Raw genomic sequence first — 121,896 nt, 5'->3', positions numbered from 1 at the left:
CTTCTGCTCTGCTGCCACTGCTGTGTTGGTTGGCGGGCAGGACAGCCTCTGCTCTAAAGAGGGCAGGTACTGAAGTGTCTGCCCCGAATGCTGACTCAAGGCTCCCCTGCCTGCACCCCAGCGTACAGCCTCTGCTCCAGATTCTCAAGGGGACTCTGTGCAGCCTCATGAGAACCGCCACAGCCTGCACAGTCCCAACTTGCCCTGGGCACAAAAGGACAGGAGAGATTGGGCCAGAGGAACTGGGCAGAAAGAGCAGACAGGGGTCAGTGGCCTTCTGTCCCGCTGTCCTCTGTGCAGCATCCAGGCCTCAGGAGGGGCTGGCATGTGGGCCTGTCATTGTGGGCCATCCAGTCAAGAACACACACAGTAAAAGGGTAGGAATCACAGAGGGGGAGCACACCTGGCATGTCTCTTCTGCTCTGCGAGCCCCCTCCTAAGCTTTCCTTGTTTGTCCTCAATCAGACTCTGTAGGACTCTGGGGTTTGTCCTCCTTTTCAGGAGAAGACACGGTTGAGTGTGAGGACAGCGCAGTGACTTGTCTAAGTGCACACTGCGAGTCAGCATCAGAGCTGAGAAACACACACTGGTGTGTTGGCTCCTGGGTCCAGCTTTCTCCTTTATCCTGGGCTCTATCCCAGGCAGGGATGTCGGATAGCAAATGAGCCCTGGGGATGGCACCTCCTCCGTGGTCATTATCCCCATCATCTGTTCCAAGGCCAACCTCACCTGTCAGCCTGAAAGCCTGTCTCTTCCAACTCACTGGTCCGTGTTTCAGGGAAATGACCCCAAACTTTGCCTGAGAGATATTGAGGGCCATGTTTCAGGCCATTAAGAGAAAGCTAAGAATCTGCCTCAAGAATTCCATTTTTTGATTCACATTCTTCTTGATGCTCAGATTTATTACTTATTTCCATACCCTGACCCACTCCCCCAATATGGCCTGGTCCCCATTCTCATCACATGAGACCCCCGTGCCCCCACACCAGCCAGGCTTCAGAGCTCACCTGTGGTAAAGTGAGCAAAGAGGATGAAGCAGGTCAGGAGCACGAAGCAGAGGCCCCTCATGGTGAATGCCGGCTGGACCCTGGGCGGCAGGAGAAGATGGGGGAGCTGCTCAGAGCCTGGGACCCAGCGAGGCTGCTGCGGGTGGGAGGAACCTCTGTTTATAAGGCTCCTGGGCACTTGCACAACAGCACTTTGTTTTGAAACCTTGCTTGCTATGATCGTGATTACAGACAACTGTCGATATCTGTACATGGCGTGTCGTCTGTTTCCCAAACCTCCTCCCTCAGGTACGCCGTTCAGGTGGGAATGGTCTGGCTTGGGATGCTTGACCAACAAACCTGACCTCAGAGAGTGTGCAAGGATGGACCCCTAGACGAGGCCTCAGCAACCAGAGAGGATGTTCCTCTCACCAAAATGATGATGAGGAATGGGAGTAGTGGAAACTTCTGAGACTGTGAAACCCACCGTGTTAGTTCAATCGTTGGAGAAAGAAAAGCTCTTTTTGTTTGAAAGGTACAAAAACAACATTGCCCCAGGATTCCAGCAACCATTTCACTTTTGTAAAGAAGTGGGTCTGGGCATAAATCAGACACTGGTGAAAATAACCTGGGTTCTTGTGGACATTGTGTCCACAAGGGGTCCAAGTACTCCGAATCCTGACCTTCCTCTGGATGGCTCCAGTGGTGCCCTTGTTTGTTTTCTCCAGCTTGAGCTGTGTTCTTGGTTATCTGTAATTGCAAATGTGTGGGTTGGCAATGAGAGTTGAAGCTGCAAGGCAGAGGAAGCCCAGCCATGATGGGGGGGGCTGGGCAGGCTTGGTGGCCGCCCCTGGGAACAGAGCTGTGCTTTTCTACTAGTCAGGTAAAGCAATAATATCACATATGAAATGTGAGGAATGTTCTTGGTTTCCTATACAAATCATGGGATCCCCGGAAATGCTTCAGGGCGGGGGGTATTCGCAGCCATATCTTTGCTGTGCTGTCTTCTTGCACATTCTCATGGGCCTCCTCTGCTGTTCAAACCTGCAGCAGAAGCAGCTCTGGCATGTCACAGGGTCATGAGAAGGATGCGCGCACTCTTGCTCTTCCACCATTTGCTCTGATAACAGCGAGTCCTGACAGAGCAGACGCTCCTGCAGCAGGAGGTGAAGTCCCTTCTTCCTGGGTCTGGAGCTGGATTCCTTTCCTGAGGCTGCTGTTACAAATGACCACGTACTTGGGGCTTCAAACAACAGAAATTGATTCTCTCAGAGCTGAGGAGGCTGGAACTCTGAGATCAGTGTCCCTGGGCAGAAGTCACGGTGTTGGCTGAGCCACGCTCCCTCGGAGGCTCTAGGGAGAGTCTGTCCTTTGCCTCTTGCAGCTTCCAGTGGCTGCCAGCACCCCTTGACTTTCAGCCACATCCCTCCAGTCTCTGCCTCCATGGAGCTGTTGCCTCCTGCTCTTCTGTGGGTTCTGATTTCCCTCTGCATCTCTCTTATAACATGCACTGGAATTGAGGGCACACCCGAAAAATCCAGGATAATCTCCCATCTCAAAACCCTTAACTTAATCACATCTGCGAAGTACCCTTTTACCAAATTCGTCCTGTTCATAGGTTCTTGAGCTGACACCTGATGGCTGGGTGTCCATTATTCAGCATACCACAGGGGCTTTCAGATGTCCCCATTTTCTTCACAATGGACCCATGAAAGCAAGGTTCAAGCTTTGTGGTCACAGGGCTGCATCTGCCCTCTGTGGTGGCAGCAAGTTGTCACCCATCAGGCCAGCAACTACTTCCAGAGAAGCCTCTGGAGCTGCCTTCCTGCTCCAAGCTGGGAAGGTGGGAGCCATGGAGGATCCACACCCACAGCAGGGACATGACGGCCTCTTGTTTGCTGACCCCAGGGGAAGGGTCAGGAAACAGAGCGTCAGCTTAGAGTTTGAAGCTCAAATGGGGAGGCTCCCTCCTGGGTTTGACTGATCTGATTCTCACTGGCCTCCCCAGCACTTGGAGAAGTCATTTCCCACCCCTTCTGTGGGCACTGGTGGCAGAGTGGACCGTGGTCAATGTTTATCCTCTTATTTCATCTGAAAGTCGCTTTTCCCACTGTCAGCTGGCCACCAGAATTCCGCATTCCTCACTGGCCTATTGCTTCCCAGGAGCTGGAGACAGGGGGGCTGTCCATGACTTTCATCGTCAACAAGTCCTCAGTAATGTCAGGAACTCTGCTTCTCCTGGTCCTTTACCAGGGGTGAATGAAAGGTCTGATTTTGGGTGGGTGATTCTTGTAGCACTAGTTTAAAGTGAACTGAGAGCAGATCTCTGGTCCAGGCTCACAGGGGAGAATTATATTGTAAAGGGCAAAACAGGGTCACTGATGGCAAGGACCATGTTTTGTGTTCTTTACAATCTTGGCCCAAACATTTGTATTTCATGTGACAAAGCCCTGCTGCAGGTTTGCTGAGTGGAATGACAGACATCCCACATCTGAGGTTTCTGTCCCAAAATCTTCCATCACAGCCCACATGGGGCCACTTTTTCGCCACGAAGAGCAGCAGCTCAAATTTGCTGCATGCCGTGAGGTACCATAGATGCTCCCACTGGGCCTGTTTGTGAGTGCTCACCTGGCTCAGAGGAGGCCCCCGTGTGAAGGTTTATTTGCACAAGTAATCACTCATGGCGGATGTTCTTGAATAGTCAGACTTAACACTGATGAATAAATGAGCAATAATCGCATATATTGGAGTATATGAGGAAGTCGTTTGGCTTAAAACTCATTCAGCCTGACCTTGTTTTTCCCAAGGGGCCTGAGGCGGCCTGTGCAGCATGCATTGTCCATCTGCTTCAACATTTACTATGTCCCAAAGACAAGAATGATGCCCTTCAAGATGGGGATGTAACTTCTCCTCCCATCAGCATTTGTTTAAGCATTAGCATCTCCTCCTGGGAACTAAGGATCAACTACCCACCTTCTGTGCTCACCTTGGGACCACCACCCTGCTGTGCCAGCTAAGATCTTGTGACAGTAGTAAAAGAGATATTCCTGTGTTGTGTGATGTACACTCTTTGTGCTAAGGGGGTGTATAACCACTCTGTACACCCCACTTCTTTGTTGTCCTTCCTTCCCTTCAGAAGAAAGTCCTCAAACTTGGCTCATAATAAGCCCACCCCAGTTTTGATTTATAGATTAATTCTGAATAATTTGTGTTGACATTTCTTTGTGTCATTGCAAAAAGATTCCAGAGACCCCACTGGAGACCACCTGGAATCTACAGTGAACTGGCATTTGGTACAAATTGACCCATTGCACCCTCCAAATCACTGCATTCAGGTGACCCAGTGATTTCCCCGGAAAATCAGACCTCCTTATTTTAAGTCAGTGCTCCAGAGTTTATATGAGCTCTTTCCAACATTAAGACTAGGTGTCATAAAGGGCTACTTGTATATACTGTACGTAAGAGAAACCTAAGGGGGAATTTCTAGGCCTTAGGAGGCTAGAGAGGTAACTTCGGAGTGAATAGGGCAGGCTGACCTTTTAATTTGGCTCTAAATTAGAAAGAATTGTGTTTATGAAGTCTGAACAAACTGCTTGATAGAGAAAGGAGAGTCTGAACTTGTTCAGCTCTGAAGAGAAGGGACACAAGGTCCTCCCAGCTGTAAGGTGTTTGAGGTGACTGAGAACCTCACGAGAGTGGCAGACCCATTACACTGTCTCTAGAAATTGGTAAGACTTTATAGTAAATATAAACTAACAAAAAATGGGAAATTGAGCTTCTAAAAGCTGACCATTCCCAAATGGGCAGTCTCCCCTGGGAACTCTGGCTGGCTTCATGTTGAAATTTGCAAGTGCTTAATGAAATGAGGATAGCTGTAAGTGGTTGACAAGATAACCCAGAGTAATTTAAAGTTACAGTGGCAACTTCTGGGCTCCTTTATAAGAGCCAGGTAATAGGGAAATTGTTCAAATTGTTGAAAGAGTCCAGCTCCTGGCATAATTGCTCAACTAAAGGTTCCAGAAACTGTAAATATATAAGAACAAAGAAAAAAATTCTTTGTTTGTTTTGTTTTTTTTTTTCTGCTTTTTTCTCCCCAAATCCCCCCAGTACATAGTTTTATATTTTTTAGTTGTGGGTCCGTCTACTGTGGCATGTGGGATGGCACCTCAACATGGCCAGATGAGCGGTTCCATGTCCGCGCCCAGGATCCGAAACAAGGAAACCCTGGGCCACAGCAGTGGAGCACCCGAACTTAACCATTCGGCCCAGAGGCCGGTCCCAGAAAAAAAATTCTTACCATGCTTTGTGTCTGAGGGTTTGGCTCAATAATCATCAGGTCAGGGTCTTTATGTACAGTCAGACAAAGTGTGGTGGCACCCCATTTGCAGTCAGAGGTAGTCAGACAGAAATGTGAGTTGTACTGCATTCTACGCTAAGGGTCCAACGAAATTGTTGCCAGCCTCAGAGAAATTGCAGCAGTCATTAGAAGGAACATCCTGATTGGATCAGATTATTTAAGAGTTGCACTTAAAAGCAAAAACTTCAAAATTAAAAAATAACCTTATTGAAAGTTTTGTCGCAAAGCTAATAGAAAATTAAGTTATAAAATTTACCTACAGGAAAATATCTTGGGCCATGTCTTTACAGACACCCCTGTAATATTCTCCCAGAGTTAATGAGACTTTGAGAGGCATTCTGTGAAACTGCTCTGTTAAAGGTAATGGAATTGTTCAATATTGCCAGGTGGTTACTCTTTGTCCCTCTGAAAACTGACAAGACATTGGGAGGAGTTAACAACTTATGATGAGAAGTTCAGCCAAACTGGAAGCTGATATTCAGAGCCTCATAAGAATTTCTTCAACTTCTTCCCTAAGTTAAAATGAAACTAAGCACCCAGAGGGAAAGAAGCCAATTAGGATGATGTGGTAGGATAGGTAGATTGACCTGTAATGTCTTTTATGTTAGAACCCAAATATATGAGAAATAAAGAGCAGTCTCTTCAAGTTACAAAGCTTTGCAAAGGTAGCAAGCAGCTCTAGAGGCAGTTCAGATTCCACCCATTTCCCTTACCTCAAAAAGGCTTATTGCCTCACCTCTCCAGGAACTCTTATCCAGCCCAGCTCCTATTCTTAAGATTGAGGAAAAAAGAAGGAAAAAAGGCAAGAAAAATGGCCATAGGGCAGCCTTGCCCCAAATCCTGTATGTTGAGGGTCTTCTCCACAAATGTTATGAGAAAAAGCTTAAAACAAAATTTGAATTCCATTATTCTTTCATAACCAGTGACCTTTACACTACTGCACCGGATTCATGTGGGAATTTTAAAATAGCTGTGGAGCGTCTGTATGTGTGTCTATATGTGTGTCATCTATGTGTGATATCTTACCTCCAGATGGTAAAGAGCTCTGTTTAGTTTGCTTAAAGTAAGCACTGATACATATGTAACGGAAACGAACCCAAATGTCTTTCAAGTTAACACAATATAAAACAATCTTTGGCAAGTGGAAGCTTATTTTAGTTTGTTGGTTTGATTAACATAAACCTATTTTCAGAGTTATCAGTATGGGAACAAGTAAACTAAAAAGACGTGAAAACGAAAAGAGAGCTGGATGAAATTTTTAACAATTGCTCTTATGGGGTAGGCACTTAAAATAATTTCAAAACACTTTGGTAACTTGAAACCTTAGCGTTTTGCTAATTGAGTTAAATGCTAAAATTTATTGCATATCTAGGTCATTTCTATGGCAGATAAAATATTAGACATTAATTAGAGTAGATAGGTGTATCTACTTTGGGATCCTTATTGCAGAGAAGCTAAAAACTGCTTGAGTCTATTAGTAAACATTTATTCTATTATAATAAAAGATTGTACTGTGAAGTAACATTTTTCTAGAAATAATAAAAAGCATTTACAAATTTTCCAAGCCACAGAATGCTAATGTAAATGTTGCATAACTGTTTACTTCTTAGCCTTCAGTAAAAATTGAGGTCTGAAAGTATTAAAAATTCTAATTAATATATGTCATTAAAGATACCAAAAATTTCATAAGGAAAACATCTTTGTATTCAAGGAAAGTAAGATGTATCTTTTCAGTAAAGTATGTATAAAGAATGGAAATATTTTTGTTTGCTTTGTTGAGAAACATAAATTTATCCTAAAGTTCTAGGAAGGAAAGAAGGCATGGGATAAATTTTAAGTGTATAAAGAAAGTTACAGAACGTTTGTGGAAAGAGAGCCATGAGGAAAGAGTTTGGTGCATGGTCAAGTGGGCCAAGATTAAAATAAATTTAATTAAGTAAGTTTTAACATCAAAACTAAGCTGGTACAAAAAGTACGAATCCTCTGGGAAATATTTAGTCCATCACTAATTCCCAAGAGGGAAGAAAAACAAAGGAGAAGAGTCCCCTAGCCAAAAGTCTAGCATCTTGAGTGTCTGCTGCACAATTATTAGTAAAAAGGCTTAAAACAAAATTTGGATTCATAGCTAGGGAGCCTTGGACCTGATTCATGGCAGGAACTTTAAAACAACAGCCATGCAGTCTCTGTGTATGTGTGTCTATATATATGTTGTAGGTGTGATATTTTACCTCCAGACAGTATTATTTCTAAAGAGCTCTGCTCAATTGGCTGAAAGTAAGCACTTACATATATTCTAAATGTAATAGAAATTAACCCAAATGTCATTCCAGTTAACATGATAAAATTAGTCTTTGGTAACGGAAAACTTATTTAAGATTGATGGTTTGATTAAAATGGACATGTTCTCAGAGTTATGAGCATTGGCTATGATGCAGACATATAGCCTTTATTCTATATTTGTTGGTTAAATAAGTTGATGTTATCTCTACCAAAAGACTGGTTAGCCAAAATAGTAACTTAAAAAAATGGCTAATATTGTCAAATGTCTCATGAAGTTTTGTAAGCACTCTAAGTGATTATTAGAAACAGGCAAACTGAATAAATGTAAAAAGGGTAAAAGGTTTGGGGGAAACTTTTTAACAATGATTATGTGTTACAATATATGTACTTAAAACAACTTAAGATGGTGGCAGAGAAAGGGCATTTTCTTACAGCTTGCTAGCAAAAAGGAAGATGGGTGACTAATGTCCAAAAGAACCATCTTAAGGGGGACACAGAATCTTGAAGCAGTTATAAAGACCAGTGGGTTACAGGGGAGGGGTTAGGAATGTTGACACAGGAGTTGCCACACCAGATCTCTCAGTTGTCCTTGATGACGGTTGTCAGCATAGACTCTCTGTTCAGGGGTCATCACATTCTTAAGGAACTCAAAAGGACAAGGCACTCCCAGAAACAGCACATGGAGCCCCAGAGGAGCTCCTGGAGTGGCAGGATCAGAGCCGGGTGGACTCCTTCTTGGAGTCGCTGGGTTCTTATAACCTCAATGTCTTCTCTTGGCCCTCTCAGGCCTTGAGGTGGGGGCTGGGTCCTGCCGTTGTCACCCCATGTCCTCTTTTGCTGTTTCATTTCTCCAACTCTTTTATCCCATTCCCTCTATTGAATTCTCCCTGTGAAAATACCTAGTGCAGCTTCTGTAGAGACACAGTCTTCAAAACTCTAGTGACTCAAAGACTGCTCCTATGTGGCATGGTGTATTGAACTAAGTAGTCAGAGGAAAGTCACCCCAGCTCCCCTTTACCAAGAGGTTCTGCCTAGGATCCATGGATAGAGCAGACTGGAAGGCAGATGATGAGAAAAGCAATTGGATTGTCTGAGCATCGGGGGAGAAGGCCAGGAAGCATCAAAACCCAACTGATGGGAGAAAGTATTGAGAAAACTTTGAGAGTGTATGTCCTTTACCACATCACAGGATTCTGCTTGAGCCCAGTCTCTCCTCCTGCCTGCAGCATCCAGATTGTGGTTAGAGCATCATGAAATCACTGTCCCAGCTCACAGAAGGAAGAGGAATTGCAGGCCAGGGCTATTTTGCAGTGTCTGCTGACCTCAGATCTCAGTCCTCTTCTGCTTATGTGTCTCCCTTTTCAAGACTTGCTCAGACTCTCCATCCTTTCCTGTCTGACCCTGATTTGAATTTGTTGGGACGAGAGGATCATGAGTGGGGAGGTGCTGCTGACGTGAAGGGCATATGCTGCCAAAGGGGCATATTTAACCACCAGGAAAGTGCTAGAGATCATGAAGCTCAGTCCTCCAACTCCAAGATGTGTTTTGTTTGGACAAATTTGGAAGCATCCTCCTACCAGAGACAAGGAACTACCTGTGTGTGTATTTGGGGCAATGGCTCATGCCCACACTGTCCCTCATCACAGAGCAGGCAGTGTCCCTGGGAGAAGCAGACCACTCTGTCGCAAAAGGCAGCAGCACTCCTGGACACATGGGGTGAAGTGAGGGAGGAATGCGGGGCGGCTCCCTGCCCTCCAGGAATCTGTAAACGGGGTGAGTCCAGTGCTGTGTCTGTGTCAGGGGTCTGAGGACATCACTGTTCTCTCCTCCTTTGTAAGAGCTATTACAGGAGGTGGTGCAAATCCTCTGTGCAGGTTCCACTGAGAGTGTTAATAACAAACTGACATTAATCATAGATGGAAAAAAAAGAGGCTCATGCAGGCCACCCAGTATAAAATAGTACCTTGTGGACACTAGGCATCCCCTTGTTCTGCTTTCTTCTTAATCTCAGCACGGGTGTCACTTAATGAGTTGATTTCTCATTATCCATCTGCCTCCACTAGAATGTCATTCCCAGGAGGAGGGATGTTAATCTGAGTTCTCCTGCGACCCTGGAAGCCAGGATGAGAACAAGCCTGGGTGAGTCTGAGACGAGACGAGACTTGGCTGAGAGATTCCCATTGTCTCAGCCAGAAGGCAGCCCCAGTCATCCTGGAAGCTGACTGCAGATGCAGGAATAAGCCCAGGTGTTCTGTGATGAATTGTGTCCCCCTAAATTCATATGTTGTGGTCTTAAACCCTAACACCTCAGAATGTAACAGTGTTTGGTGATAAGGTCTTTAAAGAGGTAATTAAATTAAAACGAGGCCTTTAGGGTGGGCCCAATTCATGATGACTGGTGTGCTGCCAAGAGTAAATCTGGACACAGGTGTGCACAGCGGGAAGACCATGGGAAGACACAGGGAGAAGTCAGCCCTCGGCAAGTGAGAGAGAGAGGCCTCAGAAGAAGCCAACCTCGCTGACATCTTGACCTTGGACTGCCAGCCTCTGTAATTGTGAGGAAATCTATTTCTTTTGCTTAAACCACTTAGGCTGTGGTCCTTTGTGATGACAGCCCCAGGGGACTAATACCTGGTGGGTGAGACCAGAAGATTCACTTGACTGAGCCCAGCTCCTCTTGCCAACCATGGAATCACGAGCTTCGTAGGTGGTGTCTGTTTTAAGACACTGTGTTCTGGGATGGGGTTTCACCGAGTCAACCGATAAACTTTTGAAGGGCCAGGAAATGGCTCAGTGTTAATGGAAAACAGAACAAGGTGAATTCCTGATTGAATTTCCCCCTTTTTCTCGCCCTGCATACACATCTGCCATATATGGGGACACCACAGTTCCCTTCCCATAATTAGGGATCTAGAATCCCCTCTTCCAGCACACACCTGACACCCCAACATTTCCATGTAAAAGCATCTCCCATCTCAGGCACACCAGGCTTCCCCCCGGCAGGCACGTGTCAGTTCCCTCTCTGCTTCCACACACGTCTCTCCCAGACACTGTTACACGCAGTAATCATCTTTCTTACATACAGCACAGGTCATTTCTTTATTTCAGGAAATATTATCACAGCACTTTCAGAGTTAAAGTCAGCCCTTTATTTCAGTCCCTGGCTGCTTTTCCTCTCACGTTCTTCAGCTCTCCATGGGGAGACAGCATTTCCCTGCTCCATAGATCCAACAGACACCAATAGTTTCATGATCTTCTGGGCAAGAAAACCATTTACACTGGCCACCAATACCATTGCACTTGTCTTCTGAGTCTAGGACCAGGACCTGGGCTGTGGAGAGCAAAATCTTCCAGTTACTCAGTCAGGAGCAATATTCCCTGTGAATGCAGGGTCGCGATATGTGCACCGCAGAGCCGGCAGGAGAGGCTCCTTCTGCAGGCGCCTCCCTCAGAAACCCTACGGAGCCCCCGCTCCTTCTGCTCTGCTGCCACTGCTGTGTTGGTTCCTGAAGGGCAGGACAGCCTCTGCTCTAAAGAGGGCAGGTACCAAAGTGTCTGCCCCGAATGCTGACTCAAGGCTCCCCTGCCTGCGCCCCAGCGTCCAGCCCCTGCTCCAGATGTTCAAGGGGACTCTGTGCAGCCTCATGCAGCCTGATGAGAACCACCCCACACTGCACACCCTGGTGTGCCCTGGGCACAAAAGGGCAGGAGAGATTGGGCCATGGGAACTGGGCAGAAAGAGCAGACAGGGGTCAAGGGCCTCCCGTCCTTCCATGTTTTGTGCAGCATCCAGGCCTCAGGAGGGGCTGGCATGTGGGCCTGTCACCGTGGGCTGTCAGACAGAGGCCACAAAAAGTAAAAGAGCAGGAATCACAGAGGGGGAAAACACCTGGCGTGTCTCTCCTGCTCTGTGAGGCCCCTCCTACGCTCTCCCTTGTTTGTCCTCAATCAGACTCTGTAGGACTCTGGGGTTTGTCCTCCTTTTCAGGAGAAGACAGGGTTGAGTCTGAGGACAGCTCGGTGACTTGTCCAAGTGCACACTACGAGTCACCATCGGAGCTAAGAAAGACACACTGGTGTTTTGGCTCCTGGGTCCAGCTCTCTCCTTTATCCTGGGCTCTATCCCAGGCAGGGATGTCGGATAGCAAATGAGCCCTGTGGACTGCACCTCCTGTTGGTATTTATTTCTGTGGTCTGTTCCTAGGCTGGGAAGCCTGGCCTGGCCCAGTGGTGTTGTCTCTTCCTACTCACTGCTCCGCATGCCAGGGAAATGACCCATTCTTACCCTGAGAGATACTGAGGGCCGTGTTTCAGGCCATTAAGAGAAAGCTAAGAATCTCCTCTGAGACATTCATTCTTTGATTGACGCTCGACTTGACCCTCAGATTTATTACTTATTTCCAGACACTGACCCACTCCCCCTACCGCCTGGTCCCCATTCCCTGGGCATGAGATCCCTGTGCCCCCACACCAGCCTGGCTTCAGAGCTCACCTGTGGCAAAGTGAGGAAAGAGGATGAAGCAGGTCAGGAGCACGAAGCAGAGGCTCCGCATAGTGAATGCCGGCTGGACCCTGGGCGGCAGGAGAAGATGAGGAGCTGCTCTGAGACTGGGACCCAGCGAGGCTGCTGCGGGCAGGAGGAACCTCTGTTCTCAGGGTTCCTGGGCGCTTGCACAACAGCACTTGTTTTGAAACCTTGCCTGCTCTGATCCTGATTACAGGCAACTATTTATTTCTGTGCATGGGACGCTGTCCGTTACCTGACCCCCTTCCCTCAAGCACACTGTTCAGGTGGGAATGGCCTCACTTCCCACTCTGAGGTGGGATGCTTGACCCACACACCTGCCCTCAGAGTGTGTTCCAGAAAGGACCCCTAACTGAGGCCTCAGCAACCAGAGAGGACATTCCTTTCACCAAAATGATGATCAGGATTGGGTTGTGGTGGAAACCTCCATGACTGTGAAGTCCAGCATGTTTGTGCAATCATTGGAGAAAGAAAAGCTCTTTTTCTCTGCGAAGGTACAAAAACAGCATCGCCCCAGGATTGTAGCAGCCGTCTCAGTTTTGAAAAGCGGAGGATCTGAGCATAAATCAGACACTCGTGAACGTAGCCTGGGTTATTGTGGACACTGTGTGCACAATGGGTCCAAGGACACCGAATCCTGATCTTCCTCTGGATGGTTCTAACCGTGCCCCTTGTTTATTTTCTCCAGCTTCAGCTGAGTTTTGTGTTATCTGTAATTGCAAGCGTGTGGGCTGGCAATGAGTTTTGAGGCTGTGAGGCAGAGGAAGCCCAGCCATGATGGGGGGCTGGGCAGGGTTGGTGCCCACCCCTGGGAACAGAGTTGTGCTTTTCTACTAGTCAGGTAAAGCAATGCTTTCACATTTGATATGGCTGGAATGTTCTAGATTCCTGTTATCACGGCACCCCTGGAGATGTTTGGGGGAGGTATTCGCAGCCATATCTTTGCTGTGCTGTCTTCTTGCACGTTCACGTGGGCCTCCTCTGCTGTTCAGACCTGCAGCAGAAGCAGCTCAGGCACGCACAGTGGTCACGAGAAGGATGCGCGCACTCTTGCTTTTCCACGATTTGCTCTGATAACAGCGAGTCCTGACAGAGCAGACGCTTCTGCAGCAGGAGGTTAAGTCCCTTCGTCCTGGGTCTGGAGCTGGATTCCTTTCCTGAGGCTGCTGTTACAAATGACCGCATACTTGGGGCTTCAAACAACAGAAAGTGATTCTCTCAGAGCTGAGGAGGCCAGAACTCTGAGATCAGTGTCCCTGGGCCTGTAGTTTCTACCTCTGTGGACCCCTTGCCTCCTGCTCTTCTATGGGTTCTGATTTCCCTATACGTCTCTCTTATAACATGTGCTGGCATTTAGGGTATACTTGAAAAGCCCGGGATAACCATCCCAACTCAAAACCCTTAAGTGCATCTGCAAAGACCCTTTTACCAAATAGGTCCGTTCAAAGATTCTAGACGTGACAGCTGATGCCTGGATGTATTCAGCCTACCACAGGGGATTTCAGAAATCCCCATTTTCTTCACAAAGGACCCACGAAAGCAAGGTTCAAGCTTCATGATCACAGTGGTGCATCTGCCCTCTCTGGTGGCAGCAAGTTATCACCCATCAGACCAGCAGCTGCTTCCATGGATGCCTCTGGAGCTGCCTTCCTGCTCCAAGCTGGGAAGGTGGGAGCCATGGAGAATCCACACCCACAGTAGGGACATGATGGCCTCTTGTTTGCTGCCCCAGGGGAAGGGTCAGGAAGCAGAGTGTCAGCTTAGATTTTGAAGCTCAAATAGAGAGACTCCCCCCTGGGACTGAGCGATCTGGTTCTCACTGGCCTCCCCATTTGGGAGAAGACATTTCCCAACCCCGCTGTGAGCAGTGCTGGCAGAGTGGACCATACTCAGTGTTTATCCTGTTATTTCATCTGAAAGTCGGTTTTCCCACTGTCAACTAGCCACCAGAGTTCCGCATTCCTCACTGACCTGTTGCTTCCCAGGAGCTGGAGAAAGGTGGGCTGTCCATGACTTTCATCATCAACAAGTCCTCAGTAATGTCAGGAACTCTGCTTCTCCTGGTGCTTTACCGGGGTGAATGAATGTCTGTTTTGGGGTGGGTGATTCTTGTAGCACCAGTTTAAAGTGAACTGACAACAGATCTCTGGTCCAGGCTCACAGGGGAGGATTCTACTGTAAAGGGCAGAACAAGGTCACTGAAGGCAAGGACTATGTTTTATGTTCTTTACAATCTTGGCCCAAACTTGGGTGTTTTATATGACTAGGCCGTGCTCCAGGTTGCTGTGGAAGTGTATTCGTCCAGGAAGGAGTTTTTTTTTTCAAAAGTTGGCTTTATAACTGTGACATATTCATCACTCAGCATGTGAGCCCCTGTTTTTCTCTTCCCACAGCCCAGAGTATTTGCGGCGGCACCGAGCTGCCTCCGGGGAAGCTGACTCACCTTGGCCAGGGCAGGGCTGGCCTCCTGCCCATCTTGAGCCTGGGCCAGGAGCTCTCTTAAATTTGCGTGCACTTTGCAAGCCTCCAAACCTGAGTCCTCATTGAGCTCTCCATACCCATCTCACTTCGCTGCTCCTTGCTGTCAGCTGCCAAGTTCCATCGAATGGCGAGCCAGAGCGGACGTGCTTCTGACCGCCCCCGTTCCAGGCCACTGCGTTTCTCATGTTCATCTAATCTACAAGCTTGGCCTCGTCCCGGAGAGCCAGAGAGGCAAGGTTTCTCCACCAGAGGAGAAGCACTGCCTTCCAGAGGGCCCCAGCCTCCTCTCCTGTTCCAGGAGACATTTTTCCCCCAGGGGAGACCACAGGTGAGGCTTCTCAACTCTCTCTTGTTTCAATAACAAACAAGCCACATTGCAACACACCCCGAGGAGATTAGAACAGGTTAGAGCTGGCAAGACCTCCTGGCTGCAGAACCACGGTCTGAACAAGCCCACAGACTTTGGCCTGCAGACAAAGCTTTTTTAACTTGACTGGTGGGAATCCATCAACTTCCTCTGTTGTCTGAAATATGTCTTTGCCATGGTGCCTGATCTAGAAGGAGCAGTGAGCTGGGAGCCCTCTCTCTGATCCTGCAATGTTTCTGCTGAATTTCCCATTTCTGCTATGATGTGGCATTACATTCTATCCCATTTCCCCAGGTGTGGCACAGCTGGGGGAGATGAGGGTTCAGACATCCCCGGGACTCGAGTTTTCACACGTCAGGAGGATGTGAGATTCTAAGGACAATGCAGTAGATTAGATTATTGCTTGCTTCTGTATATCGTGTGTTGATAGAAAATTTGAAGTGCAGTAAGGCCAACAGATGAGGAAGTGACTGCCATTGAAAAGATGCTTTGTCATTTACAGTTGTCAGGAGGAGGGAGCATGCCGTGCCACCCGCAGGGGGCCACACAGGCAGGCACCAGGATCTATCGGGAGGCAGAGTGGAGGGGACTGGACAAGAGCCTTTACTGTGATTTCCATGGGAAGAAATTGGTGACACAGAGGAAACAGGCTTAGGATTGGCTGGTCTGAATAATTTCAGCAGGCTCAGGGGTATGTCTGGTATATGGCCCTGGGGTAATAAGGGCAGGGGGTAGTAGTCATGAGTGCGAAAGTCTGATAAAGAAGGTGGTTGGGGGGCCGGCCCAGTGGTGCAGCAGCAATTAAGTTCACACATTCCACTTCGACGGGCTGGGGTTCGCCAGTTTGGATCCTGGGTGTGGACCCACACACCACTTGTCAAGTCACACTGTGGCAGGTGTCCCACATATAAAGTAGAGGAAGATGGGCATGGATGTTAGCTCAGGGCCAGTCTTCCTCAGCAAAAAGAGGAGGATTGGTGGCAGATGTTAGCTCAGGGCTAATCTTCCTCAAAAAAAAAAAAAAAGGTGGTTGGGTTGTGGATGGGTTGGTTTGCATTTGCAAAGCTCATGGGCGAGTTGTTTACTACCTCTAGGAATTAATAGCCCTAGGAGGGAGGGAAATCCCTCCAGGGCCAGCAAGACCCCAGAGTGGAAGCATCTAAACGCAGAGAATAAAAGACACAGTTAACACACTGCTCTAGCACGCCTTCCCTCACTTTTGCTTCGTGGTCCCTCCCAGGAGGTGAAGTTACTCCCCTGATCCACTGACTCAGGGCCTGATCATATGCTGATGGGAAGAAGTGGCAGAGTCTTGTGTCTCAGCTCAGCCCTTCAGCCTCAGCTTTGATGGGGGCACACTGGAGGCAGCTGTGCCCAGGCAGCGTGCATGTCGGAATGAGCAGCACATGAGCAGACCTGAACCAAGCCCACAGCGCGAGCAGAGGCCACGTACCTCTGGGTGAGAAATGAATGTTTTTGGTTTTAAGACACTGAGATTTGGGGATTTTTTTGATGCAGCAAAAGGTGATCAGTACAGATACCTGGAATTTTTGATGAATCTCCAATTGCTGATTGGGTTTCCATTCTTCAAGAGGCCTTCAGATCTCTACTGAGGACATCATACCTGAACTCATCTTTGTCTGCCACCTGAAGACCGCTCTTCCTCCTACTTGCTCAGTTTCACCTGTCGCCCCACCAGACTGCAGGATAAAATCCTGTAAGTCTCTCTCTCTGACCTCCCACACAGTCAATGCCAAGTTCACTGGTTTTTTCTCCTAAATATTTCTCTAATCTTTCTCTTCCTCTCCTTCCTTACTGCCCTGTCTTAATTCAGGTTCCTGTTCTCTCTCCGGAGAGCAATAAAACAGGCTCCCAGCAGCTCTCCCCACCTTCAGGATTTCCTCACACCTCACATCTGTTCTCTACCAAGCTGTCAAAGGGATCCCAGAGGTATTAATTTCCCAGAGCTATCATAACAAAATTTAAAAAAGTAGATGACTTAAAAGGACAGAAATTTGTCTCTCAGTCCTGGAGCCTGGAAGTCTGAAACCAAGGTGTCGGGAAGGCCACGCTCTCTCTGACGGCTTCGGGGAGAATCCTTCCCCGCCTTGTCTTAGCATCTGGTTTGCCAGCAGTCCTGGGCGTTCCTTGCTTGTAACTTCATGACTACAGTCACATGGTCATCTTCTCCCTGGGTGTCTTCCCATCATCTTCGCTCTGGAAGTGTCCGCGTCTGCATCCAAATTTCCCCTTCATATAAGGACTTTATATGGCTTTTTTGTAAATCCTTAATCATACTGGATTAGGACCCACTCTCATGACCTCATTTTAAATATCTGTAGATGCCGGATTGAGAAGCACAGAAAATCAGAAAAAAAAAGAAACTGCACAAACATTTTAAGAAAACAAGATTATTATAAAATTAGCCCTAAATATATTTAAGAAATGCAAGAGGTTAACAACTAAGTTACAATGATAGTCCCCATCTTATGGTTTTGTTGGGACAATTATATGAAATAATAATGCAGGTGAAGTGGTTGGCAAAGGGCTGAGGGAGCTGGAGCTAAAGTGTCTCTATAACTTGAAACCTCGACTGACTTTCGTCTTCTGATTCCGAAGCTGGACGCTCAGATTAATGGGGTGGGGTTTGGATTGACAGTCCCCCTCATTAAACCCACCCCAACGAATGGAGCAACCGGAGTAAATCGTGGCATAGCCATAGGATTAAATATTATGGAATCAAAAAAATTCTATCTATGAAGTCATAATAGTTATGGCATTATTTTGAATATACATGACACATGGAATAAAAAAACAGGATAAAACGTATCTACTAAGGAAAAATATGTGTAAAGAGAAGGAAATAGACTCAAACGTTAATGTTGGCTTTCTCTTGGGTGATGTGATTCCTGGCGTTTTATTGTTTCTTTACTTTAGATTTTTTTAGCTATCAGATAATATTTCTAGAGTCAGAAAATATTTTTCATAAATAAGATAAAATGGAAAAAATATCCCATTCACAATCAGGAAAAAGTGAAAACAAAGCTTACATAAAATTGCTGTAATGAATCTTATCAGTGACTATGCAAGACCTCTACAGCACAGACAGAAAATGCTAGCGAAAGACAGAGCAGTGCTTGACAAATGGAAAGGCACGTCGTGTTTCTGCGCGGGGAGACTGAATAGTTGCAGGCGACCTTTCTTCGAAAACTGGTGTATGGGTTAATCAAAAAAAGGAAATTGGGGCTTATAAAGAAGACTCTGAAAGTACATAAAAAAAACAAGCAGATGAGAATTGCTGTCTAGGTGTTGAAAAAAGAGAACATGAAGGAGAGACTTGCCGTCTCTGGTTCAAGGTCCAGTGGGGGCACTGAGCCCGGAGAAAATTCTGAGAGATGGACCCCGTGTTGTCCCAGGATCTCTGGACCCCGAGAGGGACAACACAGGCTCTGTCACAGTGCCATGCACCGCCTGGCAACTGGGAAACCAAAGCCTCTAAGGAAAATGTTAAATTTTATATTTTTATTTTGATTATAATCTACACATTAATGTAACCTTACTTCAGTTCACGTAGATTTATTCGTATATTTGACAAGTGTTCATGAAGAGCTGCCACATGCTGAGCACTGTGTAGTGGGCAATTCGCGGTTTATATATATACTAGTATCTGTCCACTCCGAAACAGGACATGGGGATGTGATTTCAGTTACTGAATGTGCATTCAGTTTACAATCCTTGGATGCTAAGAAATCCCACAAAATGATTTCATCGTGTTGGTTCGTGTGACTGCTGCCGTCAGATTGGCATGTCTTAATGCCAGAATGACAGAAAGCAGACAACCCACTGAAACCAATGCACTGACAGCAGATCTTGTACCTGGTGGTGAGTGTGCTGAATACGGATTCATCAAGTTACCCATTTGCTGAAGAGAGGAATTTTCCAAAACTTTTAGCTGCACCATGTCTTCACCATATTAATTTTGCTGCTACGATTCTCCCCAGATGTCTGTTTCATATTTCACTGAGGCACTTCTCAAATGCCTGATTTTATATGTCAGCATGTGAGGTTGCCCTCCCTTAAGCGAAGTTAGCAACCTCTATTTTTGCAGGTTATGGCTGTCTCTGCCCCGCTTCTATTCCCACATTTGTTCCTGCCCTAGTGTCTGCCCTAACACCCGACCCCATCCTAGTGTCTGACCTGTCACTCGTTTCCCCTTTAGTCCTGGTGCCTGATCTTTCCCCATCCCCCGGGGGCCCGATCTTGTCCTCCTTTGCCTCTGGTGGTGAAAGGGCTCTGTTGAATTGTTTGAGACACAAAGTAAAGTTGCAGGACAATAGATCACTGGGACAAATGTCTTCAGAGAGTTGGTTTTGGGAAATTAGATAGTGGAGAATTGGTGCATCAGAGATTAGGGTTTGAGCTATTGATAAAATCCTAGAACCAGGAAGACGCTGTCGGCAGGTGGAGCCCATCTTACCCCTATTTGCCACTAGATGGCGACCCTGAGAAGGTAAAGTTCTGATCCACTTTCCCTGGGACCAGGCAGAACTCACTTTTCTTTAAACTGACCTTTTCTCCGGCTGGTGCCTGAACCCGCTGTCTTATGTGTTAAATACTGAAGTGCAGATGTTCACTCAAAGTTACAGAGTGAGTTAATAGCGAACTTGAGTCTTAGGAATTTACCCTTTAAAAATGTCAGGTAAATTTTTGCTTTGCATTTCCCTAATAAATAGTGATGTTGAATAGAACCAAAATATAATGATGCACACCTGAAATTCACACAATGTTATAAATCAATGTGACCTCAATAAAATAATAAAATTTTTTTTAAAAAGTCTTGTGAAAACGAATTACAAAGAAGGTGGTTGTCTGCCAATACTCACAGAGGAGGGTTTATGTGGTAGGTGGTACAGTGGGAGAGCAGTCCAGAAACAGCCATAGGGTCCAGCTTCACACCCTCCTTGCATGGTGTTTAGCTTCTGCTTCTTCTCTTGGTCAAGTGGTAACCGGCCCATTCACTGGCAAGTATAGAGAAAAGGAAGGATTTTAAGAGATTCATATCAAAACACACAGGAAAGACAATTTTTAGAATTCAAAGATTTTAAGAGCTTAACTTTAAAAGTTGTCATTCAGAATGACAGCAAGGGAGGACAATGCTGCTGTGTGTAGACACGCATCCTCCTCATTAGAAATGTGACCGCCCCAGACCTGGCTCTTGGGAGCTCCAGGAGAATTCATTGCCCAGAACTGTTCCTAAGTGACAGGACTTTTAAGGATGTTTATGACCCTGTTTAGACTCAGGCTCCAGAGCTGTGAGAAATGAATTTCTGTTGTTTATAAGCCACTCTGTCGACGGTACTTTGTGACAGCAGCTGAACCGACTAAGATGGGATGGCTGTGGGAACAGCCGGAGCTCTCTGCAAAGGCCCTGGCAGAAGTCCTATTTTTGTCGCTTGTCAGAAAAAGACCAGTCAGGTCAGACATGACCTACTCAGTGAACAAACGATTGCAAGAATTATTCCCACATGCTTCTTCAGTGAGGCGGGTTTTCAGAAAACAGCAAAACAAAACTAAACTACACGTGACAAAAATAGAAACCAAATTATGTAGGAGTCTTGACTTCCTTCCTCTATGGCATCTGCTCTCACGGATGGAGTGAGCCCCTGGGAGAGAGGAAGGGGACTTCAGGGACACCTCCCTGCCCATCTGTCTGATGTCATTTATAACAACTGAACACTCAGGGGACCCTTGGCTGGCTGGGGAGGGTGACCCATGTGGGCATGCTTTCCTGGGGCCCGCACAGGAGGACGCACTTTCCCGCCCTAGGAGGTGTGGGGAGCCCACCTGGCCATGGCTGTGCTCCCAGGAGGAGGGAGTTCACCGGCTGACACAGACCCAAGGCAGCCATGGGAGAACCAGAGGCAGGCTGACAGTGAGGGGGGTAGCTTCCCAGCCCCCAGTGGATCTCTGGTTCCATCTGCAGCTGGGCGAACTTGGGACAGAGGCTCTTGAGGAGAGCCTGTCTCCTGTCCCATCACGGCATCTCCTCCTCCTCTTCCAGGTCCTGTAGACAGTGACCTCTAGCATGATCCCCAAGCCAGTGTGGAGTCTATTTGCTCTCCAATAAGGGAACACATGCCAATGAACCATGTTCCTGCGTGGTTCGGAGGCCGAAGGTCAGGAGGTTTAATGTATCGGGAATGTGGTGTGTGCTTACAGGGACACTGCTAATAAACGAGTGAGGTCTGCACTCAGGGTTGGGGGCCACCAGGCCATTCGTTTGCACGCAGTTGATGAAAACAAGCCACACAGTTCATAGGTCACTGAAGAGTCTGCATTTAAGTGGGTGAGGCACCATCACCCTGGGCTCGCTCTGCTTTGCTAGTCATCCATCAGTTTCAGCTGGTTAGAAGCCGTTGGATTGAAACGCAGCCTTCAGGTTTGATATGTTCCAGGCAATGGATGCTCTAAATGAAAACTTTCCCTTTTAAGTCCTTCAAGCTTTCCAGAACTTGGCAGCCTTTCCTTAGAGAGGTCATCTGAGCACAGCATCTTCTAAGGTTCCAAGAAATCCCCTCTCTGAATCTTATAGGACTCCCTCCCTTTCTTCCATTAGGAGGGGAGTTCTGTTGCTCTTCAACCTAAAGAAAGGAAGGAGGACGTCAAGCTGCCCTATAACGACTCGGGGGACTCACCATCATGCAATCACTGAGGAGGATAATGGTGGAGCTGATGAAGACACAGAGGGAACTATGTGCACTGAATAGTACGTGGGAGTCAAAATGGCACGTACCCCATAAGTGCAATTCTGAAAAAAATGTGCACGTGTGGACCAGGATTGGAGAAGCATAGAGGGAAAAACAGGTCGACAGCAGATTTGATGGGAAGAGTGGTATTTTGGACAATTTTTGTTTCATTATTGTTTTGTATTTTAGTTGATTATGATAAGAAAACATTTTTCTACTTATGTTTGTGGATTCTCAGGGTTTGGTGGGGTAACAACCTTGATCAAAACAGTAATGGTACAAAAACTTTGTAATCAGCTCTCTCAGACCTGTCCTGAGTGGAACAATCGTTTACCCAACTGAACGCTGACTTAATTTCCTTTAAGACCCTGTTGTCTACCAAGGTTTGGGACTTATAATAATAAAGATTTTAGGTGGCTTTTTTCCTAAATTATGTTCAGTCTGTTATCTAAGAGAGGAAATAAAAGCAGGGGAGTAAGATATTTCTCCTAAGCCTTCATAATACTATGATTTAAAAATTATTATTTTTCAATATTTTTGGACACTTCATACATTTTCAGAAGAAAGCAATCATGAAAAAGCATATGTATTTTGGGAGTTTATTAGAAACATCCATTTCCATGGTAGTTATTTTAAACGTTGGACAGAATCAGCTCCATCTGCTAAATCAGAGGTTGGAAAACTATGACCCTCAGGACAAATTTGGCTTGCTATCTGTTTTTATAAATAAAGTTTTATTGAACATAGCCACTTCATTTGCTTATGTATTGTCTGTGGCTCTTTTCTCTTTACAGTGACAGAGATGAGTAGTTGTGATAGATGTGATATATCCAGCAAAATTGAAAATATTTATTGTCTGGCCCTTGAGAAAACTGTTTGTCAACCCACATGTTAAACCATTGACATTGTCATCTAATCCCACATGGTGACCACCGGTGAGTCAACCGCTCCTGGTCATTCAGTAGAAATGTAATCAGGGTCCATTTATATAGGAAGACTGGGACTTAAGTGTTGTTGAAACATTCCTTGAAAGAGCTGACATGGGGGCCCAGCCCCGTGGCTGAGTGGTTAAGTTTGCATGCTCCCCTTTGGGGGCTCAGGGTTTTGCCAGTTCAGATCCTGGGCGTGGACATGGCACCGCTCATCAGGCCATGCTGAAGTGGTGTCCCACATGCCACAACTAGAAGGACCCGTAACTAAGATATACAACTATGTTCTGGGGGATTTGGGAAGAAAAAAGCAAAAAAATAAAAAATAGATTTAAAAAATCAATCAATCAATCAAATAAAAAGTTTGTTTTTAAAAAAAGAGCTGAAATGGGAAGGCATACCCACTGACAATCCAATTTATCAGAGTTGTAATTCCCTGAAATTTCCAGTGCAATAAATTCTTACTAAAACAAAGCATTTTTTCCCTCAATCGTATTCCACTATACCTCCACTCTCATCCTTTCTTTTCATTTGACTAGCCAAGTGAAAAAACAACAATAACAATTTTGATGACTTTCAAACCAGGTCTTCAAGAGAGAAAAACGGTGCTGGCCAACATGGGGGAGGGGCAGTTGCAATAATAAACGCTTTGCATCTCTTCCTCCTTCCTGCCTTCTTCTTTCTTTCTTTTCTTTCATTTTTTAACTTCTGCTTATGGAAAAATTTCAAATATACACAAACATGTAATGAATCCCAGTATTCTTATTTCCTAGCTTCAATATTTCTCAACATTTTTTCTCTCTCCTCTCTTGTTTTTGTTGGAGTATTTTAAAGCAAATCCAAGATATCATGCCACACACAACACCTGTCAGTACTTCAGGAGGCATCTTTACCTGATGGGGCCATTTCTCTTCCAAAATAACTGCCCCATCGCTGTTACAACTAACAGAATTAGTAATAAGCCTTTGACATTACCCAGTCCATATTCAAATTTATCTGACTCTCTCCAAAGTGTCTTTTTGCCGTTGGTCTGTTCAATGCAGGATGCAGACAAGGCCCACACACATGGTTGCTGGGTCTCTTTTTCTGCTTTTCTATAATAGCACTCCTTCTTTTTCCACATACCACTGTTTGTTGGAGAAAGTAGGTCATTTATCCTGTATAAAGTTTCTCATTCTGGATTTGACTGGTTGCTTCCTGTGCTGTTGTTTGACTGGTTTCTCCAACTTCCGTATTTCCTGTAAATTGGTGGTTAGGTCTAGAGACTGGATTAGTTTCAGGTTTGACTGCTTTGGGCCAGAATTTTTCATCATTGGTGCTGTGCACTTCCTGTTACATCACAACAGGAGGTCCACTGACTTCTGATTGTCTTGCTTTCCGTGAGGATGAGATTGATAACTGGGTTCAGTTGGTATCAGCCTCAACCCTCTAGTATCAAATTCCCCACCAAGCTTTTCACTGATTGGCTTTAAAACAAACCATTGATGATTGTTTTAGACCTATGACTTCATTCAGGATTGCAAAATAGTGACTTCCTAAATCTACCATGCCTTCTTCATTTATTAGCTGGAAATTTTCTGCAAGGAAGATATTTCCTTCATATAACCATTAGTTATCCTCAAATACAGTTTATACCAGGAAGACAGAATAAATGGCTGATCTTTTTTTCTATTTACCAATTTCCGTAGTAATCAGTTGGTGCCTTAACAAACTCCAATTATAAACGATATTGTTTGTGAAAATGAATTTGTGGATTTTTATTTATTTAGTGTGTTTCAGTTATATGTAGTCGTTATTCTTTGCCATGATGACAAATGTTCCATCCTTACCCGGGGGTCCTCTTTAGTTTTGAGCCAGTGTTCTCTGGACGTGGTCCACCCGTCTTTGATAGCTTCCCTACTTCTTAGCACAACAAGACCTCCCAGGCTCTTCTTGTGCATCTCATGCTCCACCGAGTCCACTGGTTCCCTAAGTAATCCTTGTTCTCTCTAGTTGAAGGAGCAGAGACCATAGCCTGTGTGTCAGCAGTCCCCATTGTGACTGGGTTGTCACTGCATTTTCAGAAGTGGGGGCTAAGAGATATGAACTTTTTGTTAAGAGAGAAAAAAAAGCTGTGATTTTATAATAATAGTCCCAATTCAAATGTAAGACTACGGTATTTTGGTATAACCTTTTAATTTTGCTTGAAACTCCTCTTATGCTGAAAATCTTGGTTCTTATGAGTTTTTTTGTTTCTTTCCCCTCTCCTTTTTTATTTCTAAAAGTTTCAGCCCTGCATGTCCACACAAGTGTAGTACAGAGAGAACCTGTACGTCCTCCCTCTAGATCCACCAATTGCAATGGTTTTGCTTTGAGCCCTTTGAGAGGAAGTTGCAGGCATCGTGACATTTTGGTCCTAATAGTTCAGCACGTATCACCTAAGAACAGGAGTGCCACAAAACTACAATGCAGTGGTCACCCTCTGAAAGCCCATGATGATACAAGTCTTTGAAAAATTTTTCTGAGAAGAGGCACTGGTCACAGTTCCTTCAAATGGCTTTGACTCCTCTGTTGGACAACAATGATGTCTTGCACCTTCAAAATCTGTAGTCGATACTCTATATGTATTTCACATAAGTAATACATGTATTTTATGAAAATTAAATTCTTAAAAAGTATTTATAACAGGAAGCGACTGTCTTTTACCAGTCTTTGGTTGGTAACTTAAATGGGTTTTAGTTTGTGTCTCTGGCTGATAAGAGGAGAAGAGAGAAGGGGGCCCAGGGCCTGTAGGCTGCAGCCTCTCCCTGGGTGGGCCCCTGTCCTCCCCAGCAACAGTATAATTATCCTCTCCTCTTCACTTTTTTTTTTTCTTAAACAAGATCCTTTAGAATGGCTTGTATCTCAAGGTGGCTAAAACATTTCCTTTAGGGTCTTCCATCTTTCCCTCACCATCTCTTTTTTCCTTTTCCTTTCCCTGATAAGCTCCAGGTGGTCCTGAGTGGCCTCTGCTGTGAGCAGTGAGCTGCCTCTCCAGGGTGTCCTGGTCAACCACAGAGGGTCTGGGGTCAACATCCAAGAGCATAATGGTGGTCTCACCTTATTTTCTGAATTCTTTGGTTTCTGACCGTTTGATTTTAAGGACGAGACTCTGAGCATGTTAATAGGTAAAGTACTTAAAAGTGCACATGGACCAGGAGTTGTGCAATCTCAGATCATCAGGGAAATCATCAGGGAAACCTCCTCAGGTATTTCAGGGGCAGTGGAATGAAATATTCCTCCCCTTCCCCCTTTGTGTTAAACACTGAGCTGCCTGTCTCCAGTGATGGGACTTCTGATACCTCATGGGGTCAGGGGACAAAGAGAGACAGCAGCAGGACATGTGTTGGAGAAGGGATTGCCAGCCGCAGGACCTTCCTGGGGCCCCATGGTGGCCTTCCCTGGAAGGGATGCCCCTCGCTGGTTGGAAGGAACATGAGGAACGTGAACATGAACATGAGGAAGTCCCTTATCCCAGTGCTGCTCGTCCATACAAACAACTTCACGAAGGCTGCCCAGCCCTCACCTGCCTGCGAATCAGCTAATAGCCAGCACCTGATCCCCAGTGAGCCCTTGCAGACTCGGGGACGGTCACCCTTCCACTCTCCCCCCCATCCTGGTGGTGGAGCTTTGTGATAATTTTACCCAAATACACCAGTCTGCCCCGTCATCAAGGAGGGTCAGGAGAAGTTTCTCCCCTTCTTGCTGAGTCAGGGGTGGCCAGAAGTGGAATCTGAGGGTTCTAGGAGGACCAGACCCACACTTTAGGGTGGGTGGCCTTGGCAGTACTCAGAAGAGGCAACACGAAGCAGCACAGAACAGTGCACAGGAGCGTCAACAGGTCACCAAGCCTTCCCAGGTGGTAGATCCCAAGGGGGACGGAGTTAGCCAGCCAGGCCATTATGGGCATCTCCTAAATCCCCTCCCACCCAGTACTAGCCTGTCCTGTTCATGATGCCCAGTGTTTTGTCTTCTTTCTTCAAAAAGAATGCTTTTTGTATTCTATTTTATGAGCTGGTCAGTCAGGTGTGGCCACAAGATGAGAGAGAGGAGAAGCTCAAGGAAACAAAGTTTATGACACTCATGGGTCCTAGAGATGGGAGGCACGGCTCACCACTCAGGGCCACATGGGGAAGCACCGGGGTGGTCAGGAGGCAGACGACAGGGGTGAGGGGAAGATTTAGGCCACCCTTCTATTGGGGATTCTAAGGGAAAGGAAAGCAGGGCAGAGGGAATAGCTTAGGACTGGCTAGTGTAAATAATTTTGGAAAGCTTTGGGCTATAGTGGTGGTCTCTACTAGCCTGGTACCTGGCCCTGGGATGGTTAAAACTGAGGAATATTGCCTCCTGGGGTATACAGGCCAGCCAGAGAGTGTAGCTCTGGATGGGTTAGTTTGCATTTCAAAGACATGCTCCTGGCTAGTCCCTTTGCTCTCTCTAAGAATTGGCTAGCTCAGGGAGGGGCAGTCTCTCCCCAGCCAGAAAAGTTTTTTATTTTAAGATATCAAAACATCATAAAATACACAATATAAAATATATACAACATATTTGATTCAGTGGACTTTGAGTACAGCAGATAGTCCTCCATAATGTGGGTGGGCCCGATCCAGTCAGTTGAAGGCCTTAAGAGAACAAAGACTGACCTCCCCCAAGAAAGAGGGAATTCTGCCAGTAGACTGGCCTTTGGACTCAAACTGCACCTCTTTTATTTGTCTCCAGCCTGTTGACTACCCCCTCCAGATTTTGGACTCACAAAGTTTCCACAATGGCGTGAGCCAATTCCTTAAAATAAATCTCTCTCTGCGTATAGAGATGCATCCTGTCGGTTCCATTTCTCTGGAGAACCCTACTAATACAGATGCTTCTACTCTGAAGACTAATGTACACAAGCAGCTCTTCCCTGTTCATTTATTCCTATTGGCGAAAAGCCTGGGGTAGATTATTAAAGGAGATCCCTTTGTGGGGACCCTATGACAAAACCTTGAGTGGCTCACACTTGTTAGTGCCCATTAGAATTCCACGGCAGATCTCTTTACTTGATTGAGGGACATGCCTTGTGGGCCCATGAGCTATGGAAGTCAGGATGCCATGTTGCTCTTCATATGAGACCATACGATTTCACTATCAAAAGTTGAAGCCAAGCCCCATGATGCATTTTGTATTGTACATGACCCTTCCCTCCCCCCATGAAGCACCTCTATGGGCCAGGTAGTGCCTGGCAGGGTGATTACACAGCTCCTATGCCTTCCTGTGCTGGTAAAGAGTGTGCCTTAGTAGAGATGAATTGCACCCTCACCCGAGATTTGGATTTCAATGTGCAGCTTTGCTGACACAACTGCACTGATGGTGGAGGTACTCACCAAACCTTTAATGTCGGCATTCAAGTAACAGTGTACCAAAGTACCCACTGTATTGCTCACGAGAGGGAAAAGCAGACTCACTAAGTGTGAACTAGGCTCCATCTACCATAGTGTCCTAAAAGGCAATCATAGTTAAGAGGTGGGAGAGACTTCTTAAAGTGTTAGCCATGCAAAACCAATCAAGTCCAGTGAACATTTTTCCCATTCGGCATAGTCAGTGTGTGTAATAACCCTAAAGGCACATGGTTCAGTAATTTCTCAATGACAGCCACAGTAGGAAAGGCTTGGGCCTGGAACTCTATATCGAGCTTACTCAGATCAATACCTTCCTTTTCATCTAAGCAGATGCTCTTATAGGAACCATGAAATTGGGCCTTGTGACCCTCAGAAGTGAAGTGGCTTGTAGACAACTCAAGTACCTGTTTTAACATTCAAGTCGTCTTGCCTCCAGGCTGGTTCAGGAAATAACTTTTGCATTCCAGTCTTATGAAGGAGGGGCTGAAAAAGTTTGGGGGGAGGGTGGTGAGAAGGCCATAATTGTGCATGATGGGGGAAATAGTGAATTGTTAAATATGGAGGAGGTTATACTCTTTAGTGGGGAGAAGTGGTCCTGTAAGGTGAAGGAGTGAGAAGTTGCAAGATACTCATCCCAGGTAGATGGGGGTTGGGTTGTACTGCCACTCTGAAAACAAAGGGCTTGAATCTGCCCTGGTCAAGCAGGGGTGGGTGGACACAAGTGCTCAGAGGAGCTTTGGGTGGAGGAGAGAAGGCATTGAGGGGACAAGAGAAGGCGAGAAGCATCAGCTGCAGTCTCTTTTGACACTTGGAGTGAGGGAGTACTGCCCCCACAGGAATGTAAGCCTGGGGACCACGTGTCATGGGGCTGGGCTGGGCTGCAGGAATCACGCTCGTCTTTCTGGTTCTGAGCCTGTTGTTTCTGGTGACAGTGCTGTTGACAACATACCAACCTCTTCCTGGGACAGTCAGTTTCCTCTTCATGGTTGGGGATCCATAAAAATATGCTTTTGGACACTTGAAGAGCTCTTGGTGGGGCCGGCCAAATGACCACAACCTAATAAACTGAAGACTGTGAGGTAAACACATAGATGTGGTTTTTTTCTGCCTCAGGGGTTGGGTCATGGGAACTAAAACATTGGCTGTCCCAAGTTTGAAGGCTCATCTAGGAATCTGTCTATGACATAACATCCAGAGAAATGCTCCCAGGGAGGACCTCGATATCTCCAAGAGGGAAGTTGATAGCATGCCTGCGTCTCCTTCTCAAGATAGAATCCTCCTGGACTATTTCTTAGCTCTTCAGGGGAAGGGAGAGTCCTGGATGGTCTGTCATTAAAGCCACATGTTGTGTGTGTGTTACAGAGAATGCCCAAGCAGAGCCTAATGCCCACAACATAAACCAGCTTTTCTTTCTCTGCCTTCCCTTCACAAAAGAGGGATGTCATCTCTAAATCTGTTGCTGGGGGATGGAGGCAAATGTGTTTATAATGGTTGATTTTCACTTGTGCTTATAATTTATTGACGTGCAATATGAAATTGCTGTCACCGGATTAGGAGACAACAGAACTGCACGAGTCATCAGGAGTTGTAAGAAATTTATTGAAAAAAAATTCTCCCCGCCCAGCATCTACAGGCCAAATGGTGCAGAAGGAATGAATGCAGAAGCAGTGGTCATATGAAATGCTTTCATGCGTGATATGTAACTGCTGATGTGATTGTGGCGAAGTCAGAAATGGTCATCTGGGAACCCAGATATTAGGCCCAGCGAGTGAAACTTAAGAGGAGTAGTTTTAGGGTCATAACAGAGATTCTCAAATGCTAAGGTTAACCAGCCCACTGCCCCAGGCCAGAAAGGAGAAAGGGCAGCAGTTCTGGGCTCTGCAGATGGCCCATTTTACTGAACAGGCTGCTGAGACCACTGAATTTGGGCTGAGCTTCTGCAGCTCCTAATCCTCATCATGTATCCTTGATCTCATGTGGACCCTCTGCATGGCTCACATGTTGGTTCGGTAACAAAATGAAATAGAAATGACAAGGCTGAAGCCATGGTCATCATCTCCCAGTCCTGGACCCAGCGGGCTTTGTGGCCTAGCCCATTTCCCCTGTAACTCCTGTACTTTCTTAACCTCTTCCCAAAGGAGACACAAGATTAATTTTGGTCTGAAGGCGATATGCTTCAAAAAAAGGTTTCTTTTATTAAAACTACTATTACAAATACTTCATTTGGCTTCTGTGTTCTTTCTCCCATGGCTCCCAGCTCAGAGGCAGCACTTGGCCTTCCCGCCGTAACAAGTGCCCTCAATCTTGGTGAAGAGCGGGCAAGAGGAGAAGTGACAGGTGCCGCCACTCCTGGCACAGATGTAATGGTCAGACCTGTGGCCGAGACCCGTGAGATAGCCGACACCTGGGACAAGGGAAAGAAAACACTTCAGACTCATGGCTTGCAGCCACAATGACTTCAGAACATTTGGGAAAACATGTCAGGCAACTCTGCAAAGCCCTTTAGAGAGTTTTCTCTTCCAAGAACTTTGCACTCAGTTGATGTTTAGGAATGCTCAAGAAATAAGGCATCTGAAGAGCTTGCTCTGCCTGAGGTCTAAGCCTGCTGTGGCCCACCAAAAGCCAGCAATGAGCAGCAGGGTTCGGAGTGGGGTTTGCTTCTGCCCAGAGAGCTTTAAGGTGTGCAGGGAATTCGAGTTAGTCCCCAAGTAAGTATCCTACCACATTGTACTTCTGCCCAAATCCACATCCTCTGTTTCAGAAATGCTGGAGTATATTTCTAACTCCATGAGCACATCCTACACTTCCCTCACTCCTGTGCTCTTGAGCTATACCATTCCCACGGACTAGAATCCCTGCTCCCACACCTCCCCCCTCATATTTCTCCTGAAATCTATGATCCCTTAAGGTCAGGTTGAAATTATGGCTACTCTGTAAAGTTTTTTTATTCTGCCTTCTTCCCAGTATCACAGAATCTCTTAATTAGAACGTCTCCAGACTAGCCTTCTGCTGTATCCAATAGAGAACAAGCCCGCCCTATGAGATCGCTATCAAGTGACTATCAAGCCATCTTTTTGCATGCCTACACTGATAGGTGTAATGGACTGAATTGCAATTCTCTCACCACCCCCCCCCCCACCCCCATTCATATGTTGAAGTCTTAACCAGCCAGTACCTCAGAATGTGACTGCATTTGGAGGGAGGGGCTGTTAAAGAGATAGTTAAGGTTAAATGAGGTCATATGAGTGATCCCCAATCCCATACGACTGGTGTCCTTATAAGAAGAGGAAATTTGGACACACAAACAGTCACAAGCGATGCACACACATAGAGGAAAGACCACACGAGACCACAATAAGGATGTGGCCACCTGCAAGCCAAAAACAGAGGCCTCAGAAGAAACCAAACCTGCCAGCACCTTGACCTTGAACTTCCAGCCTCTAGAACTGTGAGAAAGTAAATTTCTGTTGTTTAGGTGACCCACACTGTGGTATTTTGTTATGACAGCCCTAGCAGACTAATATGATAGGCCATTGCTACCCTAGGAGATGGAACATTCTAATGTCACATATCTCTGCTTGTTGGAGAGGTGATTTCATGCCAGTTGAAATTGTGCTCTCAGTAACTTCCATCCAGTGGCATTTTTTCTGCTTTTTACAGTTGTCTAATCACTCTTTCAGAAGGCAACTCCAGTTTTAGTAATTCTGCTTTTTAAAAAGTCCTAATTTTTCTCAGTGCCTCGTTTCTAGGCCCTTCTCAATCCTCCAGATGTGTTCAGGGTTATCAATAGATTTCCTATTGAGGCCTGGAATAAATACAAAGTACCTTAGACATGTTGCACCTACCAAGAGCAAAAGAGGCTTCCCCTCTCTCATCTTGTGCACTGTAGAGCTGTGCTGTGTAATGTGGTAGCCACTAGCTACAGGTGACAATTTACATTAATTTAATCAGAATTACACTAGCCGCAGTGCAAGTGCTCGATAGCCATGTGTGACTGGTGGTTGCTGCATTGGACCGTGCGAATATAGACCATTTCCATCACTGCAGAACATTTTATTGGACTGTGTTGCTATAGAGATTGAAGGGAACTGAGAGACATTCTGGTTCCACCATCCAGGGAAGTGACTTGGGCCAAAGCCATTCAGTTATACACACAAAACACAGTCTCCTGATCTCCAGTGTGTATTCTTTCTGTACATCGTGTTGATTCCTATTGTTGCTGTCCAAGATTGTACTAGCCTCACCACAATGTCATCCTCAAGCAAGGTCATGGTCAACTAGATTCCCCAACTCTCCAATTCCAGCTTTTGTTTCCCTTCATCAAAGGCTTTCAGAAAGATACTTAGTCCAACCACGCTGCAAGATTGGATCCCTCTGACAGTATGTCCTCCAAGTAATTATCTGTTATTAGGAAGATTAGAAAGATCAATTTAGCTACTAAATTCAAAAGCTCTTTGAAATCATGAGGGTCTGTACATTACTGTTCTTGCTGCTGTTGGTATATATAATATATATATATGATGTCCTCTGCTTCATTGTGCTGGGTGAGCAGAGGAGACCCAAATGCAATCACAGCTTTTTAGAGCCCAGATGAACGTCAGAGCTCAACTCGTTCAACCTCTCTGTAGTCTTCTCTCAGAAGAAGCTGAAGTCCAGATATGCCTGTTAGGAATGCAGCCAGCTGAAGGCAGAGCCAGAAGCAGAAGCAAGTCTGCTGACCTCCACTCCAGCTCTTATTCCACCTCGCCACACTGCTGGTGGATTATGGCTTCATGACTATTCACGGGAACTAGTGTCTGGCATTAGCTTCAAGGATCCAGTACATTATAGAACACACAAGTAACAGCAACATATTTAGTGTCAGGGTCCTTTCATTAAATTCTGTGTTGTAAACTAATCTATGCGATTTTTGGTAAACCACTCAACCTCTCTGGGTCCTAGCTTCTCAAATTTACAATTGAGGAGACTGGATTATGTGATCTCATCCATTTCTAATACTCTAAGGTTGATCGTCTTTCCTTTGGTGGGGAACTAGCACGTTTATGGTCGCATTTAACCCTCCGAGGAGTGCACTGCTTTTTCCTAATTTACAGACAGGGAAACTGAGCTCTAGCAAGATTAAACGAATCATCCATTATCCCACAACAAACAAACCATGTTCTGCCTAATTCTAAAATCCGTGCTTCTGCCGCATCATCTCCCAGGAAGATGGGTTGGCTTGTTAGACAACTTTGCTAGAAAAGGTCGTCTTTGAATGGTGCTAAGTAGGCTTCTATACCAATAATTTGGGAAGAAGGAGGAGACAATATGGTCTGCTTTACTATTTGCTTGGTTGTGAAGCTTGAGGAGGCTATGTACAGTTCTGGTTTAAGAAAGCAGCAAAGCATCCCTGTTTTATTCTATTCTCATCCCTCCCTCCCCCATCCCCACCACAGCAATCGAGGGAGTGAATACAGGACCACATTTGTTTCTTTAATCAGTAGCCCTGTTGCAGCTACCTCATCTGATCTGGAGCTGAGGGTGTCTGGTGACTAGACATTTGGAAATGTTTGGGGACATTGTTATCACAACTGTGGAGGTGTATGTGGGGTGATGTTATAAGGATCCAGCAAATAGGGGCCAGAGATGCTGTTGGATACCTACAACACACAGAACAGCCCGCATACAGAGAATTATCTGGCCCAAAGTGTCAATAGCTCCACGGTTGAGAAATCGTTGTCTAGACCAGTGCTTCTCTATGCTGCATACACATTAAAACCAGCTGAGACACTCTTAAATATATTGATTTAATTGTTCTGGGGTGGAGTCTGTGTATTGGCACTTTACAAAACTCCTCATATGAATCTAATGTGCAGTAAAGAATTAAGAACTGCTGGATCACTCATTTTAAGTTTTAGATATATAAGAATCACCTGGAAGTTTTGTTAAACCACAGCTGCTGGGCCGCATTCTCAGAGTTTCTGATTTAGAAGCTGGCTTGGGGCCTGATAATTTGCATTTCTAATAAGCTCCCAGGTGGTACTGAAGCTACTGGCCCAGAAAGCACACTTTGAGAACTTCTGGTCTTGCTTGAGCAGTCCACGCTTCTTTGCGTCTAGCGACCTCTCTCATAGCACTTAGTTTTACCCTGTTCTTTACATTTATCTTTCCTTTTGCGTCAGATTTAACTGTGCACGTGTCTGTCTATCCTAACAGATTCCATGTTTCTTGACAGAAGAAAGGATGTTTACCTTGGAACAGGGCCTGCAAATATTTGTGGCATTTAAGCACCTCTGAAGATTTGGCTTCCAATAATAGTGGACCAGGCAGCCAAACCAGAACAGCCTGAACAGCTGGTACACACACACACACACACACACACACGTACCTTGTAGGTGTCAGAGAACTAACAATAAAGATTTACTGAGTCAAGATTTGGGAACAGACAAGAATGAAAGCAAGGACAGCACATTCTATCAATATAAAAAAATTGAGATTACTATAAATTTAAAAACTCGAATATTTAGTTGAAATAGAAAAGTAGAAATATTTTTCTATGCATATATTCATACTGAAAAATGGGATATTCACTTGAACAAACTTGCAAATTTAGTTGAGAAGAAAAATTCCTAGAAAAATGCAACTTACTAAAATAAACAAACAAGAACAGAAAATCTAAATAGTTCCAGAACTATTCCAAAAATTGAGTCCATAAATAAAAGTCTAGGCCAAGATGGATTTATTGGCAAATTCTACCAAGAAACAAATAAGAAATAGCATCTACACTACACAGATTGTTTCTCAGAATAGAAAAAGTGATACCTTCACCAACTCATGACATGATGCCAACATGGTCTTAACATCAATGCCTAACAAGATCAGTAATGCAAAGAAATGAAAGAAAAACAACAGGTCAACCTCCCTAATCAGCAGAAAGGCAAGAATGTTAAATAAAATATCAGTAAACAGAATAAAATCAGGTTCAGTGTATTTCCCAAACTCAAGATTTCATCCAACATTTGAAAATTGGTCAATGCCTATTATGATAAAGGAGAAAAATCACATGATCATCCAAAGAGGGGCAGAAAAACATATGAAAAAATTCAACACTGATTCCTGACAAAAAACTCAACAAGCAAGGAAATGGAGGGAACTACCTTCATCTGGTAAAGAGTATCTACAGAAGTCTACATCAAACAGGACACTTAGCAGTCAAACATTGAAAATGCTCCACTTGAGATTGGCAACAAGACCAGGATAACTGCCATCATCATTTTCATTCAACACTGTATTTGACGTCCTAGCCGGAGGAGTAAGAGAAAATTAAACAAAAGGTACAGGGTTCTAAAGGAAGAAATACAATTATTACTACTTACTGACATTATGATTTTGTGTAGACAGTTCAAAAGGAATAAACAAGCAAATTTAGCAAGTTTGCTATATACAAGATCAATATACAAAGAAAGAAAAAAATCGACTTGACTTGCGTGTATTAGCAACTGACAAAAAATAAAATTTTCAAAAAGTTTATCTACTTATAGGAACACAACATTTTTTATAAGTTAAAGGAACACAATGTTTTTTCATAAGTTAAAGAAGACCTAAATAAGTGGAAATGCTATGTTTAAGCATTGGAAGGTTAATATTTTAAAAAATGTTAATTTTTGCCAAATTAGTCTGCAGGTTTAACCCAATACCATAAAAACCCCCAGAGATTCTTCCAGTACCACTTGAAAAGCTGATTCTAAAATTTATATGGAAATTCAAAGGGTCAAAAATAGCCAAGACACTCTTGGAGAAGAAGGCAGGGGGACTTGTTTTGCTGGATTTCAAGACTAATTATAGAGCCACTGTAATTACACAGTGTAGTGAAGACACGAGGACAGACAGATATACAAATGGAGCAGAAAGAGACCATGCATAGATGGAGAATTGATGTAGGATAACATTGGCTCAGCAGAACAGTAGGGAAAAAATGGTCTTCTCAGTAGCTGGTTCTGGCACAAGTGGATATTCAAATAGAAAAAACCTTTACCCTTTGCTCACACCACACACACACTATAATCCATTGTCAGATGGATTGTGAGACTAAATGTAGAAGGAAAAACAGGAAGCTCTCAGAACTCAATATTGAAGATTTTCTTCAGGGCTTTGGGGTAAAAAAGATTTCTTGAGACATGAAAAGCACTAATTCTAAAGGAAAAGATATGACATGTTTAACCACATGAAAATAATGAGAAAAACCTCTGTCTAAATGTTTCCATTAAGAGAGTGAAAAATGAAAGTGGGAGACATATGTAATGCTTACAACTGACAAAGCGCTTGTATGCAGAACATACAAAGCACTACTACAAATCATAAAGAAATGACAGATAATATGATAGAAAATATGGAAAAACAGACACTTCACAAAAGATATCCAAGTGTCCAGTAACTATATGCATAGGTGCTCAACTTATTATGTTTCAGAGAAATGCAAATTAAAATTCCAATGAGATACCACTGCATTCACAGATGGCTGAATCTTTGAAATGATTGACATTATCAAGTGTTGGCGTGGATATGGAGCAATGGGAACACTCGTTTGCTGATTGTTGGAGTGTCAATTAGCATAGACAGTTTTGGAGAACAATTGGGTGTTACCTATGAAAATTCAATAGAAGTATATCCTATGGCGGAGCAATGCCGTGACCTCTTGTTTTCTAGCCAATTGACATGCGTGCACAAACCCAGCTATACTATTTAGTATGAATGTTAATGTGGTAAAAGTCTAAGAAACAGAGGACGTTATTACCATAAAAGCCAAACAATGATTACCTTTGGGGAAGGAAGGAGTTGTGACTGAGGAGGCTGGAGGATGGCTTCTTAGGTACCAGCCACACCCTATGTCTTTACTTAAATTGTGGTTACAGGGTGCTTGCTTGCTTTATAATAATTCATGAAATTATACATTCATGTTTCATGTATTTTTCTGGATGCACGTCATATTTTATGATTAAAAAAGTCAAAAAGCAAGAGTTGCTTCTGAAAAAGGTCTTCTGCATATTCCTAGTGCTGTGGACCTCCTGTGCTACATGCAACTTCCAGCATCCTCTGCCACCCCTGCATGGGTCCCTTTCCATCCACTCCCTGTACACGAGCTCCTTGGAAAACTCACAGCCCCGCTCTTCTCCTCCCCTCTCCCAAGAATGGGAAAATTTGCTTCCTTGAACTTGGAACTTATTCTTGTCTCGGTCCTCACTAAGCTGTCCTGAGAAATACAATCCAACACATCACTTGGTGGTCTCTAGAGTGCCATGAACCAGAGGAACATAGAAAAGAGAAAACTTACAGGCAAGAATGAAGGGCAAGAAGAGGGAGCGAGGAGCAGGCCTGTTGGGAAAGCAGGTTTGTGCCAGTTTCTTTGCTTGTGGCGAAAAGAGTGATTCTTTCCAATATACATTTATTAGGCCAACTACAGCTGGATTGTGAAATATCCTGCGTAAGTGCAACTGAAACACCAACTATTTTTCTAGTCAAGTGTAATATAGTAGCTTGAATGAAGGACGATTGTGATTAAGTAACAGGAAGCTAACTAGGAAATAAGGTGCCAATGGAAGACAATGAGAAGGAGGAGAGAACAGTTTATGGCAGGGAGCACCCAAGAGGCTGGACTGTTACAGAGTCATCAGAAAATAAGACCACCTCAAGGAGGGACAGACAACGACTTTTAAGGCTCCTGCGATCAAATATACTCTGTACAGGTCAGATGGTGGTGTTTCAAGAAAGAGAGATAAAAAGACTATAGAGAAGAAGATATATTAGAAACACAGAGAGAGATTTTTGGATTTTAAATAAAAGAGCCAAGAAGACAAAATTTCTTAAAGAGCCTTTCAGAGAATGAGAGAAGGGAGAGGAGGGAATCTGAGAACGGATGGGTAGTGATCAGGCTGTTGATAAAGGACTTGTTCTCTGGCATCCTACTCTGAAGTGTGGGCACTAAGGTTGGTCTGTATTATAGAATTAGAGCTAAAGTGAAGTTTTAGAACAATGTTAAAAGGGCAAATTGGAGAGCCGTGGACTAAAATATAAATTTCTTGCACTAAAAGACCACCAGGCTGAGGAGGGAGCGAGTTGCCAAAATGACAAGGGTTTTGGAGAAGATGAGGCCCAAACTTGACCGTTCCTGGGATCTATGCCCCCTCTCTTGCCCAGGACTTCCCCACGACCCCCCGCCTCCCCCCCGCCCCAGAATCAGCAGTAAGAGGACAGGCTTGGAGAAAGGTCAGGACCCAGAGCAGGGTTTACGTGACTGACCAATTTGAGATGAGTGAGGAGCAAACACAGATATGGTTATGTGGGAGCCAGAGAATGCAATCTAGATGTTTGCAACACTTGACCCACACCTACGGTGATACATCATTGAACTCGGCAGTGGGAAGCAACCTGAGACTGGTCATGAGTGAGGAATTAGCTTATTGGAGCCCTCTGGGCCTTGTCGAGTCAGCTATGGCTTTTCTCCTGTTCAGGACAATGTGGCTGGTTGGCAGGTGTGCTAGGAGAAGGGACATCCATAAGTCAGTGGGTGCCCTCCCCCTGGGGGCGTTGAAGTAGAGGCTGCTTGTCAATTCAGGAGTGGTCGTGGTGCTTAGACATGGTCAACTTCATTTCTATGGATCTTTCTAAGCAATCTGGGGATGAAATCAAATATACAAGCCACTCCTGAAAAACAAATAGTAAAACTCCAAGCCAAACTGGAATACAACCAAGGTCCAAACCCATTTTCTGCAAACAAGCAACCCATGAAGTCCCCATTCAGGAAGAAACTCATGCTGGCCCCTGCTTATCAACAACAACTCTTGCTGAGTTCAGGAAAGTTTTAATTCAATTCCTGTCTAGATTATTCTGGAGATGAATCCCTGTGCCTGTGACATTTCCAGGGGGCTTTGGCAAGTGTGAGGAAGGAATAGAGGATTCGGAGTCAGGGCTGGAGTCAAGTCCTTGTTATTTGCTGGCAGGGTATTTGAAAAGCAGCCTCTCTGAGATTCACTACAAAAAAAAAAATCTATAAAATGAGGGTAATAGTGGTCTCCGCGTGATGGAGATGCTGGGGACACGTAGCGAGATAACACTCATGGAGCTGCTTTATTCAGCTGTCAAGTGCCACAGATGGCGTTCATTCTGTGGCAGGTGTTTTGAGCACAGCTCTGTTTCCCTTAACTTGCTAACCAAGTGCCGGTGTTAAGCCTGGTTCGGAGCCTGCAAGGGCCCAATTCTGAGGCACTGGGGAGCATGTTTTTCTGGCTGGGATCCGGAGGCCTTAGCAGCCACATTCCTGGCGGCTATTGCCAGAGGTCAGAGAGGAGGAAGGAATTCGGGCAAGCAGGTTGGGGTGGCGATGACAGAGAGAGACAGTCAGGTGTGGGCAGGGCAGACAGGACACTGAGGGTCACAGAATGTTGGAGCTGGGAGTCATTTTGCCTAGTCCCTCATTTTAAAGGCGAGGGAACTGAGGCCCAGACTCCCAGTCTCAGGAATGCATGCAGTGTCCTGGAGGGAAAGGAAAGAAGGATAGTGACGAATGGCCGACAGGTCTGTCAGGGGGTTTGGTGAACTTTGCTCTACCGAGGTGCTGATCCCCTGGGAAAGGGTGCGCTGTAAGAGAAATGGCTCTGTTTATGGGAAGGACATCGCTGCCCCAGGCACTCATGTTACTCTCTTTGGGTCAGCCTCCACGCTGCAACAGAGCAGCCTCTTAAAGAAGCCATCTCTGATTCCATCACTTTCCTAGTTTAAAACTTTAGGGGCTCACACAAACCAGGTGCATTTCCTGCTGCATAAGGCCTCTCTTGACCCTGCCCCTCAGCCCCAACGACTCCTACCAGCACCTGGGCTGACTCTGTGCCTTGAGAGGTGTGTGGTTGTGGGTAGCTGAGTGGATGGCCTGGGTTTGAGTCCTTGCTCTGCCTGTTACTGGTCACATGACTCTGGCCAAGTTATCTACGATTCTTTTTATGATTCTTCTTTTTTTATTTATTTATCATTCTTCTTTCCCCAAAGGGGCATGGTGATTAAATTAAAAGTTAGCTCGGGGGGCCGGCCCTGTGGCCGAGTGTTTAAGTTCACACGCGTCACTGCAGCGGCCCAGGGTTACGCCGGTTCGGATCCTGGTGCAGACATGGCACCGCTCACCAGGCCACGTTGAGGCAGCATCCCACATGCTACAACTAGCAGGACCTGCAACTAAGATATACAGCTGTGTACCAGGGGTGATTTGGGGAGACAAAGCAGAAAAAAAAAAAAAAAGATTGGCAACAGTTGTTAGCTCAGGTGACAATCTTTAAAAAAAAAAGTGAGTTCGGGGCCAGCCCACTCGCACAGCGGTTAAGTGCACACTTTTCCACTTCGGTGGCCCGTGGTTCACCGGTTCGGATCCCAGGTGCAGACGTGGCACCGCTTGGCAAGCCATGCTGTGGTAGGAGTCCCACATATAAAGTAGAGGATGATGGGCACAGATGTTAGCTCAGGGCCAGCCTTCCTCAGCAAAAAGAGGAGGATTGGCAGCAGTTAGCTCAGGGCTAATCTTCCTCAAAAGGAAAAGAAAAAAGATAAAAGTGAACGCTGTTGTTTTTCATTTCTCTTTATCTCTGGGCTTTCACACATGCTGTCCTTTCCATCTGGTTTGTCCTTGCTACCACATGCCCTCTCACCTTTCCCTAGTTTCTCTAATTCAGGGCTGCAAATTCAGATACCCACAGCAGCCAGGCCGAAAACATAAATCCGTGAAGTGGGCTAAGATGAGGCAGTAGGGAGTGGTGGGGCCTGCAGTAAGAGAAATTGCCTGACTGGAGGAGCAGCCACTATCTAGCTGTGGCTCACTGTTGCCACAAAGGAACGTTGCCACATTTTTTGTGTGTTTTTAAGAGAAGATAAAAATCTAAATTGTATATGATATATCCTGATTTTTAATTGTTGAAAAGGAATGAAGGAAAACTTTCTTTTGAAAATACCATGAACACCACAAGGACTTCCATCTTTCCTCCACTTCTGAGCTTCCTCAAGAAAGCCTCCCTGGCTCCTCAAGACCAGGTCAGCTCCCATTCTCACATGTTCTCTTAGCACCCTGTACTTAATAGCATTTCACAACACAATTGTCATTAGGTCATTAATTATCTAATCAGGTTTTCTTGTCGTTTTCTGCTTCTAGAATATATGGTTATGAACTCAAGGCCTGTGTTTTTCTGGCTCTTCCCCTGTTCCCAGGGCAATGCCTATACAGAGAACACCGTTAACTAAATATTTGCCAAATCAGTGAATGAACAACCTCAGACTATCTTGATTTCTAAACACCTCGGCTGGATTCTTGCCTAGCTGATGCACTGACTTGAGTCACCTTGTCATTTTGACACCATTGTGTGTTCCCAGAAAGACCATTCATATGAGCTTAATGTGAGCGACCCATTTTCTTTTCTGATACAGACGAAAGTTGTTAAAAAAGAATGTGAAGTCATGACTTCCTGCAGCGACCACACAGCTCTCTTTCACCTGATGTGGGCCTTGATTTCCCCGTGTGTGAAATGACCAGGTTGGACTGGACGCATTCTAACGGCTCTTCCAGAAAAGGGCGTGACCTCGTCCCACATTTTGGCTCAGGGTGAGTCACACTGTGAGGCTGTGACCTGGGCAGCACCTTCTAGGAGCAGCACCCAGCTCCCTTCCTACACTAAACTGGGATCTGTTCATCACAAGGGCAATCAGTGCAGCCTGTGGGTGGTGGGACAGTGACAATAACAACCACACGACAATGGCAATGCAACAAAAATAACAGGAAACATCTCCAAGCAGGTACCTAAAAGGTGAAGCAGAGTCTATGTAAGAGCTGCCTGCAGCTGGGCCCAGCAGAGGCAGGCTGGGGGAACCTGCATGTTCTTTTTTGTTTTTCTGTCTTTTGCTGATGAAGATTGGTCCTGAGCTAACATGTGTTGCCAATCTTCCTCTTTTTGCTTGAGGAAGATTCACCCTGAGCTAACATCCATGCCAATCTTCCTCTGTTTTGTATGTGGGTCAACACCACAACATAGCCACTGACAAGTGATGTAGCTCTGCACCCAGAATCTGAACATAGGCTGCTGAAGCGGAGCACGCCAAACTTAACCACCAGGCCAAGGGGCCGGCCGCTGAAATCTGCATGTTTTAATACCCAAACACTCGAGGACTTAATTCTTCCTCCTCTTCCAGACAGCAGTGCCAGGGCAACACATAAAATCCCAGGCAGAAAATAGCTGTAAGTGTTGCTCCTCCTGTGGCCCTCTTTCAAAACGTGAACATCTTGGCTCAGTGCAGAAACATGAAGGTGGTGTTTGGTCTACACTGCTGTCTGGGGTGCTCAGAGCCTCCCCAGCTTCAGCCTGGGCATGGGAGTGGGCACTGCTCTTTCCTTTCTTGAAGATGAGCTCGTGGCAGCCAACCCAAAGGGAAAGGTCTTCTTGAGGTGTCCGGGCCCCATGCTGAGGACCCACGGCCTGAGAGGTTTCGCAGACAGGATTTACATGTTGTGAAAGAGCATCATCCAGCGGCCTCGCCTGGGAGTATCTGAGCTCATCCTCTTGTTACTAAGTGCTCAATCGTGTTAGCTAGCATTTTTATAATGAATAAGTTTATTTCTTCCTGCATTTCCTTGGAAACACTTTTATTTTCCATGCTTTGAATGAGATGCTCGTAATCTTATTCAGATGTAATAGACTGAAAATTACTCTTCATGTTAACATAGCGGCTTTCAAACTTTTTTGAGTTTGAACTGAACTGCTGTAAGAAATTTTGCATTCCTCCTCTGCACGCACACACGCACACACACAGCTGAAATCGGAGCCTAAGAAAACAGCATGAACACTTACTCCGCGGTGTGCACTGGTAGAATAGAATGGAAAAGGATAGAAATACTCCTTTGCAAAAATATGGTTGCAACTCAATAAATATCCATCTCTAGTCTAAAGGGTTCCAACTGGGAACATTAAAAGTCTACATTAGAATACTTTCATAGCTGGTTTTCAGATGGGGAAACTGAGGCATAACTGTAGTAAATTAGTCATATCTGTATGATAAAGGGGTGGCCTGGAGAAAAGTACAATCCGGTCTGTCAGAGAATTTCAGAGCTTTAATGCTTTGAGAGACAACTGCCACCACCCATGCATTTCGCAGATGAAGGAACTAAGGCCCAGAATATGTGACTTGCTCAAAGCCACTTAGAGAGTCACAGGGCTGGGATGAAATGTGTCCTCTGATTCCTCCTGCAGGGTCCCACCTTCTCTTACGTCAGGGGCACAGCTGCTTTGACCCAGAGGAGCTGGCGTCTTCTAGGCTGACAGAAAGCTCCCCTCCCATGTGTTGGGGAGATTTCCCACCCTGGAAAACATGAGTGGATTTCTCTAGGAAGCTCCATGACTGCATGAGGAACCCTGCCTGCCTGCCCACGAGGTGAGTCAAAAGCACCAGGTGAGCTAGCCTCGTGGGAGGGACGGGCGGTGCCTACTCGCAGCAGGGCACCTGGGAGGCCCCACCCAGTGACCTGGGCTGGGATCAGGCTGGCAGCCTGCACTCTCTCACCGGGACAGGAAGCTGGTCTCTCAATGTGAGGGGCCATCTTGCAAATGGAGTATGTGACCCTCTTTCACAAAGGATACTTTCTAGATGCCCGAGACAAAGGTGGGGCTAGGAGATGGTGGGAGCTGCCTGGGACTGGTCCCACATCACTGCCAAGCTCAGAGGGCCTGGAGCCCTAAGGGATGGACATGGACTGAGATGTGAGTCTATCTCTCCCCGAGCTGGGCTGCCTCTGGAGACCCAGGAGAACCAGCCCAGGTATGCAGGCTCATTCCCAGCTAGTCAGGGGATGGCATGCAGACCCCTAGCCTCAGGACGCTTGCCCACCAACTGCCCACAGGAGGCCACTCAACCTTGGGGATGCTTTCCTGCTGCCGGACCCTTAGGACGCAAGAGACAGCTGACCTCAGAGCTCAGTTTGCCCCAGAGTTCACAACCCTGGGAGAGAGTGCTCTAGCACGTCCGAAAGCTCACCTGAGGACATCTGGCAGCAGAAGAGGCAGAGGGTCAGCAGCAGAAAGTAGGGTGCCCTCATGGTCGCTGGCAGGCTGGTCCGGGATGGCAGGAGAAGGAGGAGAGGCTCCTAGGAGGCTCAGCTGACAGAGGCTTCCAGAGGCTGAAGTGTCCCTGTATTTATAGGGCTAGAGGATTGCACAATCTCATAGATGGATCTGAAGGGCAGTGTCGCAATCCAGGGAGTGAAATTTTAATAAATAACCCCTCGTGTCATTTGCCCTGGGTTGTCTGCGAGTCATGTGCACACACTTGTCTCTGTCTGGCTGCAGCTGGATTTAGCTCTCGTCCTGGAAACCTGGAGTGGGTGCCTCCTGCCAGCGTTGTTTTGTTTTCTAGGCTGGGCAGTTCTGATGGAGCTCCTGGATGAGGTGGCTAAGGCAGGCCCCTTCTGTTGGGATGGCTCAGGGAGCAGGTGGGGAAGTGGCCTCAGGAAGTTCTGAGCCAGGTGGCTGTCCAGCCCCCAGCAGAGTCAGTCGCTTTAGCTGAACTGTGTTCTCTACAAGGTGGCTCAAACTTCACCTTCTTCCCTTTCAAAAGCCAAGCCCGTTGTATTTCATTTAACCTCCAAGGATGGAGTTTTCACAAGGCCAAGGCTACTTTCTCAATCCTTTGCTTCTGAGCTGAACTTTCTCCTTGATTGACCAACATCACACTTCTTGTTTTGTTTTTTTTAAATAATTAATATGTCTCCAAGTCTTTTTAAATCTACGGGCCTCTTCTATTACTTAAAAATTTTTTTATTGAGACTTTTTTTAGAATAGAATTATATGTACAGCAAAATGGAGAGCAAGGTACAGAGATTTCCCGTTTACCCTCTGCCTCCACACATGCGCAGCCTCCCTCACTATCAACATCCCCACCAGCTGGTGCATTTGTTACAATTCATGGACCTCCACTAATACACCAACATCACCCAGAGTCCAGAGTTTACGTTAGGGCTCACTCTTGGTGTTGTACATTCTATGGGTTTCGACAAATGTGTAATGACATGTATCCACCATTATGGTATCATACAGAGTATTGTCATTGCCAAGGAAGTAAAAATCCTCTGTGCTCCACCTATTCACTCTTTCCTCCCCCACCCTTGGCAACCACTGATCTTTTTACTGTCTCTATGTTTTTGGCTTTTCCAGTATGTTATAGAGTTCAAATCATACAGTATACAACCTTTTTGGATTGGCTTCTTTCACTTAGTAATATGCATTTAAGTTTCCTCTGTATCTCTTCATGGCTTGATAACTCATTTCTTTTTAGCCCTGAATAATATTCCATTGTCTGGACGGACCGCAGTTTATTTCTCCATTCACCTACTGAAGGGCGTCTTGGTTGCTTCCAAGCTTTGTCAATTATGATAAAGCTGCCATAAACATGTGTGTCAGGCTTTTGTGAGGACACAAATTTTCAACTATTTTGGGTAAATACCAAGAATTGTGATTACTGAATCCTATGGTAAGAGTATGTTTGTCTCAGTGAAGACAAGGGAAGAGGGTGATGGAGTCATTAGGGTCTCAACTCAGGTAGTGAAGGGGAATTGAAAGAAGACATGGGTTCCAGGGATGTTAAGAAGCTGAAGTCAAGGGGACACAGAAGTAGATAGAATGAGCTATTTCAGGCTTGGACTAGAGAAAAGGGGACGTCATATATGGAGAGAATGTGAGTATGAGGAGGAACTGGTTTGGGGAAATGACAATGAGTCGCATACACGTTTGAGGGTTTGCGGGTTTCCCAAGAAGCAAAGTGTGATGCAAGCCAAGAATTTGAGTGAACATGGTAAGTGGGAGGTGTAAAGAATAGGCAGTAAGTGAGGGGAGAACTGGTGTTGGGGAGGGAGGACAGCTGATAAAATGGGTGATATTAAGGCCACAGGTAACTATATGAGTTGAATTCCATGGGGCATCTTGGGAACAGTGCCAAAGACAGGCCCCAGAATGATCCAGGCAAGGAGATAATGGCCCCAACGTTCACAAAGAGAAGTGGGTGGTGTCGCCTGTGGCAGAAAGGCAGGTGTTGGCTTTTGGAAAACAGGTGAATGCAGGGAAATGGTACAGGGGTCTGGGGTGACATGAGCACCAGCTGCTCTAAGATGCCTGCGGGATCTGCACGAGGAGATCTCCCACTGGAGGGCTGTGATTGGCTTGGATCTCAGTGGACAGATCTGGAGTGGACAGATGGCTTCAGAACTTATCAGCCTTTATGGATTGCTGGAAGCCACGGTGGGGAATGAAATTCCTAGAGATAGAAGGTTTCTAAAAAATTCCAGAGGACACTGGCATTCGAGGGAGAAGAGAAGAAAACCAGGAGATAAGGAGTTCAAGTCAGGGAGGGGATAGTTTTAGAGGAGAGAGGAGCAATCACTTCCAAATGTAGACAAGTTCATCTGCAAAGAAAGAATTCCAAAGTGTCCATGGGGATTTCCGTATGGTGATGTGGGGAGAGCAGGACCCACCCTTCCATGAGTTGAGAGGAAATAGGTGATGAGGACATGATGATAGTGAGTGTGGGGCACTGGGTCCCATTGTTGGCAAAGAGATTAGGCCAGAGACTGAGGAATAGCGCCTACACACATAGGGTGTATGGAAAGGTTTGACTTTGTGTTAAGATGGGGCAGGATTGAGGGGGATGAAGGGAGAGAGCCAGGAACAGGGTGAGGGCGAAGCTCCTGAATAAAGGGGTCCAGAATGGAAGAAAGTCTCTGAGATGGGAGAGCTGATGGTGATCAGAGCTCAGATGGAAGGACTGTCTCTGCTCAGGAGGAGGGACATCTCTGATGCCAGGAGGGGAGATGTGGCTGAGGGATACAATGCTGAATTGTCCTCTCTGGTTTGTCCAGATGTCCTTGTTCGGGATGAGAGGAAGCCTTTTCCTAATTGTGACAGAGAAGTGGGGTCACTGGAAGGACCTGAGGACAGTGGAGCAGAGTCAGATTTCCTTAGGGAATTGTGGGAGAGGGCTGAGGGAGCACGTTGAACCTGTGCCGGGCAGTGTTGAGGCTCCGACTGAGGCCTGAGACCTGAGATGGGTCGTGAGCTGGTACCATTTTCCAGGTGTGCTTGGTTCCATATGGCTGCAGCCAGATATTTTGGACATCAGCTCTGCCTGAGTAGGCTCTGCAATTCTAGCCTTCGCTCCTGTGGTGTAAGGTGAGTCTGTTATCCTTCGGCCTCCTGTAGAACCCACTTTCCTTTTCCTCTCTGGCTCTCAGTTTCTCCTTCGTCTCTGTCCCTGAGGACTGAATTTCCCTCTTTTCGCTCTGTGCCTTATATGAACATCTGCTTTATGTCTTTTCCCCTAGTCCTTCCGTGTGATGATGGTGGTGTTGGGGGCGGGGGCTGCATCTCTGTGTCAGCACGTCCGCCCGTGGCCTCAAGCCCCAGAAGCAGGTCCCAAGTGAATGTGATGAGAAGGCATTGCTGCCAAGAGCCTTGGGTCAGGGGACAGGGCATTGGAAACTGGAGGACAGCCCCCGCAGAGCCTGGCCCCAGCAGGAGCTGCAATGAAGCTTTAAGAAAACTGAGATTTCCATCTCTTTGATGCGGACAAGAGGTCACAGAGGACAGAATGAGGAGAAAACCTGGTCCTTGGGCTTAGTTTTGGGGGATGTGCTGGGGTGGGTGTGGGTTGGACATGGGTGTGCAGGAGCCTGGACCTGGAGAGAGGCAAAGGGTCCATGTGACACAGATGTCTATGTTTGCCCGTGAGCCTCTGGCAGTTGCCCTTCTCCCATTGCTGTCAGGAAACTCCTCTTGTTCCACATTTTCACCAGCACTTGGTGTTGTCAGTGTTCTGTATTTGGCCATTTTAACAGGCATGTAGTGCTATCTCATGGCTGTTTGAATTGGCATTTCCCTGATGACATATGATGTGGAGCATCTTTTCGTATCCTGCCTTCCTTTTTTCCAACTAGCCATGTGTTCCCGGGAAGTTTTCCACTGTGATTTTGCAGAGAGTGAGGTCCTGGTGTTGCCCCTCGGAGTCAGGAGACCTGGCATCTAGATGGGGCAGACGGGCTGAGTCTGGCTGAGCTGCAAGGGTTGGAATCTCGTTCTTCCGCTTGTCCAGCTGGGGTGTTGCGTGAGCTAATATTTAGGGATCTCTCAAGTTTTCTCCAGTTCTAAAGATTTTAGACAGCATTTTATTGATCATTAATTTTCACTGTAATTCTGTCTGCAGCTTTCTGAATGTCTCAGAGTTTTTATTTGTAAGCAACAGAAGCAGCTCTGTCTGATAGAGCAAGGGAAGAGTTTTTTTGGAGGATATTAGGTAGCTCTCCGACTCACTGGGGGGCCTGGAGAACACACTTGCATCTCAGCTTCCAGGAACAATGTCCAACATACGCCCCAGACCTGCTCTGCTGAGGAGCTCTGTGCTGGGGCCACTGTCTGTGAGACTGCAGGAACTGGACTTCACTCCTGCCAGGACCACCCCTAGCAGAGAGCCTTCTGCACCAGAATATGCTCCTTCCTGATGCTATCACTGCACTGCTGCCAGAGAGAGAGACAGAGAGAGACACACGCACACAGACCGTGTGAGACAGAGACAGAGTAGAGCCAGAGGGTGAGACAGAGAGAGACAAACAGAGACTGAGAGAGACAGAGATAGAGAAACAGGGGTAAGACGTTGGGTGGATCAAAGCAAATGCAAGAGTTGATGACGTTGACGTTCATGCATTCTTTCATTCACTGAGTCAGGTATACTTATTTGGTTCCCGTGATGTGCCACGGGATCTTCTAGGGACTTGAGGTGAAGTGAGTTATAAGGTTTATGGTGGCCTCTCTCAGAGGTCTAGTTGGAGAGACAGATCAGCAGACAGACAGTTACCATGACATTTGACAGGTGCTCTGATGGGGGCATGTAATGACCATGCCTGACATGTGTCAGATGTGGCATGGGCCTAGGCCAATGTCTGAGATGTGTAGGTGTATTTAGTTGTTGTTCATGCCTGTAGAGTAGATTCCAACTCCCGTGACTCTGTACACAGCAGAGTGGGATTTTAGTCCTGCCCTGGTGGTCTAGTGGGTAAGAGCCAGTGTTCTCCCCGCTGCGGCCCATGTCCCTTTCCTGCTCAGGGAACCATACCACCCCTCTGTGGGTTGTCATACTGTGGTGGTTGCATGTTGCTGTGATGCTGAAAGCTATGCCACTGGCATTTCAAATACTAGCTGAGTGCCGCATGGTAGACAGGTTGCAGCAGAGCTTCCAGACTCGGACAGACTAGGAAGAAGACCTGGCCACCCACTTCTGAAAAAATTGGCCATGAAAACCCTGTGAATAGCAGTGGAGTCTTGTCTGATATAGCACTGGGAGGGGAGAGGATGGCGCAAAAAGACCCCTGTGCTGTCCTCAGGGTCGCTCGGAGTAAAATCCACTCGATGGCACTAACAACGGCCAGGTGTATTTATGGTTTTAAGTGTTCTCTTGAACAGCTTAGGTTTCCTCCTTAGATAATATGAAGGCTTTGAGAGACTTGAATCAGAGGCAATAAGTGAACCAGTGTCATTTTAGAACTAGTCAGAGGGCTGTGTGGAAGATGGATGGAGAGAGGCAAGATTGGATTTGCAAAGACAAGGGAAGAGGCTGGTGGATGATTAGGGTCTTAACTCAGGTAGTGAAAGGAGATGAAAGGAGACATGGATTCCAGGGATATTAAGAAGCTGAAGTCAAGGGGACACAGGAGTAGACAGAGGAAATAGATTTGAGGCTGGGATTAGAGAAAAGGGGATGTCACGTACTGAGACAGGGTGAGTAGGAGGAGGGACTGAGCTGGGGAGATGATGACGAGTTGCAAACACATTTGAAGGTTAGGAATGTCTCACTGTGGGTTTCCCTAGAAGCAGAGTGTGGGCCAAAAATTTGAATGAACAAGGTAACTGGGAGGCATAAAGAATAGACAGTGAGAGAGGGGAAAAACCAAGTAAGGGAGGGAGGACGGCCGACAAAGTGTGTGATATTAAGGTAACAGGTGACACTGGAGCTGAGTTCATGGGGCATCTTGGGAACAGTGCCAAAGACAGGCCCCAGATTGATCCTAGCAAAGGGATAATGGCCCCAACGTTCACGAAGAGAGGTGAGTTGTGTTGTCTTGTGGCAGAGAGGCGGGTGTTGGCTTTGAGAAGGCAGGTGAATGCAGGGAAATGGTACAGGGGCCTGGGGAGACATGAGCACCAGCTGCTCTAAGATGCCTGTAGGATCTGCAAGAGCAGATGTCCTGCTGGAGGGCTGTGATGGGCTTGGATCTCAGTGGACAGATCTGGAATGGAAACGTGGCTTCAGAACTTGTCAGCCTCTACAGATTGCTGGAAGCCATGGTAGTGAATGAAATCCCTATGGAAAGAAGGTTTTCAAAAAATTCCAGAGAACACTGGCATTGGAGGGAAGAGGGAATAAAACCATGAGAAGGGGAGTTCAAGTCAGGGCAGGGAACCATTTAGAGGAGAGAGGAGCAGTCACTCTCTGATGCAGACAACTTCATCTGCAAAGAAAGCGTCCTAAAATGCCCACTCTGATTTCCGTCTGGTGAAATTGGGAGAGCAGGACCTGGACTTCTGTGGGTTGAAGAAGAAACAGTTGATGAGGACATGACGATAGTGAGTGTGGGGCACTGGATCCCATTGTTGGCAATGTGAGTTAGGCCAGAGACTGAGCAATAGCGCTTACACACATAGGGTGGAGGGAGGATTTGATTTCCTGTTAAGATAGGACAAGACTGAGAGTGATGAAGGAAAGGCCAGGAACAGGGAGAGGGGGAAGCTCCTGCATAGAGAGGTTGGGAGTAGAACAAGACCCTGAGATGGGAGAGCTGAGGGTGATCAGGGCTCAGGTGGAGCCACTGTGTCTGTACAGGAGGAGGGACATCTCTGATGCCAGGAGGGGAGAGGATGTAGCTGAGGCACACAGCTGAATGGTCCTCTCTGGATTGTCCAGATGTCCTTGTCCAGGATGAGGGGAGGCCCTTTGCTAACTGGAACAGAGAAGGGAGTGGGCTGGAGGGGCCTGAGGACACTGGAGCAGTGTCAGGATTCCTCTGGGAAGTGTCGGGGAGGGATGGTGGGCTTATTGAACACATACTGGGTAGTGTCGAGGCCCCAGGTGAGGCCTGAGACCTAGGATGGGTTGAGGCCTGCCGCTATTTTCGAGGTGGGCTCGGTGGGCCAGATCTTTTGGACTTCAGCCAGGCCAGAGTGGGCACAGAAATTCCTGCCTTGGAATCCCTCGGTTGTAATATGCATCTGTTATATGTCAGCCTCCTGCAGAGTCCACTTTCGTTTTCCACTCTGGCTCTGAGTTTCTCCTTCATTTCTGGCCCCTGGTTTGATTTCCCTGCCTCCAGTCTTATCCATGTGGGAACATCTGCTTTAGGTCTTTTCATCCAGTCCTTCGGTTTGGTGATGGTGGTGTTGGGGGTGGGGCCTGCGCTTCTGCATCAGCATGTCCGCCTGTGGTAGAAGCTCCAGTGGGAGGGTCCCCAGTGGACTGGATGAGAAGGCACTGCCACCAAGATCCTTGGGTCAGGGGAGAGGGCACTGGAGACTGGAGAGTGGACCCCGCAGAGGCCGGCCGCAGCATGTGATACTAAGGAGCATTAAGAAATCTGAGCTTTTCATCTCTTTGAAGGGGATGAGAGGTCACAGATGGCAGAATGAGGAGAAAACCTGGTCCCTGGTCTTTGTTTTTGGGGATGTGCTGGGGTGTGTGTGGGTTGGATATCGGTGTGCAGGAGGCTGGACCTGGAGAGAGACAAAGGGTTCATGTGACACAGATGTCTATGTTTGCTCGTGAGCCTTTAACTTCCTGTTTTTTGTCCACATCGCCACCAGGAAACTCCAGGCCAAGTTCAAGGCTGCCTTTCTTCATGGGACCCAGTCCTTCTGGTGTGTCTCCCACTTGGTCTCTGTTCAGAGCTGAGGGGCCGGCACCTGCTGGTCATGACAATCTCTCTTGGCTTTAGTTTCCTCATTTGCGGATAGGGAGATTCAGACAGCACTCCTTGGGGTCAAGGAAGCTGGCATTTGTGGTATTTACAGAGACTGGCAGAGCGTGTGGCGGTGAATGAGAACAGTTACGTGATGTAATGCCTACGTGCTGAGCCTGGCAGGAGTGAAGGATGTGCCCTGCTCTTCAGGGGCTTCCAGGTCCTGTCAGTAAGCTCTGCTCATGTCCCATACCACCTCCTCTGAGAAGCCCTCTCTGACCTCTGCCCCTTGTCCTAAAAATGGCTGGGTACCTCTGAGCTGCTCTCTCTCTCCCTGCTTCCTTGGCACAGCTACTGTTGTGTCCTCTACATGCTTGCCATTCCCTCCCCACCCTCAGTGATATCTGAGGGAGGGGCAGAGTGGGTGGCAGCCCCACTAACTCCCCTCCCAGGAGGGCCTGGTGTCCCACATAGATAACTAGTCACTGTTTTGAAAAAATGAATGAACAGAACAGTGTGTCTATGGACTCAGTTGGGGCATCCCAAAATTCACGTGTTCAAGCCCCAACCCCTAGTGTAACTGTCTTTGGAGGTGGGGCCTTCAAGGAGGTAATTGATGGTAAATGACTTCGTTAGGGTGGGGCCTAATCCCATAGAAGTGGTGGTCCTATGGGAACTGTGAGAAATAAACTTCTGTCATTTAGGCACCCAGTTTGTGGCATTTTGTTACAGCAGCCATAGCCGACTGATGGAAGTGTTGTCCTCACTTTTGGTTAACCTTTCACCTCCTCCAGGACACCAGACCTCCGGGGACTCCATTCAGGGCTACACCCCAACCCCCTGTCCCCCTCACTTGCTCCCTCCTGGCACCTGTATGATGTCCCCTCTCTAGAACATTCCAGCCCACCTATTATGTTAATAGCAATTCCCATTCTGTTCTACTGTGTTTGAAAACAGACTAAAGGCCTCACGTTTACAGCTTCGGGCCACCTCTGGGAGGCAACCTCTGCATTCCTCCCTGCTTTCTAGAGATTGGTAATCATTAACGCATTTTATGTTGGAAAAGCATTTGTGTCAGTTCCTCCTCAGGGGGGAACTTAAGATTTAAGCACATTTATGTGGGGAAAAAGGGAAAAGAAAATCTACGTGCGTGTGCACGTTCACATGTAAATGCAGAGAAAAAAGCTGAGAGTCTAAAAAGAAAAGCAGCAAGTGTTCACAGGCTTTACCTCTGGGAAGGGGAAGGCAGCTTGGAGGGAGCAGCAGCGAATAAATCCCATTCTGTACATTTTTGTTGCATTTGGTGATTCAGTGACTGGATGTTATGTTTTGTTTTGAGGTTGTACATGTCCCAGAAACAGTGGGCACAATTTCCAAAGCTTTTCCTTCTTCTCACACTCGCACCCGACCTTGATTATGGTCAGCCAAGGTCACATCCTTGGCCAGCTGGTTTCCAGGACATGTCTCACATGCTGCATTGCCTGCCACTGCCAGGAGGCAGGAGTTGCTTGTGTCAGGTGTTGATCACACCTTGGGAGCATGAGACCCAGGTGCAGAGGTGAGGGAAGACTGGGAGAGGGTGGGGCTGGGTAGCACCTACCTCAGGGCCCCACCTGCTAAAGATCAAATGAGACACACTCCTTTCATGGTGAGGCTGAGCTGGTTTCAGGCCCAACTTGGGCTCTCTTGGAGAGTCAGTCTCAGTTCTATCTGTTGAAGCTGGCTCCTCAGTGTCAGGATGAAGGGAAATGATGGGCATAGCCCCACAGAACACCTTCCAGACAGGTACGACTTGGAGACTTTCACACATATGCACGCATCCCGTCCGCAGAACCACCAGAGGCCACAGAGGGGGTTGAATCAGCCCCTGAGTTAGACAGACTGGATTTCCATTCTGTGCCTCCACAGAGAGGCAGGGTGAACTTGGACATGGCACTGAGCTGGCCTTCTGTTACACAGGAAAAATAGCAGTCACAACACCAGAGGGTTGTGCTGATTTAATATGTTGATGCTGAGAAAATAAAGGACAGACAGGGAGGGTTCAATCCGTGCCAGGGCTTATAGCTCTTGTTTCTATTCTTTTCCGTGTTATGAAGTCATTATTGTCCCCATTTTCCTAGAAGGTACACTTAAATTGGAAGAGAATAGTAAACAGTTCATGAGTGTCGGATCCAGAATCAATGTCAGGGCCTCAGCGTAGCGCGGTGGGTGCCGTGCCGAGTGACGTCAGACCCCAGGGAGACCATGCGCACAAGCAGAAGCTGACTGAGCTGACTGAGGACTCATCCTAGAAGTCTCCCCTGTTGTTAGCTTTATTTACAAAAATAGTACATGTGCTGTAAAAAGCTAAAACAATACTGATATACATCAACAGAAAATAAAAGTTGCCTTGAATTCTGCTTCCCACAGAGGTAGGAGCTACTAACAATTGGCTTCTCTCCGTCTGTGACATTTTCCTCTACACATATAGAGGTATCTACCCACGTGTCTCTATACATACATACATTTTAAAAAGGAAACGTATTGGGATATGGCTCTGCAACTTGCTTTATTTCCACTTTTCATTTGGACATCCTTCAACATCATTGGATCAACTTCATTTTTACAATGCATTTACAATATGTCTGTATTCCATCTATAGTAGAATACTATTGGAAAGATTATTTATTTTTGAAAGTTGTGTTGAGAGAGAAATAATATAAAGTTCACCAATTTAACCATTTTTAAGTGTGCAGTGCAGTGGCCTTAAGTACACCCACAGTGGTATGCTACCATCGCCACCACCCATCACCAGAACTCTTTTCAGAGGGAAACTCTGTCCCCATTGTTGAATACTAAATGAAATGAGAATCAATAAGAAAAGTTAAAATATTGAGGTATATGAGGAAGCCATTTAGTTTAAAACTGATTTGGACTGACCTTGTTTCTCAGAAATGTCTAACATGGCCTGTTGGGCATGCCTTGTATATCTGCTTTAAACATTCACAATGTCCCAAAGCAAAGAATGATGCCTTTAAAGATAGGGATGTATGCCTCCTTCATATCAGCATTTCTTTAAAGATCAGTATTTCTTCCCAGAAACTAGGGGTCGAACTGAACAACTATGCACATCTTGGGATGATTGACCTGCTGACCACCAACCTAGTATGCTCATCTTGTGACTGCTGACCTGCTGTGCTAGCAAAACATGTTGTGACTGTTGTAAAAAGAGATATTCTTGTGATGTCTGATGTATGTTCCTTGTTCCAGGATGGTATGTAGTCACACTGTACATCTTGCTTCTTTGGAGAGCTTCCTTCCTCGCTGAAGGTGTTCTACTGTGCTATGTGGTCCTAAGACTGGCTTATAATAACCTCACACCATTTTGATTTATATATTGATTATGGATTATTTGCATCAACACCACTGAGCAATAACTCCCCATTCCCCCCTCCCCCAGCCCCTGGAAACCTCCATTTTACTTTCTGTCTCCGTGAATTTGGTTACTCTAAGTACTTCCTGTGAGTGGAATCACACAGTATTTGTCCTTTTGTGCCTGGCTTATTTCACTTAGCATCATGCTTCAAGGTTCATCCATGTTGTAGTGTGTCTCAGAATTTTCCTTCTTTCTAAGGCTGAATGATATTTTAGTGCACTTTGAAAAAACGCGAGATCACTAGTAATTCTACAGTTCAGAAGAATCTCTAACAACCTCCCTCTCTTCTCTCCACTCACCCCCGCTTCCTATACTTAGTAGGCCAAGCCTTAGAGATGGCAAAAACTTGAAAGGGTGCTCTGAACTTCCACCCCACCTCCCTAACAATCCTCCCAGTATGTTACAATGGCTCTGATTTCTTTGCTGGCTCTGAATGTTGGACGGTGTCCCTCACTAGAATACAAACACACTTAGTAAAGGTAAAATTTATAGTCATTACCTATTTACTCCCCTCAGGCAGCTGTAAATTACGTTCTGACTCATTGGGCTGAAGGCAGAACCTCCTGGGAAGCAGTGTGCCAAGCATGGACACCAACTTTCCAGTCCTGCCCAGAATTGCCTCTTACTGCCAGTTAGAAATGCAACTGCATGATGGCTGAGCTGGAAGGGACTGCAGCATTTGCTCCAGAGGGTTTCCACATTCCCTGGAGACTTAGGGCTTCTACTAAGTACCAACAAGACCTGGGCAAGACTCTGGACTTTGCCCCACTTCAACCAGAACATTCCAGACACGTCCTTTCTCGAAGTCAAGACTCCTTTTGTTTGACGAAGGGTTTCTGTGAGTTAGTAAGGAAAGGAATCTAGCTCAACATAATCAGATGTTTTACAGATCAGAAATTAAATGCAGAGAGTGACGGGATTTGTTCAAAGTCACGAGGAAAAAGGGGAACAATTGGAGGGTTTCACTGACCACGTTTGTGTCTGTCCGGGCGCCAGGATCTGGCCTCTCCAATACGGCTAGGGTGGATGGTGCTGCCTAGAGTCCATCCAGTCTCTTTTCACCCTTGAACTTGGCCTTAGTATCTCAGAATCTCAGAATCTGAGGATACGTGGGGCTTTCCGAGGTCCTTGATTTACGAGAAACTACTTTTGTTTTACACTAAAGCGAACTGTACCTGCCTGTTGCTGGATGCTTGCCAGGTTGATTTCTAGGGTTAACAGAGTTGAAAACAAAGTCAGTTGGAAGCATTCCAGAAATTGAAGGGATGATTTGCTCATTCAGTTTATTTTGGGTGTGGAGCAAAAGAGTTGCTGGACCCTAAAGGAAGTAAAACCAGTTCTGTGTGTGCAACTATCAATGCCCGTCAGAAATCCCCCCAAACCACTTCCTGCTGTAACCAGCTCTTCCCAAGGGTCATTTGTTTACCGACTTCAGAAACAAGAATAGCTAATAACAGCAGGAGTCTGGCACTGTGAAAGTCATGAGGATCTGGAAAAGCCCGAGTTGGAGGCAGAAGGAGCCCGGGGGATCTGGTGGGAAGCTCAGATGAAGAGGTGGGAGACCAATCCTGAGTTAACTGGCCGCGTACAATCTCAGACAAGCAACAGGCCATCCACCACCCTATCTCCCTTCTAGTGAAAGAACAGCGTGAATTTTATGGGTTTTTTCAGGGACCCACTTCCAAACTGGACAGTGCATCAGAACCAACTGAGGTACCTTTACAAAATAGCCGCTGAAATCAGAATTGCCAAGAGTGAGTCTCTAGAATCCACCTTTTTAACACGGTCCTTGAATAACCACGACTCATGCAATGCTAGGTGCTGTGTTCTCACACGTCTTATGTATTTCTTAGATTTGTCAATGCACACTCTTCTATTTTAGCATTTTAAAGTTGGGGTGAATTTTATAATTGGTAATTAATAATAACATGAATATAAAATACTATAAAAATTGTAAATTATAATATAATAATGATAACCATTAATGTGATCATCTTCCCTCTCCTCAAAAAGTGGATAAAGAATTATGAATCTTGGGGCTGGCCCCGTGGCCGAGTGGTTAAGTTCGCACGCTCCGCTGCAGGCGGCCCAGTGTTTCGTTGGTTCGAATCCTGGGTGCGGACATGGCACTGCTCATCAAACCACACTGAGGCAGCGTCCCACATACCACAACTAGAAGGACTCCCAACGAAGAATATACAACTATGTACCGGAGGGCTTTGGGGAGAAAAAGGAAAAAATAAAATCTTTAAAAAAAAAAATTAGACTATTAAAAAAAAAACTTATGAATCTTGCATTCAATGATATTTTTAAATTAAGGAAATGCCTAATTTTATTCCCAATTTTTTTTTAGGCTGTGTGGGAATTATTTATCCCCTCTTCACAAACAAAGAAGCAGGCTTGAGGGGGTTACACAGGTTAATCTTTGGTCTATTTATTAAACCAATATTAATAATAAGCATCTTCTTTGTGAGAGGCACTGGGCTGTTTGGGGGGCTCAAAAACGAATAAGGACCTTGTCTTTGTCCTCATGGGGCTCACAGGCTCATGGGGGCATAGCTGTGCCCACGGCTGGATCAAATAGTGACCCAAGAAGCTACTTGTTGTTGCCAACGGGAAAGAGATATTGACTTTGATTAGGGCATTAAGAATGGATCTAACCACCACTCCTCCCGCTTTTCCTCTATATCCGAACCTCACTCACATCTGAGGGACTTGTCAGGGTCAATGCCATGTAGATGGAAGGGTTTAGAATTTGGGATACGATCTGCATGTCACCACTTTGTTCTTCCAACAAATAGGCTTAGAAGGCTTTTTATGAATGCTGAGCCTGGACCCAAGAAAACAACAACAGAAAAAGAAAGGTGGAAAAGATAGACATGAGCTCTCATCCTTAGCTAGGCTACAAATATTAAATAATTACACAAGTGTTTAATTCTCTGGAAAAGGAACACACATTGTAGCCTTTGCATAAGACAAGGGTCCTGACCTCATTTGGGTGTGAGCTTAGTCCCTTCAAAGCTAGGGATTTTGAGGTTGAGATTTAAAAGATGAGCAGAAGTTGTCCAGGTAAAAGGAATGGTTCAGGAGAGAGAGATTAAGGGTATTCTGAGCAGAGGAGCAGAACTCTTGTAGGCAGCCCATTTAAGGAACTGACGGAAGTGCATTCCAGCCAGAGCTGAGAGACGAAGGGGTAACGGGGAGAGATGAGCACAGCAGGGAGAAAGCCTCTGTCTCTACGCCTTGGAAGCCCTGTCAAGAATTTGAGAGCTTCCTCCAGGGACCATGGGAAACCATTGAAAGGTTTTTGTTTTTTCAAATATGTATTGTGGTAAAATATACATAACATAAAATTCACTGTTAACCTTTTTTTAAGTGTACAGTTCAATGGCTTTTAGTATATCCACATCATTGTGCAACCATTCTCATCATCTATTTCCAGAACATTTTCATCTTCCTAAACTAAAATTGAGCAATAATACCCCATTTTCCTCCTCCCCCAGCCCCTGGCAACCTCCGTTCTATCTTCTGTCTCTATGAATTTGACTACTCTTCACATAAGAGGACTCGTACAGAATTTGTCTTTTTGTGACTGGCTTATTTCACTCAGCACAATGTTATCAAGGTTCACCTATGTTGTAGCATGTGTCAGAATTTCCTTCCTTTTTAAGGCTATTACTTCATTGTAGGTATACACCACATTTTGTTTGTCTGTTCATCTGTTGATTACACCTAGTGAGAGGTTTTAAAACGGAGAGTAACATGGTCCCATTTATGTTTTGGAAAGATCAGCCTGGTTGCTCTGTGGAGACTGGTTTGGGAGCAGATGCGAATAGATCTCCCAGCGAGGACTATTGCATGAGTCCAGCCTAAGAGGATCAGGTGGTAGTAAGAAAGGGAAGGTTTAAGAGCTGCTTAGGAAGAGGACTCAAAAGGTTTATTTGTGTATGGGGAGTGAGGGAGAGAGTCAAGCGAATATTACCCCAAGAGGATAGGGCTGCCATTTAAAATGATGAGATGCAGATGAGGAGCTGAGCTTTGGCTATGTGGCGTTTGAGAAGCAGGGATAGGTAAATCTGAGCTCAGGTGTAAGCTAGATGCTCAGATGGGAAAGTCATCAGCCCAGAGGTGACAATAGAGGCCAAAGGGGTGCATGGAATTCCCCAGAGCAAGAGTGCAGAGTGAGACAGAGAAGTCCAATAGAATATCCCTGAGGGACTCCGGTGTTTATGGTCTAGTAGAGTTGGATCAACCTACCAAGGGCAGTGAGAGAGAACACTCAGAGAGGACAAAACCAGAGGAGTGTGGTGTCATGAAAGCCAAGGGAAGAAGGAAGGATTTCAGGAAGAAGGTGTTTTGTAGGGTGAAGACTAAAATAGCGTCTGCGGATTTCAGCAACCCAGAAGTAATTGGTTACTGCGGTGAAGGCGATGTGTGGAATGTGGGACATACACCAGATGAGGATGGATGGAAAAATGGAGGAGACTGAGATAATGGGTGGGTACTAGCTATATGTCTTTGGTCTAGTTGTTAACCTCTATGAGGCTTTATTTCCGGATCTGCAAATTGATGCACAGAGGATCCTCAAAGACATGCAACAACTCATCTCAGCTGTGCTTTTAGGGATAGTAGGTTGAGGAGATACAGCTGTCACTCAAGTTGAGGCAAGGTGCTATCAACACGAGGTGACTTTTTTGACCTTGTGGCTGACTCCCTGCTCTCCCTGTTCTGAAGCAAGTCAACAACACAGGAATTTTGAGGAGTTGGCATGCATTGTTCTCAACACCGGTACTCTGGACTTTAAGGGATGGGGGATTGGGAATGAGCATGGATGCCAGCCTCTTCTGGGGAAGAGAAATATCTCAGGTACATTTAGTCATTCTCTGGTGTTTGGTTTCTGGGAAGCCAGTGGCAGGAGAGCAGAAGCCTGGGCTCTGGTCTCAGCTCTGTGGGTGACAGGCAAGCCACTGCTTCCTACCTCCAGAGTTCCTATCTGTGAGATGGAATCTCCCCCAGCTAGATAATTCTGGAAGGCATTTCTTCATCGCAGGTGTGTTTTATTACAAAGATATCCTTACCAGAGAAGCTTGCCTCTGAACCTCATAGTTCCTAGGTTGGATGGATGCTGAGTCTTCTGCTTTCTGGCCCAGTGATATTCCCATGAGTGTAGGAAGGATAAGAAGATAAGGTAAGGAATGTAGTAGAGCAGGGGCAGGACACAGCAAGTAAGGCGAGGGGTCAGAGAATAGTGGGGAAGACAAGAATCGAAGGATGAGAAGACATGATCTTTGGGGAGGATATGAGGCTTCTGGAGTTCCCACATGTTGGCACTGTGGAGGCAGAGTTTGTTCTCAGGTCGGGTAGCTCACTCTGCTGCAGGTTGGCTCTTAGGTAGGCAAGCCCCTCTGTGCTGGATGCCAGCACCAGGCAGGTTGCTTTGGCCCCGGTCTCCACACAATTCCACCCCACCTCCACCTGGACTTCAAAAGCCAACTTCCTTGAAAAGTGTTCAGAAAGGAGGCAAATTAACTACGTTAACACATGGTTAAACAGAGCTGAGCCCAGCCTATAAAAGGTTATTTTTTACATTAAAATTTTAGAATAAACATGCTGCTGTGTGTATAAAATAATCAAGCAGAATGAAAATGTCCAGAATGAATAAAGGTAGGATTGATTCACTGCCTGTCTCGCCAAGCCCCCTTCCCTTTCCCAGAGAAGATTTTCTTTTTAGGCTCCAGGCTTTTCTCTCTGCACTTACACATGTGAGTGTGCAAACACACATATATTTTGTTTCTTTTTTTCTCCCACAAATGTGCTCGTGCTGCACCTTATTCAGTGAATTGCTTTCATCATCTGATGTGTATCGTGGAGGGTTTTCTCGGCAGTAGCCGTGTCGTGCTGTCACCGCGGATGTGCTCTCTTAATAATTCACCAGCCTGTTCCATCATCCCCCAAGCTGCCCTCTGATGCTAAGGAACGAGGCTGGTGAGGTCCCCTGGTACCTGTGAGGCCACAGCCCCTCCAACAACCCACATTGGGCATAGGGAAAAGCCAGTGTCTCCGGAGTGAGGTTGGCTCTGGAGGGTTTTGGGAGAGACTAGAAAGGTTGCTGGGTCGATATGCCTAGTATAGCTCATTGCAATGCTCAAAGGGCTTTCTAAATCAATCGTCATACCTGTGTTGCAGAAAAGACAAGCTACATTACCACGTCCATTTTCTAAATGAAGACATGAGTGTGAGAGGGCTGGAGTGACTGCCACGCGCAGGAGGAGCCATTGTTCAGCCCTTCTCCTAGGAGAAGTCTAGGAGTTTTCTCCCAGATTGAGTCGAGCTGAGTTTGCTGTGACTTTTCTCCAGGCAGCCCTTGTGTTTTCTTTTAGTTCTCAGGGTTTGTGCTTCCAGAAAAAGCTCGATGGACTGCCTAGATTGTGCTTTCCCATGCCATCCTCCTACTCCTGTGCTCCCCACCTCCAGCTGAGCCAAGCCCACAGTCCCCGGCCAGACCCCACTCAATCGGTGCCATCAGTTGAGGGGATCGACAGAGAGGACCACATCCAAAGGAGGGTTCTTGGGCTAATGAGGATACTTAAAACCATTTGCTCTAAGGCTGGGTTTCACCTTAGAGTCCTTGGCACTTTTGACATCTTTGGACCAGGTATTTCTTCATCGTGGGGAGCTGTCATGTGCATTGTAGGGTGAGGTGTTAGCAGCACCCCTGACCTCTACCTACTGGATGCCAGTGGCACCCTCTATCCATAACAGTCAATAACGTCTCCAGACATTGTCAAATGTCTTTAGGGGGGCAAAATCGCTCCAGCTGAGAACCACTGATCTGAGGAGTAATTAAAGTCACTGGGCGCTTGTCTAGGGGAGCAGCAGCTCAGGAGAAGCATGGCTGCTGGCCTGGAGTTGGAAATCCTTGGAAGGGTTTGCTGAGTGAAGTACAGTGCTGTCAGCAAAGTGTCAGATCGGGTTTCATAACTGCCTTACTGTTTAGTAGCTGTGTGCTCCTGGGCAACGTGTGATCATTTAAACTTCCTGAGCCTCGGTTTTCCCGATGCTTCAGGGGAAAGCAGACTAATAAACTCCAGCTCATAAGATTATGAGGGATAAATGAGACTGTGGATGCGATGCAGCCTTACACATGTTAGTGGTCATTATTATCAACGGGTAAATTTCACTTGCTCTTTACTGTTATGGATAGCCAGGCTGCAATCAAGGGACAGATTTTAGGGAGATATAAGCTCTGATAAATAAAGTGGTTCAACACTCAAGTAGGCATTCACAAGGTAGTGAGATCTCCTTTCGAGAAGGTATTCAAGCCGAAGCTGGAAGGCTATCTGTCCCCCTACCTAAACTGTTCTGTTTTTTCATTCCCTCGTTCACCTGGGTCCAGATCTTTCTTCTCCTTTGGCCTTAAGGAAAGTCCTTTGTCATCCTCCAAGAAGCCCAAAGGTTTACTTGTGGTTATGGAGGGAGAGTGTTTTCTGAGCGGTGAGTCCCAGAGATGACAACATGCACTGGCTCTGGGACATCTGTATGGCATTAAGCCTCTGGGAAAGAAAGTTTTCCTCAAGGAAGCTGGGCTGAGAGGAGACTCAAGAGAAAGGCTGTCCACGTAATTGAAGCAGGTGAGCACCAGAGACTAGGTGGTGGGGGCGACGGGGGGCGCATGTTGATAGAAGAGGTAGCAAGTCCCATTTCAGGTCAAGCTGTCAAAAGGCATTATCAGCTGTCAACTTGTGTTGACTGCCTGGTCGGAACAGGGATCTTGATTTTCCTGGAAGTCATCCATGCTCCCGTGTGGCTGGTGAATCAGTGCAAAGTAGCAGCTGAATGGGCATCGGGATGCTTCCTCTTGGAGGTGGTATGAAATAGAAGGCCCAGCCGCAGGGCTGAGACCTCGGTGCACAGGCTGGAGGCGGTGGTGGAGCAAGGTCTTTGCTGGAGTGCCTGGTGTTCTGGTCTCAGAGACGGGGTGCCTCTCCCCAGGAGTAGTGGGGAGAGGTGCTCAATGCTTCCAGATTTCAAGCATTGTCAGGTTTGTCTCTGGACACAAGGCCTGCAGCTTGATTTTCATCACAGACAGGAATGAGAGCACGGAGCCAGGTGCCCAGGGTCCACGTGTCCACTGACCTCGGGCTAGTTGCCCCTCAGTGTCCTCATCTTGAAGATGAGAAATACTGATGGTGCCCACATTCCTGGGTGGTTGACAGAGTTAATGAGCTCATGCACGTAAAGCCCTTTGAATGGTGCATGGGACGTGCTGAGCTCTCAATGAGTCTGGCTCATCTTGCTCTCTGGGAGGCTGAAAGTTGCTGCCAAATGTAGCCTGTTTAACAGGCACTTGACAAGTCAGCTTTTGAAATCCCATTTTTAATACATTCCTTGAACTTCATATATTGAGTTAGAACAGTGGTTTTCAACTGGGGGCGATTTTGTCTCTCAGGGGACTTTTGGCAATTTCTGGAGACATTTTTGGTTGTCACACTCAAGGGGAGGTGTCACTGGCATCTAGTACATAGGGGCCAAGGACACTGCTAAGGATCCTGCAGTACACAGAAGAACTCCCATGAGGAAAGAGTATCCTGCCTGAGTGTCAACAGAGCCGAGGTTGAGAAACCCTGGTGAGAAGACAGGTTATGCTTTTCGGCTTGATAGAATTTATGATCCTGTTTCTAGATGGGTTACCACCAGGTCACCCGCCACCTGTGTCACCATATGCCTTGTTTCCAGGAGTCCGTATTCACTATACAATAAGTGGAAACAATTGGCTACATTGTGTGCTTGATCTTATCAAAGATGAATTAGCAATGCAGCCGACCGAGCTCAAATTTCCTTTCTGTTCAGTTACGGAGCCCCTAGTCATGGCCTGGGTGTGCTGTGGCTGGGCTTTTAGAGATGAAAAGGTTCAGTCCTGCCCTGGAGCAGCCGAAACCTGCAGGTGGCAGGGACAGTAAACAGGGTCTGCCCACCACAGAGTGCGATAAGGGCCAAGGGAGGTGAATTGCAAGATGTTCTTGCTCTACTTCTGAAGTTTTGAGCAACAACCAGTTTTCACAAATAAACCTGATGACGAGTCATATACATTGAAATGTACTGTGCTGCTAGGAAATTGTGCAAACTGTGTTAACAATGAGGTTTTCTGTTTAAAGAAATACGCAGTGAATTACTCTTTAATAGCCAAAGACAATTTTTAGTTGCTGGAAAAAAGTATTCTTTAAATTTCCTAGCGCATTTTATTCAGGCTAAATACCACTGGCTCCTCATTAGTGGGCTGACTCATTCGAAGATATTGGTTAATCCCCTGCCGTGTGCTTGGGACCGTCCTTGGCTGCGGAGTCAGTGTGAGCAGAAGGTGCTGGCTGTCTGTGATTCCTGGCCCCACCACCCCTGTCACCTTCACAGAGCCTGAGTCAGTGTTTACCAATGTGGGGAACTTGTGAGAGTTGAGAAATGATAGTGACGTGGAGGCCAGGACTCTGAGGAGACGGTGGAGGTTTCTCACACTCCCCGTGAGCATGGGCCTCTCACCCTCCAGGGCTCAGGCTGCAGCAGTGAGGGCCATGGGCTGCAGCCTCGCAGAGGACACTGCTCCAGCTCCCTTTCTACAAGCCCGAGTGACTCCCCTGCCCCACTCCTAGTGGCTCTGCTTTCTTACTCAGCTCAGCTGGATTCAAGGACAGCAGGGTCCATTGTCTTCTAGAACTTTTATTTTAGCAAAAAAGATTAACCTGGTGGGAGCAATGGACAACAAACACATAAACTGTACACGTGTGTGTGTATGTGTGATGTGGTGTCCGGCAGGGATCAGTGTGTTAAAAACAAATTAAGCAGTATAAGAAGATGAAGGGGGAGTTAGTTTGGAGGGCCAGTCAGGGAAAGTGGGGACATGTGGGCAGAGACTTGAACAGAATGAGGGAGAACTCTGTGAGGGCTTGGGGCAAAGAGTTCTTGGATACTAGTCACCAATACCATAACTGTACACACACAGCACACAGGTGCACACACTTGCACACATGCACGCAGATGCACACATGAGCACATGCACACATGCACACACATGCACACACACGAGCACACACATATGCACACACAACAAGCCCACCAGTGTTCCCAGCTTTGCCCAAGTGCTAGTGGAGTCCCTGGGGGGCTCACTCCAGTCCTCCACCCTGGGAGCCTGGGTTCTGAGCTAGAGGGCAGGAGGGGACCCGGCTGGGACAGTTGCTATAGGTCGGCTACAAGGACACATCCTGAGATGAGAGATGAAACTCAGGCTTTGGAGGGGGCCCAGGGAAAGCAGAGGACACAGGGAGAGGCAGGATGGCTGGTGGAGCCCCCAAGATTTTTCTGACCCAGGACTCTCCTCGCTTCACCCTCCTTTGGCCGGAGCCTCCCTGGCAGCACTCAAAGGACCCATGTGAGCTGAGTGTGCGAGGTACAGCCTTGGGTGCATGGGTAAGTCTCCCTGCTGCCTGCCTGCCCAGCACTCCCGGCTTCTGTGCCACACTCGCTGAAATTCCCATAAATGCGATAAAGGAGTTTGTCGTTACATAAGTATTTCTAATGTTTGCCGGGAAGGTAATACTCTCAGGGATGCTCTTGCCCAAGGGGCTGTGTGTGAGGAGGGCACAGGCAGAACTGGTGCAGAGAGGGTCCCCCTCCCAGGCCCTACTTTCTCCTGGGTTAGTGAGGGTGAGCATGAGCTTGCAGGGCTGTTTTTGTCATGGGGACCCAGGGAGCTCAGGAGCAGACGTCTCTGGCATCCACTGGCCGTCTCCTTCTCTTTAGCCAGGCTCGCAGCCACGGCAGTGCAAAATCACAGGCTGCAGGATTTGGGACAGTGAGTTCCAGACTCCGTGTTGCTAATTTTTAGATGTGTGACCTCAAGCGTATAACTTACGTGCCCTACTCTCATTTTCTTTACTTGTAGAACAGCATCTGCTCTGCCTAAGACCAGACAACAAAACATACGGGAAAATGTTTTGCTAAATGCAAATTTGGGGTGCTCAGCCATCGAGCTGGACACAGGGCAGCTGTAAAGGACCACATTTATGTCCCCTCTTGCAAGGATGACAACTCAGCCAGGGAGCGTCTCTTCCGGTGAAATAAGCTGCTGAGACCCCTCGTCTCACTAAAAAGCTTTCCATGCAGACGCTGGGGGGATGTGCAGGGGAGCGCCTGGAAGGCAGGGACTATTTCTGTTTTTTTTTTTTTTTAAAGATGTACAGTGTGATGATTTAATACCTGTATACGTGGTGAAATCTTCACCACAGTCAAGTTAACTGACACATCCATCGCCTCACATAGTTGCCATTTTTGTGTATGTGTTGAGAACACTTAAGATCTACTCCCTCAACAAATGTCAAGTATACAGACAGCATTATTGTATGTATGACAGTATCATATGTACTATGGTCACCATGCCGGACATTAGGTCCCCAGAGCTATTCACCCTACAACTGAAAGTCTGTGCCCTTTAGGCACTGTTCACACGGCAGGTGCTCAGTTACTGAGGACTGAATGTGCACGGCTGAAGGCGAGTACACAGCTTAACTGCAGAACGGAAACGCTTCTGGATCAAGACCTGGGTTAAGATATCTGTGCAGCTGGAGCCCACTCATTCCATGGTCCTCGGTGGTCCCGGTCATCCACCCTCCTGTGGGCACAGTGGCCTCCAGACCCCCCTCTCTCAAGCCTCAGTACCCACATCGTGGCACGCCTTCTACAAATCTTTCCAGAACCTGCAAATGGCCAAATCCCAAAGGCACTGGACTCCGTGGCAGGATCTCCTATGGGAACGGTGTAGCGGGTGAAGACCTGACTGTGGGAGTATTTCCCTGTGAAGCAGCCACTCAGAGTTACTACAAAATGGGGAGGGAGGGCCGTGGGGAAGAGGAGAGAGGGGCGTTGGGGCTCTCTCCTGTTCTGGGTGCTTTGAATATATTTTCTTATTTGATTCCAGAACATATAATCCAAGCAGCATTGAGTAAAAACCAACTGAAGCAATATAATTTTATGAGAGGTAGAAATAACATTGTCAAGACTGTTATCATTTAAATATTTCTGGTAAAATTTGAAATAATGTTTTCTAAATTCCCTCAGCACACCCCAGAGCTGTTTAAAGAACAGCAGTGTTGGGGCAGGCCCAGTGGCGCAGTGGTTAAGTGTGCACGTTCTGCTTTGGCGGCCCGGGGTTCGCCGGTTTGGATCTCAGGTGCAGACATGGCACCACGTGGCACGCCACACTGTGGTAGGTGTCCCACGTATAAAGTAGAGGAAGATGGGCACAGATGTTAGCTCAGGGCCAGTCTTCCTCAGCCAAAAAAAAAAAAAAAAAGCAGCAGTGTTTCAGGGAATGGGAACATAGTTTCACGAGCAGTTCTTACACCTCCTCCACCTGCAGCACGTCAAGGGCTTGCTAGCTGACTTCAGACTCACCAGTGGCTTACAAGGCCATGTCAAGGTCAGATAAACTAGGAGTGATTTAGAAATGTTTGCTCAGCCAAAAAACAAACAAAACAACAACAACAACAACAAAAACGTCTTATGGATTTCATGCAGGATGACGGAAAATTGAAATGATGATTATAGTTTAAAGTTTTCTTGTTAAAGATGAAAAACAGACCAGGGTCCTAGAAGCTTCCAAGAAAGGTTATTTAATGAAGATATCTGCCTTGTGCTTGGAATCAAGTATATGTTTGTTTATCTATATGGTCCTCATATCAGATCAGAATAAAAAGTCTATGGGACATCTCTTTCCAGAGTTAATAATGTCATTTTTCTTAAATTAAATTAAACTATTTTATTTTAAAGATTGGCCCTGAGCTAACATCTGTTGCCAATCTTCTTTCTTTTTTTTTTTTCCTTCTTCTCCCCAAAGCCCCCCAGTACACAGCTGTATATTCTAGTTGCGGGTCCTTCTAGTTCCACTATGTGGGATGCAGCCTCAGCATGGCTTGATGAGTGGTGCCATGTCCATGCTCAGGATCCGAACCCAGGCCACCGAAGCAGAGTGCATGAACTTAACCACTCGGCCACGGGGCCAGCCCCTGTTTTTTTTTTTTTCTTAATGGGAGAGTGTCACAGTCTCCCTTTTCAGTTCTCTGATGTATAACAAGTCCTCTCTGAAGTGGCAGAAATGTCTGTCCGTTCTTCCTATCTGAAAGGAAATACAATCTCCCTGCCTTCAGGGAAATGTACACTCTCTCACCAGAGATGCAGCTACATACGTAAAGGCCAGTGTGGTAAATTTGGGATTATTATTTTCCTAATTTGTGAATCTAAAAGATGATCATAAACAACTGTTACTGCACGTGAATTACAGTGGTCATCAAGATGACAAGTTCCCTCAAAAATATTTAACCAATGGAACATTTGACTTTTCTGTAGTTTAAAAATAAAATTTAGCCGCAATATCTTAAAACTGCCAATTGACCAGCCAGAATTGCTTGTTTGCCTGGTATAGGCAGTTTTTTAAGCAATCCTATTAGTTTCAGGCAAGGAAGGCACAAGAACAAAGGACAAAAATGAAAGTTATACGCTCAGAAGAAGAAAGTTCTACTGGTCTATTCATGACGTTTCGTGAATTATCTGCACATGGGCACAAAGTTGTCACTGAACAGCCTGTGTGCGACACAGGTAGAGTGTTTGGATTTTTAATTCCTTCAAATGAGATATATGAGCAGGAAATGCAGATCTGGAGTCCGCCTTTTTCATGGAAAGATAACTAGAATTAAACCACTGCTTGTAGGCACTGAGGAAGGGCTGATGACAAAAATCTAAAAATACAGCTGCTTTCTTCATTTTATAGAAAAGATATAAAAGAAGATTCTGAGTGTGTTGGAGGGTTTGTTCATTTCTAACATTTCTTCTTTCTTTCCTGTAGATCCTCCTGTGAGAAGGTTTTGTTTTATCAGTGTCATTAAAACAAAGCATAGAAACAGTTTGGATACATAGCGTTTCCTGCCTGTAGCTTTGTCATCAGTCTAATTTGATACATTAACAGCCAAAAGCAAACTTTAACTCGGGAGGGAAACAGTGTTCATCCAAATGTTCCCAGGCCTTTAATATCTCACTCATCATTTTTGTTTAATCTCAACTGAGGAAGACAGAAAGTTACAAAGAGAACAGTGACTGTCCGTGTTCAATGCCTGTAAACACACCTCTGACGAACAACACGGACAGAGTCTTCTCCTTCTTTTTTCTGTTTTTTGTTCTGATTATATTTATTGAAATGTAATTTTATCTTTGTTGAATCTAATAATAGAAATAGGACTAATTATTTGCATGTCTTTAAAAAAAAGATGACACGTTGGCACACACGCACACAATAAAAGCTTTTCATCCAGGTTCTTTTGGCAAGCTGGATGGGGTGGATGTTGCCAGGTTCACGTGGTAGAAACTTTGGCCAGCTTAAGTTTCTCCCAGGACTTGGATTCCTTTGTTTCCTCTGAAACTGCTTTCTCTTTAGTGGGTGCGGTAGTAAACAACCCGGATTCCCTGGCTCTTGCGTAGAAGGAGCATTTCTACAAGCCAGCAAGCTGTTCCAGCCAGAGGGAGCCTGGACACAGGATGGCGCGTGCTGTCGCCCTCTGGTGGTCACACAGAGACCTGCCGGCACTCCACCAGCAGGTGGATCACCTCCCTCTCTCTCCTGGTTCTCCCACCTTACAAAACTTGTGTCCTTTTTGATTAACATGAAACCCCCACACTCACATCTTTCTCTCTTCCACCCAGAGGTTTTTAGGGCCACTTTTTTGGGAATCTGAATTTGCTGCATATTTTCATCAGCTAAGATTTGGTCCACTTTCTTGAAGCTTGTAACAGAAAAACACTATTTTGTTTTTGCTTGAGGAGGATTAGCCCTGAGCTAACATCTGTGCCAATCTTTCTCCAATTTATATGTGGGATGCCTCCACAGGATGGCTGATGAGTGGTGTAGGTCCACGCCCAGGAACCGAACCTGGGCCACAGAAGCAGAGCACACTGAACTTAACCACTAGGCCACAAGGCTGGCCCCCACATATTTTTTTTCATTTATAAAATATAGATAATTCTGTAACCTTTGCTGTGCAAGAAATTCTCCTCACTCCTGCAAACTTTTTATTCCCCTCTGGGGCACACACATTCCTAGTTGATGACTGATGCAATAGTCCATGATAAAGGTCTGTTGACAATTCCTTGAAGTTTTCTTATTGCTTTAAATTATATGTTCGTAAAGGGCAGTGATGGAGGTTCTGGGACACAGGTTTCCATTGCTCCCCTCACTCCCTCCCTTTCTCACCTCTCTGTCTTCCCCTTAGCCTGACACATCTTGTGGAAGGGAAAATGATGTGGATTGTGAGACTCCAGCACTGAGAGTGTGTAGACCTTGCTCCAGGCGAGTTACCTGTGTCACCTCATTACTTAACCTCTCAGCCTTAGGTGGGAGATATGTACTTAGAGAAGGGAGGTGTGTTCACTCTGCTCAGGTGAGCTCAGGAGATGGGAGGTTTCTTAGGAAGGGTCGTGGGAGGAAAGGAAGTGAAGGAAACCCCGCAGCTGCTGGCCAGCTGGGCTTCAGGGAGACCCTGACATTCATTCTCAGAAGCCATGTCGGGGATCTCCCCTGAGTGTGTAATTCCCATGAATCACTGCCTCCTGAGCTTCTCCTTCCTTCTCTGCTTCCTCTGCCATCTCCATACTCTCTAGCCACCCTGGCCTCACTGACCTAGCACTTGAGGTCACCGCCTTCTTGCAGTATGTTTCTTAGCTTCTGTGCATTTCTCCTGTCCTGTTTGCTTCTGTGTGTCTGTGGTTTAGTCAGTGGTATAGCCAGTGTAGGGTTCCAGGGCCATGTGATCCATGTCATGCTAACCTATTCTTAGCTGCATAAGGGATAACTTATCCTTTATCCTTTGGGATAAGGGTGAGTGTGAGAAGCTTGGAGACATTCCAGGACTGTCTTTTGTATGGTGGGGGGGGGGGCCCTTTTAGAAGGTCCAGGAGCCCAGGTAAAGGTATTCCAGGGCCTGGACAACCACAGCCCGTCTCTGTGGGGCTGCCTGGTACTTCCTAGCATCCTCCCCATCACTTGCTGAGATTTGGGTGTGTGTCAGTCAGGGGTCTCCAGAGAAACAGAAAAGAAATTGGCTTACATGATTGTGGAGGTTTGGTGAGTCCAAAAAAAAAAAAAAAATCTGATGGGGTAGACCAGCAGGCTGGAGTCTCAGGGAAGAGCTCATGTTGTAGTTCAAGTCCGAAGGCTGTCTGCTGGCAGAATTCCTTCTTGCTTGGGGAAGTCAGTCTGTCCTGTTCAGGCCTTCAACTGTTTGGGTGAGGCCCACTCACGTTATGGAGGGCAATCTGCTTTACTCAAAGGTCATTGACATGCTATTCTCATCCAAGAAACATCCAGGGTGATGTTGGACCAAATATCTGGGGGTGTTTACTGAGATGAGCACCACGGGTCAGCCAAGATGACACATAAAATTAGCCATCACAAGGTATTTCTCAGTCTTGAATGTTCTTTCTTGTCTAAACGCTAATGATCTTTTTCCTCCTATTGTGGGTTTCCAGCAATTAAAGCTTTGAGACTGGCAGCATTTGTGGTCCCTTGGAAATGTCCTTCATACCGGGAACTCTGTAGTTCTCAGGGCTCTGGTTTCGAGTCTCAACATGGATCCTATTCACACTCAGCGGCTTTGTCACAGAAAAGCATTTCACCCTCTCAAGCTTCATTTGCAAAATAGGAAGAGTTATATTTCTCTCACAGGTTTGTGCAGAGAAGGAAATGAGGTGAGAGGTGGGAGAGAGCTTTTTAAACGGTGAAGCTCTATGCTGGTAGTATGGGTTACTAGCACCCTATCCTTCTTTGGAGAGGGCTTTCTCCATTCCCTTACTGCCGGGGTCTGATCAAACAAAAATATCAGAGAAGAGAGGAGGCTAGGGGGCTCTGGCGAGAAGGAGCGAGATAGTCCCTCTGTTTATTCAGGTGCGTCTGACCTTGGAGAGGGTGGGTGTGTCACAAGACAAGACTTCCTGCTGGGCTCCTGCAGCCTGTGTCTTTGAAGTGAACTCTGCCCCGTCCCTCACCCAGGCTGTCCTGGGGCAAACTCCGGGTCATCAGCTGTAGCTGCATCTGGCCAGGCAAGTCCAGGCAAAACACCACTTTCTCTTCCACTCCTGGTCTCAGGGTGCACCTGAGGTTTGGGAGCTGCACCAGGTCCTTCTGCAGACACATGGCTCCACCTGTGATCTGTGTTCACGCCCCAGGTGAGCGGGAAGGGGCGCCAACTGGGTGGTCCTTCTTTTCATGAGAGACCCGGCTGAGAAGGCTGAAGCAAAGGCACCGAGATGGTCCCAACGTACCTTGAAAGGTTCAGCTGCTACAGGTGTGTCCTGCCGGGCAAAACAAAAGCAGTGATGCCCTTCACATTTATAGTGCACTTCAGAATGTGATTTCGTTCTCCAGAGAATTAAGGTGAGAAGTCACGTAGAGGTGATCCTCAACTGCCTCCCCCGCCAAGCCCATTTATTTATATTCACTTTTAATTTCTAGACCTAATAGACTTTTTATAAAGCTTACACTTTGTATTTGACAATTTGTAATTGAAGCATAATTTGCCTAGAGTGCAAAGCACTGATCCCGGAGGTTCAGTTGTTTGAGTTTTGACAAATGCGTTCACCTGCGTAACCCACGTCCCTATCAAGATAGGAGATGCTCTCATCAAGTCCTGAAGTGTCCTTTTTCCCCCTCCCCGAGTCCTCTCCGACCCTCTCCAGCTCATTCTCCTCCTAGCAGGATGCTGCTCAGAATCTGGACGGTGAGGTCTTGACAGTTCCTAGCAGGACAGGGACCCTAGGTTTTATTTTCTAGTAGTTCTGACACATCCCTGTATTTTAATACCAGTAGTTGTGAACTATAAACTCACACAGCGTTTTATTGTGGTTTATATTTAAATAGTAATGTCCTCATGATCTTTGATTGGACGGTGGTAGGACTGTAGGCGTTCGACCTCTGGGAGGATCCAGTGCTTTCCTCTTCCTGCCCGTGAGGGTGAGGAGGAAAGAGAGCAGAAGCCTTGCTTGTGCTTGACCCAGAGCAGGATCTCATAAGTTTTGTTGAATCTGTGACTGAAGAGTCAACACTGAAAACAAAGACAGGCTTCATCGTGTGTTCAGATTGTGTGTGTCACCCTTGGAAGTGAGCCGAGCAGTGGAGGCAAACAGAAGCCTAGGGGTGTTGCCCACCGGAAGTGTGGGACCTGGGAATGAGAGGGGGCCACGTTCCCCCATCAGGCGGGAGAGCAGCTGAAGTAAGGCAATGTTGTTTCCTGATCAGATTTGAAGTGGACTGCAATAGTCACATTTTCTAGTTTCTGCTTTCTGGTGCTTTGCCATCTGGGGCCCTGCCTTTCCTGGAGGGACTGCCCCTCCTGGGGTTAGCCAATTCCTAAAGATGGCCAACAACTCCACTTCTGAGCACGCCTCCCATGTGCAAACCAGCTAGTCCAGAGCCCACACTCCAGCCATCTCCTTCACACCTCAGACTACTCTCCGCCTTCCCTAATCACCCCAGATCCAGGGACCAGACAACTGGGGACCCCAGCTCCTGCACCCCAAACTCTGCTGGAATCATTTGGTCTTGGTCCCAGTTCCTGGCGCAGAGCTCCCCAAATCCTTGGATTCTCCCAAGTGACAAAGCTGATAGGAAGGGTTTTTATTCTAATGAAGCAACTCTGGGCAGGCCCCCAGATAGCTTCAGGATAGAGATGGGTCAGCAGAAAGACCAAACCCACAATACTGTAAGATGCAATGAAATGGCTGCTGTTTCAGGCTGATAATTTCAGGGACAGTTTATTTGGTGCCTGGAATTGGGATGCTGCTGTAACAAAAACCTCAAAGCTGCTGGATTGGTGTTGGGACTGAACAGTGGGCAGATGTCCCCACAAGGGACCTTGTGGTAGAAGCTGAGAGGGGCTCATGAAGATGTTAGTTAAAGCTTGAAGATAAAACTGTTTCTCATCTTCAGTCTTTTGAGGCAAAATTTCACAAAATAAGAAGTGGCCAGGGGGCCAGCCCAGTGGTTCAGCATTTAAGTGGGCACATTCTGCTTCGTTGGCCCGGGGTTCGCTGGCTCGGATCCCGGGTGTGGACATGGCACTGCTTGATAAGCCATGCTGTGGTAGGCGTCCCATATATAAAGTAGAGGAAGATAGGCACGGATGTTAGCTCAGGGCCAGTCTTCCTCAGCTAAAAGAGGAGGATTGGCAGCAGTTAGCTCAGGGCTACTCTTCCTCAAAAAAAAAAAAAAAAAAAAAAGAACTGGACATAGGGCAAAGATCAAATTGAAAGTATTCCCATTAAATATTGTTTCAGGGTAGGTCTCAAGGCTATGGCTCTAAGAATGTTTGTGGCAACCTTCAAAAAGTTAAAGCGTGGGTGGAGAAAATGCTTTTCATCTGGAGAAAAGGCTTCTATGAATCTTAATGCCGTGAAAGCACCCTATCGTTCAGCTCAGGAGTGAAGGGCCTGTTTCTGAAAGAAGTGTGGGCTGACCTTTGTCTAATAGTGTGGATTATAACTTATGACGAGGAAGCCTATCCAGTTTTTAAGGAAATTATACAGTATTGGACTGGAGGAGAGGAAGCAGTGTAAAATAAGAAGAGAATTTTGGATGCCCAACGCCCTGCAGGCAGGACCCCAGCTGAGGAAACAAAGCACTGCAAACACGGGCCATTTTTTATGGAAAAGGAAGATTGACTCAAAGGGGAAACTGGAGGCTGAGGGCGGTTTTTCTAGACGGTGGGAGGATTTAAGTGAATTTCAGCACCTTCTGAAAAACTGAGGAGGATGAAAGCCTCAGTGTTTGTTTGAGGGTTTGGAGCATGCATTGGTCACGTAACCAGCCCAATTCCTTTTGCTTTCTGACAATACCTTCCTCAGTTGATTTCTTACTCTGTGTTTCCTGATGACAATAGAGAACATGTCATTTCATAAGTGTGATTCAATTTTCATCTGCTTACCATATCTTTAGGGACACAATAACCCTCTTGTTAATTAAAGGCTTCCAGTGTGACAGATATAACCCCAGGGCTTAGAGAAAGGCATGTGATTGGGTACTTCTCCAGGGGAGCACTCCCACAATGGGGGTTGGAGACAGTGGGTTTTCCATGGGAACGAAGGTGGTAGGATCATAGGAACCAGGGGCTGACAGTGATTATAGTTGTTAATACAAAGGAAATGTCTACCTGAGAGTAAATGTGAATCTAATGAAAGCAGAGCCAAAGATGGTTGGTTAGACAGATATATAGGTAGATGCATTGACTGATAGAAGAAGAATGGAGTCATTGATGCATAGACAGACAGATAGACGGATGGAACTTTAGTACTCACTTGTGCATTTATACCACTCTGTGTCTGAGGCCAGCATTGCTTTTTGAATTACCCAACTATTTAGAGCCAATACTTTGTTTAAGAGAGTTTTAGTCATAACTTTGTTGCCGGCATTTAAATTAGTCCCAAGTGATACAGTATCAAATATATACATTAAAAAAACCAAAACAGAAACAGAAGCTTGTTGTAAAGACTTTACTCAGGATGGAAAAAGAGCTTTGGTACTAGCACAGAAGGTACCAACCGTTCCCTCTAGGCCTTCACACTAGGACTTACATGTCTTTGTGTCTAGGTTGAAGAAGCTAAGTGATAGCAAAGCCTCTGATGAAGATCACTGAGTATGCAGACCTCAGAGACCCACTCCTGAAACTGGCAGGGTCCTCTTCTACAATAGCACGACATGCTTACCTGGCCTGTAGGAGCGTTAACCACGTGCCTGGTGTAGGGGATGAAGGGAGAACCTAAGAAGTTAAACTTTGCCTTAGAGTAGGCATGCCAACAGGACAAATTAGAGCCACAGCAATGCTCACTGCATTAGACCACGTGATTTCTGACTGGACTATGCCTGCCAGTAGGGAACTGAGCCCTCACAGCCTCATCTATTTGAGCTCCATGCCGTGACCACCCTTGTTCTCCTTGCCCCCACATCCTTGCACATTCACATCTTGCCAATTTTGCCTTTTGCTCTGCATCCAGATATCTCTTGAAATAGACTAAGGTCTATTCTATGGGTGAGTAAGCTATGGTCCTTGCGCCAAGCAAGACCTCAGACTCCGTAGTGTTCTACTGGAACATAGCCAGCCTCATCCGTTTCATATTGTCCATGGCTGCTCTCTGGCTTCAAAGACTTTTCCACATGTCATGAAGTCAAAATTCCATGGAAAAAGAAGACACTCTTGTGACTCTTGAGCCCAAAACTTTCAGTTTTCTGATGAAGAAACTGAGGTCCTGGGAAGTTAAACAAGGTGTGCCCAGGGACATAAGTGGCTGTGTGATCTTGAGACCAGAACAGAGTGTCTCAATTCTTCTTTAAAACACTGATGCTGATCTCTCTCGCCTGAAGCCTCTTGAACTGAATTTTTGTCTCCACAGAAGAAATGGCAGCACCACGATCTTCTGTTCTGATCTGAGAGATGGAGAAGGGAGACCCGGTGCATAGTGATCTGATGGTCATCTCTCTCCTACTTGATGGTGTGGCAGGTGAGGTAGTCAGTGCGATGCTTGACTCAGTGAAATGAATAATGGATATTAACCAGCAGCATCCTACTTTCTTCATTCTAAGATGGTATTAACTGCACATTTATAGATGGTTATCAAAATAAAACAAAGCAAAACCACTATCACATGACGTTTAAATAGAGATAAATGATATGTTTAAAGTTTTAGGCACCTGAAATGTGGAAAAAAAAGTGATATAAAATATGGTGGAAAGAAGATATTGTTACAGCCCCTCTGAAGAATGGGAACAAGGTCAGACTTGGAGACCAAGAAGACTGCCTGGTAAGACTGATGGTCCAGTGTGATGGGTAAGTTTATGCATCAGCTTGGCCAGGCCACAGTGCCAAGATAGTTGATCAAACGTTATTTGGATGTTTCTGTATGGCATTTTGTGAATGAGATTAGTATTTAAATCAGTAGACTTTGAGTAAAGCAGATTGTCCTCCAAAATATGGGTGGGCTTCATCTAGTCAGTTGAAGGACTGAGTAAGACAAACACTGTCCTCCCCTGGGCTAAAAAGATTTCTGCCTGCATACTGCCTTCAGGCTTGAACGGCACATTGACTCTTCCCTGGGTGTCCAGCCTGATGGCCCAGGCTGTATGTTATAGACCTGCCAGCCTCCATAATCACAATTCCTTAAAATAAATCTCTCTGTATATACACATCCTCTTGGTTCTCTTCCTCTAGAGAGCCTGACTGATGCATGCAGTTTAGACAGACACCATTGATTTGTGTGGTCACCTGATTTTCTGCAGCAGTGCAGGTCTGGGTGTCAAAGAACTGACTATCCATCAAGAAAGGTACATGGTATGTCTCCAGGATGATTCAAACCTGAGCAACTTTTTTTTATCAGGCAGAGACGTTCTTTTTGTGAAAAAAACAAACACCACAGTTTCTTTTATTATGTCACAGTACTCTTAAATCTCTGCCTTTTATAGAAATTGTAATTTTAGAGATCTTCCTTTCTGACACATAAAGTACTCTTTAAGTTTTTGCAGGACAGTAAGTGTATGAGCCATTGTCTCATAATTATGATAGATTGATGTGGTTCATTAGCATTATTATACAAATGTATTTCTTGCTAGAATTTTATTAAAATTAGTAGGTGTTTATTATCATTAATAGACTCAACGTCTTTGAAGAGATGGAGAATTGAGACCAACTCCTTCACTGGACATTGGACTAATTTACCTTTTGGGTTCTGGTCACTGGGCATCACCATCTCTAATGACCAGCTTGTGGACTCCCCTCCTCTCTGGGGATTAACTGAGGACACTAATGCTGATCACTATATTCCATCTTTGGTAAGTTCATACATTTTCCTTGTTTGTGACTCACTGAAGCGTTGGTTCACTCTATCTTGTGATACAGTTAGAAAAATAGTATATCTCCTTAACACATCTGCTGAAAATAAGAAAAGTGTCCATATATATCAATACCCTCCTACTTTTTAAATTTAAAGAACAAGTAAACATAACACATTGGATTCACCTTTCCTTGAGTCAACAACACCATTTGGTACACCTCATAGTCACGTCCTTCTTTAGAACATCATCATGGATGGATCAAATTGTAGAAATTAAAATTGTTGTTATTAATTATGTTCATTTTGCTGTTTATATTATTGTGGTATGATGCTCAAATTGTGCAGCGCTGGGATGCAAAGGCCAGTTGACTTAAATTAAATTCTATTAAATTCTCTATGCAAGTGAACCACACAAAGAAGTCATGTGAAAAGAAAAAAAAATAAAGAAAAAGAAGAAAAATACCAAAATAGTGAATTTAATGCTGAAAGTTTATTTTGGAAAGAGGAATAAGAAGGGGTACAAGTTATAAAGAGAAAACCCATTTCCAAGTTATCAAATGAAATCCTGCGCTACTGTGGGTCTGAATCTATTAGGCGGGCGGCGAGGACAGCAAAGCCTGTTTTGGATGCCCCTGCCAGCACAGGTCCCAGAGCGACGCTCCCTAAAATGGCAGAAGACTCTGCAGCGGCAGGTTGATGCTTCCTGAAGGGCTGTGGAAGGAAAGGGAGAGTCAGGCACCAGGGGAAGGAAGGAGGAGAGGCAGAGCCTGTCTCAAGGAGATAGACTAAGAGGGGACATGACTACTTATAGTCAACATTACCAGCCATGTTAGGATAGAGAGAATTCACCTTTTTGTCATAACTCAAAAAATCTTACTGGCTATATGTTGGGTATGCAGGATCATAGTATTTCTCTGATCCTTGTCTATCACGTACGAGCTTATTTCCTGCCCTCCCCAGTGGTCCACCTCTCAAACTTGGGGTTACCTACTCCTCACCCCACCTCATCCACACACTCAACTTGAGCCTGGCCTCAATGTACTGAAGCCCATGTAGCAGCCTGTTTAGTCTCTGCAGCTGAAGCCAGTGGGTTACACAAGCCCGTGTCGAGAACTCCAAACTTGTATTGCTCAAAGGGCCTTGAAGAGACTCTCAACGCAATGTCCTCATTTTCTAATGATGTCCTGGCTAGTTTGTGTCACATTGAGGCTGTAGACCCCTGCAGCATGCCAGCTGGTCTCTCACCTGTTTCATTTTGAGCGGAGCGCTCATTCCCTCCAAAGGAGATGATCACCTCCTGGAACTCAGCCTCAGGCTGGTCCTGGGCAGGAACCTGGTCAGCTGCCTTTTCTGACTTCTGAGTCTGGGCTTGGAGGACCAAGAGGAGAAGGGCAGCAAGGAGGGCGAGGGTCCTCATGGCTGTGAGTCACCTGGAGCTCAGGGTCTGGATGGGGGAGCAGGAGCCTGAGTGAGTGGAGAGCCCAGAGTCACCTGTATTTATAGGTCTGAGAGGAGGAGGCTCAGAGACACACAGCGCAGTGAAAGAAGGGGAGCATTTGCCTGGGGATGGGGTCCAAGCCGCTGTGCCCTCAAGTTTCTCTGATGTTCCTTTGTTCCAGCAGCTGTCATCAAGCACAAGGCTGTGTAGTTAGTGTCTGTAGTTGTTTCAAGTTGATAACGATGATAAAGAGCCTTGTCCATTTTCTGCTTCCCATCTGCTTGATTATTTACCTTTTAATGTTCAAAAAAGACAAGAAACAGTGTTTTCATTCAATAAGTTTATGGAACAAATGCCTCTTCTTTTCTGACGATGAGTCCTGTTGGTCTCTGTAGGTCTAGACCCTGGGGCCCAACCTGGACCCCAATGGAGTGAAGGGTTAATGGGATACAGGATTCAAGGGCATCACCACTCTAAGAAGGATTCTTTTGAGGTTCTGAGGTGAGTAGGCTCCTGGATGTGGAGACGACAACGACTTAGCAGGCTCAGCGCAAACGAGCTCAGTGGGATTCCAGGGGAAGTGTTTGTCAGACTAAAGCCAAAGGATGTATTTATTTCGAGAAGCCAGTATGCTCTAAACACATCACATAAAATGTACACCACTTATGTCTCTCCACCTTGAAAAATATCAAATCTTTGATTCCCCTATAAATCCCTTCTGAAACCTTTAATTGTTTTTGATTAAAAAATTTGAATTCATGCACAAGGCACAAAATTAAAAAGACAGAGCAGTAATGAGCAACTAATAGCAGTCTCTCATCTCCCTGCCCAGTTCTCAGACTTTCTCCAGGAAACCCCCACTGTTAAGACATCTTTTTGTAGTTTGCTTTATTCATCTAATGCTTTAGCTTGAACACTTTTATATCAATGCACACAGGACTCTATCATTATTTTCAATAGCTTTGTACTATTCTATTGTTTTTGTCAGCCATCCTTTATTTTCTTATTAATAAAACATTGTTAAATTGCTACAATTTGATGATTTCTAAAGTTTTGCCGTTACAAGCAACACTGCATTGAGTACGTTTTTATAAATATTATCTTACTTATAAGTGAGTCTATCTTTCATTTAAATTTCCTGAAGTAGAATTGCTGGGTTGAAGGATATGTCTTATACATTTACAGATGTTACTCTGTTGTCCTCCACAGAGGTTTTCCCTGCAGCACTCACAGAAATACACTGGCCCAGATGTTCCCTGACCACATTGCAGTGTGTTGGAGAAGCCCTGGGATTAGCCTATTCCCATCATCCTCTCTCCCTGCCTAGGATTTGGACAGTGATCACTTGCTAATAACTCTTGACGTCCTAGACCCTCATGCAGCTCAGAGTTGCCCCAAAGCAGTGTTCTGACCAGTAAAATGTAATCTCTAGGAAGGACACCTTATTAAGTAATAAAATAAATTATTCTTATGGCTTTCCCTCTGTTACGGGATTGTTTTGTGTTTCCTCCCTCTCTCCGCTTGGATGACAGGAGCGCTTGGACCTGCAGCAGCTGTGTTCTGGCCATGAAGAGGATAGCTCCTCTATGTGGACACTGCAGCAGGTGCACATGATGTTGGGTCCTTGAGGACATGGTTGGACCATCTCGCCCCTCCTGAACTGCCCCCATTCAGATTGTTGTGACTTGGGGAAAACATTCTTTTTTCTTTCTCAAGCCCCTGTTTGTTGGGTTCCTGGTGTTCATGGCTGAAAGCAGGCTGATCCATGGACTGTGAGGCTTTCTGGTCTTTCCCAAGGTGACAGGTAAGCGTTCAGATCCCAGTGTCGTCTTGGTTTGCATTTCTCTTAGGAATCAGGGTCAACGTGCTTTCATGTCTGAGAAGTATTTGCATTTATATTCTCTGAATTGTCCTTTCTTTTAGGCCTGTTTTGGGAAATGGAATTTTTGGCCTATTTATTTCTAGTGATTCAAAGCTGTTTGTAAATTTAACAAATCAGCTCTTTGTCATAAGTACTGGAAATCCTTTCCAGAGCTTGTTATTTTGGCTTTTAATTTTTTTTGCTATACAGAAATTTGAATTTTCATGTCATTTAAAAAAATTATTTCATGATTTCTGAGTTTGGTGCCTTTCCCACTTAAATTTGTAAAACTCGGTGGTCTTCCATGTGTTAATGGTTTTATGGAACGAAACAACTCCTCATGTCTTCTTTTATGAGTCAGAGTCGTCTAACTGACCTACTTCCCCCTCTCATGGGAGCTGTACGTTCCCAGGGCTGTTATCAGGATGCTTATCATGTTGACGTAGGAATGGTACATACAGACATCCAGCAAGTAGATGGGACACCAGGCCTTGGGTGGAACTGCTAGATCAGAGGAACATCAAAGCGACTTTAGGCAACAAGGGAGCTCTGTTTATTCCCCCTTCTCTTCTGTGCATCTGTGCTACAATCTTCTCCAAAGCACAAGCATTGCAACGTAAATACAGGATCCATTTCCAATGGCCTATTATCCTTGATCTTGCAGCCAATGAACTTGTGCACCCTTGCGGTTATTTCTCCTTCTTCTTCAGAGATGCTCAGCATCCTGCACCCTACAGGATGTGCTGAACCCCAAGATGGACATTGTCTTGAGGATGTGGACTTCGATGCATCCATCTTCTTGGCCATTTTACTGTGTAACAGCCCAGTCTGTGGTCAGATTGACAATATCTCAGACACTATGACTTGAGAATAATGATCTCTCTTTATGCAACAGTGACTGCAAATGTTAATTCTGGCTAGTGATGTCTGGTAATAATCTTTTCTTTAGCTACTCAAAGAATTAAAAAAAGTACCAAGTCCCAGTGGCATCACCTCAAATCTCAAAGGAGGGCATTTGCAATGACATTTACTAAGGAGAAGCTATAAAACTCACCAGAGATCTTCAGAAAGCACATGTCTGATGACTGCCAGCAGCTGTCAGGTTCTGGGCTTAGGAGACAAATAATTTTCAACAACTTTCATTAGTTGGCACTCTAAAATTCAGAAAGAAAGGAGAGAGTATACGGCAGTGGTTAAGCATATGGGATTTGGCATCATTTTGTTGCTTAATCTATTGTGAGTTTGAGTAAGATACTTAGCTCCTCTAAGGTTCATTTTCCCATCTGGATTATTATGAGAGTTAATTATCATAGTGGATGAAGAGTACTTAGCAATCAATTAATATTAACTAATGTTGGCAGAATAAATGCTTTCTGTATCCTGAGAACAGTATCTGGCATCGAGGAGTTACTCAATGAATGGCAGATCAATGAAGACACCCCAGGCTATCTTCATCTCACAGTACATGGAGAGAATACAATCGTATTCTCCTTTCACATTGGAAGCCACTGAGACCCATAGGATTTTAATGGTGTATCCAAGGATAAAGAGCAAGTACTTATTAGAGTGGATTGGAAGCCCAGATCTCCTATTCACAAAGACCTCAAGCAGTTTAGGACACTGGTAAGTTCTGTATTGATAGAAGGTCACATTGTAAGAAATGTTCCAAGTGCATTACTTAGGTGAAATGACACCATGGTATAGTAAAGGCTTCAATTCCTCCTCCAAGGAGAAATGGAGTTTGGACAAAGAGAGAGGCAAGGGAGTAGTTTTCTAGCCTGGAGAATGAAGTGAAGAAGAAAGTGTCAACAGCATTCAATAGGGCAGCGTGAACATGGTGATGACTGGGAGAGAAGTTTGTGAGGATGGAGAATGGCAATGAGTTTGTCTGGCTATAAAGACGGGAAGATTCTCGGAGAGCTTGTAGATAAGCCTCTTTATTTTAAAGATAAGGATAAGAGGTGTATTCATGCTGTAATTTCTTTTATAATCGTTCTGTGATAGATCAGACCATGTAGATCCTAAGTGGTAGAAAAAAAATTTCAAAAAATTCGATAAAAAAGACATGAAAGGAGGAAAAACATTAAAACTGGAGGAAAAATAGAAAAAAAAAACTAAGTAGCAGACTTAAACCCAAATATCTATGTATTAACAATAAATTACATATTCAATTTAAGAGACATAGATTGTTATACTGAGTTCAAAACAAATTATTTTTGAAAAGATGCATCTAAAACATGGGCTGGGTAATGCTTGAAAGTAAAAGAATGAAGCAGTGTATTGTGCTAAAACTCATCCAAAGAAAGTTAGTGTGGTAAATACCATATGTTTCAAAACAGAATAGAGTCAAGGCAAAGTATTATTGGAAATGAAGAATGCCTTTTTATACCAGAATTAGGTTCAATTCATGAAAAAAAGGTAACAATTTTAAATATGTATCACCAAATACCAGACTTAAAATGTAAATAGTAAAAGTCGACAGATTAGAAGAGAAATAGGAAAACATAAAGTATCAGAGGCAGATTTTGGGTTTTACTTTTAGCAGTTGATGAAAAAAATAAGACAAAACATCCATAAGAACAAACATTTGAATAGCATCATTAAATTTGTGGACTAATGAATACCCGTTGCTTACACACACAACTTGACTGCTGCAACACAAATTTTTTTTCCCAAATTAAAAGTGTAGCATGTGCAAAAATTGATAATATCTTGAGTCACAAAGAATTTTAACAAATTTTGAATGATTGACATTTTAGAGACGGGCCATTATTTCTGACCATAAAATGATGATCCTCCTCATTTTGATGATGATGATCCTCAGCACAGGAAGCTGAAATGCGTTGTTTTTCATACAGCCAGTCAATCTCAAACATCCTTCACACCAGGGTTTCATTTGACTTCCCAACATTGTCCTCTTGCACAATTAAGAGGACCAGAAACCTCTACTGGCTTCTGAATCACCACAGCCGAATTCTGCTTGCCTTTGGAGGCCACATGAGAAGTCCATTAGTTAGTGGAGGAGTGGGGCCCAGCTGAGCCTCGTGGTTCAAACAGTCCTCCATGGGACAAAGCATGCGAATGACACCATCTTTGCTCCTCCAGCCTGGCCACCAAATAACCCCATGGAGAAGATCTGCTGGTCAAGGCCTGCCCAATTGCTGACCCACAACTTTGTGAGATGCGATGAAACGGCTGCTGTTTCAGGCTCTTTCAGGGGCTGTTTATTGGGTGCCTAGAGGTGGGATGCTGCGGGAACCAAAACTTCAAAGCTGTGATATCTCTGTTGAGACACAGCAGTGGGCAGAAGCGTCATCAAAGGACCTGGTGGTGGAAGCTGAGAGGGCCTCGTGGAGATGTGAGTAAAACCTTGAAATTGTTTCTCATACTGAGTCTTTTGAGACAAAATTTCTCAAAACATTAAGTGGTCAAAGGACAAAGATCAAATTGAAGGTACTCCCATTAAATATGATTTCAGAGTAGATCTCAAGGTCATGGTTGTAAGAATGTTTGTGGCAAACTTTCAAAAGTTAAAGGATGGGTGAAGATGCTTTTCATCTGGAAATAAGGCCTTTTTGAATCTTACTGGCTTCCCAGCACCCTAATATTCAGCTCAAGAGTGACGGGCCTGTCTCTGAAAGAAGTGAGGGCTGGCTTTTGTTTAATAGAGTGGATTATAACTTAAATAGAGGTAGCCCATCGAGTTTTTAAAGAAATTATACAGAATTGGACTGAAGGAGTTGGAGTAGTGCAAAATGTAAAGAGGCCTTTGGATGCACAACCTCCCACAGGCAGTACCCCTGCTGAGTAAACAAAGCAGCTGCAAACACAGGGCATTTCTTTTAGTTTTGTGAGGAAGACTGGCTCTAAGTTACATCTGTTGCCAATCTTCCTCTTTTTGCTTGAGTAAGATTGTCACTGAGTTATCATCTATGCCAGTCTTCCTCTATTTTATGTGGCATGCTGCCACAGTGTGGCCCGACGAATGGTGCTAGGTTCACGACCGGCATCCGAACCCACGAACCCCTGGCTGCTGAAGCGGGGCATGCAAACCCAACCACTACACCACTGGGCCGCCTCCAAACAATGGCCATTTTTTATGGAAAAAGAAGGTTGACTCAGAGGGGGAACTGGAGGCTGAAGGTGGATTTTCTAGATGGCGTGAGGTTTTAAGGGATTTTCAGCAACTTTAGAGAAACTGAGGAGGATGAAAGTGGCAACGTTTATTTGAGGGTTTGGGGCATGCGTTGGTCATGTAAGCAGCCCAATTCCTTTTAATTTCTGACAATACCTTCCTAAGTTGACTTCTTCTTCTATATTTCCAGATGAAAATACAGAACATGTTGTTGCACAAGTGTCATGTGATTTTTTTGTCTGCTTATCATCTCTTTGGGGACAACGTTACCGCATGTTAAAGGGTTTCAGTGGGACAGATGGAAGCCCAGGGCTTCAGAGAAAGGTGTGTGATTGGGTACTCCTCCAAGGGAGCACTCCCACACTGTGGGGATGGAGACAGTGGGTTTTCCATGAGAAGGAAGGTATTAGGTCCATTTGAACCTGGGGCTACATGGTTTTACTTGTTCCTACAAAGGAATTGTCTTCCTGAGAGTAAAGTTGAAATTAATGAAAGCAGAGCCAAAGACAGTTAGTTAGCTGGATAGATATATAGACAGATACACAGACAGAAAAAGAATGGATAGAGTGATAGATACAAAGACAGACAGGTAAACAAATAATGGATAGAAGCATAGATAGATAGATGGATGGATATACAGACCGACTAAGCTTCAGTATCATTTGTGCATTTATATCATTCTGCGTCCGAGGCCAGCATCACTGTTTGAATTCCACAGGTATTTAGAGCCAGAATTATGTTTGACAGTTTTAGGCAGCAATCTGTTGCTTGCATTTGCATTAGTCCCAACTGATACACATATCAAACATCAGAAAAGCAGATGCGGAAGCTTGTTGTGAAGACTTGACTTGGGATGAGGACAAGAGGTGAGGAACAGGCACAGGAGGTCCCAACGCTTCCCTCTGGGCCTTTAATCCGGATCTTAAAAGTTTGCATCTCTGTTGAAGAAGCTGAGAAAAAGCAGCACCTGCGACAAACACCACTGAGGGTACAGGTCCTGAAGAGGAGCTCCTGAGACTGGCAGGGTCCTCTTCTGCAGTAGCAGGATGTGCTTACCTGGCCTGGAGGAAGAGGGAGCATCAGCCACGTGCCTGGGGCGGTGGATGAAGGGAGAATTGGAGAAGTTAAATTTTGAGTTGGAGTTGGCATGTCAACAGGTCAAATTAGAGCTGAAACAATGCTCATCAGATCACATGAGCCCTGACGGGGCGACGTCTGCCGACAAGGACCTGAGCTCTCACAGCCTTATGCATCTGAGCTCCATGCTGTAACCACACTTGACCTCCCTTCCCCAATCCCTTATGCATTCACATACTGGCCCCTTTTGCCCTTTTTCTCTGCATCCGGATACCTCCTGAAATAGACTAAAGTCTAGTCTAGGGGTAGTAAACTCTGGCCCATGGGCCATCGAGGCCCTCTGACTGTGTCTGTAAAGTTCTGTGGAGCACATCCAGGCTCCACCTTTTCGTATTGTCCATGGCTACTCTCTGGCCTCAGAGACTTTTCCACATGTCGTGAAGTCAAAGTCCATGGAGGAAAGAAGACCCTTTAGAGACCATCGAGGCCAACTCTTTCATTTTTCAGATAAAGAAACAGGAACCCACAGGAGTATAATTGGTTATATCATTCCTGGGACCAGAAAAGTCTCCTGGTTCCTGCTTAAGATACTGATTGTGACATCTCTGACCTACAGCCTCTTGAGCTGAATTTTTATCTTCTACAGAAGAGACAGCAACACCTTGGTGCTCTGCCAGTTCCGTCCTGGGCTGCAGCCTCATCAGCTGTCTCTGTAATTGGCAGCAATGGGGCTGGAGGACAAAGAGCAGGACAGCTGTGAGGACAGCAGTGGTCTTCTTGTCTGTAAGGGCCTGGAGACGAGGAACTCCAAATGCACCGAGGAGGCCGGTGTCACTCTGGGGGAAGAAGGGAGCATCCTGGTCTTTATATTTGTCTGTTATGGGATGAGCCAACCAAATATCAATCTCTTGGAGACACTGTCAGCACACATTCTGTGATTCCCTGTTTCAGAGGCAGAGTGGAGTGGGTGAGCCATGGGACAACCTCCTGCTGTTTCCGGGAGATGCTTTGATGGCTGTCTGATCTGGGGACTCCTCAGAATGGAAGGCATTCTGAGAGTGCCTTTGAGTGGGAAGTAAAACTGGCAAATGGAGGATCCCAGTGCACCGTATGAACCATGTTATGATGCAGTGGCTCCTCCTTTGATTTCTGTCCATGAGCTGACTGTACTTTGCCTGGTCCCCGGATCTGGCTTCATTTTACTCAAAGCATGACTGTGTTATCATCCTCACATCTCTAGGTGAGGCACAAGTGTCCTCTCTCCACCAGCAGATGACCCAATTCCAAACGGGCAGCCTGACATTGTCAGCAGCAGGGAGAGGCCTGTGTTTTAATGGCCACATGTTTTGTTTTGGTTCCTTTTGGTCTACCCGTTTCAGAGGAGGTGACCTGATGCACCATCTAGGCCTAGGCTCTGAAGCAAGAGCAGAGGAGATCCCTGTTCTGGAGAAGCAAGGAGAGAACCAGCTCCTATTGTCTCCTAGTGGGAGGAGAGCTCTGATCATGGAGCTCAGGGGAGAGGAAGCAGGACCAGCCTGCACTGGGTTGATGGATTCTTCCATATCGGAAGGGCTTTTGCGCACAGAGAAAAATCTCACCACTATTTGCACTAAGTTTAATGCTCAATCAGTGCTTTGGAAAACCAGTTCTGAGTATGAAATATTGATACCAATGTGACAAATTAAGTGCTATGAACCATTCTACAGTGAGCTAATGCGTTTCACGTGCCTGATTGTTTTCCAAGACTTCCAACACCTTCAACGTAGATGAATGTACTCAAGAACAAGGATCGCAGACTTGTTCACCCATTCCACCAAACTTTTAGAAAAAGGCCAATCTTATGGATTCAACTTTGTTTCTCTTTTATGTGACATTTCTACTTCCCAGATCCAGGAGGAGGCTCGATGAGGTTGCAGATACTGGTAGCAAACAAATAACTCTTCTCTGGAAAAGGCACTTGCTGTGTCTTCAGGATGGTTCAAATCTGAGCCCCTGCTTATTATCAGGCTGAAGCTTTTTTTCCCTAATAAAAATGGTTTCCTTTAACATGTCGTGGTGCTCTTAAATCCTTGTCTTTTATAGAAATTTTCAGTTTAGAGACTTGCCTTTCTGACACATTTTTTCTTTTAGTTTTTGCAGGACAGTAAGTATATGAGCAATTGTCTCATCATTATGATGTATTGACTTGGTTCATTAGCATTACTACAAACATTGTATTTCTTGCTGGAATTTTATTAAAATTATTGGGGTTTATTATAATTAGTAGGCTCACTGTCTTTGAAGAGAAAGAGAGTTGAGACCAACTCCTTTGCACATTGGCCTAATCGAGCAGTTACTTCATTGGTCACCAGGTATGACCACATCTATAAACCATCTTCTGGACTTCCCTTCTCTCTGGGCGTTAATTGAGACTGTTACTGCTGGTTAGTATTTTGTGGTTTTGGGAAGTTCTTAGTTTTTCCTGATTTGTGCCTCACTGAGTCTTTAGTCACTTTCTCTTATTGATAAAGTTAGAAAAAAAAACATATCTATACATAACGTATCTGCTTAATGTAAGAAAGATTCATATATATCAATGCCCTCCCACCTCTTAAATTTAAGGAGCAAGTAAACATAGCCCATTGGATTCACCCTTCCTTGAGTCACAATACCTCGCAGTACATTTCATAGTCACTTCCTTCTTTGGAGTATCACTAAGAGTGGATTGAAGTTTATAGAAAAAAAATAACTAATGATTCCTTTTCATTTTTGCTGTTTTTTTTTCCTTTTACTGTGGTATGATACTCAAGTTGTGCAGCAATGGGATGCAAAAGCCAGTAAACTTAGTGAAGACCATTTTGGACAGAATTCTCTATGCAAGTGAACCACAGAAGTAAGCCATATGGAAAGGGAAAAAAAAGAAGAGAGAAGAAAAATGCCAAAGACACTGAATTTAATGCTTAACGTTTATTTTGGAATGAGAAATAAGAAATGGTAGAAGGTACAAAAAGTAAACCCTTTTCCGAGTCTTCAAAGGGACTCTCGTGCTGCTCTGGGTCTCAGTCCGCAAGCTCAGCGACGACAGCAGAGCCTGTATGCAGAGCCGTTTTTGTCTATGCAGGTCCCAGTGTGGCGCTCACCCCAACGGCAGATCCACCTTCGTCTGCAGCTGCAAGAGGCTGTTCCCTGAACGCCTGCAGAAAGAACAGGAGGGTCAGGCTGGGCGGACGTGGGGAGGGAGGGAATGTAGAGCCAGCCTCATGGAGATATGCTAAGAGGCGATGTGTGTACTTACAATAGACAATATCAGTCGTGTTAGGGTGGAGAGAATTCACCTTTTGGTTATAACTCACAAGAAATCTTACTGGCTCTGTTTTGGTCATGCAGGATCATGTTTTTTTTTTGATTCACGTCTATCATGTACCTGTTTATTTCCTGCCCTCCCCTGTGATCCACCTCTCAACTCAGGGTGACCTACTCCTCAACCCACCTCATCCACACACCAATTTGAGCCCAACCTCCATGTACTGAGGCCCTTGTAATGGTCTGTTTACTCTATGCTGATGAAGCTGCTGTGTTGCACATGCCCGAGTCGTGGACTCAAACCCTTTTGTGCTCAAAGGGCCCTTGAAAAGTCTCTGAATCCAGTGTCCTCATTTTCTAGTGATGTCCTGGCTAGCTTATTGCTCATTGAGACTGCCGATCATGACAGTAAGCTGTCTTGTGTCTCATTTGAAGCCTCTCGAGCGGAGCGTTCATCCCCTGCAAAGGAGATGGTCATGTGCTGGGCCTCGGCCCCAGGATGGTCCTGGGCAGGAAGCTGGTCAGCTGTCTCTTCAAGACTCTGAGCCTGGACTTGGAGGGTCAAGAGGAGAAGGGCAGTGAGGAGGGTGAGGGTCCTCATGGCTGGGAGTCACCTGGAGCTCAGGGTCTGGGTGGTAGAGCAGGAGCCTGTGTGAGTGGAGAGCCCAGAGTCACCTGTATTTATAGGTCTGAGAGGAGGAGGCTCAGAGACAGAGCGCAGTGAGAGAAGGGGGGCATTTGCCTGGGGATGGGACCCAGGTCACCATACCCTCAAGTCTCTCTGATGCTCCTTTGTTCCAGGAGCTTTCATCAAGCATGAGGCTGTGTGCTTAGTGTTTGCACTTATTTCAAGGTGATAATGATGATAAGGAGCCTCGTCCATTTTCTGTTTCCCATCTGCTTGAATATTGACCTTTTATTGTTCAAAAATGACAAGAAATAGTGCTTCCATTCAATTAGTTCAGAGAAGAAATGCTTCTTCTTGTCTGAAGATGGGCCCTTCTTCTCTCTGGAGGTGTAGACCCTGGGGCCAGACCGGGGCCCAATGGACTAGAGGGTTAATGGATTACAGGAGTCAGGGATATCATTACACTAAGAGGGAGGCTTTTGAGGTTCTGGGGTGAGGATGCTCCTGCGTGTGGAGAGGACAATGACGAGCTGGCTCAGGGGAAATGAGCTCAGTGGGATTCCAGGTCAAGTGTTGGTCAGGCTAAAGCCAAAGGACAGATTAATTTCAAGAAGCCAGTGTGATCTAAGCACATCACATAAAATGCACACAAGTTACATCTCTCCACCTTGAGAAATAGCAAAAGCTATGATACTCCTGTAAACCCTTGCTGACATCATTGATCTTTTTTAAAATTTAAAATAATTTAATTCGTGCACAAGAAACAAACTTAAAAGGTAGAGGAGTAATGAGAGAGAAATTGCAGTCTCTCCTCTCCGTAACCCAGCCCTCAGTCTTCCCCAGGAAACCCCCACTGTTAACACATTTTTCTCTAATTCACTTTACTCACCTAACACTTCAGCTTGAACACTTTTACATCAGTAAATAGAGAACTTTACTATTATTTATTTATTTTTTGGTGAGGAAGATTGGCCCTGAGCTAACATCCTTTGCCAATCCTCCTCCTTTTGCTTGAGGAAAATTGTCACTGAACTAACACCTGCCAATCTTCCCCTATTTTTTATGTGGGATGCCACCACATCGTGGCTTGATGAGCAGCATGCAGGTCTGTGCCCAGAATCTGAATTGATGAACCCTGAGCCAGCAAAGCAGAGCATGCAAACTTAACCACTATGCCACTTGGCTGGCCCTATCTACCATTATCTTTAATAGCTTTATACTATCCCACTGTTTTTATATACCATCATTCAATGATTTTCTTATTGATGAAGCACTGTTAAATTGCTAAAATTTCATTATTTCTAAACTTTTTCCGTTATGAGCAGGACTGCACTGAGTATCCTTCTATATACATCATCTTGCTCATAAATGACAACATCTTTTAGACAAATTTCTAGGTGTAGAATTGCTGGGTTGAAGCACACGTCTTATACATTTACCGGTGTTACTCCATTGTCCTCCATGGAGGCTGCCCCAACAGCCCTCACACAAATACACCAGCCCGGATGCTCCCCACCCACAATGGAGAGTGTTGTAGAAGCCCTGGGATGAGCCAATTTCCATTGTCATTTCTTCCTGGCTAGGATCTGGACCGCAATGTGCTTGCTAACGATAAGCGATGTCCCAGACTCTCTTACAGCGCAGTGTGGCCGCTAAACAGGGTTCTGACCAATAAGATGTCATCCCTAGGAAGGGCATAATTTTAAATAATAAAATAAAGTGTTCTCATGGCTTCCCCTCTGTTGTTATGGGATTGTTTTGTATGTCCTCCCTCTCTCTGCTTGGATGGCAGGAGTGCTTGCGCCTGTAGCAGCTGTGCTTTGTTCACAAAGAGCACTGCTACGCTATGTGGATGTCGGAGCAGGTGCACATGAGATGCCAGATTTGAGGCCATAATAGAGCCACCTCACCCCTCCTGGACTGCACACCTTCAGATTGTTGTGACTTGGGGAAAAAATACTCTTTTCTTTCCAAGGCCACCGTTTTTTGAGTTCCTGGTGTTCGTGGCTGAAAGCAGGCTGATCTGTGGACTGTGAGGTTTTTGGTCTTTCCCAATCTGCTAGGTAGGAGTTGGGATCCCAGTGTCCTCTTGGTTTGAATTTCTCTCAGGAATCAGGGTCAATATCTTTTCATGTCTGAGAAGTATTTGTGTTTATTTTTTCTGATGTGTCTTTTCTCTTTTGCTTGTTTTGAGAAATGGAATTTTTGTTATTTCTATTTCTATTGATTTGTAGGAGCTCTTCATAAAATTAAGAAATTAGCTTTTGTCATAAGTCCTGGAAATCTTTTCTGGTGTTTGTCATTTTGGATTTTTCTTCTTTGTGTGATGCAGAACCTTTGGATTGTTATGTCATTTAAAAAATTCTTTCATGATTTCTGAGTTTTGTGTCTTTCCCGCTTAAATTTGTAAAGCTCAGTCTTCTGCACGTTAGTGCTTTCGTAGCATGAAAATAGCGCCTAATATCTGGTGTTATGAGTTAGAGTGTACACACAACCCACTGCTCTTCTCAGGGGGGTTATCAGGATCCTTATCATTTTGATGTAGGGATGGTATACACGTACATCCAGCGGGTAGATAGGACCTATAGCCATGGGTGGAGCTGGGAGATCAGAGGAACATCAAAGTGACTTTAGAAAACTAGGGAGCTCTATTTATTCCTCCTTCTTTTCTGTCCAGCTGTGCTACAACCTTCCCCAAAGCATAAGCTTAGAGACAAGCATTGCATTGTAAACACAGCATCCGTTTCCAATGCCTTCTTGTCTCTGATCTTGCTCCCACAGGACTTGTGCACCCATGGGGCTATTTGGTCCTTCCTCCTCTGAGAGACTCAGCATCCTGCTACCCCACAGGAGTGGTGAACCTTAAAAGGATCACTTGAGGATGAGAACTTGTATCTCTTCCCAATACCATGCATCCTGGAGAGTTTGATGGGTTGAATCTGCTGGTCTTTGTACTTTCAGACAGCCCAATCTACGGACATGTCAACAGCATTCCCAACACCACATCGTGAGAACAATGAAATCTTTTTACTAAACAATGATTGCATATGTGAATTCTGGCTGCTGATGCCTGGCAATAGCTTTTCTTTTGAAACTTGAAGGGTATAAAAAGAAATCAGCTCCCAGACACTACACATCAAATCCCAAAGGAGAGGATTTACCTGAGCATATGCTAAGGAAAGGCTAAATAAGCTGATCAAGATCATCAACCAGCAAATGTGTGATGACCAGCAGCCTTCAGGTTCTGGACTCAGAAGACAAATAACCCCACAAAACTTAGATTAGTTAGCACTCTAGAATTCAGAAAGATAAAGTGTATAGAAAGTAAGTTTATGAGATTTGGCATCACATTGTTTCTTAATCTGTTGTGGCATTGAGTAGGATACTTAACTTCTCTGTTTCATTTTCCCCTCTGCAAAAAAAAAAAAAAAAAATACAGTTAAATATAACATCTACTTAATAGAGTTATTGTGAGAATTAATTATCAGAGTAGATGAAGAGTACTTAGCAATCAATAACAATTAGTTAATGTTAGTTCAGTAAATGCTTTTCTGTTCAGAGAACACTACTGGGCATATGGTAGTTACTCAATGAATAGCACTCTGTAAAGTCACACCAGCTATCTTTATCCCAGAATACATTGAAAGAATACAGTCGTATTCTCATTTTACTTGAGAAGATATTGAGACCCATCGGATTTCAATTCTGTACCCAAGGGTAAAAGCGAGGCACTTATTAGAGTTGGTTTGGAAGCCCAGGTCATCTGTTTACAAAGACCTCAGGCAGTTTGTGGTGTTGGTGAGCTGTGTATTGAGAAAAGGACACGATATAAAAAGTGTTTAGACTTAGTGTATTACTTAGGCAAAATGACACCATGGTACAGTAAACACTTCAAGTCTTCCTGGAAGAAAGAACAGGGTTTGGACAAGGAGAGAGGTGAGAGAGCAGTTTCCGAGTCTGGAGAAGGGAGTAAAAAAGGAAAGTACCAAAAACATTGACTAATGCAGCATGTGGAGATAGTGATGACTGGGAGAAGAGCCTGTGAGGATGGAGAAATGCAGTGAGTTTGTCTGGCTATAAGGCTGGGACGTTTCTTGGAGACCTTGTAGATAAGCCTTCATATTTGAGGATAAGGGCCAAGGATGGGACAACGTAAGTAGAAATTGAGCTGTCATGTGAACCCAGGGCTTCTGTACCCAGCCAAGTTTATACTCCTTCCTCCATTCTTCCATGCTCTGAAAGGAGTTCAGAGCTACACTACCAGTACCTTAAAATAGGAATACAGCAGATTGAGCAACAGGAGCCAAAAGCGTTTCTTTCAACATGAGTTTTCTGTGATCAATACGATGTTTTGGGAGATTTTTATGGCATATCAATGATGCGGATTTTCATGACATCATAGAGTACTGGATGGACATTCTCTTTGATTGCTGTGACAACGAAGTGTTGATGACCTGGTTCAGGTAGTAGACGCCAAAGGCAGCGCTCATGGAGAAGAAGACTCAGTAGGGACATCTCCTGTAACTCATCTTATGCTAGAAGAATTCTGTTTTTACTCAGCTACTAGTGACTCCGATGCTTGTCCAAGGTTCAATAGGAAAATCATTTGTCTTTTTTGGGTTAAACCAAAGTATGAGACACATAGCCATGGGACAAAAACTATGCTCCCTTTCATAGGATCTGGAGGAGTCTATGTCTCCTACAGGTCATCAGAACTTGTAAACAAATATGAGGAGTGACATTTTGCAAAATTACCCTGTCTTCTTTCTTCACAATTCCTTTCCTTATCATTTTCTTCCATATTACCTTTCCCTTATCTCTCACTCCCTTCTCCAATCAATTAAATGAATATACATTCATTTCTGTTCTCACTAAATGTGTTTTCTCTTCTTGTCTGTACAAGATCAGCTTTTCTATTCATGTCTGCATTCAGCACAGGATGGTGAAATGCCTCCTTTTTCATGCAGCACAATCAATCCCAAACACGCCCTGAGACCAGGTTTTCTTAGCCTTCCCACCGCTGTCCTCCAAGACCATTAAGAGGAGCAGAAACTTCTGCTGTCTTCTGAGTTGCCATGGCAGAATTCTACATGCCTTTAGAAACCACATGAGAGCTCCCAAAACTAATGAAGGAGAGGGACCCAGAGAAGCTTTGTGGTCAAACAGCCCGCCTTGGGGCCATGCATGCAAATGACACCATCTTTGTCCCTCCAGCCCAGCTGCAAATGACTATAGTAGTCATTCAGAAGAATCTCCCAGTCCAGCCCTGTCCAATTCCCATCCTACAACTTTGTGACAAGCAATGGAATGGCTGCTGTTTTAGCCTGATCATTTCCTGGGTAGTTAGCTTGGTGCCTGGAAGTGGGATGCTGCTGTACCAACAGCCTCAATGCTGTGGCATCACTTTAGGGACTGAGCAGTATGCTGACACCCCATCAAGGGACCTGGTTGTGGAAGCAGAGAGAGGTTTGTGGACATGTTAGTAAAAGCTTAAAAATAAAACTGTTATCCTGAGTCTTCTGAGATAAAATTCCTCAAAATAAGAAGTGTTCACAGGGCAAAGATCAAATCAAAGTTATTTCCATTAAAATGTGATTTCAGGGTAGATCTCAAGGCCATGGCTGTAAGAATGTTTGTGGCAACCTTGAAAACATTAAATGGTGGGTAGAGAAGGTGCTTTTCATCTAGAAATAAGACTTCATGAATCTTAGTGGCTTCCCAGTGCCTGAACGTTGAGCTCAGGAGAGAAGGGCCAGTCTCTGACAGAAGTGTGGGCTCACTTTTGTCTAACAGGGTGGATTATAACTTATACTCAGGAAGCCCACCAAGTTTTTAAAGAAATTATGCAGAATTGGACAGGAGGAGATGGAGCAGTGCGAAATGACAAGAGCACTTTGGATGTGCAATGACCCAAAGGCAGGAGGCACGCTGAAGGAAAAAAGCAACTGCAAACACAGGCCATATTTTATGGAAAAGGAAGATTGACTCAGACGGGAAACTGGAGGCTGAAAGTGTGTTTTCCAGATGGTGTGAGGTGTTAAGTGAATTTCAGCAACTTTAGAGAAACTGAGGTGATTGAAAGTACCAGTGTTTGTTTGAGGGTTTGCACGATGAATTGTTTATGAAATCAGTCCAATTCCTTTTGTTTTCTGATAACACCTTACAGCACTGTCTTTTTATTTTGCATTTCCACATGACAATATAGAAATTGTCATTGTGTAAGTATCATATGATTTTTGGTCTACTTAACACATCTCTGGGGACATGATCACCCCCATGTTAATTAAAGAGTTCCAGTGGGACCGATGTAACCGAAGGCTATAGAGAAAGGTGTGTGATTGGGTCCTCCTCAAGGGGAGCACTCCCAGACTATGCGGATGGAGACAGTGGTTCCTGCTAACCAAGAATTTCTATTAAGTATTGTGAAATCTCCCCATCGTCTGAAGGAGAAAATACATCTCTTGCCCGTCTTGGTGGCATAGGCTGATGCCCTGTTGGCTGAAGACTTGGTGTTTAGTTTAATAGCTTGGGGCCTAAGGAAACATTCATTTTGTTTCTTATTGTGAGTTTTATCCAGGGCAATCGAGAATCATGTACTCTACCCCCAAAACCTCGGCATCCTGCTCCGTGGAGTTTCTTTAGGTCCCCTGACCAGTACTCTAAGAGAGATGCGAATCTTAGCTTTAAGGTATACTGATCACTGAAGGGGTCTGTCTAGAATCCTAGATGTGTTTATATTGCGGCCCCTCTGAGTGAAGCAGCAGAGCCCTTCACAGACCCCTTCATTGTAGCTGATGATTGTATAAAGGCATATGAGGAGCCGGACAGATTATCCAAAATTCATATGATAATATGACACTTTAAAAGTAAGTGCAGTCAAGCCTTAGAATGGCAAAAATCCAGAACATTCACAATACCAAATGCAGGCAAGAATGTGGAGCACCAGGAACTCTCATTCATTGCTGGTGGGGATACAGAATGATTCAGCCACTTTGGAAGACAGTGTGATAGTCTCTTACATAACTAAAGATACTCCTGCCATACAATCCAGCAATCATGCTCTTTGATATTTAGCTAAAGGAGTTGAAAACTTATGTACACAAAAACTTGCGCACAGATGTGTATAGCAACTTTATTAATAATTGCCTAACTTGGAAGCAAGCAAGGTGACCTTCATAGGTGAATAAATAAACTGTGGTACATACAGACAATGGAATATCATTTAGTACTAAAAAGAAATGAGCTAGCAAACAGTGAACAGACATAGAGGAACCGTGAATGCATGTCACTAAGTGAAAGAAGCCAATCTGAAAAGTCTACGTACTCTTAGCTTCCAGCTATTGACCTTCTGGAAAAGGCAAAACTATGGAGAGAGTAAAAAGATCAGAGGTTGCTGGGAAATGGGGAGAGGGAGGGACAGATGAATAGGCAGAACACAGAGAATTATTAGGGCAGTGAAACTACTCTGTATGATACTGTAATGACGCATACATGTGGCTATATATTTATCCAAACTTATGCAGTGTCCAACACTGAGAATGAACCCTAATGTAAACATTAGACTTTTGGTGAGTATGATGAGTCAAGGTAGGTTCATTGATTGTAACAAAGGTACCACTCTGGTGGGGCGTGTTGTTATCGGGAGAGGCTATGAATTTTGGGGCTAGGGAGTATGTGGGGAACTCTGTTCCTTCTCCTGAATTTTGCTCTGAACTTACAATGGCTCTTAAAATGGAAGCACTAAAGTTATATGCAGCAACATGGAGACTCTCAGAAACGTGATGTTAAATAAAAGAAACCAGACACAAAAGAAAAAAAAGGTAAGTGTAGAGGCCAAAGAGATAGTGGATTTGAGCTATGTGTCAGGCAGATAAATAAAGGAACATCGAAAGAATTTTTAGGCAACCAGGTCGGACTCAGAAAATCCTGCCCGTTTCCATCTGCTCTCCCACCTGATCGCAGAACACAAACTTAGTTGAGAGGCCTCACCTTCCGAATGATACACTCGTGTCCAGACCCTGGGCTATCTCCACTCCCGTTCTGGTCGCTGCAGCCAGAGAGCCTTGCCCGCTGGGTAGGTGCATGAGAACATTCACTCTCTTCTATCACACTCACTTTTGACTTTTGGATCTAGGCTTAGGCTGTGTTAGCAACATCAGAAGGATCCCTGTTCTGGAGAAACAAGGAGAGAACCCAGTCCCCACCATCAGCTGGTGGGAGGAGAGCCCTGACCAAAGAGCTCAGGGGAGAGGAAGCAGGGCCAGCCATCACTGCATTGATGGATTCTTCGATATTGGAAGGGCTTTTGTGCACAGAGAAAAATGTCACCACTATTTGCACTAAGTTTAATGCTCAATCAGTGCTTTGGAAAACCAGTTCTTGAGTAATACATATTGATACTAGTGTGATAATTTAAGTGATCTTAACCATTCTACAGTGAACTAATGCCTTTAGCATGTCTACTTCTTTTTGATACTTCCATCCTTCAAAAACAGACAAACATACTCAAGAACATGGATCACAAACTCGTTCATCGATTTCACCAAAACTGTTAGACAAGTGTTGATCTCATGGATTTACCTCTGTTTCTCTTTTGTTCTGACAATGCTCCCTCCCAAGGTTTTTGGGATAATCCCAGACCCAGGATGAGGCTCAATGAGGTTGCAGATCTTTGTGTCAAACAGCTGACTCTCCATCAGGAAAAGGCGCTGGGTGTGTCTCCATGTTGATTCACATCTGAGCGACGGGTTATTACCAGGATGAGACTTGTTTTTGTAATAAAAATAATTTCTTTTGTCATATCATGGTGCTCTTAAATACCTGCCTTTTATAGAAATTTTGAGTTTAGGGACTTGCCTTTCTGACACATAAGGTGTTCTTTAAGTTTTTTCAGGACAGTAAGTGTAGGGGCCATTGTCTCATCATTATGATGTATTGACTTGGTTCGTTAGCATTACTGCAAATGCACTATTTCTTGCTGGAATTTCACTAAAATAAGTAGGGGTTTATTATAATTAGTAGACTCAATGACTTTGAAGAGAGATAGCTGAGACCACCTCCTTCATTGGACATTGGCCTAATTTACCTTTTGATGGTCGATGGTGGGCCAATTATTTCACTGGTCACTGGGTGTGACCACCTCTTCTGACCAGCTTCTGGACCCCCCTTCTCTCTGGGCATTAGTTGGGGATACTGCTGCTGGTCAATATTTTATGTTTGCGGCACGCTTCTTACTCTTTCCTTGGTTGTGGCTCACTGAAGCTGTAGTTCACTCTGTCTTGTTGATAGAGTTAGAAAAACATATATATGTGTACTTAACATATACTCTTAAAATAAGAAAATATCCTGTATATCAATGCCCTCCCATCTGTTAAGTGTAAGGAACAAGTAAAGAAGCCCATTGCATCCATTTTTCCTTTGAGTCCACACCACCTTCTCTTACACTTTATAGTTGGATTTCTCATTGGAGGGTCGTTATGAATGGATGGAATTTTGTAGATTAACATTGTTGTAATGAACAATCATTTTTATTTTTTCTGCTTTTTTGTTGCCGTATAATTCTCAAATTTTGCAGCACTGGAAGCTAAAGTCCAGTTAACTTAACGATACCATTCTGGACTGAATTCTCTACACAAGTCAAATGAAGCTATGAACAAGCTCTATGAAAAGCCAAAAAAGAAAAAAACAGAAGAAATTGACAAACACACTGCGTTGAATGCTGGAAGTTTATTTTGGAGAGAGAATTGAGAAAAATTGAAGGTACAAAGAGTAAACCCTTTTCCAGGTCTTGAAATAGAATCCTTTGCTGCGTGGGTCTCAATCCACAAAGCTCAGCCAAGACGAGGAGGAGGACGAGGAAAAGGAGGAGGAGGAGGAGGAGGAGGACGAGGAATAAAAGGACGAAGAGGAGGACGACAGCAAACCCGTTTGAGTGGGCCTTTGTTAAAGATCCCTTGTGGCTGAGAAGGTCTTTGGCAGGAGGGGCCGCAGTGGCTCATAAGATCTGGCCTAGAGCCTGTGGAAGGAAGAGGAGGGTCAGGCACAGGGGCGAGGAGGGAGGGCAAAGAGGCAGAGCCAGCCTCAAAGGGATATGCAAAGAGGCCAGGTGTCTTCTTACAGTAGGCCAAACCAGTCATGTTAGGGTGGAGAGAATTCACCTTTTCGTCATAGCTCACAAGAAATCTTACTGACTAGGTGTTCGTCATGCAGGTTCCTAATTTTTTCTCTGATCCTACTCTGTCATGTAGATTCTTTCACAACAGTCCACCTCTCAAACTTAGGGTTACTTACTCCTCACGCCACCTCATGCACACACCCAATTTGAGCCCAGCCTCCATGTACTGACAAGTCCCTCTAATTGGCCTGCAGATCCTAACAGCAAACTGGTTGGTCTCTCACCTGCAGCATCTCGAGTGGAGCGTTCGTCCCCTTCAAAGGAGATGGTCATCCCCTGGACGTCGGCTCCAGGCTGGTCCTGAGCAGGAACCTGGTCATCTTTCTCTCCCAGGGGCTCAGCCTGGGCATGGAAGGCCAAGAGAAGAAGGGCAGCAAGGAGGGCAAGGGTCCTCATGGCCGTGAGTCACCTGGAGAACAGGGTCCAGATGGCAGTGCAGGAGCCTGAGTGAATGGGGAGCCCAGAGTCAGTCTGTATTTATAGGAGACAGATTGGAGGAAAGAAGGTATTGTGTTGAATGTGTGACTAGGTGAAGGTGGGGCGGCCAAAGATCCTCTTGTCGGCCCAGAGGAACTTTGATGTCCTTTTGATCTAGTTGCTCCCCCCGCCCCCACCCCATGATGCCTCTATTTTCTGGTGTCCATGTTTGTTTTTCAGCTGTCGTGACTAACGCCTCATAGGAACATGATAACCTTCCCTATTTCTCATCTGCTTGAATATTTACCAGTAAAATGTGTGCACATGCCTCATAGGGCATCTCAGACGTCAAGAGATATGGTTGAAAACTTCCAAAAGCGTGGCTAACAAAGGGCAATAATCAGACGTGTAAGAGATTTCTCACTCTCACTGGATACTAGATTGCATTTTCACAAATTCTGAGAGAACATCACTTAATATAGAATTCTGTGCTGAGGCAATATATAATACCATCTATAGGGACAAATGCTCTGGTTTTGGATGTTCCAGACTCAGGAAATTGCTAGGCATGAAGCCCTTTGGGAAAATATTGCTCCAGGATGCACTCAAATCAATTAAATAGAAGGCCCAAGTGAGCTGACATGAGAGCAAAGAAGCAGAGTTGAATGAACAAAGACTCAGTAGAACTTATTACTAGTCTACCTTTATTAATTTCCCATGAATGCTTGATAAGGCTATCTATCTTAAGGCTCTTGTTAAGGAAAGGTTAGCAAACAAAGGAGGAAAATTTAAAAAAAACTCATGAATTGCTATTGGGAATCAGAATTCCCAAGAAAATCAGCCAGACTTGGGAATTGATCAAGAAAGAAGAGGAGATGGAGATCCGGGATCGTGACTAACTCTCACTATTCACAGGGACATACTCATTTAAGTATAGGTTGAAAAGATGTGACGTTTCCCACTAGAGGGATATACCAACAGAATAATCAACATACGGACACAATGGAAGGAAGGATGGAAAGAAGACAATTCATTCTTCCTAAATATGAGAGAAAAAGTCAGGAATCAGAATTAATAGAAAATGTCTGGAAGGTCATTAGCCTGGCCTGCATCCTGGGTCTGTGCTTTCCCTGCTCGCTGAGGGAGGGGCCTTGAGGGCAGGGACCTCATCTGTCTCAGGCCTTTATGTCCTGTGTGTGTGCATCTGGGAAAGTAGGTTTCTGCCCCTTAGTTTCTTTGTCTTCATTGGATTGTGGTGAGGATAAAACAATAACGCCATGCAACATGCTTGGAGCAATGCCTGGTTCATGGTCCAAACTCCAGAAATGCTCTTATTGTCATTTTAGGATTTGGTCACCATCACACAATCATATCAAATGATACATCCTGGCAGTTAAGATAGAACTTGGGATAAAGCGAGTGCTAAAAACACACCTGGGACACCCAGGTGAATTAGCAAATGAACTGGATGACCTTGGACTGAACTACCTGCTTCAATGAGTTCGGCTTTCACTGTGCAACCCTCCTCTGCCTGGGGCCCTGCTGCAGCAGGTTCAATCTCCTCTCTATTCCCCCTGCCTTCCTGTCCTTCATGGAACCTCCCTGAGCTTCGCATATGGAGTCCCACTATTCCCTCCCAGTCTGCATCCCTGTGACCTGTTCTCTTTTGATCTGTAGAGATGATGCTGGGGCAATTTGGGAAAGCTTGGTTCCAGTTTCAAGCTTTCTGCGAGGATTCTGTCTTGTGCTTGATCACCCAGTGTCCTTATTTATTGAAGAACGCTTTCTTCAAAGATTGGCTCTGAGCTCACATCTGTTGCCAATCTTGTTTTTTCTTCTTCTCCCCAAAGCCCCCCAGTACATAGTTCTCTCTTCTAGTAGTAGGTCCTCCTGGTTGTGCTATGTGGGACGCCGTCTCAGCATGGCTTGATGAGCAGTGCTAGTTCGGTGTCCAGGATCCGAACCAGCCAAGCCCTGAGCCACAGAAGCTGAACGTGAACCCAACCACTCAGCCTCAGGGCTGGCCCCTATCGATTAAAATTTTCTTTTCAGCCTCTCTTCATCCTTCTGCAGCCGAGAAATTTCCTGCTTGCTTGGGAAATCTAGAAAGAGACGGGAGGTTTCAAAAATCACTGTCCAGTCCCCGGTCTAACAGGTCGATCTCAGCATTGACTGTGAACCAGAACATGGCTTGGAGCCCATTTGTCTGCTTTGGACAAGGACTCAGCCTAGAATACAGGATGACCTTGCCGCCCAGCATCCTCTTCCTAGGTTTCTTTCAGGGAGAAGTATTTCTAGAAAATTCCACCGACAGTCTGGGAAATGATTGTAGACTTTTACTGTGTTTCTGTGGAATAATTTAGCACAAAATAGCTTTCTTTTTGCCTTTCTTGTTTTGTTTACTGTATCAACTCACCATTGACTATTGTCCTTTGACTTCAAACTCGCTGCCATTTACAATAACGCCTAAAGAAACATTTTTCTTGTCTTAACTCTGAGTCTGATCCAGCCTCTACCAACCTGAAGGCCAGGACAAACATCGTGCTCACATCTGCAACGTGGAAATCCGCGGAAAGAGGGAGTGAACTCCCCTGAGCCATGAGTTTAGACCTTAACATGGAGTGAACCTGCCCATGCTGAAAAGTATGGTGCAAGCAAATGAGTCTGAAGGGAAATCAATTCCTCAAATTAAGGCATCAATAGATCTGGTTTTGGAGGAAGGTTTTGTGTCCCAGGCTATTCCAGAGAGCAGATGATGCTGTGAGGTCCCGGTTACTGCTGGTGACCGTAAGCAGATGGGGAGCAGGACAGGCAGTATGGGCCTTTGTCAACACGCACAGGTGGTGTTGAAGGGGAGCCGCGGGATCAGAGAGCCATCAAAGGTCTGGTCATCAAACGCCTAGCCCAGCAGCACACAGAGATGGCATTTTAGCACAAAGCCTTCTCCGTGGCTCATCACCCCCTGCTCCTGCTGCCTTCAGACTTGTATCTGCACAGGGCTGGATACCTCTCACTCCCCAGCAAAGCCCAGGCTCCTGTCTCCCTCCTGGGTGCTCTCCCCATCAGGAGGCTCCCAGGCACGAGGACCCCCTGCCTGTTGGCTCTCTGTGTCTGCTTCATCTTCCGTCCATGTCTCCCTCCACTCGTCTGAGACACCTCCACATCTAGCCACACTACATGTAGGAAACAGATCATAGGAATCGATACATTGTAGGTACAGTTTCTTTAGAGAAAGTGCTATGGATGGCCGACTTCAAACTTGTTTTTTCCAGATGAAAAGTCTATGAACACACTGCCAGAGTCGGTAGAGCTGACCAAAGTGATTTTGAAAAATTGAACGCATTCTAAATATTTTCAGATCCTTCTTTTTATTTTTCCAGTTTTTACTTTAGCGCTTAATTTTTTTCCTATTACCATAACGATTCATGCTCAATATAGAAACAAATCCAAAACTAGAGACTAAAACAGAGCTCTCAGAACCACCTGCAACTCAGCCCTTCTGAGAACTGTTGTTTCCTGTGTAGTCTTTGGACCCTGTTCTGTGTATATTTACTATATTTCAATAAAAGTGACATCACGCTATGTATACTGTTTGGTGACCAGTTATGAGTTATCTGCTGTGCTTTCTATTATTGTCTATTTGGTTTGTATCCTTTTAAAAAATTGGCTGTTATTGCACTTAGCACAGGAATGACTGACTGCTAATGAACGAGACATCAGAGAGCGAAAAGGATGAAAACAGTGAAACGCCTAAACGTTCTGACAACTGACATAAATGGTCAGATACTCAGATAAGACGGGGACACTAGTGAGCGGGGCAGCAGCATTCCCAAGGCTGGAATCCCCAGGGTCTGGGGACATTCGTTTCTGAACAAATTGTCATGCGAGCTGATGTGCTTTGTCCACAGCGCGTCTGTCTCTCTCTGTATTTATGCAGGTTCTCTGGCTCCAGAAAGAGCAGTCAAGGTGGTGGGAAGACTCCTTCTCCAGGCAGGCCTCTCCAGCTTCAGAGATTGAAATCGTCCTTGTCTGTGACAGATCAGACCACGAGAACCTCTCCAATGTGCTCCTCCTCATTCCTCTCTCCCATCTGGCCTCCAGTATAATAGCCGACATCGTTTTGCTTTGTTTTTTTATTAGTATCGATGTTCCCGGGAAATCTGGCCTTTTCTAAGAAGCACTCCCTGAGCTCATTCTCAGCTGGGCGCCTGGAGGGAGCTGGAATGTCCCGTATGGTGTCATGCAAGGAAGAAGCCTCCCCCGTTCTCCCCAGGCAGACAGGCCTCAGAGGAAGGGCTGATGAGAGGAGGGAAAGGCTCCCCCCCACACTTTCAAGGTGCACTGCAGAGGCCCCCAGCCCAGAGAAGGCAGGGAGGATGCCCAGAGGCGTGTGGAGGTGGCTCAGGAATGCACATCACATGCTGTGCTTCTCCACTCACTCTGGGCATGCGCACATGGATAACGTCTTACAGAATTGAACAACAGTGACAGCCTTGCAGGGGAAGATGAATCATTACAAGATCTGAGGTGTGTCCGGGAGGGGTTTCAGACTACTCTAGTTGGGGTGGTGATAATGCTTATGGGGCCCTTACTTACACACCTGCTTCACTTTTTCTCTAGGGCTGACACTCAGCTTCACAATTTTGCAGAAAGAAGGTGACGATGCTCACGCGTGGCACTAGCATCTGCAGAAGGATTGTCCGAAGGGATTTCTTGCCTGCTCATGACCTCAGGAGGGCTTGGTTTGTGCTGATAACCGTACTGGGTCCAGCTGAAGATACGAGGATGAAGACCACCGTTGGCATCCGAATTTGATGTCTCACCACCAGAGGTACCATTAGGCTTAGCAAAGGCGAGACTTACAGGTCTACACAGTAATGCCGTCTTCCCAGGTCCTTACAGCCACCGAGACTTCAGGAAAAGCCGGCGGCAGGTAACTCAGGAAGTCAGTGTCGGGGTTTCTGACAGCGAGCAGCAGGAACCTGGTCACTGCGCTGCTGTCCATGCCGGGCCTACGGTGTGGAAAGGGAAACTGGCAGGTGCAAAGAAAGCCTCAGATTCAAGACATAGCGAAAAAGATCTGAGAGTGACCTTGGGGCCTGGTTTGGTGGCAAACACTGCATGGCTTTGAGCCCCAAAGTTTCGGTGTTGAGCCTTGTAAAATGTTTTTGAGAGTCTGTTTTTTATCAGAAGGGAAATTAACGCCAAAACAATAACTTAACCTTCAAACTAAGCATTAGGTAACTCACTGTTTTAGTTGAGAAAAAAAGCATAATGTACTCCCTCAAGAATTATTACGGTTTCTGGCTCTTTCTGTATTCCAAACACTGTTGTCAGCACTGTGGCTACAGCAGATGACCAAAAACACAGAAATCCCCACACCACAGGGCTCTCTTCCCAGTGTCTGAGGGAGAGACAGGATTCACGAAAAAGATCAAATGATAGAACGGTGCTATAGGCTGAGTCATGTGCCCCGGAATTCACATGTTGAAACCTTAAGCCCCAGTACCTCAAATGTGACTGTATTTTGAGATGGGCCTCTACAGAGGTGATTAAGTTAAAAGGAGGCCATCAGAGTGGGCGCTAATCCACCCCTCATAAGGACTAGTGCCCTTATGAGAAGAGGAAATTGGGACACAGATGGATGAATGAGCATAAAGGACAGAGCCGATGAGGACGCAGTGAGAAGGGGCCGTCTGCAAGCCGGAGAGAGAGGCCTTCTACCCTCCAGAACTGCGAGAAATAAATTTCTGTTCTTTAAACCACCCAGTCTGTGGTATTTTGTTATGGCGGTCTTAGAAATGTAGCATACACAGTTCAAGATGTTAAGAGCAATGGGGAACAGTAAAACAAGGTGTGCATGGGGAGGAAGCGGACCATGCATATCTCCAGGGCAGCGGAAGAGATCGATAGATAATAGGTAACGAATAGATAGATAGAGAGAGAGATTGATAGACTGACCTTCAGTATCATTTGCTCATTTATACCGCTTCGTGTCTGAGGCCAACATCACCCTTTGAATTCCCCAAGTATCTCATCCAGAATTTTGCTTAAGAGCGTTTCAGTCAAAAATCTGTTGCTGGTGTTTACATGAGTCCCAACTGATACACTTATCAAACATCCAAAAAGTAGAAACACAAGCTTGTTGTGAAGACTTTACCTGGGATGAGAAAAAGAGCTCAGGGACAGACACAGAAGGTAGCAACTGTTCCCTCCATGCCTTCGATCCGGATCTTGAATGTTGGTGCGCCCATTGAAGAAGCCAAGTGATGAGCACCACTGCGAGTGCAGGCCCCAAGAGATGCGCCTGACACTGACAGGTCCTCTTCTGCATAGCAGGTCACACTTACCTTCCCTGGAGGAAAAGGGAGCACCAGCCACATGCCCGGGGTGGTGGATGAAAGGAGAATTGGAGAAGCTAAATGTTGAGTAGAATAGGCACATCGAGAGGTCCAGATAGAGCTAAAGCAATGCTCATTGCCTCAGACTGCAGGAGTTCTGACTGGGCCATGCCTGCCAGTAGGACCTGAGCCCTCACAGCCTTGTCTATCTGAGCTCCGCGCTGTAACCACACTTGTCCTCCTCGTCCCCATATCCATACACATTCACATACTTGCCCCTCTTGCCTGTTGCTCTGCTTCCTGATATCTCCTGAAACAGAGGAAGGTCCAGGCTAGTGGTCAGTAATTATATGGCCCGTGGGCCATGTCTGATCCTCCAACTGTTGCTGTAAATTTCTGTTGGAGCACAGCCAGGTTCGTCCCTTTTATATTGTCCATGTCTGCCCTGTGGCCCCAAAGACTTTTCCACAATCGTGAAGTCCAAATTCTTTGGAAAAACAAGACCTGTTAGAGACCACTGAGGCCGAAGCTCTCGGTTTTCCGATGATGAAACTGAAGCCCTGGGAAGTTAAACGAGGTACCCACAGGGACACAGTTTTGCAATCTGGAGACCAGAACAGAGTTTCTCGATTCCTCCTTCAAACACTGATGCTGATATCTCTCCCCTGAAGCCTCCTGAGATGAGTTTTTATCATGCCCAGAAGAAACGGCAGCACCTTGATCCTACTTCCCAGGTCCCTTCAAGGCTACAACTTCATCAGCTTTCTCTGTAGTAGATTTTCCACAGTTTGGAGGTATGGTGTCTAAAGTTTGAGACCATGCGTTTTGGAGTCAATAGACCTGAGACTGAAGACTGGTCACCATTTCGTGAGTCTCCCTTCCTCACCTCTCAGACATGACGGTCGTCTCTCTCCCACCTGATGGTGTGCCAGGTGAGGCAGTCAGTGCCATGCCTGACTCAATGAAGTCACTGAGTATTTGAAGATGGTATCAGTTACACAATTATAGATGGGTATCAAAATAAAACAAAGCAAAACCATAATCCCATGAGCTTTACATGTAAATGACAGAAGTGTTTAAGGTTTCAGGCTCCTGAAATATGAGAAAACATGAGGGAGATGCCAGTGGAAAGAAGTTATATTACAGCCCCTCTGAAGCATGAGACCAAGATTGGACTCGGGAGGCTTCGAAGATCGCCCGGGAAAGCTGAAGGTCCGGTGTGATGGTTAAGTTTCTCTGTCAGCTTGCATAGGCCACGGTGTCCAGCTATTTGGTTGAACATTAATCTAGACATTTCTGCAGATTGTTTTGTGGATGAGATTAGTCCTTAAATCAATGGACTGTGAGTAAAGCAGACTGCCCTCCATAATGTGGGTGGTCCTGATGCAATCCGTTGATGACCTGAATGGAACAAACGCTGCCCTCCATGGGCAAGAAGGAATCCTGCCTCATACTGCCTTCAGGCTTGAGCTGCACATCCACTCTTCCCTGGGTCTCGAGCCTGATGGCCCGTCCTCATATTACAGACCTGCCAGCCTCCAGAATCACAATTGCTTAAAATAAACCTCTCTGTGTGTACACATCCTATAAGTCCTGTTTCTTGGGAGAAACTCACTGATACGTTTTCTTGAGACAGACACTACTGATTTGTGTGGTCATCTGATTTTCTGCAACACTGTAGGTCTGGGTGTCAAACAGCTGACTCTTGATCTGGAAAAGGCGCTGGCTGTGTCTCCAGGATGACTCCAACCCGAGCCCCTGCTTATCATCAGGCCGAGACTTTTTTGGGAATAAAGATGAGTTCTTTTATCTTTGTGTAGTACTCTTCAATCCCTGCCTTGTATAGACGCTTTGTGTTTAGAGACTTGCCTTCCTGACACATAAGGTGCTTTGTAAGTTGTGGCAGGACAGTAAGTGTAGGAGCCATTGTCTCGTCATTCTCCTGGATTGACTTGGTTCATTAGCATTGTTACAAACATTTATTTCTTGCTAGAATTTTATTAAGATTAGCAGGAATTTATTACAATTAGTAGGCTCAATGTCTTTGAAGAGCTAGAGTTTGAGACCCACTGCTTGTTGGGACATTGGCCTAATTGACCATTTGGGCTCCAAAGGCGGGCAAGCTATTTTACTGGTCCCAGTTCATGACCAGCTCTCTGGACCAGCTTCTGAACTCCTCGTCTGTCTGCTCATTGGTGGAGACCACTCATGCTGGTTAGCACTTTACGGGTTTGGGCACAGCGTTTACTTTGTCCTGAGTTGTGGCTCACTGAAGCTTTAATTCACTCTCTCTTATCGATACAGTTAGAAAACAATATATATCTAAAGATAACATTCCAGCCAAAAACAAGAACAATATTCCTATATATCAATGCCCTCCCAGCTCGTAAATTTAAGAAACAAGTCAGCGTAGCCCATTGGAGCCACCTTTCCTTGAGTCACAACACCTTACGGTAGATTTCATAGTCACTTCCCTCTTTTGAGCATCATTACGGATGGATACAATTTTATAGCGAGAAAATATTGTAATTGATAATTATTTTCATTTGTACTGTTTTCTTATCGTGGTGTGATGCTCAAAGTGTGTGGCACTGAGATGCAAAGACCAGTTAACTTAATGAAGACCCTTGGGGACAGAATTCTCTGGGCAAGTGAACCAGAGAATTAAACCATCTGAAAAGGTCAAAGAAATGAGAGAGGAGAAAAATCCAAGCACACTGAGTTTAATGCTTAAAGTGTATTTTGGAGAGAGAATTGAGAAAAGGTGGGAGGTACAAAGAGTCCCCTCTTTTCCAGGTCTTCTAATGGAGTCTTGTGCTGCTTTTTGTCTCCATCCGCAAGCTCCGTGATGACAGCTTAGGCTGCGTGAGGGGTCTTTTTGACTCTCCAGGTCCCAGAGGGGCGCTCGTTGCTAGAGCAGACAGGAGAGCGTCTGCAGGTCCAGGTGGCTGTTCCCTGAAGGCCTGCAGAAGGACGAGGAGGGCGAGGCACAGGCGAAGGAGGGAGGGAGGAGAGGCAGAGCCAGTCTCCAAGGGAGAGACTAAGAGGCGGTGTGTCTACTTCAAACAGATAATGTCAGTCATGTCAGGGGGGAGAGAATTCACCTTTCTGTGGTAACTCACGAGAAATCTTACTGGCTATGTGTTGGTCATGCAGGATCATAATTTTTCTCTGATCCTTGACTATCATGTCCATGCTTATTCCCTGTTCCCCCCAACAATCTGCTTCTCAAACTCAGGCTACCTACTCCTCACCCAATGTGATCCACACACCTGATTCGAGCCTGGTCTCTACATACTGAGGCCCTTGGAACGGCCTTTTCAAGTTTTGCTGATGAAGCTGCTGCGTTGCACAAGCCCGTGTCATGGACTCTAAGCATTTGTTGCTCAAAGAGCCCTTGAAGAGCCTCTCAGTCCAATGTCCTCCACTCTGAGTGACTTTGTGGCTAGTCTGTGGCACAATGGGCTGCAGACCCCCACAACACACCTTCTGGTGTCTCGCTTGATGCTTCTCGAGTAGAGGCTTCACCCACTTAAAGGAGATGGTCATGTCCTGTACCTCGGTCCCACGCTGGTCCTGGGCAGGAACTTGGTCAGCTCTCTCTCCCAGAGGCGCAGCCTGCGTCTAGAGGGCCCAGAAAGGAAGGTCGGGGAGGGGGCAGAGAGTCCTCCTGGCTGTAAGTCACCTGGAGCTCAGGCTCTGGATGGGAGAGCAGGAGCCTGAGTGAGCGGAGAGCGCAGAGTCACGTGTATTTCTGGGTCTGAGAGGAGGAGGCTCAGAGACACTCAGCGCAGTGAGAGAAGGGGGGCATGTGCCTGGGGATGGGGCCCAGGCTGCTGTGCCCTCCAGTCTCTCTGATGTTCTTCTGTTCGAACAGCTTCCATCAAGCACAAGGCTGTGTGTTCAGTGTCTGCACTTGTTTCAAGTTGATAACGATGATAAGGAGCCTGGTCTCTTCTCTGTTTCCCATCTGCTTGAATATGGACTTCTTATTGTTCCCAAAAGGCAAGAAATAGTGCTTTTATTTGAAAAGTTCCTGGAACAAAGGCCTCTTCTTTTCTGAAGGTGATTCCTGTTCATCTCTGGAGGTCTAGACCCTTGGACGGAACTGGACCCCTGGGGAGTGGAGGGTTAAAAGATTTCACGATTCAGGGACACGACAGACCTAGGAAGGTGGGTTTTGAGGTTCTGGGGTGAGTAGGCTCCTGAGTGTGGAGAGGACAATGGCTTAGCAGTCTCGGGGGAGAAGAGCTCAGTGGGATTCTTGGTGAAGACTGTTCAGACTGAAGCCAAAGGGGAGATTTATTTCAAGAAGTCAGTATGATCTAAACCCCTCACGTTAAATGTACAGCAGCTACATCTCTCCATCTTGAGAAATATCAAAATAACCAATATTCCTGCAGCACCCCAAAATCTTTGAATTTTCGTAACTAAAAAAATTTTAATTCAGGAACAGGGAGCAAAATTCAAAAGGACGAGTGGTGAGTGACAAACGGCAGTCTCTTCTCTCCCAGCCCCATCCCTCAGCCTTGTCCAGGAAAGCCCGCTGTTAACACATTATTCTGTAGTTTGCTTGAGCCACCTCGTTATTTAGCTTGAACAATTTTATATCTGAACATACAGAACTCGTTCATTACTTTTAATAACTCTGCACTAATCCACTGCTCTCATACTCCATCGTTACTTTTTTATTGATAAAACATAGAAAATTGCTACAGTTGGGTTATTTCTAAACTCTTGCAGTTAGAACAAAAGTGTAGTGAATATCTTTATATATGTATGATTTGGCTCATAAGTGACTCCATCTTTTAGACAAATTTCCTGCTGTAGAATTGCTGGGTTAAAGAACAGATCTCAAACCTTTACACATGTTACTCCACTGTCCTCCAGGGAGGTTGTACCAACAGCACTCACAGAAATGCAGCAGCCCGAATGCTCCCTGCCCACAGTGGAGAGTGTTATAGAGGCCCTGGGATTAGCCAATTTCCATCATCCTTTCTTCCTGCCTAGAATCTGGGCAGCCATGTGAATACGTAATGTCCTAGACTCTTCTTGCCACTCAGTGTTGCCCCTAAAGAGAGTTCTGATCAAAGAAATGTCATGGCTTGGAAGGGCATCCTTTGTAGGTAAGAAAATAAATCTTTCTTCTTGCCTCCCGTCCGTTGCTGTGCTCTCTTTTCTATTCTCCTCCCTCTCTCTGCTTGGGTGACAGGAGCACTTGGGCCTGCAGCAGCTGTATTTTGCCCACAAAGAAGACAGTTCGTTGGTTGCACGTGGGAGCAGGTGCACATGATGCTAGGTCCTTGAGAACATAGTTGAGCCACCTCACCCTCCTGGACCGCCCACTTTCAGATTGTTGCGACACGGGAAAAGCCTGCATTTGTTTTTCTAAAGCCACTGTTTGTTGGGTTTCCTGGTGTCTATGGCTGAAAACAGGCTGATCTGTGGCCTGTGAGGCATTCCAGTCTTTCCCAATCTCAGAGGGAAGAATTTGGGTCCCAGTGCCTTCTTGATCTGCGTTTCTCTCAGGAATCAGGGTCAACGTGTTTTCATGTCTGAGAGGTATTTGTGTTTATTTCTTCTGAAACGTCCTTTCTCTTTTGCTTGTTTTCGGAAATGTAATTGTTGGCGTATTTATTTGGGGTGATTTGTAGGAGTTCTGTGTCAATTCAGGAAAGGAGCTTTTTGTCACAAGTATTGCAAATGGTTTCCAGATGTTGTCATTATGGCTTTTGCCTTCTTTTCTCCATGCAGAAACTTTGGATTTTTAGGTCGTTCAAAAAATTCTTTCGCATTTTTGAGTTTTGTGTCTTTCATACTCGAGTTTGTAAAACTCAACCTTCCATTTGTTACTGCTTTTCTGGCACAAAAAGAAGTCCTGTTGTCGTGTGCTCTGAGGCAGAGTGTCTGGCAGACCGGCCACCCTCTCTCGGGTGAGCTGTCCATTCCCAGGGGTTATTGGGATCCTTATTATTTTGACAGAGGGATGGTACCCACAGACGTCCAGGATGTAGGTAGACCTAAGGCCATGGGTGGAGGTGCTAGATCAGAGGAACATCAAAGTGACTTTAGGCAACAGGAGAGCTCTGTGTCTTCCTCCTTCTCTTCGGGCTCTCTGTGCTGCATCTTTCCTCCCTCCAGGAGGAGGCTCAATGAGCTTGTAGATCTTCACGTCAAACAGCTGACTCTCCATCAGGAAAAGGCGCTGGGTGTGTCTCCATGTTGATTCACATCTGAGCGATGGGTTGTTATCAGGATGAGACTTGTTTTTGTAATAAAAATAATTTCTTTTGTCATATCATGGTGCTCTTAAATCTCTGCCTTTTACAGAAATTTTGAGTTTAGGGACTTGCCTTTCTGACACATCAGGTGTTCTTTAAGTTTTTTCAGGACAGTAAGTGTAGGAGCCATTGTCTCATCATTATGATGTATTGACTTGGTTCGTTAGCATTACTGCAAATGTACTATTTCTTGCTGGAATTTCACTAAAATTAGCAGGGGTTTATGGTAATTACTAGACTCAATGACTTTGAAGAGAGAGAGAGCTGAGACCACCTCCTTCATTGGACATTGGCCTAATTTACCTTTTGATGTTCGAAGGCAGACCGATTATTTCACTGGTCACTGGGCATGACCACCTCTACTGACCAGCTTCTGGACCCCCCCCCTTCTCTCTGGGCATTAGTTAGGGATACTGCCGCTGATCAACATTTTATGTTTGCGGCACACTTCTTCCTCTTTCCTTGGTTGTGGCTCACTGAAGCTGTAGTTCACTCTGGCTTGTTGATAGAGTTAGAAAAACATACATATGTGTACTTAACATATACTCTTAAAATAAGAAAATATCCTGTATATCAATGCCCTCCCATCTGTTAAATGTAAGGAACAAGTAAAGAAGCCCATTGGATCCACTTTTCCTTTGAGTCCACACCACCTTCTCTTACACTTTATAGTCGGATTTCTCATTGGAGGGTCGTTATGAATGGATGGAATTTTTTAGATTAGCAATGTTGTAATTAACAATCATTTTTATTTTTTCTGCTTTTCTTGTTGCCGTATAAGTCTCAAATTTTGCAGCACTGGGAGGCAAAGTCCAGTTAACTTAACGATACCATTCTGGACTGAATTCTCTATACAAGTCAAACACAGCTATAAACAAGCTCTATGAAAAGCCGAAAAAGAAAAAAAAGAGAAGAAATTGACAAACACACTGCGTTCAATGCTGGAAGTTTATTTTGGAGAACATTTAAGAAAATTTGAAGGTAGAAAGAGTAAACCCTTTTGCAGGTCTTGAAATAGAATCCTTTGCTGCTTTGGGTCTCAATCCCCGAAGCTCAGGGGCGACGAGGAGGAGGAGGAGGAGGAGGAGGAGGAGGAGGACAGCAAAGGAATTTGAGTCCGCCTCTCTCACAGATCCCATGTCGCTCATTGGGCCAATGGCAGGCGCGGCTGCAGTGGCAGATACGATGTGACCTAGAGCCTGTGGAAGGAAGAGGAGGGTCAGCCACAGGGGCAAGGAGGGAGGGCAAAGAGGCAGAGCCAGCCTCAAGGGGATATGCAAAGAGGCCAGGTGTCTTCTTACAGTAGACCAAACCAGTCATGTTAGGGTGGAGAGAATTCACCTTTTCGTCATAGCTCACAAGAAATCTTACTGACTACGTGTTGGTCATGCAGGTTCCTAATTTTTTCTCTGATCCTACTCTGTCATGTAGATTCTTTCACAACAGTCCACCTCTCAAACCTAGGGTTACTTACTCCTCACCCCACCTCATGCACACACCCAATTTGAGCCCAGCCTCCATGTACTGACAAGTCCCTCTAATTGGTCTGCAGATCCTAACAGCAAACTGGTTCGTCTCTCACCTGCAGCCTCCCGAGTGGAGCGCTCATCCCCCTCAAAGGAGATGGTCATCCCCTAGATGTCGGCTCCAGGCTGGTCCTGGGCAGGAACCTGGTCATCGTTCTCTCCCAGGGGCTGAGCCTGGGCATGGAAGGCCAAGAGGAGAAGGGCAGCCAGGAGGGCGAGGGTCCTCATGGCTGTGAGTCACCTGGAGGACAGGGTCCAGATGGGAGAGCAGGAGCCTGAGTGAATGGGGAGCCCAGAGTCAGTCTGTATTTATAGGAGACAGATTGGAGGAAAGAAGGTGTTGTGTTGAAAGTGTGACTAGGTGAAGGTGGGGCGGCCAAAGATCCTCTTGTTGGCCCAGAGGAACTTTGATGTCCTTTTGATCTAGTTGCCTGCCCCGCCTCCACCCCTTCATGCCTCTATTTTCTGGTGTCCATGTTTGTTTTTCAGCTGTCGTGACTAAGAAAGAAGAGGAGATGGAGATCAGGGATTGTGACTAACTCTCACTATTCACAGGGAAATACTCATTTAAGTATAGGTTTAAAAGATGTGACGTTTCCCACTAGAAGGATATACCAATAGAATAATCAACATACGGACACAATGGAAGGAAGGATGGAAAGAAGACAACTCATTCTTCCTAAATATGAGAGAAAAAGTCAGGAATCAGAATTAATAGAAAATGTCTGGAAGGTCATTAGCCTGGCCTGCATCCTTTGTCTGTGCTTTCCCAGCTCGCTGAGGGAGGGGCCTTGAGGGCAGGGACCCCATTTGTCTCAGGCCTTTATGTCCTGTGTGTGTGCATCTGGGAAAGTAGGTTTCTGCCCCTTAGTTTCTTCGTCTTCATTGGGTTGTTGTGAGGATAAAACGATAAAGCCATGCAAAATGCTTAGAGCAATGCCTGGTACGTGGTCCAAACTCCAGGCATGCTCTTATTGCCATTCTATGATTATATCACCATCGCACAATCATATCAAATGATACATCTTTGCAGTTAAGATAGTACTCGGTGTAAAGCGAGTGCTAAAAACACATCTGCAACACCCAGGTGTATTAGCAAATGAACTGGATGACCTTGGACTGAAGTACCCACTTCAATGACTTCAGCTTTCACTGTGCAGTCCTCCTCTGCCTGGGGCCCTGCAGCAGCAGGTTCAATGTCCTCTCTATTCCCCCTGCCTTCCTGTCCTTCATGGAACATCCCTGAGCTTGGCATATGGGGTCCCACTATTCCCTTCCAGTCTGCATCTCTGTGACGTGTTCTCTCTTGATCTGTAGAGAGGATGGCTGGGCAAGTTGGGAAAGTTTGGTTTCAGTTTCAAGCTTTCTGCGAGGATTCTGTCCTGTGCTTGATCACCCAGTGTCCTTATTTATTGAAGAATGCTTTCTTCAAAGGTTGGCCCTGAGCTCACATCTGTTGCCAATCTTGGTTTTTCTGCTTCTCCCCAAAGCCCCCGAAGTACATAGTTGTATCTGTTAGTAGTAGGTCCTTCTGGTTGAGCTATGTGGGACGCCGCCTCAGCATGGCTTGATGAGCAGTGCTAGTTAGGTGTCCAGGATCTGAACCATCCAAACACCGAGCCACAGAAGCTGAACATGGACCTAACTACTCAGCCACAGGGCTGGCCCCTATAGAATAAAATTTTCTTTTCAGCCTCTCTTCATCCTTCCACAGCCCAGAAGTTTCTTGCTTGCTTGGGAAATCTAGAAAGAGATGGGAGTTTTCAAAAATCACTTTCTAGTTCCCAGTGTAACAGATGGAGCTCAGCATTGACCATGAACCAGAACATGCCTGGGAGCCCATTTGTCTGCTTTGGACAAGTGCTCACTGGACCCGCTCATGGCTCAGCCTAGAACACAGAGTGACTTGCCGCCCAGCATCTTTTTCCTAGATTTCTTTCTGGGACAAGTATTTCTAGAAAATTCTACTGACATTCCGGGAAATGATTGTATACTTTTAATGTGTTTCTATGGAATAATTTAGAACAAAATAACTTTCTTTTTGCCTTTCTTGTTTTGTTTACTGTATCAACTCACCATTGACTATTGTCCTTTGACTTCAAACTCACTGCCATTTACAATAACACCTAAAGAGATGTTTTTCTTGTCTTAATTCTGAGTCTGATCCAGCCTCTGCCAACTTGAGGGCCAGGACAAACACCGTGCTCACATCTGTAATGTGGAAATCCGCGGAAAGAGGGAGTGAATTCCCCTGAGCCATGAGTTTAGAACTTAACATGGAGTGAACCTGCCCATGCTGAAAAGTATGGTGCAAGCGAAGGAGCCTGAAGGGAAATAAATTCCTGATATCTTAAGGCATCAATAGATCTGGTTTGGGAGGAAGGTTTTGTGTCCCAGGCTATTCCAGAGAGCAGATGATGCTGCGAGGTCCCGGTTACTGCTGGTGACCGTAAGCAGATGAGGAGCAGGAAAGGCAATATGGGCCTTTGTCAACACGCATAGGTGGGGTTGAAGGGGAGCCGCGGGATCAGAGAGCCATCAAAGGTCTGGTCATCAAACGCCTAGCCTAGGAGCGCACAGACATCTCATTTTAGGACAGAGGCATCTGTGCGGCTCATCACCCTCTGCTCCTGCTCCCCTCAGACTTGTATCCACACATGGCTCGTGGCCTCTCACTCCCCAGGGAAGCCCAGGCTCCCGTCACCCTCCTGGGTGCTCTCCCCCCTCAGGAGGCTCCCAGCCACGAGGACCCCCTGCCTGTTGGCTCTCTGTGTCTGCTTCATCTTCAGTCCATTTCTCCCTCCACTAGTCTGAGACACCTCCATGTCTAGCCACATGAGAGTTAGAAAACAGACCATAGAAATTGATACATTGTAGGTACAGCTTCCTTAGAGAATGTGCTATGCGTTGACTACTTGAAACATGTTTTTTCCAGATGAAAAATCTATGAAAATGTTGCAGGAGTTGGTAGCGCTGACAAAAATGATTGTGTTAACTCATTCTATATAAATGTCAGACCCTTCTTTTTATTTTTCCATTTTAAAAAATTTACTGTTATTACACTTCTCACAGGAATGACTGATTGTTAATTAATGAGACGTCAGAGAGCAAAAAGGAGGAAAACAGTGAAACACCTAAACATTCTGACAAACTGACATAAATGGTTAGATACTCAGATAAGATGAGGAAGCCTCTCAGTCCAATGTTCTCATTTTCTAGTGATGTCATAGCTGGTTTGTGGCACATTAGGACTGCAGATCCCCACAGCACACCGTCTGATGTCTCACTTTAAGTCTCTTGAGTAGAGCGTTCATACTCTGCGTAGGAGATTGTATGTCCCAGATCTCGGGCCTAGCCTGGTCCTCGGCAGGAACCTGGTCAGCTCTCTCTTCCAAGGGCTTAGCCTGGACCTGGAGGGCCAAGAAGAGAAGGGCAGTGAGGAGGGCGAGCATCCTCACGGCTGTGAGTCACCTTGAAGTGAATGTCTGGATGGGAGTGCAGGAGCCTGAGTTGAGTGGGGAGTCCAGAGTCACCTGTATTCATAGGTCTGAGAGGAGGAGGCTCAGAGACACACAGCACAGTGTGAGAAGGGCGGCATTTGCCTGGGGATGGGGCCCAGGTCGCTGTGCCCTCCAATCTCTCTGATGCTCCTCTGTTTCAGGAGATTTTGTCAAGCATGAGGCTGTGTGTTTAGTGTTTGCACTTGTTTCAATCTGCAATGATGATAATAAGAAGCCTGGTCTATTTTCTATTTCCATCTGCTTGAATATTTATCTTTTAATGTTCAAAAAAACAAGAAACAGTGTTTTCATTCAAGAAGTTCAGGGAACTAATCCCTCCCCTTTTCTGAATGGGCTCTGCTCTTCTCTGCAGATCTAGACGCTGGGATCAGACCTGGACTCCAGTGGAGCAGAAGGTTGATGGAATACAGGATTCAGGGGCATTACTGCCTTAAGAAGGAAGGTTTTGGGGTTCTGAGATGAGTAGGCTCCTGGATTGGAGAAGACAATGACTTAGCAGGCTCAGGGGACATGAGCTCAGTGCGATTCCAGTTAAAATGTTGGTGAGACAAAGCCAAAAATCAGATTTATTTCAAGAAGCCAGTAAGCTCTAAACACATCATTTAAAATGCACGTCAGCTACACCTCTCCACCTTGAGAAATATGAAAGGCAGTGATACCCCCCAACCATCCTAAAATCTATGTTTTTTTCAATTTAAAATATTTGAATTCATGCCCAAGGCACAAAATTCAAAAGAGAGAGGAGTAATGAGAACAAATAGAAATCTGTCCTCTCCCTATTCCAGTCCTCAGATGTTCTCCAGGAAATCCCCACTATTAACACAGCTTTTTGTAGTTTGCTTTATTCATGTAATGCTTTAGCTTGAACACTTTTATATCAATGCATACAGAACTCTATCAAATTTTTTTTTTTTTGGTCAGGAAGATTGGCCCTGAGCTAACAATTGTGCCAATTGTCCCCTATTTTGATGTGTGACCCTACCAGAACATGGCCTGAAGAGCGGTTTACAGTCTGTCTCTGGGATCCAAACCTCCGAACTCTGGACAGGTGAAGCAGAAAGCATGAAATTGACCAGTATGCTACTGGACTGGTCCCCATCATTGTTTTTAATAGCTTTATGCTATCCTGTTTTCTACGCCATCTGCTATTTTCTTATTGACAAAATGTTGTTATTTTGCTACAATTTGGTTGTTTCTAAACTTTTGCAGTTACAAACAACACTGCATTGAGTATATTTTTATATAAATCATCTTTCTTAGATGACTACATCTTTTAGATAAATTTCTAGAAGTAGAATTGCTGGGTTGAAGAACATGTTTACACATTTACAGATGTTACTCCATTGTCCTCTGGGGAGGTTGTCCCAACAGCTCTCACACAAATACACCAGCCCGGATGCTCCCCACCCACAATGGAGTGGAGCCCTGGGATTAGCCAATGTCTATCATCCTTTCTCCCTGCTGAGAATCTAGGCAGTGTTGCTCTTGCTCAAGATACGTGATGTCCCAGAACCACTTTCTGCTCAGAGTGGCCCCTAAACACAGTCTGACCAATAAAATGTCATCCCTCGGAAGGGCACTCTTTTAAAATAATAAAACAAATCATTCATATTTTTTCGCCTCTGTTGTTACGCAATTGTTTTATATTCTCCTCTCTCCCTCTGCTTGGATGACAGAAGCACTTGGACCTTCAACAGCTGTATTTTGACCATGTAGAGGATGGGTACTCCATGTGGACGCTGGACCAGGTGCACAGGAGATGCTGGGAGCTTGAGGCCACAGCTGAGCCTCTTCACCCCTCCTGGACTCCCCACCTTCAGATTGTTGTGACTTGGCAAAAAGCTCTTTTTTCTTTCTCAAGCCACTAGTTGTTGGCTTCCTGGTGTTTTTGGATAAAAGTAATTGATAGAACTATTTTCAGTCTTTCCCAATCTAATAAGTAAGAATTTGGATCCCATTGTCATTGGTTTGCATTTCTCTCAAAAATCAGGGTCAACATGTTTTCATGTCTGAGACATATTTGTATTTATTTTTTCTGAAATGTCCTTTTTTATTGCTTGTTTTAGGAAACAGAATTTTTGGCCTATTTATTTCTATTGTTTGTAGGAGCTGTTTGTAAATTTAAGAAATTAGCTCTTTGTTATAAGTATTGGAAATCTTTTCCAGAGTTTATCATTTTGGCTTTTCTTTTTCTTTTTTTTTTTTTTTGCTGTGTATAAACTTTGAATTTTCGTGTCATTTAAAACATTCTTTCATGATTTTTGAGTTTTGTGCCTTTTCCACTTAAATCTGTAAAGCTCAGTCTTCCACGTGTAGTGCTTCTATGCAGTGAGACAACTCCTCATGTCTTCTGCTCTGAGTCAGAGCGCCCATCTGACCTGCTGCCCCTCTCATGGGAGCTGTACATCGCTAGGGTGGTTATCAGGATGCTTACCATGTTGACGTAGGAATGGTACGTATAGACATCCACCAAGTAGATAGGACACCAGGCCTTGGGTGGAGCTGCTAGATCAGAGGAACATCAAAGTGACTTTAGGCAACAAAGAGGCTCTGTTTATTCCCCCTTCTCTTCAGTCCATCTGTGCTACAATCTTCTCCAAAGCATGAACATAGCCACAAGTATTGCGACGTATACACAGGTCCATTTCCAACGACCTATTATCTCTGATCTTGCACCCAATGAACTTGGGCACTTTTGGTGCTATTTCTCCTTCCTCCTCAGTGACATCCAGCATCCTGAGCCCTACAGGAGGTGCTGAGCCTGAAGATGGACACTGATTTGAGGGTAAGGACTTCAATACGTGGATCATGCTAATCATTTTATTGTGGAACAGCCCAGACTGTGGTC

The 121,896-nt window shown here is 45.5% G+C and overlaps 2 protein-coding genes and 3 long non-coding RNA genes across 12 annotated transcripts; 1 reads left to right on the top strand and 4 right to left on the bottom strand.

Annotated features, from left to right (window-relative positions):
* Positions 1–10,749: 10,749 nt before the first annotated feature.
* On the bottom strand, positions 10,750–20,477 carry LOC139079990 (uncharacterized). 2 transcript variants are annotated; one of them, XR_011534088.1, is made up of 3 exons: positions 20,111–20,457; positions 19,880–20,014; positions 10,750–17,332 (listed from the first exon to the last, which is right to left on the bottom strand). It is a non-coding gene; the product is annotated as an uncharacterized lncRNA (long non-coding RNA). The 2 variants fall into 2 exon arrangements; XR_011534087.1 differs by having other exon boundaries at positions 10,750–20,014; positions 20,111–20,477.
* A 9,759-nt stretch (positions 20,478–30,236) lies between these two features.
* On the bottom strand, positions 30,237–44,255 carry DEFB1 (defensin beta 1). Its single transcript, XM_008529642.2, has 2 exons — positions 44,097–44,255; positions 30,237–30,468 (listed from the first exon to the last, which is right to left on the bottom strand). The coding sequence occupies exons 1-2, from the start codon at positions 44,155–44,157 to the stop codon at positions 30,323–30,325; spliced, it is 207 nt and encodes a 68-aa protein (XP_008527864.1). The 5' UTR covers positions 44,158–44,255; the 3' UTR covers positions 30,237–30,322.
* Positions 44,256–72,500: 28,245 nt separating this feature from the next.
* On the top strand, positions 72,501–88,940 carry LOC139080024 (uncharacterized). Of its 7 annotated transcripts, none has more exons than XR_011534141.1 (3): positions 72,501–72,926; positions 76,934–78,365; positions 81,522–88,940. It is a non-coding gene; the product is annotated as an uncharacterized lncRNA (long non-coding RNA). The 7 variants fall into 7 exon arrangements; XR_011534137.1 differs by having other exon boundaries at positions 80,201–88,940; XR_011534140.1 differs by having other exon boundaries at positions 76,934–83,289; positions 84,426–88,939.
* A 5,162-nt stretch (positions 88,941–94,102) lies between these two features.
* On the bottom strand, positions 94,103–95,192 carry LOC139080136 (uncharacterized). Its single transcript, XR_011534375.1, has 2 exons — positions 95,056–95,192; positions 94,103–94,200 (listed from the first exon to the last, which is right to left on the bottom strand). It is a non-coding gene; the product is annotated as an uncharacterized lncRNA (long non-coding RNA).
* Positions 95,193–100,499: 5,307 nt separating this feature from the next.
* LOC103557224 (alpha-defensin 1-like) lies at positions 100,500–101,448 on the bottom strand. The gene is made up of 2 exons (XM_008529639.2): positions 101,187–101,448; positions 100,500–100,803 (listed from the first exon to the last, which is right to left on the bottom strand). The coding sequence occupies exons 1-2, from the start codon at positions 101,356–101,358 to the stop codon at positions 100,619–100,621; spliced, it is 357 nt and encodes a 118-aa protein (XP_008527861.2). The 5' UTR covers positions 101,359–101,448; the 3' UTR covers positions 100,500–100,618.
* Between the last annotated feature and the right edge of the window lie 20,448 nt (positions 101,449–121,896).

This window comes from Equus przewalskii, chromosome 28 (genome assembly GCF_037783145.1).
Source record: "Equus przewalskii isolate Varuska chromosome 28, EquPr2, whole genome shotgun sequence".
Taxonomy (NCBI): Eukaryota; Metazoa; Chordata; class Mammalia; order Perissodactyla; family Equidae; genus Equus; species Equus przewalskii.
This window is presented reverse-complemented; position numbering and strand designations above follow the sequence as displayed.

Excerpts from the sequence above, each read along its gene's own strand:
- LOC103557224 (XM_008529639.2), bottom strand. The coding sequence starts at position 101,358 with ATGAGGACCCTTGCCCTCCTTGCTGCCCTTCTTCTCTTGGCCTTCCAT. Across the intron at positions 100,804-101,186 it reads CTCCACTCGAGATGCTGCAG|GCTCTAGGCCAGATCTTATG; the intron begins GTGAGAGACCAA and ends TTCCTTCCACAG.
- DEFB1 (XM_008529642.2), bottom strand. The coding sequence starts at position 44,157 with ATGAGGGCACCCTACTTTCTGCTGCTGACCCTCTGCCTCTTCTGCTGC. Across the intron at positions 30,469-44,096 it reads CTGCTGCCAGATGTCCTCAG|GTGTCGGCTATCTCACGGGT; the intron begins GTGAGCTTTCGG and ends CCCTTGTCCCAG.